Source organism: Lithobates pipiens, unplaced genomic scaffold, assembly GCF_037356315.1.
Source record: "Lithobates pipiens isolate NorthernLeopardFrog02 unplaced genomic scaffold, aLitPip1_a1.2 Scaffold_8, whole genome shotgun sequence".
NCBI classification, from domain to species: Eukaryota; Metazoa; Chordata; class Amphibia; order Anura; family Ranidae; genus Lithobates; species Lithobates pipiens.
The window spans coordinates 135712957-135834815 of NW_027507903.1; the positions used below are offsets into that span (position 1 = coordinate 135712957).

The following is a 121859-nucleotide window of genomic DNA, read 5'->3' on the forward strand; positions in this document are numbered from 1 at the left end:
ATTAAAACCTTTGTTCTGCAACCGTACATGCCCCTGTCCTCCTCCGTGATTTCCATAGACATTTTTCCCTCAAGCCTGGTGGTCCTCTGAGGGGGAGGGGTCATTGAGGAGGGGGCACTGTCAGGGCTGGGCTCAGCCTTTCCTTCTCTGAGCTGGCCGCTCAGCTGTAGGCTAATTGCCAGCTTCCATCTCTTTCAGTTGCTCAGCTGCTGATGATCCTGCTCGTCAGTCCTACTTAAGCCGTCCAGTCCAGAGGAGCTTTTCCTTCGCCTTGGTCACATCACAAGAAACTATCTCCTGCATTCCTGTTTAACCACTTCCTGCCCAGCCATCATTTAGCTATAGGCCCAGGTGGGAAGTGGTTCAGTAATCTTGACTGGTCATCATATGACGTCCTTCAGGATAACAAATGGGCACTGATGGGCACCAGTATGTAATAAAAGAGAACAGTGATGCCCAGCAATGCCACCCATCAGTGTTATCAGTGCCACCCATTAGTGTCATCAGTGCCACCCATTAGTGTCCATCAGTGCCACCTATCAGTGCCCACCCATGCCCATCAGTGCCCACCTATCAGTGTCCATCAGTGCCACCTATCAGTGCCACCCATAAGTACCCATCAGTGCCACCCATAAGTACTCATCAGTGCTGCCGACGAGTGCCCATCATTGCCGCCTATGAGTGCCCATCAGTGCCGCATACGAGTGCCACTTATCAGTGCCCATTAATGCCACCTATCAGTGCCCATCAGTGCTGCCTATCAGTGCCCATCAGTGCCACCTCATTGGTGCCACCTCATCTGTGCCCATCAGTGCCGCCTTATCAATGCCCGTCAGTGCAGCCATATCAGTGCCTATCATTGAAGGAGAAAACGTACTTATTTACAAACTTAAAAATTAACAGAAACAAAGGAAAGCTTGTTTTTTTTCTAAATTTTCTGTCTTTTTTTATTTGTTGCGCAAAAAATAAAAATCGCAGAGGTGATCAAAAGAAAGCTCTATTTGTGGGGAAAAAAATGCAAAAAAATTGGTTTGGGTACAATGTCACATGACCGCACAATTGTCATTCAAATTGCGACAGCGCTGAATGCTGAAAATTGGCTTGGGCAGGATGGTGTCTAAGTGCCTGGTATTGAAGTGGTTAAAGACTGGCTTTGCTGACAACCCTTCTGCTTCAGATCCTACTTGCTGTTCCACTACTTGGATCCCTGACTTCTGGCTTGGCTGACTCTCCGTTCCAGTTACTGAACTTTGGCTATGTTTTGACTATATTTGTTCTTTTTACTTTTATTATTAAACAAGTGTGATTTAACTGTACTTCTGTCTTGGTCTGATTTCATAGTTTCTGACATGTTCTGATGACAATTGTCTAAGAGGGGATTTACCTCACTTTGGATTGATCGCTTCTCACTTTCTGTTAAGTCTGCAAGGGGAAATTCCTTGGGCATGACATGGAAAGCAAAATAAACCAGACAGTGCTTTCAACCATTCCTTTCTCTTTTACCTACTCTATGGCTTTAGATATTCTGTAAGTATTGGTGCAATTCACAAGGTTTAAAAAAAAAAAAAAGAATGGGAGGAGGATGTGAATGACATTTGCCAAGGAGTTAAAACATAGAAACATAATTGGATTGGGGATTGGGGGGAGGTGGGAAGGGGTATAATTTCAGGTCTGCTGATAATTTATATTTTTTTATCTTACAATGAAACAGGAAGATAAACTACTCTCTCTTCTGAGAAAACAAGAAGAAGCAAGGGACCTCTTATTTCAACTCTTACAAAGCTGTAGCCATAAAGAATTGCAAGAGCCCTTATTAAACCTGTTACACAACAAGTCTGAGGAACATTCACACCCTATAGAAGAAAGTAAGAGACATGTTTCACTGATGAGGTACAACAGTGTACAGCCAGTTGGTGTTCAGTTAGCCAGGTTCATTTTGCTAATATAGTGAATTATTTATAGTATGTCTGTAATTTTGACAGAAAATGCGTTAATTTAATTAAAGTCATTTTTGGCTACTGTACTACAGAGCACAGGAAGAGTTTGAGACTTTCCAGTGTTGAATTCTAGTTTGTAAACTTACTAGTCCTTCCAGCCAGTACACATATTCAGTATTTAGTACTACAGTATATATGTTAGCGCAACTTCTTTTGACTGATAATATCAATAGTATAGAAAATTATATATTGCAGACAATTGTGTTTAAATAATAAGTTAACCACATGGTGGCGTCAGGCTTCCTGACATAGCCCTATAATACAAGACCATGGCTCTAGTCTGTATCTTAAACTGGTGTCATAACTCTTCGAGTAAATTGTGGGTTCCACTAAAGAAAACATTGGCCGGTAGGAATCTTGCAGGTGCTCATCGGGTTCCCAACCACCTTTAGAGGTTCCCTCGGACTTGATGTCCCCACTGACTTGAACCTCCCTGTCTATATGGTACAGATTAAGTGCTTCGGGCCAATATGCTCCCCAAACATCACCCTTAGCTCTCCTAGGAGGATATCCCTGGTTCCCACCCAGAGAAGAGCTGGGATTTTTTAGCTCCTGGGAATCTGATGGCAATATTTCATGTGCTAAATTTGCCCCACAGGGCACCCTGTTCTCTCTTTTCGAGTTACTGACATCTTATGGACCTATTCCTTTAGTATCCTGGAGATATCACCATGGGCAGATTTCCTTAATAAATTACAGCCCCGACTGAGACCCCTCAACACAATCATGACTTTTGAATCCTTATGTATCGACCTCCCAGAATCTAAACACCTACTGTTACAAATGTATAAACTTGTCCTTAGCACTCAATCTACATCAGTACCCTACTATATTAGAGAATGGGAGAGAGAAATATGTCAGGATCTCATTCTCTCATAGATTCAGAGGATGATCAGATTAACACATACCACCTCCATAAGCTCCCATGTGCAAGAAACATCTTATAAATTCCTTACTAGATGCTACCGGACCCCTTCCCACCTAGCTCAGATGTATCCGACAGTGGATGCTCGCTGTTGGAGAGGATGTGACCAGCCAGGCACATTCCTTCACTTGTGGTAGTCTTGTCCCCATTAAGGCATTTTGAGAGGCCATTACTCCATTGATCAAAAAGACGACCCTCAGACCCATAGAATTTTCACCTGTGCATTTTCTTTTTCATGGGGTCCCTTCCTCTGTTAAACTGTATAAAAAAAGTGTTACCCCACACCTACTAAATGCAGCTAAATCATTGATACTCAGATTCTGGAACCAATCATTATCTCCCTCATTACTGGACTGGAAAAGGGAGGTTGACATATTTCTGGAGGCAGAGCGGTGGATACACACAGTCAAAGACCAACAAGACAAGTTTAAAGGCATATGGTCAGGATGGATGTATTATTTCTCAGAGATTCCCACAGACTAAATACAGTGCATTGACAATGTATTCATACCCCTTGAAATTTTCCACATTTTGTCATGTTACAACCAAAAACATAAATTAATTTTATTGGGATTTTATGTGATAGACCAACACAAAGTGGCACATAATTGTGAAGTGGAAGGAAAATGATAAATGGTTTTCAATTTTTTTTACAATTAAATATCTGAAAAGTGTGGCGTGCATTTGTATTCAGCCTTCTTTACTCTGATACCCCTAACTAAAATCTATTGGAACCAATTGCCTTCAGAAGTCACCTAATAAGTAAATAGAGTCCACCTGTGCGTAATTAAATTTCAGTATAAATACAGCTGTTCTGTGAAGCTCTCAGAGGTTTGTTAGAGAAACTTAGTGAATGAACAGCATCATGAAGGCCAAGGAACCCACCAGACAGATCAAGTATAAAGTTGTGGAGAAGTTTAACCAGTTCTGGACCAGCTGCTGCAGTTGTACTGTGGCAGGTTGGCTCGTCTGGGCAAAGCGATGTTACCTTGCGTCGGGCACACGGCTACCTAGACAATCAGATTCGCTTCAGAACCGATCAGTCTCCAGGCCCAGGCCTATGATTTCTGGCCTGGACCTGGTGATCAGTTCTGGCGAATGAAATCCTTCCCCTGCCTGTGTAAGTGTAAACACAGGCAGAGGAAGTGATGTCACCTCCTCTTGTGGAAATCTTTTCTCTCTTTTCTAATAAAGGTTTAACCCCTTGATCACCCACTGTCACCAGTGATTACCATATTAGTGTCATGGGTGATGCTGGTTAGTTAGTTATTTTTTATAGTGTCAGGGTACTCTCCATATATTACCTAAATAAAGGTTAGGTTTTAGCGTCTGTTAGGGTCGCCCCATGCACGCACCATACACCTCCCTTAGTAGTATAGTGTCTGAATGGTTCAAAATCTTTCTTCTGATCAGAACTATATTATTGTCCCCATTAGTTTAGGGTTCCCAAAAATGCAGCGTTAGCGGGATCAGCCCAGATATCTGTTAGCACCTGCTTTTAGCCCCTCCGCCCAGCCCACCCAAGTGCAGTATCAATCGATCACTGTCACTTACAAAACACTAAATACATAACTGCAGCATTCTCAGAGTCGGGCCTGATCCTTGTGAATGCTAACAGTTTTTTTTTGGTCGCGTTTGATGCAGTCCCTGACAGTCAGGTGCTCTTTTTCCTGTGAGTCGCTAGAGCGTACCAGTAAATTTAGAGGCCAAAATGTCCAATCAAAGGTACAGTAGTGAATAGGCCTACACATTTCTGAGCCTGACAGATGAGAGTGAAGAGGAAGTCACCCATATGTCCGATTCTGGCTCAGAATACAAACCAGTAGACAGCACCCTGACAGATAGCTCAGATGACCGAGTAGTGGTCCCTGCCAAGGTCAGGCATACCCAACCCCATTCTTCTGCTGTTGTTGAGGTGTGAGTACATCCTGGTTGTAGATCCAGCATTGCAGTAACACTTGGTGATGTGGCGAGTCCCATAAGTGCACTGTTTTTCACAGAAGATCTCTATAGATCTGTTGTGGACCAAAGCAATTTGTATGCTGGTCAATTCTTCGCCGCTAATGCCCAGGTGGCCCTTGCCAGAGATTGGAGACCTATTATGGTCTCTGAATTTAAGACCTTCCTAGGCCTATCCCTCCTCATGGGCATAGTTTAAAAAGTGAGTTGCAGTCATATTGGTTCACTGACCCAATTCATCATATGCTCGTGTTCTCTGCCTGCATGACCAGGACATGATACAAGCAGATCTTGCAGTTAATGCATTTCAATGACAATGAACTCTGTCATCCTCGGGGTGACCCTGGATACGATTGACTCCACAAAATTCAGCCCCTTGTAAACCACTTCCACCAACAGTTTTCAAACTTGTTTACTCCCAATCAAGTTGTCTGCATTGATGAGTCCCTGATTAAGTTTTCTGGCTGCTTGTCTATCAAACAGTATCTTTCCAGCAAGCGTGCCAGATATGGTGTCAAGAATCATAAGCTCTGTGACATGGCAACAGGCTATACATATAGTTTTATGGTTTACGAGGGAAGAGATAGTTACGTAGAGCCAGAGAACTGCCCAGACTACATAGGGAGCACTGGTAGGATTGTGTGGGACTTGATGTCACCCTTATTTAGAAACTTGTACATGGACAATTATTACACAAGCAAGACACTTTTTAGTCACCTTTTTGATTGTGGAATTGGCGCATATGGGACCGTGTGATCTAATCACTGGGGCTTCCACCAACGGCTTGTAGAATCCGGACTTAGACAGGGGGAGAGAGCCTGCATGAAATTTAATAATTTGTTAGCAGTGAAGTGGAGGGATATACGGAATCTTTTCGTTCTGTCCTCCCTTCACACAGATACGACTGTCCAAATTCCTACGGCGACTGGTGTTGTCGAGAAACCCCTCTCTGTCCACGAATACAACCTTAACATGGGAGGGGTGGACCTCAATGACCAGTTGTTGGCGCCGTACCTAATTGCCCGTAAGGCCAGGCGCTGGTACAAAAAAGTTTCTGTATATTTATTCCAATTGGCTCTGCTGAATGCTTATGTGCTATACAAAGCTCCAGGATGAACTGGATCCTTCCTTAAATTTCAGGAAAAGATCATCATATGTCCTCCCTGGTACCCCTACCCAAAGAAGATGTTGTGTCTGCAGAAAATGCGGATTTAGGCGTGACACCCGCTTTTATTGCTCCTCCTGTCCTGACCAACCTGGTCTCTGCATCTGTGACTGTTTCAATTGCTACCACACACTAGTGGAGTATTAGCGTAGGGTACAGCATTGCACAGTCCTAGGGCACACATACACAGGGTCTCGAAAGATGAGATGACGTTTACAGTTTATATAAAACTGCAAAAAAAAAACCCACACAAAAGCACAAAAAAATTAAAAAGTCTAAAATAGTTGTGGTTTTATTTTTCTTCTCTCTCAATTGTTCTCTCTCTTATGTTCGCTCTCTATTGTCCGCTCTATTGTTCGCTATCTATTGTTCTATATGTATTGTTCTCTCTCTCTATTGTTACTGTATTTTAGAACGGTAATGTTTTATTTTTACTATGTTTTATTGTATTTGATTTGCAGGTATGGTATTTCTTACTGTTATACTGTAATGTTACTTTGTTTTATTGTTAACCATCATTTGCTTAGCTTACACCATTAAGCTGCAGCATGGGCTTATTTATTCTGACAGCAGCGTTTGCTCCCAAGATACATAAAGCTGCGACTCCAGTGCTGTAGGAGGTGATTTCACCACCACAGTTTAAAAAAAGAGCATATATGCTGAAGCATAGGGGCAGGGGTGGAGGAGCGATTTGCTCCTAACATTAGGGATGGATTGGCCCCATGCTTTGGCATTTATTTTTTAGGCACAGATTGTGTTAAAAAAACGAATTGTTTTATTAAGTTAATGGTTTATCATTACCATTGTTTGCTTTTCAGGTACGCCATTCAGCTGCAACACTGATTTATTTATCTTGACAGCAACAGCGTTTGCTCTCATGATACGTAAATCAGCGTCTCCAGTGCTGTAGGAGGTGATTTCCCCACCACAGTTGAAAAAAAAATGTTGGTGCATTTATGCCCAGCATTAGAAGTAGGTGGATGAAGGGTGGTATTCTAATGGTGGGCGTACCCACCGATCAATCTCTTTTTTTGTTCATCCCACAGAGTGCATGAAAGAAAGAACATTACAATATATGCCCAACAAGGACCAGCAATGTACTGATATATTTCTGGACTTTGAGTGGTTATACCAGAATGATGCCTGCAGGTTTAGGTATTGCCTTGGTATCATTCTTTTCAGCCAGTGGCCGGCTTTCATGTAAAAGCAATCCTAGTGGCTAATTATCCTCTAGACTTCTTTTACAAGCAGTGCGAGGGAATGCGCCTCCCACTGTATTCCATGTTTTTTTGGGGCTCTCTTGTTCCAACAGGGAACTCGAGAATGCAGCTCCGCCAGCTGACCATAGAGCTGATCGGAGACAAGAATGGCTCCAATCATCTCTATGGCTTAAGAAACCGGAAGCTACGAGCATTTCATGACAGGTTTTGCCGAATATAAACAGCGCCATTGGGAAATTGGTAAAGCATTTTATCACAACGATCTTGGTGTGGTCAGATGCTTTGAGGGCAGAGGAGAGATCTAGGGTCTAATAGACCCCGATTTTTTCAAAAAAAGTGTACCTGTCACTACCTATTGCTATCATAGGGGATATTTATATTCCCTCTGATAACAATGAAAAATATAAAAAAAAATGAAAGGAACAGTTAAAAAAAAAAAAAAAGCAAAAAAAAAAGAGAAAACACCCCTGTCACCCCGTGCTCACTCACAAAGGCGAACGCAAGTGTCGGTCTGGTATCATATGTAAATAGCAATTTTGTCACCACTGCACGTCACCACTGCAATCACTTGTGACAAAAAAATAAAATATTCAATGGGCTCAACATACCTCTCAACAATTTCCTGGGGGTGTCTACTTTCCAAAATGGGGTCATTTAGGGGGTGGGGTGTACTGCCCTGCCATTTTATCTCAAGAAATGAGATAGGTAGTCATAAACTAAAAGCTGTGTGGCCGAATACATTTTGGCCCAAATTTAAGACTAAAATTACGTTTATTTTTTTTTTTTCTACAACATAAATTAGAAAATATCCTTTTTTTTTTCAATATTTTCAGTCTTTTTCTGTTAATATCGCAAAAAATAAAAATTGCAGAGGCAATCAGATACCATCAAAAGAAAGTTCTATTTGTTGGGGAAAAAAGGACGCAAATTTAGTTTGGGTACAGCATTGCATGACTTTGCAATTACCAGTTAAAGCAGAGCAATGAAAAATTGTAAAAAGTGCTCTGGTCATTGAGCAGCCAAACCTTCTGGGGCTGAAGTGGTTAAAGCAGGGTTAGGTTATAAAAAAAATATCCCAAGGTTTGAACATCTTATGGAGCACTGTTTAATCCATCATCTGAAAATGTAAAGAGTATTGCACAACTGCAAACCTACCAAGACAAGGCCATCCATAAACTGACAGGCTGAGCAAGGAGATCATTAATCAGAGAAGCAGCCAAGAGGCCCATGGTAACTCTGTAGGAGCTGCAAAAATCCACAGCTCAGGTGGGAGAATCTGTCCACTGGACAACTATTAGTTGTGCACTCCACAAATCTGGTCTTTATAGAATAGTGGCAAGAAGAAAGCCATTGCTGAATGATAGCCATAAGAAGTCCTGTTTGCAGTTTGCAAAAAGCCATGTGAGGGACACTGCAAACATGTGAAAGAAAGTGCTCTGGTCAGATGAGACCAAAATTTTACTTTTTGGTCTAAAAGCAAAATGCTATGTGTGGCGGACAGCTAACACTGCACATCACCCTAAACATTCCATCCCCACAGTTATACATGGTGGTGGCAGCATCATGTTGTGGGGAGCCTTTTCTTCAGCAGAGACAGGGAAGCTGGTCAGAGTTGATGGAAAGATGGCAGGGGCAAAATACAGGGCAATCATAGAAGAAAACCTGTTAAGCCGCGTACACACGGGCGGACTGTCTGGCCAACTAAGTCCGTCAGACAATCCGACGGACAGTCCGTCCTACTTTTGAATGAACGGACTTGACCACACACGATGAACAGACAGTCCATTGAAAGCTTGCGCAATGACGTGTACAGCACGTACGACGGGACTAGAAATAGGACGTCCAATACTCAGCAATGCAACCTTCGGCCGTGTAAATCCTTTCTGAGCATGCGCCATACTTAGTCCGTCCAACTAGCCTACTCACAAGCGGACTGTCCACTGAAACCAAAGTTGGACGGACTGTATTACGGAAATTCCGAAAGACTTAGTCCGCCAGACTGTCCGCTGAAAAAGTCAGCTGAAGCCCACACACGAGCGGACTGTCCGCTGAAATGTGTTTCAGCGGACTAAGTTGGACAGACAGTCCGCCCGTGTGTACGCGGCTTTAGAGTCTGCAAAAGACTTGAAACTGGGGTGGAGGTTCACCTTCCAGCAGGACAACAGCCCTCAACATACAGCCAGAGCTACAATGGAATGATTTAGATCAAGCATATTCATGTGTTAGAATGGCCCATTCAAAGTCCAGACCTAAATCCAATTGAGAATCTGTGGTAAGACTTGAAAATTGCTGTTCACAGATGCTCCCCATCCAATCTGACAGAGCTTGAGCTATTTTACAAAGAAGAATGGGAAAACATTTCACTCTCTAGATGTGCATTGCTGGTAGAGATATACCCCAAAAGACTTGCAGCTGTATTTGCAGCGAAAGGTGATTCTACAAAGTATTGACTCAGGGGGACTGAATACAAATGCACACCACACTTTTCAGATATTTATTTGTAAAAAAAAAAATTGAAAATAATTTATCATTTTCCTTCCACTTCACAATTATGTGGCACTTTGTCTTGTTCTATCACATAAAATCCCAATAAAATACATTTACATTTATGGCTAAAACATGACAAAATGTGGAAAATGTAAAGGGGTATGAATACTTTTTCAAGGCACTGTATCACTACCATACCACACCTATGGCATTTACAGAATTGATGTGGAACCCCCTCATAGATGTACCCGATATTCATCAACTAGATTCAATGTTTCACCTTCCCTCTTTCCCACTTTCCCGCTCTATGGTCGTTTTCCCTTTTCCTGCTACCCCACTTTCTATCTACAATGATTAGACCTCCCAGAATATATCTAAATATTTGTTGCACATTGTATATCTTAGGTTGGTTTAGCTATACCTACAATATTATGCTATATTAGACGCTTGGGCTTATCTGTACCTGGCTACTCGCACCCGTGCTGACGAAAGTGTGAGGTTGGGTGGGAGACTGGGTGCCTTTTTTGAATGCCTCATACCTACCTTTCATATCTGGATCAGATAAACCAACTTAGTTTGTACTGTTAGCAATGTGTAACCTCTCTGTGAAATGTATGGTCATACTTTATTGTGGACTTTGTTATTTTGTTTACCATTTGTAAAACTGAATAAAAATTGAATTATAATAAATAAATAATTAATAAGTTAACCACTTATAAAAAATAGTTTAAAACATTCACACCTTTTATCATGCTTACTCAGGGTTTTATTTTTCAAGTTTCAGGAAATAAAGTTGCACGAAATCCACTAAGAGACCTTTTTCTTCTTGCTATGACGGTGACAAAGACATGTCTGCAAGAGGATCGCGGAGTAGTGACATGGGGAGACTGTGCTGTAAGATTACTTGTACAAGTGCAGCTAAAGCAGGAACTGGAGCTAAGAGAACTTATTCAAGACTTGGTTAATGGGGTGAGATTCTTTTCAACATTTTTTTTTTAATTTATAGATGAATGTCAGGTATGGCTTGGACCAAGGTAACTATGTATATACCATACCTGACTGATGCCCCTGGAAACTGGAAATCATTGAAGTATACCCTGCTACTCCAGTGTGCCCCACTTGCTTCCAGGCTCAGTGCTGAGCAGCTAGCCTTCTTCATTCTAAAGAAAGGAGGTTGGCCACTCAGCATGGGCTCAATTCAGAGAATGCTTTTAATTAATGCAAAGACTTCTCTGATTGAACAAGGTGCAGAGGCAGGATGGTACTGTCATGCTTTCCCTTTCATCAAATCAGAGAACGTGTAGCATTTATTCTGAAATTGCAACACATTCTTTGAATGGTACCCATGCAGTGAGTGTAATGAAGTATTCAAAAAACAGAACAAGCCAACTGTTCGTGGTCTGTTTGCTGCCACTGGCTGTATTCTGTCATCCTTGTAATATACAATAATATTATATGTATGTAGTCTTCTAAATAGTTGGGACATTTCAGAGAGGAGGCTTACTGGACATTGTTGTGGACATAACAGTCTACAGGACTCCTAAGTGCTAGTGAACTGAATGTTGGACTGGGGTTTTAAAAACGTAAAAAGTAAAAAAAATTTAATAAATTGAATTCAAGCAAGTGAGATGCAGAATGCATGTCTGGTACTATTGTGGTCAAGTGACTGACAGTGAGAGCATAACCAATAACAAATGAGCAACGAGGAAGATCTCTTTTCTGTAATAAAGAACTATTTCCCCATTCAATTTTAATATAATGTGGTTATTGCACATTAATCTTTTTTTGGAAGTAATTCCAAAAATGTTACAGCTTGATAGTGACTTGAACATTGGTCATCAGACTATACCCAATGTAGTGGAAGAACGAGATCCTGTGTCGGACCTCATACGTCTACTGCAGCCTCTGACTCCTCAAGAGCATCTTGGTTTAAATCAACTTAATATTAAGGTAAGAGCTTGCTTTGTTCACATGTTTATATTTTCACATAACTAATATTTATGCCAAGTATAGAATGTGAAAGACACTGGTCTACTCTTCAGGATAGTTTTTCCGATGAATTCTTTATTGTTATTTATTGGTACCTGCTATCTGTCTGCTGTAAATCCTAAGACAAGAAGACTGCTGTGACAAACAAGCCCTTTCAGTGCCATTAACAAGAGTGCTGGAGACCTCCTTCAAATTTCTAGAATTGAGGAGGATCCAAGGAGCCATGACAGGAGAAAAAAAAGTCATTTTAAACCTCTTTTTTTAAAAATCCCACATCTGGAGTACATGATATCTCATTTCGAGAGATAGCATAGTTCATCCATACTCTGTCCCAGAGTGAAACATGTACATTGTAAATGGCACACAATGATCACCATGTCATAATATAAAAAAAGTGCATGCACACCTTATCCCAGGCTAAGGCACAAGTGTGAAAGTGGTGATTGCTGGGCTCCATGGGACCCTGCATGGGAGTATAGCCACACTCATGATTGAACTGGAAAAAGAGCAGCTTGTACGGCATAATGCAAAGAACTGACAGTGCAGACAGAAAGCAATGAACAAACATTGTAAGCCCTGTAATGTTCGTCTATACTGTATATCACATTAAGTGCTTAATAACACTTCCTTTTGTATTTTCTGATATTTATATTTTATTAGCAAGGGACAATAACGTAATACTGATATTGATGATAATTATGATGATAATAGCAATGATAATCTAGTCATAGGGTAACATGCTATGCTTTTTCTAGCTTGTCTCTGACAAAGAAAATCCCATTATAGCGAAGGACCCATGTATGGAGGAGCAGTACATAAGACAAACACATGATATAACAGAAGCTGAAACATTTAATGAAATTCAAACTGGCAACAAGTCACCTCTAGCATTCCTGGATTCTACAAATGAAAACATAACTGATAAAATTAATGAAGATAGTAGAAGAGAGCAGAATGAATTTCAGGAAATAAGAACTGATGGATGGACTGATCCAAAAAAGACACAGGCACAAGTAGAAAAGGCCTGTTATCATGGACAAAACAACAGAGACTATAGAAACACAGTTACAGATTCCTCATCACAAACCGAATTTAGGGATGAAAACACAAAAAGTTTAGAACATGTACAAGATACAAACCTCCCAGAAAACCATGTATGCAAGAGAAAAGAAATGAAGTCAGAAAAAAATATGGTACATGGAAATGATGCCGTGGAGATACTATCCAGAGTACCTGGAAAAGACATTCATCAAATGAGAAAGAATGAAAAATACGGGAAGGATGAGAAGAACAGGCATGTACACGAACAGGTGAGCTATGCTAGTATATATTGGAAACGTAGTAAATGATTTACTTACTGTATATATAATAAGTCAATGTGATCCCTCTTTTAGGTTCCCCAAAATCAATTAGCTACTTCTGTGCTGGATGCCACAGAAGGTCTGATAGCTGGTCTAATGACACTAAAAGTGAGAGTGGAACAAGTATATATGATGAGAGAGGCTGAGGGAAATCCCTTTCAGAAACCACCAAACAACATCATCAAAGAAGTAAGTGTTTAATACTTGACAGGTACATAGATAGATATATCATGAGGTCAAATTGAGGTGGTGACATAGGTCCATACATCATGGATAAACAGCGACATATACAGTATCTCACAAAAGTACACCACTCACATTTTTATAAATATTTTATTATATCTTTTCATGTCACAACACTGAAGAAATTACACTTTGCTACAATGTAAAGTAGTGAGTGTACAACAATGTACAGGCATACTCCACTTTTAAGTACGCAATGGGGTTTATTTACTAAAGCTGGAAAGTGCAAAATCAGGCTCACTTCTGCAGTAAATAAACCCCATTGTGTACTTAAAAGTGGGGTATGCTTGTAAATTTGCTGTCCCCTCAAAATAACTCAACACACAGCCATTCATGTTGAAACTACTGGTAAAAAAAGTGAGTACACCCCTAAGTTAAAATTCCCAAATTGGCCCCAAAGTGTCAATATTTTGTGTGGCCACCATTATTTTCCAGCACTGCCTTAAACTTCTTGGGCATGGAGTTCACCAGAGCTTCACAGGTTGCCACTGGAGTCCTCTTCCACTCCTCCATGACGACATCATGGAGCTGGTGGATGTTAGAGACCTTGCGCATCTCCACCTTCTGTTTGAGGATGGCTCACAGATGCTCAATCGGGTTTAGGTCTGGAGACATGCTTGGTCAGTCCATCACCTTTACCCTCAGCTTCTTTAGCAAGGCAGTGGTCATCTTGGAGGTGTGTTTGGGGGTCATTATCATGTTGGAATACTGCCCTGCGGCAGTGGGATCATGCTCGGCTTCAGTATATCACAGTACATGCTGGCATTCATGGTTCCCTCAATGAACTTTAGCTCCCCAGAGTCGGCAGCACTTATGACAGCCCCAGACCATGACACTCCCACCACCATGCTTGACTGTAGGCAAGATACACTTGTCTTTGTACTTTTCTCCTGGTTAATGCCACACACGCTTGACACCATCCGTACCAAATATGTTTATTTTATGGTTCCAGTAATCCATGTCCTTAGCCTGCTTAACTGTTTGCGGGCTTTCTTGTGCATCATCTTTAGAAGAGGCTTCCTTCTGGGACGACAGCCGCACAGACAAATTTGATGCAGTGTGCTGCTCATGGTCTTAGCACTGACAGGCTGACCCCCCACCCCTTCATCCTCTGCAACAATGCGGGCAGCACTCATACGTCTATTTCCCAAAGACAACCTCTGGATATGACACTGAGCACGTGCACTCAACTTCTTTGGTCGACCATGACAAAGCCTGTTCTGAATGGAACCTGTTCTGTTAAACTGCTGTATGGTCTTGGCCAGCATGCTGCAGCTCAGTTTCAGGGTCTTGACAATCATCTTATAGCTTAGGCCATCTTTATGTAGAGCAACAATTCTTTCTTTCAGATCCTTAGAGAGTTCTTTGCCATGAAATGCCATGTTGAACTTCCAGTGACCAGTATGATAGAGTGAGAGCGATAACACCAAATTTAACACACCTGCTCCCCATTCATACCTGAGACCTTGTAAAACTAACGAGTCACATGACACTGGAGAGGGAAAATGGCTAATTAGGCCCAATTTGGACATTTTCACTTAGGGGTGTACTCACTTTTGTTGCCAACGGTTTAGACATTAATGGCTGTGTGTTGAGTTATTTTGAGGAGACAGCAAATTTACACTGTTATACAAGCTGTACACTCACTACTTTACATTGTAGCAAAGTGTAATTTCTTCAGTTTTGTCACATGATAAGATATAATAAAATATTTACAAAAATGTGAGGGCTGTGCTTTGTGAGATACTGTATGTATCCATGTGCACCTAAGTATGATTGTTTCAGAGACTTTAAAGTGGTTGTAAACCCATCTGGAAAAAAAAAAAAGCAACCTGCAAGGCAAAGGCATAATGAGCTAGTATGCATAGCATACAAGCTCATTATGAATAACTTGCCTGAGAACAAAGCCCCCAAAGCGGTCCTCCGTCTTCATGTCTGCCGCTGCCATGGATCCCGGAGTGACTTCCGGGTCTCGCTGCTCCGGCGATGTGATTCGCTGGAACAGCGATGACATCACTCCTGCGCATGCGCACGGGAGCCGGCACTCGTGGCATATCGCCGCGGTCTGCGGCCTGCCCAGTGCGCCTGTGTGCCGCTGTCTACGGCTCATGCGCCGTAGACAGCGTGGCTGTCTTTTTGTAAATATCTCCTAAACCGTATAGGTTTAGGAGATATTTTTTGGACCTACAGGTAAGCCTTAATCTAGGCTTACCTGTAGGTCAAAGTGGTTTGTAAGGGTTTACAACCACTTTAAAGGCTGTAAATACTGGAAGTAATACATCAATACAACATGCACCAATATAATATTGGGGTTGATTTACTAAAACTGGAGAGAGCATAATCTGGTGCAGCTGTGCATGGTAGCCAATAAGCTTCCAACTTCAGCTTGTTAAATTAAATCCAAGTAGCTCAAAACAACTTTATTGAGCCAGCAGAAATGATAAAACCCTACCCAAGGCTCTCTGTTGCACCCCACGCCCTACTGGGGATTAATTATAAATCTCTAAGATTAAATCCCAGCAGGAGCTAAAAATCCATCAGGGGAGGTGTGGGCGAATTGCCCTCATATCTGATGGAACAAAATTTTTGTTTTTGAGCTACTTGGATCAGCAGTGATTGGCGTCACAGTTGTATTAATAAAATGTGTTATTACACCTAAGAAAAACTGGCATATTTAAGCTTTTTATAAATGTGATATGTTTTTTTCAAGATCCCGCTGAATGCACAAGTCAGTGACTCACAAAACAAAACACCAGTGGAAAAAAATACGATACCTAAAGCCATGGAAGAATATGAAACTTCCTCTTATGAAAAAGAAACTCAACCCAAGCCTTGTAAAAATATTTATTGCAACAATGAAGGTGAGGGGACCCAAACAGAAGGCTATGAAAGCCACCCTGACTCAGTGGAACACAGGGAACTTGGGACAATCCAAGGAAAACAAAAAGCTAAGGAGCAGAGAAAATCAGAGTTAATAAGTTTGTCATGTGGTGCAGAAACAAACCAAATCAATGACTCAAGTATGGAATCAAATGCTAACATGCATGGACCATCGGCAGAAGTGAGTGACCACATTATAAACAAACCGAAATGCATATATGTCTTCAGTTTCTATAATAGCAAAGCTGTACGTATTAATGGAAATATCATTAGTAATTTGAAACACAATGCTATGAAATATGAAAGGTAGATTAGTGGATAGCAATGGGATGTTGCAGCCCTGGAATTTTTTACTCTTATTATCGCAATCTATATATGGATTGTGTATGTTCTTCCTGTGTTTGTGTGGATTGTCATTGCACACTCTGGTTTATTTCTATAACTCAAAAACCTATTATTATAGTTTTAAGATTCCAAACAAACTTGGTCATAATGTGTAAATGCAGTTGTATGACTGTGGTATGGCCGGTTCTGTCCTCACAGGTGTATCCTCTCTCTCGGCAGATAATCAGACCTCTATACACAAAACAGCTGATTTACATAAGGTAGTTAAGAATCTTCAGTCATAAAAATAAGCATGGGTCTCCAAACTTTCTAAACAAAGGACCAATTTACTGTCATTCAGTTGATAGGGGGCCATATTGTGGCCAGTGGGAGTAGAATATGCCCCATCATCAGTAAGAGTGGACAATGTCCCAGGCTTGGTGGTCAGTTGGTGTAAAAAGATTACATAGGGACCAACATCTGTATTAATGGGAGGAATATTGCCCCATCGTTGGTGTCTGTAGGAGGAATAGTGCCCAATCGTTTATATAAGCGGGATGAATTATAGCCCATTTTTGGTGTTAGTGGAAGGAATAATGCCCCTTCGTTGGTGCCAGTGTGAGGAATGGTACCTTATTATTGGTGTCAATGGAAGGAATACTTCAGTGGTAAAACAGTGTCCTAAGAGCCAGATAAAAACAAGCAAAGAGCCACATTCGGAACATTGGCTGCAGTATGAAGAAGAGGGAACTAAGTGTATATTCTATTCAATTATCCAATCATGTCACTTCAATTATTCAATCATGTGGAAAGCAAATTCCTGTTTCCAGTCATGTGCAGAAAAGATAAACAGTAATCTGCTTTTCAAATAATTGGATAACTGAATTAAATATTCACACAATTTATTGAGTAAAGATTGATAGCTTTAGTAAATCAGCCTTACTTACTCCGAATCAGCAAAAAGGTTTAATAATTATGGTCGTATGCATGCCTTTTCTGTATAATGTTAACAAACAAGATTTTATTTTTGGAGAAACATTTATTAATAGGTACAGTTTTAATAGCAAAAAATATTTTAAAAAAATAGTATGTGTCTAAATGAAACCTTTGAAAAAGCTGTTTGCATTGCTATATATATCTATTCATTTTGGAGATTATTGAGGTATAGGAATTCATCTTACCTGAGAAGAATAAAAAACTATTAATAATGAATGGGACATCCAATACCAGCAACTGCTTTGCTCCTCAAACTATAATAATACATATTTATTGATAATAAAGTTACTTCTATATTATGTTGTCTGTAAAACAGAGTATTTGTTGTATTGTTTATATCAGAGGTCTCCAGACTTTTAAAACAAAGGACCAGTTTACTGCTCTTCAGACTTTAGAGGGGTTGGATTGTGGCCAGAAAGGGTAGAAAATGTCCTTGGCCCAGCATCAGGGAGAATAAACATGGCCTCAGGGCTGATGGTTAATAGGAGGAGGAATAGTGCTCCATTGGTATCAGTGGGAGGAATAGTACCCCATTATTGGTGTAAATGGTGAGGACAAGTGCCTTATCGTTGGTATCAGTGGGAGGAATAGTACCCCATTATTGGTGTAAATGGGAGGAATAGTGCCTCATCATTGATATTAGTGTGAGTAATAGTGCCCCATCATTAGTGTCAGTGGCAGGAATTATGCCCCACTGTTGGTGTCAGAGTAATAAACCACATAAATCATCCACAGTTTGGAGACCGCTGGTTTATATGATACATTCTTCTTGCTCACAGATTTCATCCGAACAAGTCGCATCTGCTGTTATGGAAGCTGCAGATAATCTCATTGGAAGCCTGAAAACTCTTAAAGAAGAAATTAGCAGAGCCTCTCAGTCCCAGATCACAAAACAGATGGGAGAAACATCTACAGTAGATGGATACAAATATCTAGAAGATACCCCAGACAATACTAGGATAGAAATGCCTCCATCATTAAAACAAGTGGAATACAAATCAATATCAGAAGACAAAAAGATGAATAAGAAAAGGTACTAAAGCTTAGAAACAAGATGTTACAAGATCTTGTAATACCTAAAAAAAGAGAATATTGTGGTTGAGATTATGATAAAATTGGACTAAATTTGTTTTATTTGCATTTGTAATTTAATTAAAGTGGTACAAACAAGGCTACCCTTTGGATAAAAAGTGTCCTGTGCAAAAATAGTGTCATGCTATCCCCTCACATGTACCCTTATTTCCAGAGACATAGAAGGAAGAACATGCTCTATGCATTGCTTACCCCTTCTACATACTTGTCTAACCTCATCTACCTATCCTTTGCTCAGCTGTAAAGTACTATTTATACATTCATGCTGTCATGGAAGTTTGTTAAAGCTGAACTCCCAGCAAACAGCTATCTTTTGCTGTTCAAATACATTAAAAAATATGTACTTTAATAGCATACAGTAAGTACTACACCCTGTAATAACAGTGTACCTGTTCTTAAAATATTAAAGTGGTTATCTGTATACCTCTCCACATGTCCATGTGCATTTATGTTCAACCGTCAATGTTTGACTAGTCAAATATCCCATTGTAACTGTATTATGAGGCCTACCCAATAAACTTCAGATAATCCACAACAATCTAAGCTTCATGTTTTAGATAATTATTTTCCAGTCTTCTGTGTTCTTGTTTTCACAAAGCAACATCATATCCAATAGGCAATCTTGTCCTGGAAAATGTCAGTTGGAATATAAGAATTTCAGTGGTTATGGAAAAACAGAGACAGTTCATAGAAGAAGTGCTGATCAATGTACGGAGTGCAGAATGAACTAAAAATCCCTTATAACTTAAAGCAGAACTAAAGTCCAAAATACTCACCTCTGCTCCAAGGCCAGTGAGGACCAGCAACAGCAACCTCTAACCAGCTTCTTCCAGATGCTGGCTCTGCGGTCAGAACTCCCACTCATGCATAGGAGTTCAGTCATTCAGTCTCTTAAGCCCCGTGCACACTATCAGATTTTCTGCTGATTTTTTCCTTCAGATTTACCAAAAACCATATAATATGAGGTCAAACCTTAGGAGTTTCAAATGAGTTTCATATGAAAGCCATATTGCAGCACATAGGTGATCCCAGGATGGAAGGATTACTATAGTAGCCCCCAGATGAATACACAGAAGCCCTTTAAAGCATAGTTGTGTTTTGTACTTGAGCAAATGACTTCTAGTGTGTTTCTGTTGTTATTCTAGTCTGGAGGATGAAGCTGTTCAGACTTATGAAGATGACTCCCCTCATGTTCCTGAGCCGTTGATCAGAGAAGTCTCATGGGAAGTACACCCAGAATGCTCTCAGGGTTGCAGCCATGCCAAGCTTTGGGATTCAGAACCTGACAGTGAACATATTACAATAAAGGTGAATGTCAGGTTGTGTAATAGTGAGTAAAGTTATGGGATTGTTACACTGCTGAAAAAATTTAGTCCAGTTTGGGAAAACCTATTTGCCAACATACACTTATTTCTAGATTGTACAGTATGTATTTACCACAGAGTATCAAAATGGAGCGCCAAGTAATGATTTTTACTCTTTACTCTTACTCTTAAGGCATCAGCATACCTAGACATTTTGGTCAATTTCATGCTCCCAACTTTGTGGGAACAGTTTGGGGATGGCCCCTTCTATGAAAGCAAATGCTTGCCATAGATGAGCAGATGTCTCACTCAGTATGCTGAGAAGTAAGACATCAGCTTGTTCCACTTCACCCTCTGATTTGACTGAGGGGGGAATAGAGGGCATATGGGGTGACAATACCATCTTATTCCTCCAAAGAGATGGAAATGAATGGCTCCAACTAGATAGGAATCTGTAAATATAGTAATAGGCATTCCGAAGCTCTTATTATGGCCCCCTTAGATGAACCCAATATATTCTGATTCTGGGCTGATTTTTGCAGCCAGTTCTTGAATCAGAACAAGTCACGTAGATTATTATTTTTTCTTTTATTTAACCAAATTGCTGCAATCTGATTTGGCATCCCAGAGTGACCAACGTACTTTCAATCCATTGATCCCTGAAAGGAATAGCAGTGGTGGTGTCTGCCTTAGTGTTTTTAAACTATAGTGCTATATGATTGTTTATTACATCGGTTCCAGAGTTGACATGGACCCATTGACTAGTGGGTGTTGAGACGGGACCACTAGCTGGAGCTTGCACAGTATATTCTGGAGCCTCTAGCTTGCCCTGCAGCCAGTGTGCTGTCTGTAAAGACCTTCAGTGCAGCAGGAGATTTTATTACAGAGAGACAAATCTGCCTGTCCTATGACACTGGGGACTGGCTAACTTTCATAAAAAAAAAACTAGTCTTGGATTACCAATGACTACAATATCTCTGCTACTGATGCTACAGACTAAACATTTAGGTGATACCTGGTTAAAAAAAAATTATACTTACCACCTCCACTGGTATATTCTGGTGCTCTAGCACTGTAAAGGTTTTTTTTGTGGCTACAGTCTATCAAAATACACTCTAATACTTTTGGAACTTAACATTGACCATGCTGCAAAGGACAGGTTCTGGGAAGGTGGCATTCTTTTAACTGCATCAGTGACTCATCATTCAGGATGCGTTCAGCACTTTGGCACCTTTTAAAGAGGCTAAAAATAGTGAGCCATGGAGATGCTGCGATTAGTGATAGAACTCCTCTATATTCTATATTTCAAGAATATATGGAACTATGCATATGACAGAAGTCTAGGGAATAGGAGGTTGTGATTTTGAAGTATTTTTTTTCCAGACAAAAAGAAGCTCACAAACTATGTTATTAAACTGTTGTGCCACTGACAAACTTGTTCAAAGTTGAGAGCCACCCCCCCTCCCCATATTGATGTCCAGTGGGAGAAGGACCCCCCTACATTTGTAGTCACTGGGAAAAGGGTCCACTTATATTGGTGTCCATGGGAAAAGACCCCTATTATATTGATGTCAGTAGGAGAAGGGTTGAAGGGCCATCTTATATCGGTGTCAGTGGGAAAAGTTACCCCTTGCATTGGTGTTAATACAATGGACCCCCTACAATGGTGTAGGTGTAGTGCCCCCTTACATTTATTGCATAAAAAATCAGGTAAAAAAAAAAAACACAGCAGCACCAGACCAAATGGTGAAAGAATTCAAATTGCTTTAAAGACTTTGTGATATGAACAAAAAAAAAACGTTTTGGAGGCCAGCACACTCCCCCCCATAATAAAGATACAAAATAAATCTAAAAAGGATGTATCCATATACAGTACACAGGGTCAGGGACAGGGGAACGGGATGGGTGGGCAGGAAGGGTGGCTGCTTTGGGTGTCGTGGTACCATGTGAGGGGAGGGGCACCTTGACCCGAGTTCCTGACACTGCAAGCTGATAGGAGTAGTGACAGCAGCATCTGACTACTCTTATCAGCTTTGTGCTGGAAGCGATATACTCTGAAGTGGAGGAGAATGCTGAGAGAAGTTGTGGGCTGTGCTCTCTCCCCCTCCATCTCCTCCTCCCTGCCACCACAGCACTATTTGATCAGGACTGTTGGATCTACACTGTGCATTGTTTACTTAACATTCCCCTAGCTCCTCACTCCTGTCCCAGCAGCAAAGAAAGTGGCTAGGCGGCAGGTAAGTAAACACTCCACACTGCACTGTCCCGATCTAATAGCCAGTGGTGTTCTGATCCGATCCCATGCCCCTGCTGCAGCAGTGGACATCTCTCCTGCTGTCTACCTCTTCAAATAAAAAGTAAATTATGTTAACTTGCATACAACTGAAAGAAAAGAAAAATACCAGTAAATAGCAACCTTGAATCTCTCACATTTGGCTGCCATGTGGCTGCCAAGGGGCCAAACATTTAGTCCTTCTTTTCAAACCAAATTTGAGATCAAAGCGCTATCTGTAATATATTACAGTTTGACAGACAAATTGATTTAGACTAAAATGATGAATGACACTTGTCTGGTGTAATGAGAAATCTTCCAGAGTTTGGCTGCAGAGCAGGTGCAGCATAGTGTACCCATGGTTTTCATGTATTGTATCTGTGGTTTCCCATAGACGTCTAGATTGTGAGTTTTTGGTGCATTTTCTGAAAGCACACCAAAAGTCCTGCATGCTGTATGTTTGGTGTGTTTTTTCAATCTAATAGAAGTCTATGGGAGACAGTGAGTAACCCACAGAAAAACCACACTGTGGCCAAATCACAGCACACAGGGCCACTGATAAGGCAGTACAATTGGTTCTGTTGTACTGAGCCCAGGCCTCATCAGCTAAACCGGGGGGCCGGGGCAGCTTTATTGTTTATTTCACCTAAGTGAGTAAATTGATTTTACTAGACCACACCCCGACTCCTACTTGCTTGCCAGGGCTTAAATTACATTTCCCTGGGCCCTATCACATCAACAGAGGGGGTCCAAGAGGTGGGAGCAGAGGAGGAACTTTTCTTTACATTTTTTGGGTGTAGGCGAATAAAGTCAGTCCTGCTGCACCTTGGAGGGTGGTGTAGGCAGGGGTCCCATGATTTCTAACAGGAGCCCTGACAGTGCAGCAGTGTGAAACTACCCTAATTCAGAAGTTCTGCTGGTTCCAAATATATAGCCAAAGATGTTCCACGTTGGTGGAAGGAGGGGAAATTATTTTTGCTGGGGGGGCAAAGTTCTGTGCTGGGAGGGAGGAAATTTCTGTTTGGGGGGAATTTTGCCTTCAAAAGGAAGGAGGAGAGAGAGATTTGTTCTAAGAGGGGACATGGGGGGGTGTGATGGGTGATTTTGGGGTTGTGTCAGGAGGGGTGATTTGAAAAAGGGGGGTCATGGGAGGCAGGCAAAACTCTTTATTATTTAATTTATGCAATCATTTTTTTTTATTAAATTTTTAATGCAGTATGGCTATTGCATTTAATTGTCTATTATAATGTTTTTTTAAGTTTATGTATTTTTTAATAATATAAAAAGTGCTGCTCTTAACTTCATATAGCTATATGTTGCAAAAGAAAACCGTCCAATGTGAAAAAAGTCCATCATAGGAAATAATGTGAAAAAGTCCACATAACTCCAATAAAGCGATGAAAATTTTCAAGTAGTGTTTCACCACTATGTGCCTCCACCAAACCCGAAATCACTTCTGCTTACCAGAGCATATTGACCCCTTATCATAGAGTGGCCAAAAGAGCCACAAATATAATGGGAGATTTACTAAAATGGGTGCACACAGACTCTGGTGCAGCTGTTCTTTGTAACCAATCAGTTTCTAGATTTTATTGTCAAAGCTTATTTGAACAAGGTTATAAGCTGATTGGTTACTATGCACAGGGCTGCACAAAATTTGGTGCTTACCAGTTTTAGTAAATATCAAATCTCTTCTATAGTGTTTCAACACTGTGCACCTCCACCACACCTTGGGTCACGTCTACTTACCAGAACATATTTACCCCCATTACAGAGTGGTCAAAAGAACTGCAAATATAGTGTTTCACCATCGTGCACCTGGTCAAAGAAGGCTCAAATACAGTCAAATCCATCTCGCAGGACCGCCGAGGCATTCCACTCTAATCCAGTACATAGGCCACCCTCCGGTACAACCATTAAAAGTACCTTTTATTTATTAAAAGCTTGTAAAGTAGACATGTCAAAAAAATACAAACATAATCACTTGTTGTGGCTAGTCCTGGGAGACGGACGGGCTGTTTGCAGATGCCAAAAACGCGATGACGTCACAAACCAAGGCTCCTTCCACTGCGATTTGCCATAAAATAGCATCTTCTGGGACATGGGAATTTGTGGGTAGGGGAGGGATAGGGAAAAAAAAAGCAGATGGAGGAAGAGAAAATAAAATGGAAGAAAAAAGGGGGAGGGGGAGAGGATAAAGGTAGGAGAAAAGGAGAGAGGGGAGAGGAAAAGGTGAAGGAAAGGGAGGAGGAGGAGAGGGAAAGTGGGAAACAGAAGGAAAAGGACTAGGAAGAAGAAATATTACAGAGTTTTGTTGAGAATAAGGTAGGGTATCACTCATATTAATGGGTGATATTCCATTTGAAGTTTAGACCCTTCAGGATCAGAGTGTCAAATTGAAAGATTTAATAGATCTCCCTTTGGCAAAAGAGGGAAAACCGGTCACTGCGACAGACAAGACAGTCTACTCTTTCAACAATCTGGACTTTTAAAGATTGTGTATTGGAGCCATGGAAGTGTCTAAAAAGTGTCTGGTTAGGTTAGGTGTTTTTATTGGTGTGTATATTGAAGACGTGATCCCTCATCCTGCAGCAGCTGATGATGTATTTATTCTCCACTACCACATGGAATATCTACCTCCATGACTAAGCCCCAAGGGCATGGCGAAACACGTCAAAAGTATAGCCTGGGGGAACCTAAATTGAGGCTGCTTTTACTACAGAGACTGTTGGCTTTTGCTTGATGTACAGCACCTGGGGTATTCTTTTTTTCACATTTGTATCCATTGAGCTAAGACAAGCGATCCCCTAACCTGCATCCTCAGGGGTAATCACTGGATTGGTGACTTGGAGTACCACCTGGGTTAACAGGCTGATTTATGTGCTTATATCACAAATCATTAAAGCAATTTGGACTTTTTCACTATTTTGTTTGGTGCACACCTTTTGTTTTTTATACCTTTAAAGTGACTGTATAGGCTAAAGGTTTTTTACCTTCATGCATAGCCCTTCTATTACTCATCTGAGCCCCCTCTCAATCCAGGGATGTGCACAAGAGCCTCAGTTGTCCCAGGACTACCTCTCCTTATTGACTGAGACAGCAGTGGGAGCCATTGACTAAGCTGGGAAGCAAGCATGCACCAATGCCCCTATAGCAAGCGGCTTGCTATTGGGGGCACTGGTCAAGGGTGAGGAGCCAGGAGTGCCAGTGGGGGACACGAGAAGAGGAGGATCGGGGCTGCTCTGTGCAAACCACTGCACAGAGCAGGTAAATATAATGTTTGTTTCAACAAAGTATACTTTTTTCTCCATTTTATAGAACAAATACATTTTGAAGTTCCAGCACCTCTTAAATATGTTTTTGGATCTTACATGTCATGCCCTTTCACACTAGTGTCAGTAAGAGAAGGTCCTTCTTACATGAGTACCCATTGAAAAAATTCCTCCTGTTGCTACTGTCGGTAGCAGAATAGCACCCAAACATTGGTGTTAGTGGGAAAAGGGCCCACCAAATTGTTATTTAGTGGGTACTTACATTAACCAGAGGAAACACTGATGGTAGTGCTAGCATCTCTTAGGCCCCTTTCACACTGGGGAGGTGCGGGCGTCGGCGGTAAAGCGCCGCTATTTTTAGCGGCGCTTTACCGTCGTTTTAGTGGCGGTCTGCGGGCGCTAGCGGGGTGGTTTTAACCCCCGCTAGTGGGCGAAAAGGGTTAAATCCACCCGCAAAGCGCCGCTTTGCCGGCGGTATTGCCGCGCTGTCCCATTGATTTCAATGGGTAGGAGCGGTTTAGGATTGGTGAATACACCGCTCCTTCACCCCTCCAAAGATGCGGCTAGCAGGACTTTTTTCACTGTCCTGCCAGCGCACCGCTCCAGTGTGAAAGCCCTCCGGCTTTCACACTGGAGTGAAAGGGGCCGGTTTTTTTCAGGCGCTACACAGGCGCTATTTTTAGCGCTGTAACGCCTGAATACCGCCCCAGTGTGAAAAGCAGCCTTAGTGATGTTGGCGTAGAAATTATAAGTTATAAGTGTACCATGCAGCAGAGGTCAATTGACTTATGAAGTAAGCCCAAAAGCCAGCTGGGATATTTTCACTCACTGATACCCTAGATAGTGCTCAGTCTCTGACATCCTGTGGCCCATTTACCACAGGAGAATCCCCACCAATTAATGTGACCCAGGACTCCAGAAGCCAGTGTTTCAGGAACAATTGAACACTAAAGAACTAGCATTTTTAGACTGGGTTAAGAAATGCCAGCCTCAATATTTTTCTCAGTATTGGTTGCCCTTTAATGAGACTATTTGCAGTACAATGTAAAGTTACTAATGGCCAGGAATTTAGCTTTCTTACTAAACTTTATATTTTTTTTTTACAAAATTTTGCTGGTTCCTCTAGCATGTGTTTTCCAAGCTCCTTTAACTCAGAAACAGACACCCTATACTTCTATCACCTGAGTGGAAAATCTCTGCAGGGTATAGAGGGCCTACATAACCTCAGAAATAGACTGTCTCTGATAGACACAAGCATGACACCCAGAGGCATGATGGGACTTGTAGTTTTTCAACAGCTGGAGGTCCGCTAATTGCATATCCCTGATCTATATAATCCTAATATATATATATATAGATAGATAGATAGATATAGATAGATAGATAGATAGATAGACACAGTATCTCTCTCTCTCTCTCTCTCTCTATATATATATATATATATATATATATATATATATATATATATATATCCTATATATATATATATATATATATATATATATATATATATATATATATATATATATATATAAGCTTATACATTAGCACATTGGAAGTCAAAATTGTGGTTCATTTTTTTTATAAATACGTATTATTATGTAGTCTCAGAGGGAACTGTTTAATAAATGTAATTGTTAAATGCTACAAAGTACTGCAGTGAATCTATGCTTCTGAGCATTGGTTTTGGCATTTGATTCTATTTAGAATGTAGATTCTGGGATCACGAAAACAGAAGAGACTACAGGAAATAAGACTGGTGACTTTCAATGTGGTGTTGAGAAAAAACAACTAGAAAGATTGTCAAGCGATCCCTTAACACAAAGTGACGACAGCACTAAAAATGAACACATTGCAATAAAAGATCAAAAGGCAGTAAGATATGGACTGGACCATGAAGAGGGTGACCACAAAAAACATGCCTTAGTCACAAGCACAGAGGAACCTACAGAATCTAGCAGCACTGTACATAAGGAACACGGAGAAGATAAATTTATGGCAGATTCATCTAAGTACGGTTGCACTGAACCGGTAAGATTAGCTATAAAATGAACCACTGCTGGTAACTGTGTATGGTTTCCTTTTCTACATCATGGAGGTAAACAGCACCACACCATGTATAAAAAGGACTATGTATGCCCAGCCTGAGCTGTATTTATTAACATAATTACAATTTACTTGGTATCCTGATTCCAAGGAATCTGGAAGATGAACAAAGCATAAAAAAGGAATTCGCTGAACCATGTATGGAATATGCTAACAGTGCATAGAAGTAACTTTCCTCTGTAAATTCTCACAGTGGCTCTCTTTTGTTCTAAGTATATTTAGAATGTTACCTTTAAACTTTAAAGCCATCCACTGTTTTAATGAAAGGTATAAATTCAGCCTGATTTCTTCTAGCGGCACACACCATCCATCCATCAAGTTTGTTGATAACTACCTCCCTGTTCACCACGGGTGATGCTTGTTTACAGTAATATTCTGGAGAAGAGCCTATACTCTGGAATTCTCTTTCTTGCAACTAACTATGGGTTGTTTTCAACCATCTTTGTGTTATAGCTACATCATACAATTAATCTACCCCAGCTGGAGAAATGTAATTTGATAAAGAACTGTTTATTATAAACAATCACTATTTTTTATTAGAAAACACTATTTTCACCTTTCTTTTCAACCACTTCCTATCTACATGCACTGTCTCCAGCGTTGGCTGCAACACAGGAGTACAATGGGGAGACTGTTGTCACCCCACCATAGAATAAAGTGCCTACAAAATGATCTTTATGGCAGAATCATGTTGATATTTTATTGAAAGCTGCATATTTAAAAATAATGAAAAAAAAACAAATGCTTAAAGCTCATAAGTATGCTGTCTTACCTTGCTCCTCTTCATTGTAATCTTCCTTCTTTGTCTTCTTTCCCAAAACAGGATTCTGCTGACAAACTAGCATTGTCATTTTTAGAAGCAGCTCAGAATTTAATAGGTGGACTGATACCAGGTAAAGAAGAAGTGGTGGGACGAGTTGTTGTCATATTGACAGATGGTACTACCAGTGATGGTGATGCCATTCTAGAACAGGGCGAAGAATTTTCTGAAGCTAGTGGGACAATTAGTATTTTGGAAGTAAGTAGCTGCATACGAAATGATATATAATTGTTAAGCAGGTGCCATTTCCTTAGAACAAAGATAAAACATGTTAGTCTTTGCTTTAAGAATTTAAATGTTTTCTTGTGCTTTTGTGAATTCTTAAGTAGATTTTTTTTGTTTATAGTAAAGATGCAAATAAAAAACCTTTGTCTTCTTTTTACATGCACATTTTAAGACCAGGGATTGTAATACCATCCCAAATATATGATAAATATTAAAGGTACTCTTCTTTCTTTGTTGGGGCATTTTTTAGGCATTTTGCCATGGTACCCATGAATAACCCATATGCATCCTGGTTGAGAAAGGCTGATGTAGGAACACCAGCCAGTGAGCCATGCATATGTGCAGATCTGGTCTCCAGAGTACCATTCACTGTAGGTTTTTTGACATGTCTCACTCTAAAAAAAGATCAGCACAGCATAAATCCTATAATGGAATGCTGCAAATTCACTCCAGGGCACATGTAGAAATCTAATATAATAAAGGGTGCAATAGAACTCAAACCTAGGTAAAATTAATCAGACTTCCCTGAATCATATTAGCATAACAGTACATTTACAAATTTTAGTTGTTATTTGGGGTTGCTCATTAAGGAATATTTCTATTTAAAAGGGATCTTCAGGTGACGAATCTCAGGACACCAATTTATCCAAGGAAGAAAGGGATGATCTCATCCATGAACCAATCATCAGTGAGAAAGGGACCAATGTTCTGGATGGAAACGATGCTGAACCTTTAGAGGAATGTCCAGGTGGACATTGTACAAGGAAGACAGAGATGACCAAATGGGTAAATAAAGATGGATTAATTGTAAGGAGTCTATTTAAGCAGGATTCACAAATTTTTCCAATTAAATCAAACTAGAAAAATGTGCAAATCCTGGGTGAAAGATGTATGTATCTTGTGTGAAAATATGTATGTTTAACCCCTTAAGGACCGCCTCCTGCACATATACGTCGGCAGAATGGCACGGCTGGGCACAAGCACGTACCTGTACGTTGCTTTTTAAGTGCCCAGCCGTGGGTCAGGAGCGCGCCGCCGGCAGCGTGCTCCCAACCCGGTCCTGAGCTCTGTGACAGTGGCCTCGGGACCAGCAGACCCGCTGGTGTCCCGTGATCGGGTCACAGAGCTGAAGAACGAGGAGAGGTCTGTGTAAACAAACCTCTCCCGTGCTTTCTACTGTGGTTGTCACCGATCATCTGTTCCCTTTTATAGGGAAAGAAGATCAGTGACGTCACTTGCCAGGCCATGCCTCTACAAAATAAACATAACACCTACACTGCCCCCTAGTGGTTAACTCCTTCACTGCCAGTGTCATTTACACAGGAATCAGTGCATTTAAATAGCACTGATTGCTGTATAAATGACAATGGTCCCAAAAATGTGTCAAAAATGTCCGATGTGTCCGCCATAATGTCGCAGTTACAATAAAAATCGCTGTTCGCCGCCATTACTAGTAAAAAAAAAAAAAAAAAAAATGCTATAAAACTATCCTCTATTTTGTAAACGCTATAACTTTTGCGCAAACCAATCAATAATCGCTAATTGTGATTTTTTTTACCAAAAATATGTAGAAGAATACATATTGGCCTGTTTGATTGCATAAGAGACATTATTGCCAAAGTTTAATTTAACAAGCTGAAGTTAAAAGCTGATTGGCTACCATGTACAGCTGCACTATATTATGAGTGCACTAGTTTTAGTAAATCTCCCCCATTGCATGTCTCTTCTGCAATAAAATACCTGCCTGCTCACAGTGAGGTTGATTTACTAAACCCTGAGAGTGCAAACTCATCAATCAGTTTCCAGGTCTTTTTTCGTCAAAGCTTAAAGTGATATTAAAGGCTTTTTTTTTAAATACCAAACATATCAAACTTATCAGCTCTGTGCAGCGGTTTTGCACAGAGCAGCCCAGACCCTCCTCTTCTGGGTCCTCTGGCGGCACACCTGCTGAGTGCCCCCAGAGCAAGCAGTTTGCAATGGGAGCACCCAAGTAGACGTGCTCCAGAGCCGCTGCTCTGTATGTCTATTCAGACATTTAGCCATGGCTCAACCCTGTGCTGGCTCTCTCTTCATTGGCTCACTGGCTTTGATTGACAACAGCTAGAGCCAATGGCTCCCATTGCTATCTCAGCAAATGAGAAGGTAGAGTCCCTGGAGAGACAATGCTCTCATGCACATCGCTGGATCGAGAGGGAGCTCAGGTAAGTATTAAGGAGGCTGCTACACACAGAAGGTTTTTTTTATCTTCATGCATAGAAGGTAAAAAAGCTTCAGCCATTAGAACCACTTTAGTAGAACAAGCTGAAGTTAGAAACTGAATGGCTACCATGCACAGTTGCGCCAGATTTTCCTCACTCCAGCCTTACTAAATCAACCCCAATGTGTCATAGTGGAACTTTAGTTCCACTTTAACACATTTGGAAAACAGTTAAAGTGGAACTTCAATTTGAAAAAACTTGAGAAAATTTTTGTTTGGAAGGTTGGAATCGGTTGTTGAAAATCAGAAAATCATATGATTGTTCCTCGGATGAAAATGTTTGCCCAATTTTCTTATAGTGTGTACAAGCCTTTAGGCTCCACTCCTGTCATTTACAAACAATATAGATATAAGGCTTCAAGGGATCTGTGTCATGGTGCTGGGCTCAACATGGCAAGATCTATTACTTACATTTACTACTACAACCACTATCTTTTATGAAGCTAAGAAGGCGTGTGAGCAAAGGGACATTCAGAACCCAATGAACTATTCTGTAATTGGTCAGAATAGAAGGCTATAATATACAAATACTGCTGCAAAGACGACTGGAATGACAACCCAACCAATCACATGTACTTAAAAAAAAAAACAATCAGATTGGTTGGTTTATCCAACTGTCCTCCTTTTTTCCTGTTTCATTTTGTGCCAGCCTTTGTACATCAGGCTCGTAGTAATACTGCACATCTCTGAGGTCAGAAGCCTTCACTGCTTCATGAAAAAATAACATCTACAGCATCAGAAAATGTTAATGATTTGAAAAACAAATGGGGCTGCTTCCAGGAAAACATGTTTGTTTAAAGTCAGGTTGCAAGTATAACGTTACTAAGCTTTTTCTATTTCTGTAGGCATCCTAAGCTATTATATCACCACCATTCTTGTAGCATCAAGTTATAATCTCCATTTCATCCATTTTAAAGTATATGCTAAGAGAGTCAAAGTTGTGTATGCAGTAAAGATTTTCTCTCTGCAGCCAGATGTGCCACACTCTGGGGAAATTGAGAAGATGACCTGTCCCTTAAATGGGTGTGAAGGAATATTAGAGACACCGTTGGTGAAATTACAAAATATGGAAAATGAAGAAGAAATAATCATATTAGCTACAGAGGAAGCATTGACTGAAAGTTTATGTGAGATGGCTAATGAACCAAACTTGGAACTATACATAAAAATAAAAGCAGACAATGAAGATGGTGTCAATAAGCCTGTCATTGGGCTACAGAATGGAAACGGGGAAGAAACAAAGTGCAATTTGAAAGAGGGAAAGACCATTGATAATGTTGAATGTTTTGATAATCTTGGGTGTGAAAAGCTAGGTCTGACAGTAGGTCAGGGAAAAACAAGTGAGTTAAACAGTAAATCTATTTTAGAACAGAAATCTTTTGGAGAAAATATTACACCAAAAACCACAACAAGGGGCCGAGGAGACCCAGTGTCCCAGGCAGAAAATGAGATGAATAAGAGCATCATGATGACAACAACTACAGACAGAGAAGGTGGAGAGAAAATAATGCACACACGATCAAGAGATCAAAAAGAAAGTGAAGGGTCCAAGACATATATGCAATATACTGAAGAAGGAAAATCCACTTATGAAGAACTTTTAGAAAAAGAAGATGAAGAAAATCTCTGCAGAGCAGAAGAAGATAACGTAACCATAAAACCTAAAACAGCTGACGAATTAGATGGTAAAAAGGAGGAACACAAAGATCTGGTGAGTGTTAGATATTTGTCAGTGTTAAAAATGAATGGATTATATATCGCTTGGATCAATGACAGTAAATTGAATGTTTACAAGAAAACCAAAAACTTTCTTTACCTTTCTGCACACATGGCCAGCATCTGGTGCCAGAAGCCACTGCGTGGCACAGGGTTCCATCTCTGGATAGAAAATTCTATTTATCAAAGCTTAAATTCTTCAGAAAACTGTAGATATGAGCACAATTTTAAGTGTATGTTAATCCAAAACTAATTTTAATTTTGGATGAATTGGGAAAGAATTAGAACCTTTGTCTGTTTTATTTTTTTATATCTGTGGCGTGATTACAGAGATTGTACCTTACTTTCTGTCCAGTTTTACTAGACAGGGAGTGGGGGGGAATCTGCAAAAGCAACATACACAGAAATATAAATATGATAGGGCTTCTAGCCTTCCCCTACTATTAAAAAAAATAATAATATGTGTTGCTGTTGCCTTCCTGGCTGGTAAAATGTTGCCTTTCCCATTCTATTCAAAATTAAGAAAAAAGTTTTGCCTTGATAAAAACTTTAATACTCCATTTGTAAACAACTGCAAGATCTAAAACACTATCTTGTTATTCAGTTTTCATATAGAAATTGTCATACCTATATATTATCATTTAAGGTTAAGTACATTGTATTGCTTACTTTTTTTATTTTTTAAAGCATCCATATAGAAATTCTCCAGACACACTGGTAAGAAATGTCCTCCTGGCAACTCAAGATCTCATTGGGAGCTTGACTTCACTTAAGGATAGTATGGGAAATAACATCAGAGCTAAAAGTCTGGCTGCCAGAGACAATATAAGTAACAAATTACCAGCAGGGCAAATGCATGATCAGGTAAGTTTGAAATCTGCCAAATGTTGTTAGCTAGGTTTTATAGAGAGGAACAACTTTACCATAAGGAACACAAACAGGGCTCTACCATTTAAAGGTAAGTTCAGGCATACCCCACTTTTAAGTACACAATGGGGTTTATTTACTAAAGCTGAAAAGTGCCAAATCAGGCTCACTTCTGCATAGAAACCAATGAGCTTCTAACCCCAGCTTGTTCAATTAAGCTTTGGTAATAGAACCTAGAAGCTCATTGGTTTCTGTGCATAAGTGAGCCTGATTTTGCACTTCCCAGCTTTAGTGAATAAACCCCATTGTGTACTTAAAAGTGGGGTATGCCTGTAAGGTAAGAGGACTAAACAGCAAACAAATAGGGCTTTATTAGATTGAGTTGAATTTTTAGATCCCTCCAATCTCCCCTGTTATGCTGCAAAGGGAGCAATAAGGGCTGTTCATATGCAATGCTTCACGCCTGCAGTAAAAATGATCACTTCTGTTGCTTTTGGTGGGCAGCAAGCCCACCGAATGCAACTCATTCAAGTGAATAACGAAGCACTGCACACACTTCACAACTACGTGCAATGCATGCGGTTACGGCTTGTTGGTGAGGCAATTATGGGGTTAAAACGGGCAGTTAGAATGCGTCATGTTGCTTCCTTGCCCTCTGTCAAATGCCTCTGCAATACAATCCGAACAGGGATTGTTTTCAGAGGCTCAGGTGTTTCGACGCAAGTCTAAACCTGGCATAGGGCAGCTGTCAATGTAATTAAAACATGGTCACTGGGGCCAGTAGAAGAAATAGGTTAATTTAGTATGCTCTCTGTTATGTTTGTCATGTGCTGATAAGATGAAAAAAAATTCCAGTACAGTACCAATAAAAAAATGTGTATTGAAATTTACAATACAAGAGTACAAGCATAAACGAATACTTGTACATATGAAATTCACACAACATAACCTAATTCACAGGGCCCTAGCTTAAAAGAATGTTTGGAAACAGTAAAAGGCCAAAGGAAGGAAGCAAAGGTTCATAGCAAGAAATGTAGCCTGGGTAGCCTTTCAATTAGGAAGTCAAGATATAATAGGTTGAATAGATACTTTTCCAATGTAATGGATCATAAAAAGGGATGACTGGAAGGAATCAAGGCTGCAGAACAAAAAACAATGTAGGCAGATTACATGTTTACTGAACTGTCCAGGAAGAGGGGCACAAACAAAGATTTTGGGGCCATGTCGGTATAACAAGTATTATTTAATTCAATTATCTATTCTGTTATAGAGGATATATGCTGGGGTTTCTAATATGTCGGGATTACTGCCCTGCCAGCCGCTGAAAATAAATGAAACTTCCCCTTCTTAAACTCTGAAAAAAGGTTCTGGCAGCATGGATAATAATTCTATTTGGGGGTTTGGGGAACTGCGGAGTTGATTTATTAAAAATGGAGAGTGCACAATCTGGTGCAGCTCTGCATAGAAACCAATCAGCTTCCAGGTTGTTTTTTCAAAACTTAATTTAACAAGCTGAAGTTAAAAGCTGATTGGCTACCATGTAGAGCTGCACCCAATTTTGCACTCTCTAGTTTTAGTAAATTAACTCCTGTGTCTGAGACAAAAGCATTATATATTTTAAAAACATTATCCCAGAACGGACTCCAAATAGGGCAATTCCACCATATGAGTTGCCTGGTGCCGCTCCATTAACAGAAACAATTACCTCCACAGGATTTTGCAGAAAACACCATCGAAGGTGATTATCAATTTTGTGCTACTTTGGACTTTCAAAGAAATGAGGAACTACTAGCATTAGGGCACCTGAACATTACCTGTGACCCAGAGAAATCCGATGAACTAACCGGAAAACAGGACAACAATATATCTTTAAAAGGAAACAAGGAACATCAGTGTACCATGGAGGACGAAAAAGAAATGCAGAATGTCCAACAATCTGAACTTCACAGTGGTGTAAATAGCACCATAATAAATAGAGGCAAGCTTTCAGAAGACAAGAGTAGTCCGTTTTTATTGCAAGAAAATAACAATAGCAGTCAAAGCAACACTAATCAGAGAATAGCTGAAAAGGTGGGTCCTTTATCACTATAATTATTATTCCCCTGTAGTTAAGAACTTTATGATAAATTATACCTGGTTCAATACAATTTTCAGCCTTATGTTTACGAGGTAAATTTATGAGGAACATCTCTATGGTAGGAAGCACTTTATAACTTGTCAATGAGTGGATAGGCTGCTACTTTTTGGACTGGATGTCAGGCCTCTAGTAGATTCTATGGCTGATATGTCAGCCCAAGCATCTTTTTCTGCAGGTGGGGTTGGTTCTCAGCTCGAAGGGTCCTGACACAGGAGAGGTCAAAATGCAAAAATAGGTTCAGGTGGAACTATGCACAAAATCAAAAATAAGTATGACGTATAAAGCTGTATCTAGCATGGGCACAGCAGTTCTTGTTTTTTGAGACACTAAAGTACATTTAAAACTACATTTCCATCTAATATATGCAGCAATACAGAGGTGGGTCTTGATGCTTAGCTGCTGCATATATTATTGAATGGTTCTACACTTAGTCGCTTGTACTGTTTAATACCATATCTAAGGTCAATGCAGAACTGAAAAACATTCACACCTGAGCGTAGCTTTTTCAAGCGTTTTTTGCTGCGTTTTTTACAGCGGTTTGCGGCGTTTTTTACCGCGATTGCGGCATTTTTTACCGCGATTCGCGGCGTTTTTTGCTGCGTTTTGTCGCGAATTTGTGCAGGGCAAAAGGTCACCAATGTTAAGCATTGAGCAGATACAGCGTTAAAAACGCCCATAGAAACGCTCGTTGTCGCGCTAAACGCTCGAATCGAGCGTTTCCATTAGTTTCTATGGGAATGAAAACGCCCAAATCAGCCCTATTCGCGCGACAAAAAAGGGTCCGGAACCTGTTTGAGCTTCAGGCGTAGGGCTTCAGGCGACTTGGAGTGGAGATGTGAACCATCTCCATTGAGAATAATGTATTTTTTCCCCTCCAGCGTTTTGTAGCTTCAGGCGTAGGGCTACAAAACACTCAGGTGTGAATGGGGTCTTAAAGGTGTATCATTTATTGCCCTAATTTATTACTAATTCAGCAAAGATAATAGAATGCTGATTTCTTTATTACATACAATAAACCAAAACTATTATTGAGCCTTTATTTGCTCAGTTTTGGCCTGTTAACATACAGCTGAAAGTGCTGTCCTGTGCAGACTTCCTATGTTATCGCAAATAGCCACTCTAGTCCAGAATTATTAAAGTAGAACTGAAGGCAACATTTTTTTTTCATTTTGGATAGAGTAAGGGCAGATTTATAACCTCTGGTTTTTAGCCATCTGTGTTCTATTGGGGAGAGTTTCCTTCACTTCCTGTCCCATTGCCAAAACAGGAAGTGAGAGGAAATCTATTTAAAGTGAGGGAAATTCCTGATTGTCATCAGAACGAATGTCCCCATTAGAAGATTTCCCCTCTTTTTCTGTTCTGGTGACAACCCAAAATTAGATTTTCTTTCACTTTCATTTTCAATGATAACAGTCTCTGTAACAGGGATGCAAACAGCAATAAAAACCTGACAGGTTTTCTAATCCCTCTCCACTCTTTTATTTTTAGTTATACTTTAACCTTTATGTTGTAGAGATCTGAGAATGGAGGAGGTAGAGCAGTATAGAAAATCACACTGGGCAGGGCTGACTACATCCAGTCCACAAAAAGGGTTTGTTGTCTTCTAGAGATGTGCATATGATTTTTAATTTTTGTTGCCTTGATGTACATTTTCATTTTCTTCAGCTGTCATGTAATTCACTCAGGTGTGACCTCCTAAATACACTGCAGGGCATCCTATTTGTTTTCTAATGATCAAGGATGTAATTTTGTTTACCTTACTTTCACCAGGAAGATGCAGAACAAAGTACCTTTGTTCCATCTATAGTTGGGGTGTCAGCGCCCCCTGCCAGCCCTCCTTCTGGAGACAAAGAGCTGCATTTTGCTTATATGGAGCCTGATTTGGTTCTGCAAGACAGCAAAAATTTGAAGAACAGGTGGAGATCAATAAGTGAGAATCAGATATTAAAGGTGAGGATCAGTGGAGGACAAAAATGAAGTTTATGTAAAATATTTAAAATAATATATTTCTAATTTTGTAGTATGATCAGTAAAATAATAAATGGTTATTTACTAAACTACAGGCCACTCCAGCATTCAAAGGTCAAAAAAAATATTTATTCTTAAAACCAACCTGTTTGGGAAAATATTGTTACTTGGGGCCTGACTTTGAAACTACTGTAAGCTTGCCAACTTCTGTTTACTTGCCCAGTGAAATGCTATCATTGGCTAATGAAAGCCTTTCATTGGATAAGGACATGACAGTTGGTAGGGATTTTATAATGGATTTACTAGTCCATCCTTACATTGCACAATTACGTGGTGGGAAAGTAAGATATGTTTGCTATTTCACTAGATGCTGCTAAAGTGATGTAGGCAGTACTATTAGGTGTAAGGAACATGGACTTTTATTTTGTATTTTGTATACCAAGCATACATTTCCTGTAACCTTGGGACCTGACTACGTGCCATGTACAATCTGCCATTCAAGTGAATGGTGGTGACAGCTATACTTTTCTAAATGCTGATGCTTCTTTGCATTTGTGCTTACCCGTATATGCGTAGCCGACATATTTGATGAACACAAAATTTCAGAGTTTGAGAAATACGATGGATGTGTATGAGTGGGCAAATAGCTGATGCAAAAAAGCAGTGGCGTTTACAGAAGTACGGTTGAGTACAGCCATTCACGTGAATGGTAGGCTGTACATGGTATGTAGTGCTCCCTGGGCACAGGAAAGCGCTGGAAAATGTCTACACTAGTCCACGTACTTGAATCCTTGTGAAACTTCTTTCTGCAAGCAGATGTCAAAATCCTAGGGAATAAAGCAACGAAACAAACAGCGATTGTACAAATGTTTTTTTTTCTTTTTTACAGTAGTAAGTTAGGTACATGGAATTGTTGTAGTAAACAAAGAAAACAGTTAATTTCAGTTCAATGAATATCTAACCTACAGCTTATTTGCATTTATCAAAACAACTACATACCGTGGGAGCTTTGCTAAAATTGGAGAGTGCAAAATGTGGTGCAGCTCTGCATATAAACCAATCAGCCTCCAGGTTTTATTGTCAAAGCTTAATTGAACAAGCTGAAGTTAGAAGCTGATTGGCTACCATGCACAGCTGCACCAGACTCTAAGTGCTCCAGTTTTAGTAAATCACCCCTACGCTTTAATTTACTTTATAGATATATATTTCATTTGTAATTTGCTTTTCTCAGTATTTTAATATTGTAACCTATTATATTACCATGTTTACCACCTTTTGTGTACTCAAGTCTCGCATTTCAGAAAGATTAAAGGTTAAAGTTATCGAGAAGTCAAAAAGTGATTCAGCTTCACACAGGAAGAGAGTGGACCCTCCTATACAAGTTATCCCCGGCACAGAAGAGTCTGAGCATGGACGTTCTGATCAGTTGTGTTTAGGTAATGAAGACACAAAGACTGAGGAAGACATATTAAGAACGACAAAGGAACATATTGAGAGGAAAATCATAAGCACTGAAAACACAGAAGATGAATCCAGAGGGCCTGAACTAAATGACCCGGTAAGGTATATTTATTATAACTATAATAATACCATAATATCTCTTTGCCTGATTATTTTGTTTTGTTGTAGAAAACTGTACAATCAATCTTCAGTTGTAAGTGTATCTTTAATGTCTGTTTGCCTTTAGTAAATCCACCCCAATGTGTTAAAATTTCAGGCCAACTTCAACCACAACTAAGTTCATTTTGTGTGGGTTTTGGCAGCTTGACCCTCTGTTTTTTCATGTCTGTCAGTGACAAGTGGGTTCCCACATCAATCCAAAAGCAGAGGCCATGACACCATTGTGGGATTCCCCTCTTTCCCATTGGAACTCACATAATATGGAATAAACAAATCAGTTACAAAGGGGTGACACCTTTCTTATGACCCTATGTAAGGCATCAGAGACACATGGTGCCACTGTCAGGTTTGGGTAAAGTTTCCCAACCGGGCAGAAGAGCAGGGTGTACTGCACACTTCCTGTAATTACTTTTTTTTGGTCAAGTGTTGCATGTTCAGTGTTCATAACTGGTACAAACCCTATGCTGAAGGCATAACATTATGCATAAAAAGCATATATTTTTGCATAGTGGTTTAATTTGGTATGGCTCTAATACCACAGCAATACAGCTTGGAGGCACATGGACACAGAACATTTGCAACTGAATAACATCAACCATAGAAGAGTCTATCCTCTGGGAAGAATTCACAGTGAATCGGGCTGAGCAAGCAAATATGCTTGGTGCAGGTGCGGACTGACAACTCATGGGGCCCCCGGGCAATAGGAGATATGGGGCCCCCAGGCAATCAGATATTATGGGGCCACACAGTATACACACACACAGTATACAATCACACAGTATACACATACATGTACACACAGTATACACAGACATGTTTCTATTGGCTGAGAAGGTACTGGAGAGGTGGGGCAGCTATAATCTCAGGATTTTTAGACCAAAATGATGTCGGTAAGGGGCATTTCAGAGACACATGTAAAAAAAACACAGATTTTTACATACTGTCTCTGGTTTTACTGAGGCTGGCAACCCTGATGGGGCCCCCTAGTGGCCCGGGCCCTCGGGCAATGCCCAAGTAGCCAAATGATCAGTCCGCCCCTGGCTTGGTGAAATAGAAAAGGTCCTTATTAGTTTATTCTGCATTATAGAGTTTGCCGGAAGGTTTTAGTCCCCCAACATTCCATTCCAGATCATACATATCCTGCCCATCCCCAATGTGTGATCAAGAGGAGAACATTTAGTAAAATGATGGTTTGGCACTTGCCTGTTATGGATGCTCTTCATCAATATAGCATAGATGCTTTTATTTAACCCTGCTAGGGACTTATTTGAAAAGGGAACCAAGGTCTGGAAAGAACTTGGGATATGAAGTAAACTGGTTCAGGATCTTTTTACCTAATTGCTACTTAATAATAATTCTCAGCCATGTGACTTTTATTTTCAACTCTAATTGGCTGCCATTGCTGAATATAAAAGTCATTATGGAAGACAGTGATTGTTATAGTTTAGTAAATCAGGTTATAATCTTTTAATTTTAGGAATGTAGACTCTGAGGTTATTATATCTATTTTTATCTTTCTAGGGTTCTCTTAAAGATCTCACTGTATCCTTACTGGAAGCCACAGGTAGTCTAATAGGAAGATTGTCCTCACTGAAAGCTGAACTTGGAAATTCGCAGAATAATGTAATAAGCAGAAACATAGAAAATATGCAGAGCATGCATAATTACAAAGAGTATGTAAATGAAACAAAGACATCAGATGGGGTGAGCAAAATAAATGTATTAAATATAAATAAATTAAATGTAATAATGTAATTTAATGTAATAAATAAATGTAAAAATATAGAACTAAAGTAACAAAATGAATTAAAGTAGAACTATAGGCAAAACTTTTTTTTTTAATTTTCGATAGTATAAGGAAGGGTTATAACCCCTTTCAGATTTTTTTCCCCCCATCTGTGGAGATTTACTTTCACTTCCTGTCCCATAGCCAAACAGCAAGTGATGGAAAACGGCTGCAAATTAAGGGAATTCCTTGTGAACTCCAGGTCATCAGAACTAGTGTCCAAATTGGAAGATATCCCCTCCATTACTTTTCCGGGGACAACCAAAAATTTGGGGTTTTCTTTTACTCTCACTTTCACTGATAATGGTAATGGTAAACAGGACAAATAGAGAGGGGGCATCTCCTTAATGGGGGGCACAGAGAGCAATATATATATATATAATATATCCAAAACTTAGAAAAAAGTTTTGCCTTTAGTTATACCTTAAGTTTAATGGTGGTAAGAGGTAAAAAAAAAAATGTATGTAATATAACTGAAAAAGTATCCTTAAACTAACCAGAAGATAGATATCGGTCTTATTGACAATAAAAATGTAGACATCTGTTGCTTCTTTAATGTTTTTATTCTGTATTAAGGACTGTTCAGCTATATTATTCCTACTTTAGATGGTAATGGCACACTTGAAGCAGACAGATACTGTGGCTAATGACGATGAAGTCCAGGATAATGGAGATTGCATCAGAAATGATAATGTGATAGTCTACCAAGCACTAAGCGAAATAAAGACAGACAGTAAACTTATCCGAGCAATAATTACCGGTACTGATGAAGACTATAAAAAAAACATTCAAGTACATGGACTGCCTGGAACAGAAGGGACACAAATCAAAGAAAAGGAAACCAATACAGGGCATTCTACTGGTAATTTACTTATTGTTCAAAATGAGATATTAAATAAAGATGAAGAACTTCACCCACAAAAGCACATGCAGACAGCAATACCTGACTTTCCACAAGATGGTAATCAGCAGGCAAATATGCAAACCAGTTATGAAGATCAGGTATTACAAAAACAAATGATCTCACAAAAACCAGTGGAGGAAACTATTATAAATGTTTCCTCGGTAGAGGAATTAAGAAATAGCAAACATCATGAACATCACACAGAAGATACAACTGAAGAGCTGAAGGCCTCATATAACATACAGAAGGTAATACGATCAGAAGAATCTTTAAAAGAAATGTTATTAAAGGCACTATTCTTGACTGTAAATTCCCATTTGCAGCTGTGTATGCCCCGAACAGTAAACAGCTTACTTTTCTGGACTCTGTCCTAGAATCTCTAGCCACCTTCCAGGAAGGCCCGCTAATATTGGGGCGTGACTTTAATGTTAGCCCCGATCCACAATTAGATATGTCCTCAGGTCATTCTGCTCATTCGTTTACTTTCCTGAAACACTTTAGAAAGTCCCTACAGGAGCACCATCTAATCGACTGTTGGAGGCTGCCCCATCCCACAGGTAGAGACTATAGCTATTTCTTGGCCACCCATAGTGTCTATACTTGTATAGACCTTCTGGTGATGAACTAGTTTTCTCTTGACTCCCTATCTGGCGCATCCATTGGCTCCATAACCATATTGGCTCATGCTCCGGTTTCCATTTCCCTGCATCCCCTGTCTTCGAATGCACTGACATGGAGCTGGCATCTGAACGAGGGTATACTGGATGACGCAGTGGCTCAAAAACAGGTTTCCAACACCATCTCCATTTACTTTGCTGAGAATAAGAAAGGTGAAGTGGGAATGGGTTCTATATGGGAAGGACATAAAGCACTGGTTCGAGAGGAGCTCGCCTCCCAGGGTTCTAGGCTGAAAAAAGCAAGGGAGGGGGAATTGCAGACCATCTTGTCCAAAATACGCTCGACTGAACACCCATAAATGCTGCATTACCCCAGAGCTAGCGCTGGGATAACGATCCCATAGGCAGGAACTGGCTACTTTGCTCGGCAGGATTCGGGCGTGCCTACGCCACGTTTTACACAAATTCTAAGAATTTGGCAACAAATGTGGTAGACTACTTGCAAGAGCTCTCAAACGTCAATGTGACTTGGGACATGTACATAAGCTCACCACTGTGGCTGAATCCCCTGTAGTTCATTCCTCAAAAATAGCTAATGCCTTTAAGGATTACTATGACCAGTTATACCACCTCCCTAATACTCTACCTAGTTCCACGGAACCTCAGAGGGTAGAACGTATTCTGCAATATTTACAGGAGGCCCAGTCCCCACAGCTCGCTACCACGATTAACGACCAGCTGGACATCCCCATCTCCTTGACAGAAATTGAGGTGGTTATTACAGACCTCCCCAAAGGGAAGAGCCCTGGCCCTGATGGCCTCACGAACGCCTATTATAAGAAGTTTCCTTCACTGCTTTCCAGCCTGCCAATTTCAATGCCTTGGCCTTGGGCACTGCGATACCCAGGGAGGCACTGATGGCCCACATTACAGTTCTCCCCAAGGAAGGGAAGGGTCACTCCATCCCTTGGAATTATAGGCCGATTGCGCTTCTAAATTTTTTATTTTTTTTAAAGCCTGTGGCGTGTGAAACACACCCAAAAACTCCTACCGGTGACAAAAAATGTGCACACACATAAAGAGTGACACAAAACATGCAACGGGTGTTACACTAGTCTTTCATAGGAATAACCTTACCCTGATCCCCTGGGGCGTTAGGCTCCAGATGGGGACTGAGGAACTTTCACTTGGGTCCATCTGGCTAAAACCAGATGGATCCCCTTTCTCTGGAGGGTCTGCCAAAACAGACCCACCCAAGTACTTGGTGGGATTCCCCTGAAGGGAGACCCCATGAGAGAGGGTGAACTAAGCCAAAAGGCCATATCCACCCCCATCCCAAGACGTTCAAGGTAGGCCAGAGGACCCACACCCTACTCATCACACAGTGACAAAATGTGTAACATCAAACATAAAGACACAAAAAAGTTACAAACACGGGGCTAAAATAAATAGGAAAGTGGGGAGAAGGAAGTGGGAGAAGTGAAAGAGTGACCATTGTGCAATACAATGGCCAGTCTCTTCGGACAGGAATAAAAATTTACCCTGGTTCTAGCCAAAAGGCTTGGCCCTAGAGGCAGGTGTGAAAAAAGTTTGTATGGTGAAGTGACCATGGTGCCATAAATCAAATACTATGAAGTGATACTATTAAGTAATATTGCTACAACGCATATACTATGAAGCGATAGCGCTACAACGCTTTTTACTCTTAACTTTAACTTTAATGTAACTTTTTAACTTTGGGCCCCGCTTGACAAATTCTTAGCGGGGCGCAATTTATCACATGCCGCATGGATCCCCCGGGACTGCAGGAGACTTTCCGCACTTGCCTCTCCCATGGTCACCCATGTCCTGGTCACTTGGGACTCCTTGAGTGGGAAGGGACAATTTGCTCCTTTGATTTCCCCTCTGGCTCCTTTGGGGGGGCTTCTCCTGGTTCACTCCGGGGGAACATCTCTTATTTTTCAGGGCTTGGTCAGCTGATGGAGAGTCGAGATGTGGTAGATTTATCCAAGACCAGGGCTTATTGCCGCTGGCCACATTGAGAATACAGTATGGATCTTTCCCCATGGACGAATGGCGCTATAGACAGCTCCAACATTTTGTCTGTAGCCTGTTCTATGATATCTGCTCCCCTACCACGGCGTCTCCCTTTGAACGGCTCTGTATGTCTACCTCAGCTCTCCACACACTATATCTGTATTATATGAGTTACTACAGTAGTTGGAAAGTGGAGGGAAGCCTGCATACATAAAGTAGTGGGAGAGAGACCTTCAGCATGTCTTTACTGAAACTCAGTTGGACCACCTTTACTGTCATATGCATATGAGCTCAGTGGACACAAAAATGCAGGAAAATTGTTTTAAGGTACTTACCTGGTGGTATAGAGTTCCCTCTAAGCTTGCCAAGATATACTCATCTGTATCCGATTCTGGCTGGAGGGAATGCGGGCTCAGGGGCTCATTCCTCCACATCTGGTGGGAGTGCCCCAAGATACGGCCCTTCTGGTTAGATATATGAGCCCGGATTAAGGCCACTGTAGACTTCAAGCTCCCCAATTATCCATTGGAATCCTGGCTACAATTCCCTACCACTCCTTTCAACCAGTATTGCAAGTCTATACTGCCTCATTTAGTCAATGCAGCCAGAAGGTTGATTCCAATATAAAGGAAGAGACCACAAATTCCTACACACACTGAATGGATTACTTTAGTGAATAACATCATGGCTGCAGAGGAGTGGATAGCAAAATGTAAAGACCATTATGAAAAGTTTTATACTATATGGGCCACTTGGATGCACTATACTAGTAAAGTCACACCAGGTTCTCAGGGGTCCCTGCATGTCCCTGCAGCCCCTCCTGTTGATAGGGCTGGATCGTAGGGGCCCCTGATCCCTACACGAACCAAAACCGCATGGAATGATGCCTTAATGTGTTTTGTCTATTTTGTTCTGTTTGGTGTTTTTTAATTGAATTTTGTTATTTTATTTTTAGTTACTTCCAGTTTCTTGTCCATATTTGGGGGTCTAAGTCATCATTAATGTCATGTCAGGGAGGGAGTGACAGGGTGATTCATTGATGATAGTGTTCATATCACATAGTTGAAACATGATGTTCCTTTGCCCCATCCAACTCCACTCCCCTTCTCCCTGTAACCAGCTCAATTGAGTACCATGTAAGACATCAACGAGGATTCTCTCTATACGTTTTTACTCCTCTTTGTATGTTTTGTTCTATGTCTTTTGTATGCTGTATAATGCAAACATTTTCAAATAAAGATTACATAAAAAAAAATATGTTATTTGGAAATATTGTATAGACTACTGATTAAAGGGGAATTCCAGGAATTATATATTCTTAATTAGTTTCATTGGTCCAACTTGAACCAATGTAACGAAGAGTTTACTATACCTGGTCAATATCCCTGAAAGTTGGAAATCACTGAGGTAGATATAGCTGCTTCAGTGAACTCCACTTGCTTCCAGGTCCTGTGCCAAATGGCTGGCCCGATGCATTGTGAACACAGAGTTTGGCCACTCAGCACGGGCACTATTCAGAGAATGATTTGCATTTTCTAAATGAATGCAAAGTGTACTCTGATTGGACGAAATGGAGAGGTACAAGTATACAAAGTAAAAATACAAAGTATTTTTGTAGATTTAGAAAAAAAACATTTATTTTTAAGTAGTCCAAAAGAGAGCAAATGAGAGAAGTTCATAGTTAGGGTTTACATGCAATATGTGTAAGTCACAACACTGGTCTTAAAGAATTTAAAATTCAACAATTAAATAATGAAATGAACAGTCTTGTATGCATTTCAGCTGTTTGTTTAACTGTTTGTCTGGCATTTCAATTTAAACTAGATAGCTGAAAAAAACATTTGTTAATCTATACTGGCTATGCCAAGTGCTGTTGCTTAATAAAAAAAAGCCCAGCAAGGGAAGGGATAGCTTCACATTAATGCTAATAACTATGTAAATCTGCTGATTTAACAACAAATAATGGATTCACCTATCCTAGTGGAGGACAGCAGTGGCCTATAGCAGATCGTTACTATGAAGCCTTGATACTGGCACTTGTGTTGCTTAAAGATGAGGCAGATGCTTCACAGAGATGCATTGCTAAGATATTAAACCATTTTAGGCAGTAAAATCAAACACAAAAAAAATAATGAAAACACCAGTTATTCAATGGGGCAATTGTATATGACAGGAGCCACAGTAAATCCAAGAGTCCAACCCAGCTGCCTTCATTACCAAAGCAGTCACATGATCATTGTAACAAGCTCAACATTTAGACGGTCTAGAATTATAATCTATTCATGATAATCTATCAGAGGTGTCAAAGCTGTTCATAGTCTTTTCATCCTAAAATACAACTTAAATTCTGTCTTAGCCTTGATAAATATTTTTTTCAGATAGACTATATTGGGCCTCAAGTGCTGCTAGGCTTAGATACGAATATGCCATGTGTGTCATTACACCATGAATCATAATCCATAGCTAATGATGCATTTCCTTTGCTCTGCTTTTACCCTTTCAGATATTTCTTCAACATAATTTGAGTGATATTAGTAAGAATAACTCAGTTCCTGAGAGAAATGAAGGTATGGGTCTAGATGGATGGATTGAGGAAAAGATGGATGAACATGTAGTGGCTGGAGAAATACAGCAAGTAGAGGAACAACGCAGCACAGAAGAGCAAGAAAGTGCAGATATGAAAGATTTGTCAGATTTATACAGTTTAAGAAAACATATAAAAAATGAAGTAACAAAAAAGAAATCAGAGCATACAGAAGAGAAAGAAGAGGATAAAAGTAGCTGTTCACATGAACAAATTGTTGGCAGAGAACATGTAGACAAGAAAGGGAAACGGCTGGGCCTGGACAACTTCAAGTTGGCTTCAAAGGAACTGGCAGGCAACGATGATGATTTGCCCATGAATACAGAGCTACCAATTAATAATAAATCTATTGAGAAACGACAAACTATGCAGACAGAAAGCAAAGCAGAAATGTATTTGATGAACTGTAACATTAATGAAAACATGGAGCAAAAACAGGAAAATTTTAGCCAAGAGGGAAAAAAGGACATGGAGACTAGGCCAGAACAACCAGCACCGGACTGTGATATAGAGAGAGGAGCAAAGACTAAAGATGCCTTAGTTAAACGGGTAAACCACATATGATGTGTATGTGTATATAGGTATTATACTGTGGATATTGCTTATACATTTACATACCCTGGCAGAATTTATGATTTCTTGGCCATTTTTCAGAGAATATGAATGATAACACAAAAACTTTTCTTCCTCTCATGGTTAGTGGTTGGCTGAAGCCATTTATTATCAATCAACTGTGTTTATTCTTTTTAAATCATAATTGAAACAGAAAATGCCCAAATGACTCTGATCAAAAGTTTACAAACCCTGGTGATTTTGGCCTAAAAACAAGCACACAAGTTGACACAAAGGGGTTTGAATGGCTATTAAAGGTAACCATCCTCACCTCTTATCTGTTTGCTTGTTGTGTGTGTATAAAAGGTCGATGAGTTTCTGGACTCCTGACAGACCCTTGCATGAACCATAGCCGGAAAACTACTGACCATTTACTTTGCTCTATCACAGTCAATATAATACAATTTGATCAAATACTGGATAGTAAAGGAGTTTTAGCTCACTGTTAAAGTCTCTTTGCCCTCTCCTACAATCAGTAAGTTTTAGTTGTAATGGTGCGTACACACGACCGGACTTTCTGGCAGACTAGGTCCGACAGGATCAGTCTGTCGGACAATCTGATCATGTGTGGGCTAATCCGACCATTTTTTATAAAAAAAAATCCTACGGACCTAGAAATAGAACATGTTTCAAATCTATCCAACGGACTCAAGTCCGACGGACTAAAAATCGGGAAAACTGTTTGCCTGCATGCTGGTCCGATGGACCAAATACGACACAAGGGCAGCTATTGGCTACTGGCTATTGAACTTCCTTGTTTAGTCCCATTTATGCCATCGCGTTCAAAACTAACGGACTTTCGAAGGGACTTAGTCCGTTCGTGTGTGGCCAAGTCTGTTCGGTCAGAAAGTCCGTTGGACCTCCGCCGAAAGTCCGTCGGGAAGGCTGTCAGAACTAGTCTGTCGAAAAGTCCGGTCGTGTGTACGTGGCATTAGATTCACTGCTCTGTGCAATACAGTAAATCATAGTTGGCTTACAGTGACTCCCTCCCCCCCTCCTCCTCTTTTTTCGAGTCTAACAGGGAGTTTTACTTATAAAAAATAAGGTACTCATTAAATATATACAGTATTTCAGTATTTTTAACAAATTATAATGTTACTAAATATGGGTATTTTATATCTGCATATACACCTACATACAGGCAATCTCTCAATTTTTTAACATTTGGGTTCATTAGTTCCTAGATTTCTTTCACACTTGGAGATTAGCACTAACAGATGTGTGGCTTGAATTATGTTGAAATAAAGCCAGTGCATGGGAAGTGCCTTTCTTTGCATTCATTCAGAAAAGTCAGTCCTAATAAAAGCAGATAATTTGAGTTCCAAGTAGACAACAATGTATAATCATCCATAGCATGATCCTAACATGGACATACAGTAAATTCTTACTGTGCTATTCTAGGCAGAAAGTCGATGGCTGCAGCTTAAGGAGGAGGCCTGTCAAACCCTGGCTGAAACTGTACAGAGTGATGAAATCTTGAATGACATGGTACAAGTGCCAGCAAATGGGGTGCTAGTGAGAAATGAGGTATGTCTTGCAGTAATCCTAGGACGCAATGTACAAAGATATGTAATTGAAAGGAAAAACAGGCTAACAGCTGAATGCTAAATATTCTCTCCCATTGAACATATATAAGGATGAAATATAAATGTGGGCTACACAGGTATATCCATTGCTGGGAACCACATACACCCATCAGTCCAGCTTGCAAAATATTGAAAATGTATCCCTTGCAGTTCGATATATGAACAGATATGTATTGAACGGGATCCTTAGGCGCCAATTATTACGAGACAATTTAAAAAATGACCTCACTCTTTATGTGCGGGGGCACCTTATAAGGATCTTTAAGGGTTTTATAAGAAATACTTAAACATAATGTAAACTAACCTGCGGATACAACGTACAAAATAGTCGCAACTTTTTTACATTTCTCTATATTGCAGGCACAACTGCTTTGTCCTGTGCATACATATCAGCCACTACATATGTTGGAGAGACCAGACAGACTGCAAGATATTGTAAGTACATACAAACATATATAATCAAGGTATATCAAAACTGATTTGCGCTTCTAATCTTCCAAATTCAGCACATATATTTTACAAACACTGTTATTTGTCTATATATCTCTGAGGTCAATATTAGGCAACCTTTCGGAAATGGTTCCTTGTGACATCAACCCCTCTATTTGAAATAATGCCAAATCTGGGCAGTGATGTCACAGGGAACTCTTCCCCAGAGTCCCCTGGACACTTTGAACCATGCCATTGGCAGAACTTTTGTTTGATCACTGAGTAATGGAATCTGTAAGGTAAATATTAGTAAAAAAAATTAATAAGGCCTGATTGACACCTATGCAGTTTGATTTTGATCCATTTCTACAGTGCTTTATGTGGTGAGTTTTGGGTTTTTGCACACGCATTTTTTCACACATTTTGAGATGTTTTTGTTGTTTGGCAGATTAAAAAACACACTACATGCGTTTCTGGTGTTGCATTTAAAAAAGTCCCTGGCCCTTTCCAAAAATGCAGCGATTTAAAAACGCATACAGTAGATGTGAACGTGTTCCTTAGGAAACCATGTTAAATGAACTGTAGTGCGTTTCTGCAAAATGCACTAAAAAACACATAGGTGGAACCGAGGCCTAAAGGTGTTTTTAATGGTGTGGGTGGTTTTATTCACTTTTCCTACCTGCATGCGCTGGTGAACTGGTTAGTGGTCCAGGAGACACCTAAAACTAGTTCACCAGGGAGGGGGAGACCTCCCAAATTTCAACCTCAGAGAGGACAGGTAGGGGGAGCATAAGACCCCCTTGCGGGCAACTCTTTCTGTGAACAGTGCTTCAGGAGCGGAACCCCACTCAAAGCACCCCAATGATGAAGTGCATGTAGGTTTTTACCAGCATAGCAGGGGAGCTGTAGTTTGTCATTTTTCAGCTAGAGGGGTACCAACCAACATACCTCAAGTGCAGGGCTATTTATTCCTTGGTGGGGGGGGGGGGGCTTTTTTAAAATTATTTTATATTATTATATTATTTGTTTATAATATACAATTAAAAATATACAAATACAAAAATAAAAAAATAACCTTGGGAATGCTGAACCTGTATTGAAACCTTTATTGAAAACATAGGTTTAGTACTCCCCTTAGACAATACTTGCATTTTCTGTAGAAAATACAATGAGTCAACAGCTCAACCAGGTGAATTTTTTTTTTTTAATCTCAAAGCTTTATTAAGAATACAAACAGAAAAACAAGTACAATGACACGTCCAGAGACATTATATCAAAACAAAAATAATCATATTACCATTTCATAATCCAGCATGCACAACCCTTATTATATATCAACAGTACAGTATCAACAGTTATAGTCTCCTCCCTCCCCTCTCCCAGCAACTCGAATATTACAGTATCCTATCCAGAACCAATTTGACAGGAGCCAAACCTGGCATGTCTAACCAGGGAGACCACACTGCCTGAAACTTTCCAGGGCGCCCTCTATGTTGAAAGATATACTTTTCTAAGCATAATGTATCCCACATTTGGGCAATCCACTCCCTGCTTGAGGGTGGGTCAGTAGATTTCCAATGTCTCAGAATTTAAGTGCCTGGAAAAGGGCCCTTTCTATTGCCTGCTTCGTAACCTCCTTTATTTGAAGATCGTCCATTATACCCAGAATACAAGGTTTGGGATCAGTGGGAATGGCCACTTGGAACACCCTATTTAGAGTATCCAGGACGGTCCCCCAATAAAGATGTAATTTGAGGCATCTTCACAATAGGTGAATCAGGTCCCCGTGCTCTCTAGCACACTGGGTACATGTGTAATTTTCTCTCACTCTCATTTTGTATAACCTTGCTGCCATATAGTGAACCCTCAGAAGAATATACAGCTGGGGCCGGCGCTGTGTAACATTAAGAGAGCACAACTGCACCACCTGTAGGGCCTCCTCCCACTGTTCCTCCTCAAAGACTCCAACATCCTGTACCCATCTACTCTCAGCCCTTGAGGGGAAGTATTTTAAAAAAAATGTTCAGCAGCATATAATAACATCTAGATATGAACCCTTTATAGAATTCAACCTCTGACATGTTGTTGTATATGGGAGCAGGGGATTGAATCCAGATATCCTCACCCACCAGCCTGTGCCCTAAAAGCATGCTGCAAATGTAGATAGTAGAAGTACATGGATTATGGAAGACGAAATTTAGATTGCAATACAGAGAAGGGACTCAGTTTGCTATTTTAATGCATCTGCCTCATTTTGTTCCACATCTTTTGCACAAGAGAGTGTGCCTTGTTGAAGGCCAAAGCCTCCAACCCCGCAAGGACACCGCTCGCTCCTATAACATACAGCATAATGAATGAAGTTGGGTCCACACCGGCACCCACCAGTGCCATGACCCTAGCAAAGTGTTGTAGTTGGGCAGCGATGTAATATAATCAGGGGTTTGGCAATGCCAATCCACCATTCTCCTTTGGTCTTTGCAGTTGTTCCAATTTAATTGTAGGGGGCCTAAAATGCCAAATAAAAGTTCTGAAAAGAGAGTAGATGATTCTGAACAATTTGAAGGAAATAACCATTGGGGTGTTGTGTAGAACATACAGAAGCTGTGGCATAAAACAACCAGGTGAATTTTAGTGAAAAATAAGTTGAAGAAATGTCAGGTGAATGTTTAACAAAGGCTTCATTCACCCTTTTTTACACAGGGTGATTATTACAGTAAAGATGTTTTTTCTTTTAAGGAACTAATTTTACCTATAATAGTCAATGTCCATCAAAAGGCAAATCGGAAATATATATATACATATTTATAGTGTCCAATGAGAACAATTTCTGTCCACTGGTGCTAGTGATGGTCACAAGGGAAGCAGTTTAAGAAGTCTCCTCAAACTTTCTGAGGAATGTTATGGTCTACTAACATCTGAGAGCTATAATTCTGGCATCTTCAACAACTCTATAAAATATGCACTGGTCATCCCCATACTCCTATCATCCATCTCCTTGCTCCCTTTTACGTCCAAACTCCTTGAACACATGATCTGCAACTGCCTGAGTTACCACCTCCCTGAGAATAACCTTCTTGATCGCCTTCAGTTTGGATTTTGCCCGCAACACTCCACAGAAACTGCTGTGCTAACACAAACAATTACTAACAGCTGCAACCAATGGTCACTATGTGAGCCATTTCCTGAATGGAGAAGAGTTCTGGCTTCCCCCTGACTTCCCTCTGAGGAGCATTAGGTAAGAACAGCCCAGGAATGGTAACCAAGCTCAGCGAGGCAAGAGGAGGAGAGTGCCGTCCTGTAGCCACGATGGGACCAATGTCACTGGTGAGGTATGACACTGCTCAGTGTCTCCTAGTCACCAGCTGGAATTCTCTGTACCCCCCCCCCCCCACCCAGGGATGTCTACTTACTTCACTTCCCTGACAACTGAAAAGACACATACCTCTGGGAGGTGACCTTACACCAACACCTGCCAACACTGACAGAGAAATCTTCAGAAATTGCTAAAACAAATCACTTAACACCTTCTCGGGGGGCCCCTGAAGGGCTGCAGGCTCCAAATCTTGTGTCACATGGCTTTGCCCTCCCAGATCTAAGTTGCCCCCCCAAAGCACCCTGCGTGCTATGCCCGGCTCCTGAGCTCCTTTCTCATTACAGCACTCTATACTGTTCCTCCTCCACAGGGCTGAAATCACATTCCTTTACAACACAGCCAGTCAGTTAGCCACGATCTACACAGGGTGTATCTGCCTACTGCAACTACACTGCAGTTCCGACCAGATCATTTCACAGGTCAGAAGGGCAACATAAAAGCCAGATATACCATGTGAAGACTGATGGACTGTGTGTAAAGGAATTTGATTCCAGCCCTGTGTAGTGTGTGTGTGTGTGTGTGTGGGGGGGGGGGGGGGGGGCTGTATACAGTGCTGGGATGCCAAATGACCTGCAAGGGTCCCTGTCCTCTGATTCTCCAGCAGTGATCCCTGTCCTCTGATGTACAGAGGAACTCAAAACTCTTAAGCCACTTTGAGTATCTTGGCGTGCGGTGGATGTATCGTATGTTGAAAGTAGTGGGGGAGACCCCAGGTCAACTTTTGCATCGGGGCCCACAAGCTTTAAGCTACGCCTCTGCCTTCAGGACTTCTCCAGGATAACCCTTTAAAGCAAATATCTCTGCACAAAGATTTATTGGTTGTCAAATGGCTGAATTGTTAAGACTCTATAATCAAAGACTGGCACAAAAAAAACATATTTCTTTGGCTTCAACAACTTTATAAAGTATACTTCATGTATGTCTGGTATTCTCTGACATATATGAAGTATACTTTATAAAGGACCTACTACTGATATTTTTCTCTTTTCACCAGTAACCTATTTTTGGTATTACTGTACTTGTTTATAAAAGTGCTATAATCATATATGATTTTTCATTGATTTCATAGCTAAAGCCTTATACAGTGGACAGCAGTGTCCATCACATGTGCTCTCTTCCCCTTGGACAAGCAGCTCTGCAGAGGGAGAAAGTGTTCATCCGCCTGTCTTTGCGGGAGCAGCAGGAAGCCTTGCAGCGGCTCCATGATTTGCAAAGAGAGGCAGAATTAAAGTGCAACAGTGACAGGAGAAGACAGATGCTAAGAGTGAGTAGGACAATACTTTGATACACCATAACTATGATGCACTATGTTTGCTCAACTTAATTCAACAGAGAAGAAAAATCTCATTTTCAGTACAGTAACATCTACATAAGCATCATGAATTGTTTTAAGTTGAGCATGGATGAGTTGCAGAAATGTCAGGTAAGAATTTGAGATCACAACACACCGAGAACATTGAAGGCCGGGGTGAGTTAAAGAATCTCTCCATGTTTGAGTTTAGCAGTGAATTTATTTAGGTACCATCTCTTTGATAATAGTCACATTAATGCCGAGTACACACGATCAAATTGTCTGGCGGACTTAGTCAATTCGATCGCGTGTGGGCTCCAGCGGACTTTTTCATCGTAAAGTCCGGCGGACTTAGAAAGTAGTTTTGACTCAAAATTTGTCTGCCGGACAAATCCGTTCGTCAGTGTGCTAGTCCGGCGGACTAAGAATGACGCATGCTCTGAAGCAAGTACGAGAAGGAAGCTACCGGCTATTGAACTTCCTTTTTCTAGTCCCGTCGTACATGCTGTACGTCATCGCGTTACAAATCGCAGGACTTTCGGAGTCCGTGTGTCGCCAAGTCCGCTCGTTAGAAAGTCCGGCGGATTGTTTGCCGTGCTTTGTGGGCACTTTTAACCCTTTATTTTCCCACTAGCAGGGGTTAAAAGCACCTCACTAGCACTCGAAAAACGGTGGTAAACGGCACTTTACGAGCGTTTTTCGGGTGCTGGCAGTGTGAAAGGGCTCTTAAAGTACTTGGGAACTTTCACATTGGGATTGCAGATGAGGCTTCTTTCAAGCGCTTTACAGGCGCTTTTTTTAATGCTAAAGCGCCTGAAAAACGCCACAGTGTGAAAGGGGTCTAAGACAGAGAAATTAGTGATCTGCTGTCCTTTATTGCTCAGTTCTCCGTGTAGAGGAGGTGAGGGACAGATGCTGCAGGTGAGTATTTATGTTTATTTTTTAATTTTTTTAGTCCTACACTTTTCTTTTAATGACTTGAAAAATAGTTTTATTGCACTAATAATTTAGCTAATTCCTTTTACACAAGTTGGACTTTTAAAGTCCATTAGAAAGGAACTAATGTGAATCTTAAAAAGCAATGTGGAATCTGTTGGAAAATTAGGTTACTTGATCAAATAAATACTTGCATTGTGTATTTAGTGCTTTAACCTCCCTAGCGGTGATCCCGAGTCTGGCTCGGGCTGTGATTTCAGTACCACGAGCGGTAACCCCGAGCCAGACTCGGGATCGCATCGCTGGATGCAGGGAGGACACAGGGAGAAGTTACTTACCTTGTCCCCTGGATCCAGTGATGTCCTTCGCGCTGTGTGATCAAGCTGTCCTCCGCTAGATTCACAGAGTGCCCGAGCGCAGCCGAGCTCCGTTCCCTGCGCCTTTACGACGCACAGGAGCGGAGATCGGCGCCAAATTCAAAAAAGTAAAAACACACAAAATACACACAGTACTGTAATCTTACAGATTACAGTACTGTATAAAAAAAATTACACACCCCCTTTGTCCCTAGTGATCTGTGCAGTGCCCTGCATGCACTTTTATATTATAAATACTGTTTTTTCTGCCTGGAATTTGGAGATTGCCCATAGCAACCAAAAAGTGTCCCTTTATGTCAAAAGTGATTTTAGACCAACTAGAAAACAGCGATAATAAATTATAATCACTTGCAGAATTGAGCGATAGCAATTTGTGGGTAAATTCGTCATCAAACACTAAATCTAATGACAGCGACAATTCTGCAAATTAGCAAATTTCAGTGTTTTAGGATTTGATTACATTATTGAATAATTTTTATTATTATTTATTATCATTATTTATTATATTATAAACTTTATCATACCCGGGATGTCTGCTAGACTCTGGTTTTGACAGATTTAAGTGAGTTATTCCTAAGAATTGCAGGCCTACAATATAAAACACCAAATTTCCATGCAAAATAATTGTACCGCTTTCAGCACCTAAAATCTGAACTAATCATACCGCCAGGGAGGTTAAGGTCTTTTGCTGTATTATCATTTTAGGTTTCTACTAGATAATGTTTTCCACTGCCATAAGGTTCCATTATGTTATTTTCTTAATGCTGACAGTTTCAAGAGAGACTTTCGATAGCTCGAAACAGAAAATCTGAGGTGGATCTTATGGATGTTACTCAGAGGAGATCTCCCCAAATGACTCCAGAGCCACTGCCAGAGGTGAGTGACTGTCTTAACTTAAAGTATATCTCTAGGCAAATCCTATTGTCTTGAGTTTTGGATAAAGTGCCTCTGTCAAGTTTGTATTACTGCCTGTATCTGCAATGGAGATATTCACCGATGTGCTGGTGACCCTTGTCATTTAGAAAAGACCAAGTGGTTAAATCCAAAATGTTAGAGTTGTCCTCAAAATAAAGCCCCTGGATGATGGGCAAAAAACAGACATCAATGCATCTTAATGGGAAAATGGGTGTAAATGGATGATCATTCATCTACATCCGTTTACATCCGCTTCTGTTAACATCAGTTTTTTTAAACAGATCAAAGCCCTATATTTTGTTCGTTAAAAAAAAAAAACGGATTGGAGGAAAAACAGATGCAAAGCGGATGAAAATGGACAAACAGTCTGTTTTTTCATGAAATAATGGCTCTGTGTGCTTAAGGACTGTAGCTGGCAGATGTAAAAAATGGATATAAAGGTGGAAGAAAAACTGATGACAAACTGATATAAACTAAAAAGTGACTAAACTGATAAAATGAACAGTCTGCATGTGTGAATAGGGCCTAAGGCTCGATTCACATCTATGCATGTTGCTTTTGAGCATTTCTTCAGTGCTTTTTGCTATGCTTTCTATGTTTTTGTAACTGTGATTTTACCGTGATTTTTTTTTTTTTTTACATTCACTGTATATAGCTGATTACTAAGGAGTGGTGCAGGAAGTTGGCCATCGTGTCCTTGAAAACTGATGAGTCATCAGCTGTCAGCGAGATCCCCGCTGACAGCTGAATGTAAAAAAAAAATGCTGGCTAGAAGAATTCACCAAAAAAACAGCGTGCCCCCCCCCCAAAGACCATACCAGACCTGGTATAGATTAGGAGGAAATACCCCCACAGGGGGCTGGGATCTGGGGGTCTTTTTGATAAAGGGGGCTTCCAGATTCTGATAAACTGGTTGTCGGGAAGAGGTCCTTGTCCCCATCAACATAGGGGCAAGGTAGTTTGGGGTGGGAGAGGTTTAGAGCCCCCCCGGCCCCAAAGCACCCACCTCCCCATGTTGAGGGCATTCGATCGGGTTTGGTTCGGGAGAGGAGATCTCCCCAAATGACTCCAGAGCCACTGCCAGAGGTGAGTGACTGTCTTAACTTAAAGTATATCTCTAGGCAAATCCTATTGTCTTGAGTTTTGGATAAAGTGCCTCTGTCAAGTTTGTATTACTGCCTGTATCTGCAATGGAGATATTCACCGATGTGCTGGTGACCCTTGTCATTTAGAAAAGACCAAGTGGTTAAATCCAAAATGTTAGAGTTGTCCTCAAAATAAAGCCCCTGGATGATGGGCAAAAAACAGACATCAATGCATCTTAATGGGAAAATGGGTGTAAATGGATGATCATTCATCTACATCCGTTTACATCCGCTTCTGTTAACATCAGTTTTTTTAAACAGATCAAAGCCCTATATTTTGTTCGTTAAAAAAAAAAACGGATTGGAGGAAAAACAGATGCAAAGCGGATGAAAATGGACAAACAGTCTGTTTTTTCATGAAATAATGGCTCTGTGTGCTTAAGGACTGTAGCTGGCAGATGTAAAAAATGGATATAAAGGTGGAAGAAAAACTGATGACAAACTGATATAAACTAAAAAGTGACTGAACTGATAAAATGAACAGTCTGCATGTGTGAATAGGGCCTAAGGCTCGATTCACATCTATGCATGTTGCTTTTGAGCATTTCTTCAGTGCTTTTTGCTATGCTTTCTATGTTTTTGTAACTGTGATTTTACCGTGATTTTGTTTTGTTTTTTACATTCACTGTATATAGCTGATTACTAAGGAGTGGGGCAGGAAGTTGGCCATCGTGTCCTTGAAAACTGATGAGTCATCAGCTGTCAGCGAGATCCCCGCTGACAGCTGAATGTAAAAAAAAAATGCTGGCTAGAAGAATTCACCAAAAAAACAGCGTGCCCCCCCCCCCAAAGACCATACCAGACCTGGTATAGATTAGGAGGAAATACCCCCACAGGGGGCTGGGATCTGGGGGTCTTTTTGATAAAGGGGGCTTCCAGATTCTGATAAACTGGTTGTCGGGAAGAGGTCCTTGTCCCCATCAACATAGGGGCAAGGTAGTTTGGGGTGGGAGAGGTTTAGAGCCCCCCCGGCCCCAAAGCACCCACCTCCCCATGTTGAGGGCATTCGATCGGGTTTGGTTCGGGGGGGGGGGGGGGGGCGCTCGCTCATCTCCTCTCTTTCCTGACCTACTAATCCATACCAGACTGAATGCCTAAGGCCCCTTTCACACGGAGCGGATCCCCTCAGCGGAGTCCGCCAGCTCCGCAGGAGATCGCTCCATCGATCCCTGCTGAGCTGGCGTATGACAGCCTGCCCACTGAGCGGGGAGCGACCTATCAAAGCCCTGCTGATCTCTATGGGTTTATCAGATGAAAACAGACAGCATGTCCGTTTTCATCAGATCTCATCCGATCTGATCCGCCAAGACAGATGGCAGATATATTGCTATACATCTGTCTTGAGTGGATCGGATTGGCAGATGGGTATCATCTCCACTGACATCCGCCTGCCCATAGGAGTCAATGGATGGTCCGCTCGGATCTGCCTGAAAAACGGACAGGCTTATAGTGTGAAAGGGGCCTAAGCCCTTGTACACACGGTCGGAGAATCCGTCGGAATGTGTCCTATCGGACCCTGTCATCGGATAATCCCACTGTGTGTGGTATGCATCGGACTGATTCCGTCCGAATATCCGTCGGACCCAATTTTCCAACATGTTGGAAATATTTCCCGACCAACTGGTCCGATCGGACATACTCCGATCATGTGTAGAGAATTCCGATCGGACAAAGTGCCACGCATGCTCAGATCAAATTCATACACCAAAGCTATTGGCTACTAGCCTGAATGTAGTCCCATCGTAACGAAATTACGTCATCACGTTCTGAAAGATCGGATTTTTCGCCAACTTTGTCCGACCGTGTGTATGCAACAGTTTCGGACAAGATCCGACGGGGAAAATCCGAAGGATTTGGTTGTGGAAATCTACGACCGTGTGTACAGGGGCTAAGGCATGATTTTGCCGTGATTTTACCACAATTTCACGCCCACAATTTTGATGCGATTTTGATGTGATTTTAGGAAATGCCTGTGTAACTTGCATCAAAGTCGGACCAAAGTAGTGCAGGGACTACTTTGAAGTCGGTGCGACTTGAAGTTGCACAGATATGAATGGTACTTATTAGAAATCATGGGGTACGACTTGCCATGTGTCTTTGCAGTTCGAAGTCGTAAAAGTGTGTAAGGGGCCTAAGAGGTATAGGGAAAATCATCTAATGGGAACACCTGTTGTGATGACAACTACCCAAGAGGAAAATTCCCCTCGCTTTTGGAGATTTCCTTTAAGCCTAGGTTCACACTAACTCGCACGATTTCAAACCGGCAAGTCACCAAAAGTAGTACAGGAACTACTTTTGCCAAATTGGCCCAATGTAAATGGGGGCTAAAAGATTATTTCACCTTTTTTTTTTAAATAGAAATAAATTAGCACTTTTTTGTAGGTTAAAAAATATGCATTTATTTTTATTTTTTTACCTGGAGCCTGTAAAGCATTGCACCAGCGAACTGCAAGTTGTGGGTACCATGCGGAACTCCTGCAGCTCCTTGTCAGTGCATCTGTCTGCTCATATGGGTGGGGAGATTGCAGGTGTGGAGTGCTAGAAATGTAACCAGGAGTATTTTCATAGTGAATCCATTTTTTGTTGATTAGCAAGAACAGACAAGCTTTCTTTGTACTCGCTAATCAATCAATCAATCAATCAATCAGTTCACTATGGATGACTGTTTCTGTCACATTGTATTTTTACCATATTGATAACATACAGGGAGATACAGAACGACAAAAGTCTGCAGTGCGAGAGAGACTGGAGAAGATGAAACGAGAACGCACATACATCATGCAAACTAGGAGGGACAGGTAAATGTGTGCAGCATTTTTCAATCAAGTACAACACAAAGGGGTTGATTTACTAAAGCTGAAGTGTGCAAAATCTGGTGCAGCTCTGCACAGAAACCGATCAGCTTCCAGGGTTTATTGTAAAAGCTTAATCGAACAAGCTGAAGTTAGGAGTTGATTGGCTACCATACACAGCTGCACCAGATTTTGCATTCTCCACTTTTAGTAAATCAACCCCAAAATGTCAAAATGTAAATCTGTGAAGAATGAATACCTTTGGATAAATCCTCAGCATTGCAAATATAAATGACTGACTTACACTGCTCTGTTTAAAGCCCCGTACACACGGGCAGAATGTCGGGAGACATTTTCTGAAACACAAAATACCGGCTGACATTCCTCCCGTGTATGTCGCTTCTGTTAGATGTGCATGCTGGAAAACCAGCAGCCGACCGACTCCCGATCAGCGTGTTCTGGTCAGAATACAGCAGCTCAGCGGGGCGGAGGGAGATCGCTGGACTAACCTCGCATGGTTAGTTTAGTTGCTCCATCTGGAACTGACAGTTTTTTTACATGCAACCAGCGGGTTTGCACAAAAAAAAACCCAAAAAACTGCACTGTGTACCTGGCTTTATAATCAGCTAAAAACTATAAATGGAAAAAAATTACTACCTTTCCGAATAGGCTGTAGAGCTATACCTTTTTGATTTGAGCTACGTGATACACAAATAAGTTAATATAGGTTAATGTGTATTAGACAGACCAGGGGTGGACTGACAACTCATGGGGCCCCTGGACAATAGAAGATCATGAGGCCTCCTGTGTCCCCACCCACATGCAAGCCACACCTACACAAATTATGGGGCACACAGTAATGCACAGGCACATCACAGGGCATGGGGTGCACAGCAGGGCACATCAAAGGGTACACAGCAGGGAACAACACAGGGCTTGGGGCACAGTAGGGCACATCACAGGGCACACAGGAAGGCACATCATGGGGCAAAGGGCACATCAGGGGGTACACAGCAGGGCACTGAGATCATCATAGGGCATGAGGCACATCACAGGACACACAGTAGAGCACGGGGCACATCACGGGGCACAAAGCAGGGTTTATTATGCTGTATACAGCAGGGCACATTACAGGCATACACCACTTTTAAGTATATAATGGGGTTTATTTACTAAAGCTGGAAAGTGCAAAATCAGGCTAACTTCTGCATAGACACCAATGAGCTTCCAGGTTTTATTACCAAAGCGTAATTGAACAAGCTGAGGTGAGAAGCTCATTGGTTTCTATGCAGAAGTGAGCCTGATTTTGCACTTTCAAGCTTTAGTAAATAAACCCCATTGTGTACTTAAAAGTGGGGTATACCTGTATTAAGCACAGCATGGTGCATCACAGGGGGCACAGGGAACATCAGGGGGTACACAGCAGGGCATGGGGCACACAGTAGGCACATAGTAGGCACATCATGGGGTACACAATGGGGCACATCAGGAGGTATACAGAAGGGTATGCGGCACATCACAGGGCATGTGGCACATAGTAGGGCACATCATTGGAAACAGGGCAAATTTGGCGGTACACAGCAGGACACATCACAGGGCATGGGGCACACAGTAGGTTACATCAGAGGGTACACTGCAAAGCACAGGGCACATCAGGGAGTTCACAGCAGGGCACACAGCACATCACAGGGCATGGGACACACAGTGTGGGGGGTATAAGGCACTGGGGGAAACTGCGGGGGGGGGGGGTGTAAGGCACAGAGGGACACTGTGGGGGTGTAAGGCACAGGGGGACACTGTGGGGGGTGTAAATCACAGGGGGACACTGTGGGAGGGAGGGTGTAAGGTACAGGGGGACATTGCGGGGGGAGTAAGGCACAGGGGTACACTGTGGGGGGTGTAAGGCATAGGGGGACACTGTGGAGGGGTGTAAGGCACAGGGGGACACTGTGGTGGGGTGTAAGGCATAGGGGGACACTGTGGAGGGTTGTAAGGCACATGGGGACACTGTGGGGGGGTGTAAGGCATAGGGGGCACTGTGGAGGGGAGTAAGGCACAGGGGGACATGGTGGGGGAGTGTAAGGCACAGGGGGACACTCTGGGGGGGGTGTAGGACACAGGGGGACATGTGGGTGGAGGAGGACACGGGGACACTGTGGGGGGATGTAAGGCACAGGGGGGACACTGTGGGGGCATGTAAGGCACAGGGGGACACTGTGGGGGGGTGTAAGGCACAGGGGGGACACTGTGGGGGCATGCAAGGCATAGGGGGACACTGTGGGGGGTGTATGGCATAGGGAGACACTGTGGGGGGGGGTGTAATGCACAGGGGGACACGTGGGTGGAGGAGGACACAGGGGGACACTGTGGGGGGTGTGTAAGCAACAACAAATTCTAAAACCTTTTTCTCTAATTACAGGAATATGAGCAGCTTCAGAGAACTACTGGACCCTGTGCTTGCAAAGAATAAGAGGGAAGATAGTGGATCAGAATTGAGAGGTGCAGAAGGGATGTGATAAAATATCCCACTTGGCCAGGGCCTTCCATAAATGACTGTAGTTTGTTAAAAAGAAATCCTTAGTTTTTTTGTATTGTTTTTGTTCTTTTCATTTACCAAGGTAAAATGTAGATTTATAAGGCCCCATGCACCAGGGCTGGTGCAAGGATTTTTGATACCTTAGGCAAAACCTAATTTTGCTGCCCCCCTTGGCCCCACCCCTTTGCCCTACCCATGTATAACCCACCTTTTAATGAAGCGCCCATAAAATGCAGCCCACCAGCGACCAACAAGTGCAGCCCCACCTACACCCATCAAATGCAGCCTCATCATTGCCCATTAATGCAGCCTCATCATTGCCCATCAAATGCAGCCTCATCATTGCCCATCAATGCACCCTTCTAGCGCCCATCAATGCAGCCTCATCAGCGCCCATCAAATGCAGCCTACCAGTGCCCATCAATGCAGCTTCACCAGCACCCATCAAATGCAGCCTCACCAGCGCCCATCAATGCAGCTTCACCAGCACCCATCAAATGCAGTCTATCAGTGCCCATCAATGAATGTTGCTTGCTTCCATTAATTTGGGAGTCAGGACACAGACACAGTCCTCCGCCACCGCTGTGCCTCTGACACTCTGTGTGAATGGAGCGGCGGTTGCCTGCTGATGCTGAGACTTAGCTTCTTGCTGCAGAGAGAAGAGAGCAGGCACAACAGTGGCCGGACACCCTAGGCAGTAGTGCGCCCTAGGCGGCTGCCTAGTTTGTCTAGTGGTAGCACCGTTCCTGTCATGCACACTGGTTTAAAAATCGCTACTTCTACAGAAGTTTTGTATTTTGCTTGTAGAAGCAACTCAATGTTATTCTATGTGCCCATGCACATTAGGATGATTACAGGCATATTTTGAGCTCAGGGTTTAGAGCCAGGAATAAAAACACTTCTGGTTTGCGTCTTTGATTGGAGCTTTCTGGCAGAAAAGGGAACTGGCATTTTTTAAGCCCAGTGTGCGTGGAGTCTTATGATGAAACAATTTGATATGCTGTGATTTTATTAAAATCTGTTTTATGTGAAATAAAAAAGAAACAGTGTGTGCAAGGGCTCTGTGCTCTGTTGTTCTGTCACCTGGGTGGTAAACTGCTAATAAAAGTATTTGAAAATGTAAAGCCTAGAGAGAAGCTTGAGGCCAAGAAAAATCAAGAGTATAAAGTTTTACACAGGTCCATCTACTACAGCCTCAGAGTTCAATCTAGCTAACATTTTTTTTACATAGGAAAAAACATACATACCCTATATACCCATTGATTTGCTTAAAGTGTTACTAAACTCACAACAGTAAAATCAGTCTGTATATGCAGTAAATCATGCTTGTTATACTGTGGAACCTAAGGGGTTAATCCTCCGCATTGTGTAAAAATAGCTGTTTGATTCTGTCTTCTCTGATCCACCCCTTCCCCAATCCATCTCCTGATAAGACAGAGCCTTTGAGGGCACTCTGCACATGCCCGGTATAGTGTGTATTGCTAGAGAGTTTTTTTTTTTTTCTTGGGAGGGTGCATGGGATCAGCACAGGGCCAATCAGCACTGTGCAGACACAGGGTCAGGTGTCCTGCAGCCTCATAGTACAGTCCAGTGTTTCTCAACTCCAGTCCTCAAGGCGCCCCAACAGGTCACGTTTTCAGGATTTCCCTCATATGAAATTGCTGTGGTAATTACTAAGGCAGTGAAACTGATCAAATCACCTGTGCAAAATAATGGAAAACCTGAAAACATGTCCTGTTGGGGCGACTTGAGGACTGGAGTCGAGAAACCCTGGTATAGCTGCAATAGAATGAAAACTGCTCCTACAAGCTTTAACCAGACACTGATAGCAGTCACAAGACTGCTATATACTGCTGATGAGAAAAGGTTTTTAGCAGTTTATATGTATTAAAATAATTGCATTTCCATGTTATGTGTACTGTGGGAGACCAGATATAGTGAATGCAGGGTCTTGGGTTTAGTAACACTATAACATGGCACATGAGAATAGACAATGCTGCACACTGGCCTAGGGGGCTCTGTAGATATGATATATTGTCCTCACAGTGTCTGAGTGGCTCTAGAGGGAAAAAGGAATATGCACATTGGAACCTTGGTTTACAAGTAACACAGTTAACGAGCGCTTTGAAAGACGAGCAACTTTTTTATTTATTATTCTGACTCGGTTTGCGAGTGTTGTCTCGCAAAATGAGCAGAATTCAAGCTAATGGGCGGTGCAGTACCGCATTTGGAATGGTTCGAAGCCGTTCGGAAAAACTTGGAATAACTCTGAAATACTCGGAAATACTCAGAAATACTCCCTTCCCGAGGCTTTCTGAGCTGTCCCTGAGTATTTCCGAGGCTCTTCGGAACCCCCCACCTCTAGCCACATGCGGTATTGCATGTAATAGAAGTCAATGTGGAATGAATTATGTCAGTTTCCATTGACTTCTATGGGGAAACTCGCTTTGATATGCGAATACTTTGGATTACAAGCATTCTCCTGGAATGGATTATGCTTGTAATCCAAGGTTCCACTGTATACGCAAGTGGCTAGTATAAGGTAGCACAGAACTGAAAAGTTAAACCTGATTGGTTGATGTTGGGCAACTATTTTGTAACAAGGTGTGAACTGTGAAAGCAAAGCCAATAAAAAAAAAAAAACTGACAATGTTGTGGAAATTATCCATGCCACTACTGTTCAGGTGGAACAGTAAATATTAGCTAAAGAAATTACAATTTGATAATAGAGCTTGTTAGCACATGTAATCAGTGCAATCTGTTCAGTAGTTCTGGGCACAAGACAGCCTTTAGACCCCTTTCACACCAGGACGTTTTGCAGTTGCTATAGCGTTAGAAATAGCGCCTGCAATCCGCTCTAAAACTGCTGCACCATTGTCTGCAGTGTGAAAGCCCCAAGGGCTTTCACACTGGAGCGGTGCGCTGGCAGGACGTCAGGAAAAGTCCTGCCAGCAGCTTCTTTGGAGCAGTGAAGGAGCAGAGTGTTTACTGCTCCTCCACCGCTGCTCCCCATTTAAATCAATGGGGCAGTGCTGTAATACCGCCGGCGGTTTTAACCCTTTCTCAGCCGCTAGCAGGGGGGTAAAAGCACCCCGCTAGCGGCCGATATGTGCTGCAAATCCGGCGGTAAAACACCACTAAAAATAGCGGCGTTTTACCGCCGACGCTATGGGCGGTGTGGTGTGAAAGGGGTCTTAAAGCTGAGAACTATTTTAGCCCTACATCTTTATTGACCTAACTTACCTGTAATTAAGTATGTCCCACGTCACGCAGGCTGCTGGATCCTGGAGAAATCTTCACTACAGGGATGCCACATCCTCTTCCTTTCTCTGAACGTCTGGTGTGCATGGGATTAAGGCCCCTTTCACACTGGGGCGGTGCAGGCATCGGTGGTAGAGCGGCGCTTTGCCAGCGGTACAGCTGCGCTGCCCCATTGATTTCAATGGGTAGGAGTGGTGAAGAAGCAGTGGATACACCGCTCCTAAGATGCTGCTAGCAGGACTTTTTTCACCGTTCTGCCAGCGCATCACTCCAGTGTGAAAGCCCTCCGGCTTTCAGGCTGGATTCACACTGCTGCGGTGACCAGATCGGATGTGATTCGCACCGCACTGCAGTGCAAATCACATCTGATCTCTGTGCGATGAGATTTCAGCCATACAGATAGTATGGCTGAATTCGCATCGCATCCGGCCGAAACTCGCACAGGACCCTTTTTTTTCGGTCCGCAGCAGAATCGGATCGCATGGGTGTTCACACCATGCGATCCGATTCCTGTCCGAGTTTGCAGATCGCACTGCGATATGCGAACTGATCGCATCGCTGCAATGTGAACCCAGCCTCACACTGGGGTGAAAGGGGTCGGTTTTTTTCAGTCGCGATACAGGCGCTATTTTTAGCTCTGTAGCTCCTGAAAAACGCCCAGCTCCCTCACGGTGTGAGACTTTACAGGTAAGTTAGTTAAAAAAAGAAATGTAGGGCTAAAAATATTTTTTAGCTAAACTTCAGTATTAACACACTCATTTATCTTTTCACAAAATGTCCATGACCAAAAAACATTCATACATTCTTTTATAACCCTCCCAAAATAACTTTATTCATAACACATAAAGAACAATGACAAGGTAGCAGTGCCATTAGGCCTACAAGAGTCTAAAAATGTACCTTAACTATAGTGAGGTTTACAATATGGCATAAATCTGCAGGGGGGCCCATTAAAAAAAAAAATAATCAATAGCGTTTACTACCAACTTAATCCTCAGCTTCTCCAAAGTGGATTAGAAAAATACAGTAGACCTCACTGACAGAGCCTCTGCATGAGATGAACACTCTCTAGACGTGGCCATAACTATCACCATACTATATACAGTTCTTTAGACAGACAACCCTCTCATTGGCATGTCCTTGTCTCAGGTGGTAATACCAACTTGTGGATACTGTACAGTCCTGATTTCACTTAACAGCCCTATTTACATATGGTATGATTTTTTTTTTATACTATGCAGCTTCTGCCATCAACTTCATGCTAAAGGAACCAGGCTGCTGTGAGAACAATACAAATGGGCCCCTAGGGCAGTGAGTAATTCACTGTACATCTCTCTACAGCTTTATTTTCCTAACAAACCTATTGTGTTGCTTGAAAACAGAATTGCATACATTGAAATCACCCTTTAGCTATGATTATGACCTTGGTTGTCATAGCAACCTAATCTAGGCATGAATGACTAATCCAGAATTAAAGTTTACAAACTGAATATATATATATATATATATATATATATATATATATATATATATATATATATATATATATATATATATATATATATATATATATATATATATATACAGTATCTGACAAAAGAGTACACCCCTCACATTTTTGTAAATATTTTATTATATCTTTTCATGTGACAACACTGAAGAAATGACACTTTGCTACAATGTAAAGTAGTGAGTGTACAGCTTGTATAACAGTGTAAATTTGCTGTCCCCTCAAAATAACTCAACACACAGCTATTAGTTTCTAAACCCCTGGCAATAAAAGTGAGTACACCCCTAAGTGAAAATGTCTCCGGTGTCATGTGACTCGTTAGTGTTACAAGGTCTCAGGTGTGTTAAATTTGGTGTTATCGCTCTCACTCTCTCACTCTCTCATACTGGTCACTGGAAGTTCAACATGGTACCTCATGGCAAAGAACTCTCTGAGGATCTGAAAAAAAATTGTTGCTCTGCATAAAGATGGCCTAGGCCAGGTATATGCTATTAGCGAACCTTCAGCTGTTGCAAAACTACAAGTCCCATCATGCCTCTGCCTCTGGGTGTCATGCTCGTGGCTGTCAGAGTCTTGCTATGCCTCATGGGACTTGTAGTTCTACAACAGCTGGAGGTCCGCTAATTGCATATCCCTGGCCTAGGCTATAAGAAGATTGCCAAGACTCTGAAACTAAGCTGCAGCATGATGGCCAAGACCATACAGCAGTTTAGCAGGACAGGTTCCACTCAGAACAGGCCTCGCCATGGTTGACCAAAGAAGTTGAGTGCACGTGCTCAGCTTCATATCCAGAGGTTGTCTTTGGGAAATAGACGTATGAGTGCTGCCAGCGTTGCTGCAGAGGTTGAAGGGGTGGGGGGGTCAGCCTGTCAGTGCTCAGACCATACGTCGCACACTGCATCAAATTGGTCCGCATGGCTGTCTTCCCAGAAAGAAGCCTCTTCTAAGGATAATGCACAAGAAAGTCTGCAAACAGTTTGCTGAAGGCAAGCAGACTAAGAACATGTAGAGAATTAGTAAATACTGTGCTGTCAACAAAACATGAAACAGCAGCCAGCACAACAAATGATAATTGCAAATAACAAAACAAATATAGAAAAGGGTGGAGCTAAATAAGAATGGTATTGGACCATATAAATAAAACTATTGTTTAAACATTCAGAACTTGTGCAAACATAATTAAATGTACATAAAAATATAAAGTGCAAAGTTAATGAAATTTAAAGTCCACACTGTGAAAAGTGAATAAAAACATTAAAAAGGAGTCCAAAAAATAAGTGAAAAAAAAACAACCAAACTGTTGAAGTGTTAATCCCGGTGGGTAGATATCAACCTCCAAATATGAAGACAATAATGCATGAAAATAAAGTAATGGGAGAAACCACCACTCATAAAACTGAGGCTTATGGACTCAACAAGGCATAAGACTAAGGACAAGTAAAACCTTGGACAGAGGGGTGGCTGTGGACATAGTATACTTAGATTTTGCAAAAGTGTTTAACACGGTTCCCCACACATGTTTAATGTGTAAGGTAAAGTCTACAGGTTTGGAAATATCAGTTTGTAAATGGATAGAAAACTGTCTAAAAGACAGAATTCAGAGAGTAGTGGTTAATGATTCTTACTCTGAATGGTCTAAGGTTATCAGTGGTGTACCCCAAGGTTCAGTGCTGGGACTCTTACTTTTTAATATCTTTATAAATGATATTGGGTCTAAGATTAAAAGTACCATTTCAGTGTTTGCAGATGACACCAAGCTATGCAGTGGAATAACGTCCTTACAGGATGTCTCCAACTTGCAAGCCGACCTCAATGCACTGTTTAATTGGGCAACTATGTGGCAGATGAGGTTTAATGTTGAAAAATGTAAAGTTATGTACTTATTATGTTATGTTATGTTGAACCACTCCTGGGCTCTAACTGAAATGGCTCAGCAGGGAGCCACAGGAAAATCCAGAGAAGTTTTCCTCAATTCAAAACAAGAAAGAGGCTGGATAGTGCATTATCGCTAGTTTAAAAATGTATTGAGAAAACATAACATCAGGGTACTCACATATTTTAGGTGCTTCCAGCACACCAAACTATAAAAGCATTAAGCCTAGGATTCCTCTCCAAAGGACTTCCAAACTTGTATGTGTCAGCAGCTTGTACAAACAAGCATGCATCCAAGCTCCTTCACCGTCCTGGCACCTCCCCTACATGTGACCACACAGCACTAATCATGTGTCTTCCTCAGGGGGATCTTTATACCTGACGCTGATTGCAGTCTCAGGTTGCTCTAGAGTAGCTTGCAAGATTTATATATTTTTATAAGGGGGCACTCTTTATGTCTGGAAGAAAAAAGATTTAATCTCCAAATACGGAAAGGTTTCTACATAGAAAGAGCTGTGAAAATGTGGAATAGACTCCCCCTGAGGTGGTTCTGGCCAGCTTAGTAGATTGCTTTAAAAAAAAGGCCTGGATTCTTTCCTAATTGTACATAATATAACTGGGTACTGACATTTATAGGTAAAGTTGATCCAGGGAATATCTGATTGCCTCCTGGGGGATCAGGAAGGAATTATTTCCCCTGCTGTAGCAAATTGGATTATCCTTTGCTGGGGGTTTTCACCTTCCTCTGGATCAACTGTGGGTAAAGGATGGTGTATATGGGATTGTATGATTTATTTTAATTTTATTTTTATTTCTTGGACTAGATGGTCTTTTTTTAAACCTGATTAACGATGTAATAGCACTAAAAGAATTCTACTCAAGATTGCACGAGAAATTCAATAAAATGTGATAATGGAAATATGTTTCTATGGTTATTGGCTATTTTTTGTTGTTGTTATATAAACAGTGGAATTACGTCACACAAATTACATCTGTGAAATTACTTTTTTGCATTTAAATAATCATAAATGTATTTCAGTCTGACAAAGTTACAATGCCATATCCTTAGGATGCGGTTCGCAGGGTATACCATTCTTTCTGAAGAAGGTGTCATTCACAATAGGACAACGCCGGTACAAACTTCCATTGTTTTTAGTTGCATTACCTGGAAGAAAATAACCACATTGTTTATTAGTGCACTATGCTGCATACAGAAAATAGAGGTTGGCAGATAAATCCCTCAAAACCTAACGTGAAACTCTGCATCTGTGTTTTACAACTCAGTGAGTCAATGACACAAAATGCAGGGCAACAACTGAAACTTCAGAGGCTGCATATTTATCCCTAGGTCAATATCTTAGCAAGTATTCCAACTAGGATGAGGAGGACTGCTTTCTACCTTACACCATTGAAAATAAGCCAGCAATGGCAGCTCGCATATTTTATGCCTTTAAAGGGGGAGTCCGCCGGGAGTGCGTGTTTTTTTTTTTAAAAGCCAGCAGCTACAAATACTGCAGCTGCTGATATTTAAAATAGTGACACTTACCTGTCCAGCGCGCCCGCGATGTCGGCACCCGAAGCCGATCTCTCGATCGTCTCTAGGGTGCTGCCGCCGCCATCTTCGGTATGGGAATCAGGAAGTGGAGCCTTTCGGCTTCATTTCCCGGTTCCCTACTGCGCATGCGGGAGTCGCGCTGCGCAATGAGGATGGACCAGCTGCCTCTGGGATCCGTGTGTTTCCCAGCAGGCAGCGGGGGACTTTCGGAAAGGGGCGTAATCTACGCCCCTTTCCGCAGAGAGCTATCCAGGAAGTGGGTGCAGATACCTGTACTGTACAGGTACCTGCACCCCCTCCCCCCTGAGAGGTGCCAATTGTGGCGCCGGAGGGGGGGAGGATTCCAATGAGCGGAAGGTCCACTTTAGGGTGGACCTCCGCTTTAAGGTTCCCTTTAAATAAACATAGAAAAGGCAGGAAAAAAAAAACAGTAGTCCATCCAGTCTTCCTGTTTTTTTTTTTATATATATTTGTATTTTTTTTGTTTTTGTTTTTTTCCTTAACTTTTTGTCCCAACTATATTTGAAGGCATTTTTAATACATAATTTGTATTTTTTTTTGTTTTTTTCGTTAACTTTTTGTCCCAAGTATGCTTGAAGGCATTCATATTCATGTTCCAAGAATCAACTACCCTTTCAGTAAAATAATATAGATAGGTGACAATATCAAGTCAGGAATCAAACACGTCAAAATGGCTAAACTTAAAAACATAAACAGACTGGGGCTGGGAAGTCAAGTTAGTACAGACTAACATGGGCTCTCATATAATGTGCCAGCACTAGCCCATAGGGCTGGCCCTCGTTAAGTGGAATGTGCAACAAACAATACAGACTACTTAAATAGCACAAAACTAGGCAAAAACAGCAAATCCCATGATCAAATCTTACCATGTTTCTGACAATAACGGTAAAAAAATAAAATTGACTAGTCAAATGTAAAATGAACAAATAACATCATCATAAGGTGTTGCAATAGATTGTATAGGCTTCCTTAGTCTTTGGAGTCTGTTTATCACATTCCTCACACAAGATGAACACGATATTCACCCAATTTTAAGTTTTGATTATAAAGCTGTTCTATAAAGCAAATCTTGGGTGAAAACATTGATAAATAGTATCCTTTCTATTGTTTTTTTCAGATACTATAATGATCATAATATATATAATCTGTTGAATGTGCATTAACAATTTAAAAGTCTTGTTTCTTGCTACATTTGGTAACTATATGTGTTGTGGAAAATTTGATTGTATAACATTTTATTCTAGGATGTGTGTTTTATAGTTTGCCATCTGTCTCCCTGTGTCTGGTTTGATAGAGGAGCGCTCTATCAGAGCGCACTTGGGTCAAATTGAGACCAGTGGTAAAAAGTCAGTATGAAAACTTTCTCATCGGATTTGAGACGTGTTCTCTGTGTCTGTGGATGTTTGTAGGCATCAAGCGCAATGCGCTGGGATTTTTGCCTTCAAATGAATATGGGCATTAGAGAAGCGAAGTCTACATAACGAGATAGACATATTATTTTATCTCTGTGTGGCTACGTTATCCTTTTTGGATACATATCTGCTTTAATGAGAGGACATTGGTATCTGCCTTGTTAAAATACTTGTACCGTATGTTAACAACACCAGTAGCAAAGTCCCCGCAGATTGTCTCAAGCTTTTAAGAATCATAATGAGCTCACCCCATACTGTTTACTTTAAAAGCACTATGGTCTGTGCTCCATTCTGACTAAAAGGGGGCGTGTGCATTTCCTCTTGTGAATGCCCTCCCCTTTAATGTATGTCATTTCCTGTGATGTCATTTTCTGTACTAAGGAAGTGCTTGCCTATTGGGGGCAGGACTTCCTGTTTGTCATTCTTTGGGAGATAATAAAAGGCGATGTTGAGCCCCCAGGGGGGGGGGGCAGAAGCATGGAACTGAGAACGTAGAAGGATGGTTGAGTCTGTTCATTGGGATGAATGTGTTGGAAGGTAACCTAAAGCATTATATCATTAAGATGGAAATGGGTGCTTATTGAAAGCACAAAGTAGGTAGTGGGGCTGTGTGCATAGCATAGCAGCCAAATTTCCACGACATATGTATATAGATCAGATTCAGCCACAGTTTCTTGATTAAAAATTACAATGTATAACTACTGGCCATACACTTATAGATTTATTTTTTCAGCCTGCAGGCCAAATGAAAGAAATTTGACAGATTCCTCCATCCAAAATAAATGCAGGAATGGGAAATTCTCTATGGCTGGCCATTGGGTTCCAACAACCAGAACTTGCTGTCAGAGTACCAAAACAGTGGCTGCACGTGATTGGATACAGTCACTGTTTGGCCAACAATATTCCACCCACGGCTTCAAATTTAGCTCATTCTTGCTGAATTGGCTGAAATTCTGGAAGAAATTCAGCAAATTCTTACCGAATCAGATGAAATTTGGGCAATGTATGGCAGCTTTTAGACTGGTTTACAGCAAAACACTCTCTGTATAGCAATACGAGCAATGAAAAAGCAATGTAAAAATGTGAAAGTCAAATCTAAAATGCCTTTCAGATAAATGTTCCAGTAATAAAACTAAATGTGTATTCAGTGAAAATACACTGTAATGTCCCTTTGATATTGTTGACTAGTATATTAGATATTATTTAAACAATGGCAGATAATGCTGAGTCACAAGTCAGTTACATTTGATTTTAGCAGCCATACTCTAGTTTGTAGGGCCCCATGTACACCAGCAGCTCCTAAACTTGAGTTTAGGAGCTTTTGGCATTTTTTTGCCAACGCTCCTACACCCAACTCCATAAAAGTCTATGTGTACATGTACACATAGGCTTTTAGGATTATTTAGGAGCTGCTGAGGTTAGAGGAGGTTCAACCTCCCCTAACCTTCTTCTCCTGAATGCAGAATGATTGCTTTTAGAGTAGTAACGTTTTGACCACTGGCCGCAAAATTGCGGCATGATTTTGAAATGTTTTCCCACAGCCGACGGTCAAAGTGATTCAAGTGTACAAGAAGCCTTATAGGTTTTCACAAGATACGATATAGTGCAGGAGTGCCCAACCTTTTGAAGAGCGAGGGCCACTTAAGCGACTTGGTAATCGGTCACGGGCCACAATGAGCGGAGCGGGTGGATGGTATGTCCGTGACCACTCTGCATTTGCAGAGCACACACAGACGCAGCCCACGATAATTTTTAGCGGATCGTATTGGAGGTAGAGCACAAGTCGGTTTATGTCTGCCACTACTTAGAGGTGAATGGAGGGTCCAATTGGTCGGACTGTCGGGCTGACACTGTGAAAGGGGTCCAAGGCTGCTTTCACACTGATGCGCTGCGGTTTACCCGCACCACGTGTGCAATACAGTGTACCTTTGGCTTTCCTACAGTTTGCAATAGATTTCTATTATATTCTGCAGGTTTGGTGCACTTTTAGAAAGCTCACCAAACTTGCAGGTAATAATAAAAGTCTATGGCTCACTGCAGGTAACCCGCAGGTAAACTGCTCTGCACCTGCGGATCAGTTTGAAAGCAGCCCAGTAACCAGTGCAGAAAAGATATGCCCATATATTAGAAGGCGGCACAGTGGTGTAGTGGGTAGCACTCTCGCCTAGCAGTAAAAAGGGTCGCTGGTTTGAATCCCAACCACGACACTACCTGCCTAGAGTTTGAATGTTTTCCCTGTGCCTGCGTGGGTTTCCTCCCACACTCCAAAGACATGCAGGTAGGTTAATTGGCTTATGTCCCAAATTGGCCCTGGAATATGAATGGGGACCTTGTACTATTGGATCCTTGAGGGTAGGGACCGATGTGAGTGTGCAATGTACAGGGATAGGGACAATTGTAGACACTCACTCAGTTTGAACTGGATGGACTTGTGTCTTTATTTAACTATGTAACTATACACTGTGATTTTAGTAATAAACTGACCTTTAATAACAGTATTCTTTCTATTCTATCCCAGAGCAGGAGGTCGCGGGCCACAACAGAAGGCTCCGCGGGCCACTGGTTGGGCACTCCTGAGATAGTATAATCTGAATTACCAACAGCTAACATTACATGTCCTATGCTTGGCAGTCATGTTAGATGTTCAGCTGTGGTACAAATTTAGTAATATTAGTGAACAGGAAGGCGTTAATGTGAAGGTCACTGAAGCAAATACGACGCAAGGGTATAATAATGCAACAATATAAAAATGTGGATGCCGCACAGCCTCCAGAGTGTCCTAGTCCATTGCCAACTGTTGGGAGTGTCTGCTAGGAACTTCAAATGTCAACACATAGTGACATAAATAACCCTTTGTGCCCCATATCACTGCAAATCCACTATGAAAAAGTTATGTGGCAGTCTCAGACCGGGCTCTGGCCAGGCCATGCCCCCAATGTATTTTGCTTTGCCCCCCTCTGGAGCTTAGTCAAAGGGAGCAATGACTTAGCTCCAGGGGGCGGAGCAAAACATGTTGGGGGTGTGGCCTGCCCAGGGTGAGACTGTTGCATACTCTTTCATAATGGATTTACAGCATTGTGGGGCTCAAGGGGTATTTTATATACTATAATAATGTACCCCTGAAATGGAAGGAATTTTTTCTAACAAATTGGGTCTAGTCTTAACCACTTAAAGCCCGCCCACCACATATATATACTATGGCAGCGTGGCTCTATTGCGCAAAACGACATACCTGTAAGTAGTTTCATGCAATAGATAGTGTGGACACGCACACCCGCTGTATGGAGGAGCCGGTGCGCGGCGGATAGAGCTGAAACAAGGCAGATCCCCGTTTTGACAGGGGACAACATGGAGATCTGCTGTTCCTAGTGATTAAGAACAGCGATCTCTGGGTTGTTCCTGTCAGCACTTCCACCGCACAATAAGAAAACACACTGAGGGAACATATCTAACCCTTTGATCGCCATGATGTTAACCCATTCTCTGCCAGTATCATTTATACAGTAATCAGTGCATTTTTTTAGTCCCCAAAAAGTGTCACATAGGGTCAGATTTGTCCGCCGCAATGTCACAGTCCCGCTAAAAATCGCAGATCGCCACCTTTACTAGTAAAAAGAAAAGTCCATAAATCTATCCCGTAGTTTGTGGACGCTAAAACTTTTGCGCAAACCAATCAATATACGCTTATTGGGATTTTTTTTAAACAAAAATATGTAGTAGAATACATATTGGTCTAAATTGATGAAAGAATTTTTTTTTTTTACATTTTTTTTTAATATGTATTATAGCAGAAAGTAAAAAATATGGTTTGTTTTTTCAAAATCGGCAGTCTTTTTTTGTTTATAGCGCAAAAAAATTAAAAAAAAACACAGAGGTGATCAAATCTAACCAAAAGAAAGCTCTATTTGTGGGAAAAAAAGTACATCAATTTTATTTGGGTCCAACGTTGCACGCCCACGCAATTGTCAGTTAGTGCCGGTTCACACAGGGGCAACTCAGATCCGACTTCAAGTCGCCCCAAGTCACCTCAGGTCGCACAACATGTAGAAATCAATGTAAGTGAATGAGAGCTGTCTTAATGCACACTACTGAAGTCGCTCCGACTTCAGAAAAGGTTCCTGTACTACTTCAATCCGACTTGTAGGGGACTGATACCCATTGATTTCAATGGAGGTCGTCTCCAAGTCGGATCTCCGTCTATACGGAGGCGACTCTCAGAGAATTATCAGCTCTCAAAAGGAGTTCCCCCCTGAGAGTTCATTCTCTGATTGGCCACGGCAAGTTGCCTGGCCTGGGGCGACTTAAAGTAGTGTTGTAAGTCATGTCCAAGTCACGTCCAAGTCGCGTCCAAGTCACGTCCAAGTCACGTCCAAGTTGCCTCCAAAAGTCGTGTTGCCCCTGTGTGAACCGAGCCTTAAAGTAACGTAGTGCCGTATCGCAAAAAATCACATAAAGGGGTAAATTAAACACAGAAAGGTAATAATACACCTCGACTCACCCATTTGCCACCCATAATCCCAGCTGGAAATTAATGGGTAGGTGTATTTGTTCTCTGGTTTGAGTTTATTTCTTACTCTCATGTAGTGGTAACGTCCTTGCTCCTCTTTAGAAGTTCCAGAATACAGCAGACTAAGCGTTCTGGGACTGGCAGGTCTCATCACAGTATCAGTAAAGCAAGTTGTCTCTCCTCCATCTATTTTGTTAATGTCTTTTGGGCCTTGGTTGTTTTCATGGCTATTCCCATTCTTATCCATACTGCCATGAAAGGCTGAATGAGAAATAGCCGGCAGCTTGAAATTATCCTTAATTTTCGGCACAGAAATGTTGTGTTTTGTATTCGCAAAACATGGTAAGTTCTGTCCATAGTGATGCCGCCAACTGGCACGTGTCAGGATTTCTTTGAGATAACATTCCTTCAAAAAGTCTTGTTTCTGGGTGGTTAGATTAAACTCCCGTGCCATTGGAGAAACTGGTTATCACAAGACAGTAATCCACATAAAAAAACACAAAAGTATATAAAATAATTCTATATATGACAAGAATAGGTGATTCAATGAGGCTGATTTCTACCTAGTAGATATTTAAAATAAGCAATGGCCAGCTTCAACTGCTCTGCATGTATCTGTGCAAGAAAATGTGTAGAACACTTTAGGCTGTTCCATTACCCTTCCTTATGTACCGGTGTACAAAGGACACCTTGTCAATTCTTTCCCTAGTGTTACACTTGGCTGCCTGAGAAAACTAACTTGAGACCCATGTAAGAGTCATTACTCTTGTTGATGATCAGTCACTATGGTTACCGTGTTTGGCAAAACAACATTTTCCCATCAGAAGAAATGCTTCATACGTGGTTATTTTCATGATCTGTAAAATACCTTTTTGGATCTAAAAGTAATTGTAAACCCCATCTAAGCACTCATTTATTTTTACATATATCATTGGGACTAAATAGGTAATGACATTCCTGCCATAAAGACAAGATATTCTTTGCCAAAGTATTAATGTAAATGTGTTGCAATCTTGTGAGCTTCTATGTATACTTTATATTTAGACAAATAGCTGCCAGCACCCTAACACACTCCCTTTAAAATGTGTATAAATACCAATTGTCTAAATAGTGCAGCCCTAATCTTTGGTTTAGAAATGAGTGACTCTATCTAATTATCACACTGTGCATCAAAAACAATAATTCCTAAAACATAAAAAACAAAACGTGGATTTAGATATAAATGTCCAACAATCTTTTGTGCTGTCCCTCTAAGAACAAGTTTTTCATCTGTCCTTGGGAAATCACGCAACCAAAAAAGTTTTTCAAGCTTTATAGCGCTATTATTTCTTGCTTGCAGAAATATCCTCTAATTTCCAATTCTTTTCATTGTACCTTGATCACTTGAAATTGTGCCGCCTTCACCAGATGTGCCCTCACCTTGTTAACATAGCTACTGTATATAGCCTTGATACTTTACTCCAGTAGCCTTTACTCCATCTGTGCTTCAGCCTAGGTTCACACTGACAGCGGGATTGAAATCATGCAAGTTCAGCTGAACTCGCACAATTGCATACCCGCATGTCAGTCCAACTTAGGGAACGATTTCAGGGATATCTGTGCGGATTTCTGTACAGATATCTATACATATGGCACCCCAAAGTCACCAAAAGTAGTATAGAAACTAATTTTGGGAACTGGTGCGGCACCGCACCAATTCCGACAGTACCATTGACATGCCAAATCACATCAATGTGAACCTAGGCACACACCTCACGTGTGAATCACTTCTCCCGTTGATTAGAAGCCTCCAGTCTCCAGCTTATTTTCCCACGCAGAAGACGTTCAATCATGCTTTATCCTTAAAAAACTATTTTTATTCCATCACAGGCTAGTACAATACTCACATTAAAACAATTAAAATACAGCCTTGTGCACCATAGCAAGGAATACCTAGGGTTCTGCAGTTACCATCAGCATAAAACTACTCGCCTGTATCTCTGATTTACTCACAGCATCAAGCTTCAGGTCCTGCCCCTACATGTTAATCACATCTCGTGACTTCGTCAGGGGGATTTGATTGGAATATATTGAATGGGAACAGCATCATCCAATCATATCCCCCTGAGGAAATCACGAGGTGTGATGAAACATGTAGGGGCAGGATCCGAAGGGTATACACATTTTAAATGGAATGTGTATAATGGTGCTGGCAGCTATTTGTCTCAATAAAAAGTATACATTGCAGCTCACAAAATTGCAAACAGGAAATAATAGCACTATACAGCTTGAAAAACTTTTTTGGTCGTGTGATTTCACAAGGACAAATGAAAAACTTGTTCTTAAAGGGACAGCACAAAAGATTGTTGGATATTTATATCTAAATACACATTTTGTTTTTTTTATGTTTTAAGAATTATTGTTTTTTGATGCATAGTGTGATAAAAAGATAGATTCACAAATTTTTAAACCAAGGATTAGCGCTGCACTATTTAGACAATCAGTTCTTTGCCAAATTTGCCCATGTTTATGTAGGTTATCTACAGAGAAGGCTCATTTAGACTTTCTCCACCAATAATCAGCATATATTTGGGCAGCTGATGTTTTTATCACTTGTTAGGTATTCACTTAGACATCATTTTAGGGCCGCAGTAGTGCACACACCCACTCTAACACAACAGTTTGTTTTTCTTCTACGTGATATTGGTAGCCATGGATGGCTAAATCTGCTGCAGATCAGGCTACCTGCAACTGATGAGAAGTCTCAGGTGGTCTGATATATGCTTGTAAGGACAGTTTTTATGACAATTGGCTTTCCAAATTAAAGTAGAACTATAGACAAATGTTTTTTTACATCTTGGATAGAGCAAGGGAGGGTTATAACCCCTCAAATGGCGTTTTTGTTTTTTTTATATCTAGGTCCCATTGTGGCAATTTCTCTTCACTTCCTGTCCCATAGCCAAACAGAAAGTGAGAGAAAATCCCTGAAAATTAGGCGATTCCTCGGTGAGCCCCAGGTCACCAGAACTAGTGTCCCCATTGGAAGATTTCCTCTTTATTACTTTTCTGGGGAAAACCCAAACTTTTAGATTTTTTTTTACTTTCACTGATAATGGTAAACAGGACAAATAGGAGAGGGTGAATCTCCTTAATGGGGCACAGACAGCAATAAAAACTGTCAAGTGTTCTAATCCCGCTCCACTTTATCTAAAACTAAAAAAAAGTTTTACCTTTAGTTACACTTTAATTCCTTGAAGATAAGATCAGTATCAACATTACTTAAAAACACTTTTGGGCTGGGGTTACACTTTTTATGTTATGATGTGTTTCAGTAATGTGCATCCATTTCCAAAGGCACCCCAATGCACGTAATCAACAACACAAAACTCCAGCGCTAAGATTTTTTGGTCTTATGCTGGCCATACACCATACAACTCTCCTCTATGGATCTCCCCCAGATCTACCAAAACCATATAATATGAGGCCAAATCTAAACACCTTCAATGTGTGTGCAATCAGACAGGCCCCTGTACCACACAGCTGAAGGCAAACCCAAAGGAAATTGAATAAGAAAATTGCATGGTGTATGGCCAGCTTTATTGGAGACAACCTATCAAAGTCAGATTAAAAACTAGTGACACCCCAATGCTCGCGTTGAAGCGCACCAAACACACTCGGGGTGATTTACGAAAGCCGTGTGCCATCAGTAGAGGCGCACGGCGAGGCGCAATGCACATTTCAATATTTACGAAATGGTGTGCCGGTAACAGAGCACGAATCCCCGATTTACTATAGGGATCTCTGCACATAAGAGAGTGCAATCTGTGAGCCACTATGGACATGGCGCACGGCATTTCCAATTCAATATTGACAGAAGATGGAGGTGCCAATATTTTGGAGTGATTTGAGGATGTTTAGTGACAATTGCCCAAGTAACAAATATGCCCAAAATAGAATGAGAAAGTAACTTTTTCAGAGAAAGCCTGCTGTACCTGCAAGTATGTTTAGAACTGCGTGAGATCAATGTAAGCAGTGCGCATGCACAAGCGGCTCTTGCTCTTGTTCACATACATTTGTTCACAGCGTGGCCAAAATCTTAGTAAATGTTAAGCAACATATATGCATTTGTATGGGTTGAATGGGTGCACCTCTAAACTTGACAATTTTTTTTTTTTTACGCTGGTTCACCTTTATGAATTTTGTTAAGGAGATTTGCACATGGGTCATGTTAGCATGTTACGTTGCCAACATGTGACATGCACCTTGTTAAAATTATGTAAAAAAAAAAAAAAAGACACTTGCTCCTCTAGCTCCTCCTAAAGGGGCATTTAACCTTTCCCACTCTAATGCATATGATTCCTTTGGGCTAGCTTTTGCTTTTAAAGAGAAATGCCACACTTCATTCTCCAATGTTCTTGTCTCCCCCTCTAATCCCTTGGATTTTCATGGACTAACTTTTGCTTTTAAAGGGGAACTCCACACTCCATTCTCCAATGCTGTTGTCTCCCCTCCCCCCCCCCCCCCCTCTAATCTCTTAGAATTCCATGGGCTAACTTTTGCTTTTAAAGGGGAACTCCTTAACGACATCACTAAGGGAGCTAGGGAGGAGGTGGAATCCTTACGGCTTGAGCTCCAACGAGATAAAGCCAAGGGGAAAATATTACTGGGAGTGTGCTATAAGCCCCTGAGGGAGGAAGGGGAAACAGATCTCCTACCACAATTTGGATTTGGATTAGCAGCAAGGATGGGAAGTGTTATCATAATGGGGGATTTTAACTATCCAGGCATAGACTGGGCGGAAGGAACCATGCATTCATCTAAGGCTCGTCTGTTCCTAAACGTCTTGCAGGACAATTTTATGGGTGAGATGGTAGACGCACCAACTAGAAATAAAGCGTTACTGTATGTACTGGTTACCAACAATGCAGACCTGATCACGATGTGAAAATATGGGGAAATTTAGGTAACAGTGATCACAGGTCAATTGGCTTCAGTATAAATCACACAAATAGGAAACATAAGGGGAATATAAAGATACTGAATTTCAAAAGAGCAAACTTCCCTAAACTACGAGCCTTGCTAAAAGGCATAAATTGGGATACAATCTTACAAAAACAAAGAACACGGAGGAGAGATGGGTTTGCTTTAACAGCATATTAAATAAGGGCATTAGCCAATACATCCCACTGGGTAATACATTTAAAAGAGTGAACAAAAGTCCTGGATGGCTTAACTCCAATGTAAAAATGCATATAAAAGCAAAGGAGAAGGTCTACTGACTGGAATGGTACCAGCTGATTGGAGAAAAGCCAATGCAGCACCAATATTTAAAAAGGGCACAAAATACATCCCTGGGAATTACAGACCAGTTAGCCTAACATAAATAGTATGTAAACTCTTGGAGGGGATGATAAGGTACTATATACAAGATTTTAGTAATGAGAACGTTATCATTAGCAGTAATCAGCATGGATTCATGAAGAATCATTCTTGCCAAACCAATCTATTAACCTTCTATGAGGTGGTGAGTTGCCATCTAGATTTTGCAAAAGTATTTGACACAGTTCCCCATAAACATTTACTGTACAAAATAATGTCCGTTGGCATGGAACATAGGGTGAGTACATGGATTGAAAACTGGCTACAAGGGCGAGTTCAGAGGGTGGTGCTAAATGGGGAGTACTCAGAATGGTCAGGGGTGGGCAGTGGTGTCCCCCAGGGTTCTGTTCTGGGACCAATCCTATGTAATTCATTCATAAACGACCTGGAGGATGGGGTAAACAGTTCAATCTCTGTATTTGCGGACGATACTAAGCTAAGCATGGCAAGAACTTTTCCACAGGATGTGGAAACCTTGCAATAAGATCTGAACAAATGAATGGGGTGGGGAACTACATGGCAAATGAGGTTCAATGTAGAAAAATATAAAATAATGCATTTGGGTGTCAAAAACAGGAATGCTATCTATACACTGGGGGGAGAACCTCTGGGGGAATCTAGGATGGAAAAGGACCTGGTGGTCTTAGTGTATGATAGGCTCAGCAATGGCATGCAAGTTGCTGCCCACAAAGCAAACAGAATATTGGCATGCATTAAAAAGGGGATTAACACCAGAGATAAAACGATAATTCCTCCCTGCTCTACAAGACTCTGGTCCTGCCACACCTGGAGTATGCTGTCCAGCTCTGGGCACCGGTCCTCAGGAAGGATGTACTGGAAATGGAGCGAGTACAAAGAAGGGCAACAAAACCAATAAAGGAACTGGAGGATATTAGATATGAGGAAAGGTTGCGAGCACTGAACTTATTCTCTCTGGAGAAGAGACGCTTGAGAGGGGATATGATTTCAATATACAAATACCATACTGGTGACCCCACAATAGGGATAAAACAATAGGGATAAAAGTTTAAAAAGACTCGTAGCCACTCACTAAAATTAGAAGAAAAGAGATTTAACCTACGTAGAGGGTTCTTTACTGTAAGAGTGGCAAGGATGTGGAATTCTCCTTCACAGTCGGTGGTCTCGGCGGGGAGCATCGATAGTTTCAAGAAACTATTAGATAAGCACCTGAACGACTGCAACATACAGGGATATACAATGTAACACTGACATATAATCAAACACATGGACTTGATGGTATTGTGTCTTTTTTTAACCTCACCTACTATGTAACTGTGTGTGTCGCACGGACACACCACATCTCCGATCATGGTAAAGAGCCTATGATGTAGGCTCTTTACCACATGATCAGCTGTGTCCAATCACAGCTGATCACAGTGTAAACAGGAAGTGGTGGTTATCGGTTTTCCTCTATTCACTGCTGACAGGGCGTGAATAGAGGAGAGCCGATAAGCGGCTCTACTGACAGTGGGGGAGGGTCTGCACAGATCAGAATCAGTGCAGTGATCATCAGTGCAGCCCCATCAGCAATGCCTGACAGTGCTTAGTGATGCTCACCTGTGATGCCAATTAGTGATGCCTGTCAGTGCTGTATATTAGTGCCTTCTACGGTGCGTATCAGTGAAGGAGAAAAAATAAATTATATTACAAAATTTTGTAACAAACTTAAAAAAAAAAAGTTTTTCTATTTGTTTAGCAACAATAAAAAACCCAGTGGTGACTAAATAACACCAAAAGAAAGCTCCATTTGTCTTTAACCGGTTCCCGACCAGCGCACGACGATGTACGTCGACAGAATGGCACGGGCAGGCCTATTGGCGTACATGTACGTCCAATCTTCAATGCCGCCCTGCCATCGGGAGCGCGCCGCTTGGGACCCCCGTGAGTCCGGCCGTGGGACCCGCGGACTCGATCACCGCGGGCATACCCGCGATCTTCTCATGGGACGGCTGAATGGAGGAAATGCTGTGTAAACAGCATTTCTCCATTCTGCCTAGCAACTAGTGACGCTGATCTCTGCTCCATGTGATTGGAGCAGAGATCAGTGTTCACTAAATGAAAGCCCAACCCCCCCACAGTTAGTAACACACCCCTAGGAACACTTAACCCCTACACTGCCACCCACTGGTTAACCCTTTCACTGCCAGTGCCATTTACACAGGAATCACTGCATTTATATAGCAGTGATTACTGTATAAATGACAATGGTCCCAAAAATGTGTCAAAAAAGTCCAATGGGTCCCCCACAATGTCGCAGTCACAATAAAAATCGCTGATCGCCGCCATTACTAGTAAAAAAAATAATAATAAAAAATTATTAATAAAAATGCTATAAAACTATCCCTATTTTGTAAACGCTATAACTTTTGCGCAAACCAATCAATAATCGCTTATTGCGATTTTTTTTACCAAAAATATGTAGAATACGTATCGGCCTAAACTGAGGGAAAAAAAATTTTTTTATATATTTTTGGGGGATATTTATTATAACAAAAAGTAAAAAATAATGCGTTTTTTTCAAAATTGTCGCTCTATTTTTGTTTATCGCGCAAAAAATAAAAACTGCAGGGGTGATCAAATACCACCAAAAGAAAGCTCTATTTGTGGGAAAAAAAGGACGTCAATTTTGTTTGGGAGCCACGTCGCACGACCGCGCAATTGTCAGTTAAAGCGACGCAGTGCCAAACCACAAAAAGTGGTCTGGTCTTTGACCAGCAAAATGGTCCGGTCTGTAAGTGGTTAAAGAAATGCTAAAACATTTTGTTTGGGTACAGCATTGCATGACCGTGCAATTGTCAACATGCGCTGAAAATTGGCCTGGGCAGTAAGGAGGTGAAAGTGCCCTGTACGCAAGTGGTTAAGGAGATCAACATATAGATTCTGTGACTAGATGTAAACTAATTTTTTTTAGGTAGGGCTTCTACTACATAGTTTTGGTATGGAGTGTTGAATTGAGTGTGCACATTAAGACTGCAAGGTATATTGCCATTTTAAAAGGTGACAATGAACACAATTTTGAGACCGGGATACAGCGTTATCACCTTCATACATGAAATACGGAGACAAGGACAATACATTTTTTTTTTTAAAACACAGAAAATTACCTTTAAAATTAAATTAGCATGTTAAAACTTATATTAAATCTTTGCGATTAGGTTTATAAACACTTTAGAACTGAATTATAAACTAAAGAGGTTAGTAAAACATAGACAAACAAGTAAAGAACCATGAATTAGTCTGAACATACCATTCAAATCTCAGTGTCTTCAGCATGAAGCTCATTGTGTTTCTGTCTCCACATCCAAAGCCTGCAAGAACTCACACATAAGTATTACCAACATGGTAACACATTCTTATGATTCCAGAGGATGGCTGGGTGGTAAGAGGAAAAGACAGACTTGATACCTACCTAAGCAAATCTTTATAAATGGGGAAAATTCTGATCCAAACAAAAGGGGAATTAAAACTGGCAAGCACAGATCCAATAAATGCATGTTAATTAGGAGTCTCAAATAAAGCATTGAGATATAATCCTATAAATACATGCCACCAGAATACCTATGACGTATGCTCTACCTATTTCACAAGGTTCTTTTGTTAACAAGCAGGAAAATTCAGTGGATATTGGATATCTCAGTTGGTTTAGGTTTTTGGTGAATTTTGAGCAGCTATCAGGCAGGTCCAGACTTGATCTACACGTATTAGTGGCTACGTGTCTTACGACATGAACATACTGTGTTCCAGGCAGTTGCCCATGAGCCCAGAGGGCTGGTTATATATATATATTTTTTTATTTGATTGATTTTCAGTAAATAAATGACATTTTGGTGCAAGTACTGCTCCAAGCAAGTTCCTAATATGGGAATCAGTCCTGCTTCACAGGATCTATCTCACAGCCAGGAGCAATAGATAAGCCACACCACGGCTACATTCCAAAAGTTGAAGGTTTATTGATCCATGGATGTATCTCCCATGTCTTATGGGAGCTATGCCCTTGGATCAATAAACCTTCAACTTTTGCAATTTAGCAGGGTGTGGGCGGGGGGGCGGCATTATTTACTAATTAATGGAGCACCAGTCTTAGTTTAATGTAAATGCATGCATTTTCAGACACTTATTACGGCTCTAAAACCCCTTAAACACTGGGCCACAGCCGCATTAGCGCTAAAGCGCTGCTTGTTTTAGTAGCGCTTTAGCGCCGTTTAACCACTTTAGCCCCGGACCAATTTGCAGCCAAAGGACCAGGCCCCTTTTGCGATTCGGCACTGCGTCGCTTTAACTGACAATTGCGCGGTCGTGCGACGTGGCTCCCAAACAAAATCGGCGTCCTTTTTTTCCCACAAATAGAGCTTTCTTTTGGTGGTATTTGATCACCTCTGTGTTTTTTTATTTTTTGCGCTAAACAAAAATAGAGCGACAATTCTGAAAAAAATGCAATATTTTTTACTTTTTGCTATAATAAATATCCCCAAAAAATATATAAAAAAACTTTTTTTTTTCTTCAGTTTAGGCTGATACGTATTCTTGGTAACATATTTTTGGTAAATAAAAAAATCGCAGTTAGTGATTGATTGGTTTGCGCAAAAGTTATAGCGTTTACAAAACAGGGGATAGTTTTATAGCATTTTTATTCATATATTTTTTTTTTACTAGTAAATGGCAGCGATCTTTATTGTGACTGCTACATTATGGCAGACACATCGGACATTTTTGGGACCATTGTCATTTATACAGCAATCAGTGCTATTTAAATGCACCGATTCCTGTGTAAATGACACTGGCAGGGAAGGAGTTAACCACTAGGGGGCGAGGAGGGGTTAAATGTGATGTGTGTTTTTTTTTTTACTGTTGGGGGCGTGGCTTGGCATGTGATGTCACTGATCGTCTTTCCCTATAAAGGGGAACAGACGATCGATGACAGCCACACTAGGAAACACGGGGAGAGGTTTGTTTACACATATCTCTCCTCGTTCTTCAGCTTTGTGACCCGATCACGGGACACCAGCGGTGATTGGGTCCGCGGAGCTCAGGACCGGGTCGTGAGCGCGCCGGCGGCGGCACGCTTACGACCCATGGCTGGGCACTTAAAGAGCAATGTACCTGTACGTTGATGTGCCCAGCCGTGCCATTCTGCCAAAGTAAATGTGCAGGAGGCGGTCCTTAAGCGGTTAAGCAGCACTTTTTATCCGCTAGCGGATCGCTTTTAAGGGGTTAAAAACGCCCATTTGCAGCACTTCCGAAGCGTTTTTCAGGTGCTTTGGAAGCGCTGCCCATTCATTTCAATAGGCAGTGTGTTTTGGGAGCGGTGTATACAAAGATGCTGCTTGCTGGACTTTTTCTAACGATCGCAATCGCAAACCCCATCCCAGTGTGAAAACACACTGAAATGAATGGGAGGTGGTTTTCACGCGCTATTTAGAAGCTATTTCTAGCGCTAAAACTACTGAAAGCCGCCTCAGTGTGAAAGGGGTGTAAGAGATTAAGGCCCGCTGCCAGCACACAGTGATGTATGCAGTCTCAGCTACATACAACTCATGTGGTGTGAGTATACTGTATTGAAAATGGCCTCAGCCCCTCTTTAACCCCCACATCGAACGTGTTTTGGCGTTCCCTGATTAAGCACCAAACTGTTTTAATACAGTATTACATGCTGAGCAGGCGATGTGCGGCGTCCTCACACTGCATGATTGGATCACTGTCTGGATTAAGCATTTTGGATGTCTGCACCCTTCTGAAACAGTGGACTACTGGAGAGAAGATGTTAGTGATTATAACAGGTTGCTGCACAGTGCTGAAACAGTTACTTTGGACCAGCTTGGTCCAAACAAACTACTTAAAAACCTTACTTACCCCCAGGGTGGATAAGATCGTTTTTTTTAAATCAAACTTATTTTAATAAAATGCTTTTGGAGTAAAAATCTATGTAAAGATAGTTTTCTATTTAAGATACATTAATTATTCACTTTAATCAGCATGAAATGGAGCTTAGTTATGTAGCATGAGGCTATATACCGTATATACTCGAGTATAGGCCGACCCGAATATAAGCCGAGGCCCCCAATTTACCCCCAAAAAAACTGGCAAACTTATTGACTCGTGTATAAGCCGAGGGTGAGACATGCCTGTCCATCCCTGTGTGTGTGTCCGTCCATCCCTGTGTGTCCGTCCATCCATCCCTGTGTGTGTGTGTGTCCATCCATCCATCCCTGTGTGTGTGTGTCTCCATCCATCCATCCATCCCTGTGTGTGTGTGTCTCCATCCATCCCTGTGTGTGTGTGTCTCCATCCATCCATCCCTGTGTGTGTGTGTATCCATCCATCCATCCCTGTGTGTGTGTGTGTGTGTGTGTGTGTGTGTGTGTGTGTGTGTCCAGCCTACCTGTGTCCCGAGCCTTTGTCCCGAGCCTCCGTCCCGTGCCTTGCCTCCTTGCCGCCGTGCCTTGCCTCCGTCCCGTGTCGTGCCTTGCCTTGCCTCCGTCCCGTCCCGTCCCGTGCCGTGCCTTGCCTTGCCTTGCCTTGCCTCCGTCCCGTGCCCTCTTCGTCGGCGCCTCGGCGGCCATTGTAAAATTCAAAAGCTGCGCCGCCGCCTTCGCCTGTGATAGGCGGAACACTGAATTTCCCAGCAGCCTGTGTTCCGCCTATCACGGACATCGTATCATCCTCGTCCGTAGTACGAGGATGATACGATGTCCGTGATAGGCGGAACACAGGCTGCTGGGAAATTCAGTGTTCCGCCTATCACAGGCGAAGGCGGAGCCGGAGGCGCGGCTTTTGAATTATAGAATGGCCGCTGTCTGTCTGCTCGACACGCTGATCGAGCGGGCAGACAGCGATGACTCGAGTATAAGCCGAGGGGGGCACTTTCAGCCTCAAAAAAGAGGCTGAAAATCTCGGCTTATACTCGAGTATATACGGTATTCTGCAATATTTACATTTTTGGTAAATGCATTCAATGAATCCAAGTTCTGCAAGCTGAGATAACATGCACTAGCAATGTTATTGTTTTAATTAAATAAAAGAATTTTGAGTAGTTCTCCAACTATGTGGGATTGACCTATTAACCTAAAATCAGTTCCGATATCACTGTTTTACTAACCTGACAGCTTATATTCTAAATAGGAAACCTTCATTTTGTTTGCAAATATTAAAGCTTCTAACTACCAGCAAGAATAAGTCCTTACATTTAAAGAGCACCTGTCATTTCAGATCCATTATGGCAGCACTTATTAGCGAGCATCCACTCACCTGCTGCCGCCACGTCCCTCACCTTGTTGTGCCACTGCAGCATCCCCAGCCATCCCATTAAAGTGAATGGGACTGTCTGAGTCAACAGTGGGTCAGAGATGACAGTTGCTCTTTAAAAATTATAATTTAAATCCAGACTTTTTACTTGTGATTTAAATCTACTTGATTTAAATCAAATCCACCCTGCTGAACCCATTCCTGCAGAGGCAGGCATTCCAATCATCTGACTGCTGTGATTGGTAGTAACATGATCAGAAAGCTCTCAATTGCAAGTATGCATTTGGAGCTCTCTGGTACCCGATCATTACTGTTCCCTCAGCACAGTGAAGTGTTTACCTATGGCCGACATATATGTGGCCACTCAGCATTAAAGCCCACATACCGAGAGGTTGCATAAATGCATGAGATCAGCTGGAAAGTGGTAAACATGGTGTTAGGCTTTAAATGTGTTAAATTTGCTTAAAAATGAAAAATGATTGTGGAACTAGACAATGTTTTTTTTTTTGTTAACGTATACAGCTTTAGCGACCATCACAGCAATTAGTGGTAAATCTCTCATCTACAGAAAAACATATCCAATACAGTTTAGTAAATAAACAAAAACGCTGACTTCCACTGTTAGGGTATTTATTAAAACACATCAAACATTTATAAATTTAGCCAAAAATGATGAATCAAATTATTTAGAATATGCTCCCCTAAAACAGTTTCAATGACAAAAAGTTGCTCACAAATAAAAAAAACAAAAACAAAAAAAAAGCTACTCGTCCAGATTTAAAGCACATCTAAAAGCAAACTTTTTTTATTTTAATTTTTTATAGTTACAGGTAGTTATGACAGTCTTCCCCACTCTGATCCATGTCCATGTTGAGGACAGCAACAGCGTCTGTCTTGATGGTCATTCTCCCAAGGATAAAACACGAGAGAACATCCAGAATTGTCAATTGTCACCAGAACAGGGCTAGAGATAAAATCTTCCACTCGGGGACACTTGTTCTGGAGACAATAGTCTAGGAGGGGGACTTTTTATTTGGAGACAGAGACAAGAAAAGAAGATCTTCCCCAATGGCTAAAGCTGGCAAAAAGAGTTTTAGCTTTAAATATAATTTTAAGGTCTTTTCACATCTATGAGCATGCAGTATATGTTTATTTATGCATCATGCAAAAGAGCATTAAGGACAGGCAGATTTCATTGAGCAGATGCCAAAACCATGATACAAGCATTTTTGTTAGTGCCTTCTCATTTGGTCCCTTTAACACATGTTAATGCACAAAACAAAAAGAATACAATACAACAGTGATGTGAATGGATTAAACTAAAAGTAATTCATTTTTACAAACAGATCACAAGTTTTCAGGGCCAAGACACCGTCTATAGCAGAGAAAGCACATGAGTGAACCGTTCCACCAAAAGGGTGCAGCCAGTATGAGCTGCAACATGAAGAACAGCAGAGGGCTGAACTAGCAGGGCACTTATTAAACCAATATATATTCTGCAGAACAAGGAGAAACAAAATTTCAGCCATCGCACACCATACAGACCTGGTGTTTAACAGGCGGCAACAGCCTCAGCCTAACTCCGTCCGCACCACAGCTCCCCCCCCCCCCATATGTTTTGCCCCACCCAATGAGCTTAGTCTTCATACCTCCAGGTCAGGGGAGTAGGGTAGTGGCCTGGATGGAGTTGGGCAGCGGCTGTTATCACCTATTACACACTGGGCTTGTATGGTGTGCAGTGGCTGAGATTATTTCTTCTTCTTGTTCTGTGGATTACATGGAGCCAGGGTAGACTTCTAGCCTGACCTGCACCCTCAGCTGAATGCACCGAATAGCGGACATAGATGCCAGAGTGGAAACTCTGAAGTCAGTTTAAATTCATAATATATTTTCTGTCTAACTGTGGGTGGCCCCGGGAGCACTGCACAGCTTAACAAAATTTGATTTTTACAATTGTGTAAGGAGTCGTGTTGAAAATTGTCCACCCAGATGTATTCACTGTTCAGGTATTCTGACCAATACAGATGCCAGATGTAGAAATACAACAGCCAGCAGGGGAGTTTTGTTTTAGCATGGATAGAGAGATCTTTATTCATAAGACACGTGAAGGTAAAGGAGCACAAGATATGTTTAGAACACTCGCTATTGCAAAGTCTATTGCAGATTGCTGAGCATTACAAATCTGATGTGCTATGAATCTGTTCTGTACATCATAGAATGTTATAGCAGTGGATAAACTTTTCAATATCTCTCACAAAACATGGATGAACACAACAGGTCATTGATTAGAGCTAATATATACACAGAGACTATTAATAAAATAATACAGCTAAGGTTTGAGATAAATTATAAGGGGGGAAAAATACAGACAGCTTCCACTATTAACATGTCACTGACATACAGTACAATTCTGGAAGTGAAAGAGTTAAACACCCAGAACAGGAACCTCCAGACGATGAGCAGTTATCGCAGGTCCTCAGCAGTGAACATGCCCTTAGCTCTCCGCAGAATGGAGTCCTTGTTGGCATCGTATGGGTGCTCTTTCGATGGAATTTCAAGCACGGCTGGAATGGAGAGATTGTGTGCATCGATGGCGTGGCGAATCATTTCAGCGATGAACTGATTTATCAGTATGATTCCAATATCATCACGCTGCAGAAAACCCCTAAACAAGGGGGACAAAAAAAAAAAAAAAAAGAGAAAACATAAGAAATTACATTTAATAAAACGTAGACTAAAACCATGCCATCAGTCAAGGCCACAAAAATGGTTCAAATGAAAACTGAACAGTCATTTGCTGTTGCTGCCTGCCTACTGGGTGGCCAATGTTTATGCTGAGAAGGCTAACAGCCTGCTCCCAGTATGGAGACTGAGCAGTCAAAGATAGCCCTTAGTCCTCGCTAATGATCGGCAGCCGGCAGGAACAGCTCCTGATCATGTCCTACCCAGGCCATGGACGTAAAAGGTGCTTATATATATGCGTATTGCGATTTCTTTACCAAAACTATGCAAAAGAATACATATCAGCCTGAACTGAAGAAGAAATTATTTTTTTTTTTAATATATATTTTTTTTTTGGGGGGGGGGGGGGGGTATTTATTATTATTATTGCAAAAAGGAAAAAAAATATTGCTTTTTCAAAACAGTTTTTTTTTTTAATAGCACAAAAAATAAAAACCACAGAGGTGATTAAATAACACTAAAAGAAAGCTCTATTTATGGTGGGGAAAAAAAAATAAAAAAGAAAGGGGGACGTCGCATGACCGCGCAATTGTCTATTAAAGCAACGCAGTGGCGAATTTCAAAGAATTACCTGGTCATTAAGGGGGCAAATCCTTCCGGGGCTTAAGTGGTTAAGAGAAATGCCAGGGCAAAAAAATAAATAAAAGGCCTTTCAATGGTGGATGTATATATATATATATATATATATATATATATATATATATATATATACACACACACACACATATATACATACACACACACTTATAATCGTGCACAAGATAAAAGCTGTACAATTCAGAATGCTGTAGATACTTCCACCACTGACACAGAACATTTACTGTAAACATTCAGTCTCTGTTATCAACACAAACACAAGACAACCAAAGGAGGGGAAAATCTGCAAGACTGCGGTCAGAGCATGAGGTGATTGTATGGAAGGGGGGGGGGGGGGAATGCAGAAGTCCTACTGGTCAAAGGTTGATGGGTCGAATTTCGAAAGAAGTTTCTTTAGAAAATCTTATCTAAGAATTTTTGTTCGTATTTCACACCATTAGTGACCCGCAGCAACAGCCGATTTTCGTGCGACAATAAAATTTGAGTAATCAGACATGTTGGAATTTTTTTTATTTTCAACTAACGATTTTTTAATTAATGATGGGAGAATCGTGCAAGAAATGTAATCGAAAAAGAAATTAGCATGAAAAGAAAATTCCACAGAAAGAAAAAAGATTTCCAGCCACGAAAATGAGATGAAATTGAAGGCTTGGTTGGCCGAATTTCGAAATCACTCCATGTCCTTAGTCAGCTGGTCTTCAACAAACGGTTTGCGGGCTTTCTTGTGCATCATCTTTAGAACAGTCCCCTTCTGAGACGACAGCCATGCAGACCAATTTGATGCAGTGTGCAGCGTATGGTCTGAGCACTGACAGACTGACCCCCCCGCCCCTTCATCCTCTGCAGCAATGCTGGCAGCACTCATACGTCTATTTCCCAAAGACAACCTCTGGATATGACACTATATGAGCACGGGGAGAATATGAGCACGTGCAGTCAACTTCTTTGGTTGACCATGACGAGGCCTGTTCCAAGTGGAACCTGTTCTGTTAAACCGCTGTATGGTCTTGGCTACCAGGCTGCAGCCCAGTTTCAGGGTCTTGGCAAAATTCTTATAGCATAGGCCATCTTTATGTAGAGCAACAATTGTTTTTCTCAGATCGTCAGGGTCACACCGATTCATTCGGTGCCACTGCCGGTAATAGGCTCCGATTTGACAACTCAAATCGGCCTGTGTGAAAGAGGGGTGACGGGTGAGGTGGCATCCCTAATCATCATGCTGGACAGTCAGACTGGAATACTTGAGATACATCAGCGATTGATCTGTGGGTCAGAGTGACAGCCAGGAATTTCTAAGCACACACTTGTGGGTGCCATACTTCCTGAGCACAGCAGTGTGTGAGTGTGTGTATGTATACACACAAACACACACACACACACGTGTGTGTAATACTAGTGATGTGTATAGAAAGTAGAGCCCAGAGGGGCCCTTCCATGGATAGAAGGAAAGGGGGCGCCTTCCTGTGGTGAAGGGCCCCTCACATGGAGCTCACTTAGAGGACACGGAGATCAGGCTTCTCTATAACAATGCACCCCTCCTCCTCCAAAAAAAACGAACGTCCAGGCCGCTCACTCACCGGAAGGTCTCCTCTATCTCCGTCACACTCGTCTCCTTCTCCACCACCAGGAAATTCGGCTTCCGGTTCTTGTTCAGCTCTCCGATCCCTCCCAGTAAGAAGCCGGTACAAGTGTCCTCGTCCCCGATCACAGCGATCAGCTTTCCCCTGGCCATACCCGCCATGATTACTCCGCTGTCAGCTGTCTACACTACACACCTCTGTGCTTGGAGCTGAGAAGTGTCATGTGACTCTGGGCGCACCGGTCAGCTGACAGCGGGAGGGCGGGGCGGCCAGGGGGAAGTTTCTCTGTGAGGGGCGGAGACTCATGTGAAGGTCAAATCCCGCTGTGGTAAAATTTCATGCGACAGTATAAATGATGACGAAACTGAATACATTGGGGAGATATGACCCCGGTGTTTCATCAGATTAGGCGACCCGTCAGAATGTGTAACGGAAGTGACGTTAGGTCGCCGCCGTGTTGCTACACCCGAACTCCTCCACAATAAGGATACACTGCGAAGGGGGCAAGCGGACATCTTGTTACACTCACCGGAGTTTTTCATTTTTCACTTTTTTTTTTTAACAGTAAACTGAGATTGTATGGTAACAGTAATTGAACTTTGTGTAAATGTTTATATGTTGAATTTTAAAATCAGCGAATTTCTGTCTGATTAGCATACTTGTGAGATCAGCAAGCCTGCCACTGCTTTTAAAATTCAACCTCTAGTCAGAGTTCTAAGTGCTGTATTTCACTATACAAACTCAGTTTACTGTTAAAAATAAGTGTAAAATGCGAAACTCCGGTGGGTGTAACAAGATGTCCGCTTGCTGATGTTTCGTCACATTCGGCGATCCTTCACATTTTGCTACGGAAGTGATGTTCCGCTGAGAAATTTCGCACTGCGCATGCGTAACTTGCCCATATGAGTCATCAGATTATGTGAGCCGTCAGAATGTGTAACGGAAGTGACGTTTAGTCGCCACCATCTTCATAGTTGCCAACAGGCGGAGTTGTATTATAATTAGGGGAGGGCATGCGGTTCTAGGTGTGGCATATAAAAAGGTGAAAATGCGGCGTGCGAAGGGCGTGGTTTACGTAAAATAGTGGGTGTGGCTTACATATGGGCGTAGCTCAAAGGGGTGTGGTTAGAGTCTGAGATTAATGCGGGGGGGGGGGGGAAGGAGAGACAGCAGCCCCCCCCCCGATCCTACACCACTATAGCAATATGTGGTGTTTTCACCTTACTGTAGAGCAGTGTGGGTTGTAGCAAGATGCATAGTTGCCAACTGTCCCGAATTTCCCGGGATTAGGACATTTGTCCCAAATTAATTTTGTCCCCGGAAATGTCCCGGGAAATTCGGTTTGTCCCAGGAAATTCAAATTTCCAGTTTTTTTGCCGCCGGTCGCTAGGAGAGGCGGAGCGGGGGTGTGTAATTCAGAATTTTTATTAAATTTTTTTTATGATTTTGAAATTGCCCCAGCCTCTGTTCAAATCCAATCCAGGGACAAAACCGGGGACAGACTTGGTCCAGGGACAGTGTCCTCAATCCTGGGACTGTCCCTGGAAACCGGGGATGTCTGGTCACCCTACTCTACAGTAAGGATACACTGAGAAGGGGGAAAGTGGACATGTTGTTACACCCACTGGAGTTTCCCATTTTACACTATTTTTAACAGTAAAAAGTTTATATAGTGAAATACAGTACTTAGAACTCCGTCTGACTGGTTAGATGTTAAATTTTAAAAGCAGTGAACTTATGTCAGATTAGTAAACCTGTGAGGTGAGCAGGCTGCTGCTGCTTTTAAAATTCAACATCTCACCAGTCAGAAGGAGTTCTAAGTAATGTATTTCACTATATAAACTCACTTTACTGTTGAAAAGAAGTATAAAATGCACAACTCCAGAGGGTGTAACAAGATGTCCGCATTCCCCTTCTCAGTGTGTGCGGGGTGTAGCAAGATGGCGGCGACCAAACATCACTTTCGTTACACATTTTGATGGGTCGCCTAATCTGATGAAACAACGGGTCATATCTCCCTAATGTATTCAGTTTGGTAAATAGATTGTAGTGCAAATCTGCATAGGTGTGAACCTAAGAGGACCACATAGGAGTAGCCCAAACATCCCATGGAGTGTACGTGACCACTCCACTGTGTAGACTGCTGTCCGCAGACCTGAGCCAGCTGCTAAACACCCCCCCCCCACCCCGCCAGTGTTGTGTGTGTGTGTGAGGAGTGGCGGGCCGTGTGTACTACAGTCAGCTCCTCTACTCACTGCTGCTGCCCAGGACAAAGGGGGCTCTTTAAAGTGGTTGTATACTCTTTTTTTTCACTTTTACCTACAGGAAAGCCTACAATAAGGCTTACCTGTAGGTAAAAAAATATCTCCTAAACCTGTACGGTTTAGGAGATATTCCCCTCGGTATGCGCCGCTGACTGCAGCGGCGCATGCGCACAAGGGGATTCTCGGCTGAAAATCCGGCAGTGGCTGACCGGCCGGGATGAAATCTCCCACGCGCATGCGCGGGAGTGACGATATCGCGGCTCCGGCCACTCACAGCGCCGGAGCCACGATACCCGGAAGAAACGCAGAGGGAGCATGTCAGCTCCCTCGGCGTGGATCAGGCCAGATGTCGGGGGCCTCGTTCTAAGGTAAGTATTTATGCGGTGCATACTAGCTCATTATGCCTTTTGCTTTGCAGGTGGTAAAAAAAAAAAAAAAACATTAGCGGGTTTACTACCACTATAAGGGAAAACCTCACTGCTGGCTGTACTGTGAGTTGTGTGTTATTTGCTCACCCCTGCTTTCCCCCTCCCTTATGATGGCAGTGACGAACCAATTAGGGAGCAGGAGAGCTTAAACCAATCAGAGGCAGAGAGAGGCCTTGCTATGCAGACAATGAGGATTCTGGGGAATGTAATCTTTAAAGAGGAACTGCAGTCTGCTCACACAATTTGTAATAAAAACATCTTTGCCATTCTTAAGCTTCCCTCCAACTACTTTGCATATTATTTTATATATACTGTGATTCTGTACTTGCCAAATATGCTGCAGAAATCTCCCTCCACTGAGGCTGCAGCCATTTGGTCAGCTAAAGCTGCTGCCTGTTCACTTCCTGGATTTACACAGACACACAGAGGCACACCTCCAACTCTGCAGCTCTCGTTGGCCCCCTTATGACTCATCCCCCTTCCCGGCTAACTCTGACGAAAGTGAGAGAGAGAACTGTGTATGATGTCACAAGTCTAGGCTAATGACCAGACAAGAAACAGGAAGTGGACTGTATAAGGTATTTACTTTCAGAAGAAAAAAATATTTTCCAAAGTGAAAAAAACAAGGGCAGAAGATTTAATAGATGGAAAGTTGAAAAAAGAACTGAAGGTCTGCTTAAAGAGGAACTTTAGTTAAGCTTGATACATTTCAGAAAAATAACAAGCAGCATTTAACAATGTGCGTAATCTGATTAATCAACTTAATTTATTAATATCTGCCTTTTCCATTGAAAAATGTTCCCAGGAACTGCACTTACCCTGTAATGCCACTGCGGCCATGTTAAGTTTGGGCACCCTTTCAATTCCTGGTAATTGCCGCATCCCTTCCCTCAGTAAAGGCAAATTGCATGGATGTACAGTGCAACAGCATGGGGCACGATTGCACAGTATAGCAGCTGGAGCCACGCTTGTGCGGTACAGCAGTGGAGACCACATGCTTGGTGGCACAGTGCTGCGTGTGCACAGTAATGGTTTCTTACCTCCTGCTCCTGTCTCCATCCTCCAGCCTTCTTCCAGCTCTTCCCTTGCAGTTGAATCTCACAACATTGAAAATATCCCATTTATCAAGGGGTTTAGAGGATCCTACGTCATTTGTGCAGGAGAATGACATAGGCTGAAGAGTGGACCTACAAAAAAAGGCATTTACACATAGAAAAATTGAGTGTTTTATTCCAGTGCTATTAGCCACCTGCCGGCTAGTTCTGGGGTGCCGTTATATGACTACACTGCAGGGAACAGGTGGCACGCTCTGTGAACGCAGTGTCCGGAGGACACCAATGATCACATATTGCGGTAAAGAGCCAATCAGCGGCTCCTTAGCACATGATCACCTGTGTCCAATCACAGCTGATCACGGATGTCAACAGAAGCCTGTTATCGGCACTCCTTTCCTCATGCTGACAGCATGAGGAGAGAAGAAGAGAGCCGATAACTGGCTTCTATAAAAGGCAGATCTACAATGATAAACAAGACACTGATGTTGCAGTCCCAACAGTGCCCACCAGTGCTGCCAATCTGTGCTCATTAGTGTCACCTATCATTTACGCCTACCAGTGCCCATCAATGCTGCCTATCAGTGCCACCTGGCAGTGCAGCCTCATCAGTGCTCATCAGTGCCACCCCATCAGTGCAGCCTATCAATGCCCATCAGTGCCACCTCATCAGTGCAGCCTATCAGTGCCTATCAGTGCAGCCTCATCAGCACACATCACGGAGAAAAATTATCTGTTTGCAAGATTTTATGACAAACTGTGAAAACACGTTTTTCTTCTTCAAAATTTAGCAAAAAATAAAAAACAAAGTGGTGATTAAATACCCCCAAAAGAAAGCTCTATTTGCATGAAAAAATTATAAAAATGTTGTTTGGGTAAAGTGTTGCATGACCGCGCAATCATCATTCAAAGTGTGACAGCGCTGAAAGCTGAAAATTGGCCTGGGTAGGAAGGGGGTAAAAGTGACCAGCAGGCAAGTGGTTAAAGATGGAAGAGACTATTCAAACAGAGCCAACATGATAAACAAACTGAAGATCCACTTTAAAGCAACACTGCTTAATACAAGTCAATGAATACAAGATTAGCTGTGAACTTCTGTTCCCACAATTCCCTGCATATGAAGGAGGAGAGACCAGAACTTTTTCTGGGCAAATCCGGAGACCAGCACTGGAAAAGGAACAGTGCAGATCTGCGACTGGGGTCTATGTACTATGTGAGCTGAGGGGCTGAACCATCATAACTCATTGTGTCCTGGGATTAGAGCTGGGAGACATGTTGCCATGTGAGCCCACAGCCAGGGGCACCTGATCATGAGGAACCAATCGTGAGGACTGAGACTGCTGGGGTGATTGACCACCAAGTGTATGGAGCTGGACTTGTTGCATGCCAGGTTTGGTGAGCGGAGCTACAGAGTTGAACCCCTTGCCCATAGTTACTTCTTACTGAGACAGCTCCTATTTAATCGCCCACAGCTATCAGCCTTTGTGCGCAGTCTTAAAAGGACAGTTGAATGTGCACCACCGACAGAAGGGCCCCAATGAAAGCCCACCGACATCGACAATTAGGCCCCAGATACTTTACAGCCACTTTTAGAGGTACCCCTTTGCCAGTAACACATACATCCACTGACTATTGGGGTTGTATGTAGAGAATCCATTCAGGGACAATTTTTGTGTAGCTATTGCTAAGAGTTACAGTGAGATTTCTTTCTGCCATTTATGCTTTCTTGGTTAATGCTGTTCCTATTCATATGGTTTGAAATGGGGCTTAGCTTAATTGCTGCATACGTTAATGGGCGTAAGTAAAACTAACCTGTCCGTCAGTTAATTTAACATATTCTTCATCCTGTTTATTTGTTCTATGTATTGCATTTGCTTACTATTCAGTGACAATTCATTTATTACTTCTTAGAGCGATAAAATATTAACTTATAAGGTTTGAGTCAGCAGGTGTGTTGGTGGGGATGGTGTGGGTTAAAGAGTCATGGCAGCAAACAGAGGGCTTATTATACTAAGCGGCTCCTGCAGGGGTACCACTACATGTTCAATGCATGTGGTTGTGTGCAGTTATGCAGGGTCCAAGGGGGTTAAAGCAGGCAGTGAGGAAGTGATAGAACTCTTCCTCACTACGTGTTAAATGCTCTCTGAAGATTGATCTAAAACTCTCTGAAAATGGATGGCCCATTGAAGCCTATGGGTGATGTCACCACCTTACTAGCTGTTGTTGGAGCTCCTCTCCTCTCCTCTTCCCTGCAATGCTGCTGGCTGACACAGGGGAGATTACATGACTGGAGTGGCCTGAAAATAGGTAAATATATTCATCTTTCCTACACAGGTTAGCAAGCCTAGGTGTTAGAAGGAGGGGACAGTTTTAAGGATAGTTAAGTGGAAACAGGGTTACGCTGCACATGTGACATGAGAAGGAGGCATTTTGCAGAAACTTAATTTAGTGAAAATCTAAGTTGCTGTGTACAAAGTTGATATTTTTCTACAAGGCATCTGCTTTGGGCCCCACAACAATGGCAGGGCCCAGGGCAGCTGCCCCTTTTGCCCTGCCTTAAAAACGGCCCTGTATCTGACACTATTCAGAAGGAGGTGCTGTGGTGCTCTCCTACTAACTAAAGTTCATAGAACATATCATTAAGCCCAATGGCGTTTCCCCCAAAGAAAGAGTTCTCCCAAACACTGCACAGCCAAATTCCTTACACAGTGCTATGGTTCACATGCAATGGAGGTGAGTCTGCAGTGCTCACTCTACTGCTCTGTATCTCATGATCCTTTCCATCTGCTTCTCCAGGCTCATAGAAGAAATCCACAGCCCAGAGGGGAAATGCAGACAGTGCTACATCCTGGTTTCCCACTACTTCTGGGGAGAACACGCACTCCTTAGACAGGGACAACCACCTGGTACTAGCTTTCGACCTACATAGTCGCTGCTGCCCCTTTCATCTCCGATGCAGAACTGCTCTTTATAAATAAAAATTCTTGCGCTGGTAGAACACACAAGCTGCTGGCAAGAACACAACAGGATACATTTTGAATGGTAAATATAAAATGAATTTGCCACGCTAAAAAGTTAACAATGTGATAAAATATAAAATTATAATAAAAAACAAGTGACAAAAATGAGTCCTGTGAAATAAAACAATTCATTGAAGTGTCTCGTGCAGAAGTATCAAAAGGTATCATTTCCATTAATTGAAATGTGCATCCGATGTGAGTATAAATGACCAATCAATCCATGAAACAACCAGGTGCACCTCCAGCAAAAATAAAAATTGTCTCCTTACTCTTTAAATGGTGGGGCACATGATGCATATATTACAGCTTCACCAAATGTCTGCCATCACTTGTGGGATTTCAGTGCCAAATACAAGCACTGACCTGCCCAAGATAGCCATTGAGGGCGAGGCTACACAAAGATGGTCACTGGTGTCTTGTACAGAGGACAACCCAGTCCTCTACATGGTTTTCCTAGTGCAGTGGTCTCCAAAGTGCAGCCAGATGTAGCCCTTTTGCTTGTTTTAAAGAGGAGCTCCAGTCTCCCCCCGAAAAATTAAAAGTCAGCGCTGACTTTTTATATAAGGATACTTACCTGTCCAGGGATCCAGCGTTGCCCTCACCCGAGCTGATTCTTCAAACGGCTTCAGGTCTGCCAGCATCTTAAGTAGAGAAACTGGCAGAGAAGACTTGTGGCTTTGCGGCTAGTTTCCCACTGCGCATGTGCAAGCTGTGCTGCATTTTGTGAATGGTCCCACAGTCTTCTGGGACCTGTGACGTGTCCCAGAAGGCTACAGGGGAAAGAGTGGGGGGGGGGGGGGGGCGAAATTCCATTCAGATCACTGATTGCAATCTGACCAGAAGTGGGAGCAGGTACCTGTCAAAACCAAGTACCTGCCCCCCCATAAAAAAATGTCAATAAGTAAAGGGGGGGGTGCCAAGAAATGGAACTTCTCCTTTTGAGTGACGTTCTGGCCCTTAGGGCAGTATTACTCCTATGGATACGACGGATACGAGGCACTATTCTTACCATTAATACTAACGAAGGACACCATTCCTTCCACTGACACCAATGAAGGGGCTTAATTCCACTCAATGACACCAACAATGGGGCAATATTCCTGCTCCTACTGACCACAGGCGCTATGTGATTTTTTTCCTTTTTTACCACCACTGACCGCCAAGGCACTGTTCACTCCTAGTGATGCCACAACATTTTCTTCTCCCACTGGTCACAGTCTGGCCCCCCTAAAGTCTAAAGGATAGTACAGTGGCTCTTGGTTTGTAAAGTTTGTAGACCCTTGCCCTAGTATACAGAGCATGGCAGTGAGCATGAGGCTGTTCTGTGTACTCCAAGTGATCACTGGAGTACAATACTGCCCAGCGTCACCCAGGTAGTGGGAACGAGGGTGACAGGCTGGGGCTGAAAGTGCCACATCTGCACCCTAAGTGACACTCTCTTACATGCCCGCCCTTCTCCCAAGGATTATTAGCAATGTCATTATTAATAACCATTCCTGCCATTCAGCACAGGGCTGGTATCCAAAAGGGCACCCTACATTTTGAGATAGTGATGGAGGGCACACTCTCGGCTCCTCCTTTTAGATTCCATCTCCTGGCTTTGGCAGAGTGAACATTGAAAAAGAGGAAAAGATGGACTTTTGAGGTGCCAACACAATACAACAGTATGTATAAAAAATAAAATTTTTATTGTAACAAGTTCATAAAATCACAATATATAAAAGCGTTTGGACACACATTATACTCCCTTAAGTTCCTCCCATGACAGCAACTCATGATCAACAAAGTAAGCATACACTATATTGCTAAACGTATTGGGACACCCTTCCAAATCAATGGATTCAGGTGTTATAATCACCTCCATGGCCACAGCTATATAAAATCAAGCACCTAGGTATGCAGACTGCATTTACAAACATTTGTGTAGCGGCCATAACCCATTGCAGGGCGGCCTTGACTTAATGGGCTTACCGGTTACCTTCTCTCGGCCTGCTCCTCCATGTCTAGGGTTTCCCAGGGTTGATACCCAACGACTTGTACACTAACACAGATGAATTCCTTTTAAAAAGGTTTATTTTGCAGTAGAACTTTCACAAACACAGGCTCTTAGGGAACAGAGGGCACGGGTGAAGAACTCAGGCACCTTGAACTGCAGGTTTAGCAAAGTCTCTATTTCCACCCAGAGAGTAGCCACTCGCAGCTGGGCACTTCAAGGCTGAACAGATTTCTAGTCAGAGATCATGGCAGTCAGCACGTTGACTCAAAACTTGAACAATTAACTGAAGGGGAACAAGAACCTTTTTCCACCATACCTGGAACGTTTTCCGCTTCCTCAATGGTACTGGAAAAGTGTAATTTTGTCAATGTCCTTCCCAACTCAGTAACCAGGTACTTCTCCGGATGCCACTTGCCGGCCCTCCTACGAAGAGTCCTCCCCAAGTCACTTCCACGAGCTGCGGTGTCCCTCCAAGCCAAGAGCACACCTGGGCACTGTGAATCCTCCCTCAGTTACTGCGCCTCGGACCAGCGAGACTTGGGAATAGACAGATCTCTACCCCAGACCAGGCAGGTCTATCAGGGGCCACTGACAGGAACATGTTGCAGGGTGTCAAACACCCTGTGACTGGGACCCCTCATGGGGCTACCCCGGTCCAGGAACCAGAACAGACCACACGTGTCTCACGAAAAACTCAGAAACCCCGAACACGTGACCCACACCTGCTTAAGTACCCCTTCCCCGACTCCTCAGTGGGCCCCGGCACTCCCGCTGATTGGCTCCGAGAGGGCCGATACCCAAACATCCAACCAGACTTGGTTCTGGCCTGTCATGTGTACCTCACCATAGTGTTAAGGCCTACCTACAACAATTAACCCTCAGATCATTTACTGTCCTGAGACCAAAAACGAAATTTACAATGCGTGTGACATTTGATCCCAAATGTCATCCGCTACATTTTTGAAAGAATGGGTCGCTCAGTGAATTTAAGCATGGGCCGTGATAAGTTGCCACCTGTGCAATAAGTCCATTGGTGAAATCTCCTTGCTACTAAATATTCCACGGTCAACTGTTAGAGGTATTATAACAAAATGGAAGCAACTGGGAACAACACCAACTCAGCCATAAAGTGGTAGGCCACATAAAATGATAGATCAGGGTCAGCGCATGCAGAAGCGCACAGTGCATAGAAGTCACCAGCTACAGACCTTCGAACTTCGTGTGACCTTCAGATTAGCACAACAGTGCCTAGGGAGCTTCATGGAATGGGTTTCCATGACCGAGCAGCTGCATCCAAGCCTTACATCACCAAGTGCAAAGCAAAGTGTTGGATGCAGTGGTGTAAAGCACGGCGCCACTGGACTCTAGAACAGTGGAGACTTGTTCTCTGGAGTGACGAATCCGCTACTCTGTCTGTCAAGCCAATGAATGTGTTTGGGTTTGGTGGTTGCCAGGAGAACGGTACTTGCTTGACTGCATTGTGCTACGTGTAAAGTTTGGTGGAGGAGGGATTATGGTGTGGGGTTGCTTGACAGGGGTTGGGCTTGACAGGGGTTGGGCTTGACAGAGGTTGGGCTTGGCCCCTTAGTTCCAGTGAAGGGAACTCTTAAGGTGTCAACATACCAAGACATTTTGGACAATTTCATGCTCCCAACTTTGTGATAACAATTTAGAAAGGGTCCCTTCCTGTTCCAACATGACTGCGTACCAGTGCACAAAGCAAGGTCCATAAAGATATGGATGAGCGAGACATACTCCTAAACTCCTAAACCTTGTAGACAGCCGTTTCAGAAGAGATGAAGCAGTTATAGATGCAAAGGGTGGGCCAACTCAATATTGAACCCTACGGACTAAGACTGGGATGCCATTAAAGTCCCACTCCCAATACTTTTGGAAATATAGTCTATATGTAGAAAGTTCTTGATTCATTGTTACTCAGTAGGTGTTCAAAATGGACAGGCAGTTGCTTAATTCTTCAACATGTTTCGTGAGAATGACATGCTTCTTCAGGAGGTAAAGGGGGCTAAAAACATAAAACAAAATTCAAAATACAAAAATTATACCTATCATATTTGTATAGAACACAACTTAACATAATACTCACCAAGTCACAAAAAGCCCAGCACCAACCAGAGGAAGGCACAAAAGTCTGGCTAAGAGGGCTTTCACACTGCCGTGCCAATAATTTTTTCACGCAAATGAAGCTTTCTTCTGGTGGTATTTCATCACCACTGGGTTTTTTTAATTTTTTATTATATAAACAAAAACATTTTGAAAAAAAAATATTTTTTTTACTTTCTGCTATGAAACCAATAAAAAAAAGTAAAAAAGAAAAGAAAAGCTATCCTGCTACATGTCTTTGGAAAAGAAATCCCTATAACCGTTTATTACTTGGTTTGCATGAAAGTTCTAGCACCTAAAACTATGGTGTATATATATATATATATACTGGATTAAAAAAAAATTATACTAGTAATAGTGGTTCTCAGCGACTTATAGTGGGACTGTGATAGTGTGGCGGGTAATCTGACATCTGCCAATCCCCAGATGATGTTCTTTTGTGACGAAACGCGTATAAAGGGACATCATCACGCTACACCTCCCAGGAGGTTGACAGACAAGCAAACCAGGAAGTGAAGCGAAGCTCATAGGGAAGCTGCGGTTCCAGTATAAAGACATGCTGTTTCGATGCTTTTATCTTGTAAGTAAAATCTTCTTACACCATTAAATTTGGAATTTTGAAGTACTACGCTATGGGAGCATTTCTTGTGTTATACATTTCCTAGCTCCATCTGTCAAAGCGGTGATCCCGGCCATTATTAAGGTTCCTGGGGAGACCTATTTCCCTGTGTTTGGTGAGACCACTGCATATTGTTCATGGAAAGCTGGTAAGCAGGATTACTTACTCTCACCTGTGTGTGGAGCAGGATCTATCTAATGTGAAGGATTATCACTTTTCCCCTTACCTGCAGCTTTTTCATCTCTAAGAAGCTTAGATTTTGGTTTTAGTTTCTCCTGTCTATATGGACTGTGAATTTGGGACTCTTCATTAGTTTTCTTTTTAAGCTTTTTTTATTAGCTGCACTTATATTGCATTTTATATCTATTTCAGTTTGTATGTGACTTAGGAGTGCTAGCAGCTGTATCTGATATCCTATATTTATATTTCTAGTGCAGCTTTATCCTTTGGGCTTTATTTTTTGCAATCTGACACTAGCTGACGCTGGCTGAGGGGTACACTAACTGACTGACACTGACATCAGTAGTGACACTAATACAGTGATCAGTGTAATACTATATATAGTAACTGTGCTAATGACACTGGCTGAGAAGGGGTTAACATTTGGAGGCAATCAAGGGGTTAACTGTGTGCCTAACATTGTGTAATGCGTGTAATATGTGCTGCTTTTACTAAGGATCTTGTTTTTTTACCTTGCTTTGCGGGGAAGCAATCATTGGCCTTGGCCGGGACCCACTGATCAGCTTGGGCTGTAACAAATCACAGCACAGCCGGGGTGATGGGCGCGCATGGGAGCCTAACCCTGATCACGTACCCGATACATACTGCCCCAGTAGATGTACGTTGATTGAATAGCAAAAAATGGCCTGGTCATAAAGGAGGTAAAACCTTTCCAGAGCTCGGAAGATAGAAGCTGATTGGTTGCCATGCACAGCTGCCCCAGATTCTGTCTGCTACATTTTTGATTTATTCCCCCCTTGGTCATTTGACAGATCACACTGTTTAAAGTGACCACCATTCCTAAGGCCCCTTTCACACGAGTGTAACTTGTCCTGCGACTTAAAAGTTACAGGACAAGTCGTACCCCATGATTTCCAATGAGCACCATTCATATCTGTGCGACTTCTAGTTGCAGCGACTTCAAAGTAGTCTCTGCACTACTTTGGTCCGACTTTGATGCGACTTTAGGTCTATAGACACAGACATTGCTTCAAGTCGTGTCAAAATCACGTAAAAAATCATGTCAACATCCCGAGACTTTTAGGTTGCACAAATGTGAAAGGAGCCTAAGATGATCTTCTGATGGCTTCTCAGATCTGTTTAGATATCACCAGAGCTTTGTTTATATTGCTGAAGGACTTTGTCATAAGTACTGCACGTTTTTTTTTTTTTTTTAGAAAACAACAAATTTTTCCTTATTTCCCACATTTACTGTAAACATTCAGCTTTTGTTATGTACACAAACATAGAGCTGGAAAGGCTGCACTTACTTCTCAAGCCATTTCTGGCCATATACAGTAGAAGAAAAATAAGGTAAAAATATTTCAATGGACAATATTATTCTTCGTTGGTGTTAGCAGTTATGTGATTACATTTTTGTTTGTAACCAGCCTAAACGTTATCTATAGCTAATGTTTTTTTTTTTTTTTTTTTGTTTTTTTTTAGTTTAGTTTTAGATAAAGTAAAGCAGCCCATAGATGACTCTAGTTTCTTTGCTTCCACTACTCCTACAGCGCTATTATATTCTGCCGACGAGGGGGGGGGGGGGGGGGGGCTATAGGGAGCCTTCCCGTCCGACAGAACAAAATGATTACTGCTAGTGGCTATCAGTGACGGCAGCAATCAAATGTCAAAAATCCAATAGGTTGGTTGTACCCAAGGTGATTGATGGATCGAATTGGGTACAATCAGCCATACATGGATCGAATCTCAGCTGGTTCCTGCTTAAGAAATGGTTAAAACTTTTGTTTGTTCATAAACAACCTGGGGGATGGGGTAAACAGTTCAAATTCTGTATTTGCGGACGATACTAAGCTAATAACTTCTCCGCAGGATGTGAAAACCTTGCAAAAAGATCTGAACAAATTAATGGGGTGGGCAACTACATGGCAAATGAGGTTCAATGTAGAAAAATGTAAAATAATGCATTTGGGTGGCAAAATATGAATGCAATCTATAAACTGGGGGGAGAACCTCTGGGGGAATCTAGGATGGAAAAGGACCGGAGGGTCCTTGTAGATGATAGGCTCAGCAAGGCATGTAATGCCAAGCTGCTGCTAACAAAGCAAACAGAATATTGGCATGCATTAAAAAGGGGATTAATTCCAGAGATAAAACAATAATTCTCCGGCTCTACAAGACTGGTCCGGCCGCACCTAGACTATACTGTCCAGTTCTAGGCACCAGTCCTCGGGAAGGATGTACTGGAAATGGAGCGAGTACAAAGAAGGGCAACAAAGCTAATAAAGGGTCTGGAGGATATTAGTTATGAGGAAAGGTTGCGAACACTGAATTTGTTCTCGCTGGAGAAATGACGCTTGATAGGGGATATGATTTCAATTTACAAATACCATACTGGTGACCCCACAATAGGGATACGGGAGTTTAACAAGACTCGTGGCCACTCTTTAAAATTAGAAGAAAAGAGGTTTAACCTTAAACTACATAGAGGGTCATTTACTGTAAGAACGACGAGGATGTGGAATTCCCTTCCGCAGTGGGCGGTCTCAGCGGGCGGCATTGATAGCTTCAAGAAACTATTAGATAAGCACCTGAATGACCGCAACATACAGGGATATACAATGTAATACTGATATATAATCACACACATAGGTTGGACTTGATCGAATGGTGTCTTTTTTTCAACCTCACCAACTATGTAACTATATAACTTTGTTTATTTGTTCTCATTTGGGAGATTTTTCCTTCACTTCTGTCCGGGTACACAACAAAAAGTTATCTCTCTATAGTGAGGGGAGATCCCTTTTAATGCAGTTATTCCCAGAACAAGGGTCCCCGTTAGAATATTTCTCTTCACCTGTTACAACAGTAACATTTTGGATTTCCCATCACTTTCTGTCCTGCACTAGTGTATGGGGGTTCAATTATTTTCCCCAAGCCACCCAGCTCAAGCACTGTTTTGTGGCTGAGCCACAGTTACATTGGCCATACATTATACAATTTTCTTTTCAATTTCCTTTAGATTTACCATCAACTATGTCGTATAAGGGCTGGCCTGATTACGTACAAATGGAAAGTGTTTAGGTGTGACCTCATATTTTATGGTTTTGGTAAATCTAAAGGAAAAGTGTACAAGAAAATTGTATAATGTATGGCCAGCCTTACTTCTCTCTGGTCAAGGGATTGTCAGGCCAACCAAAATCAGAGACAAGTAGTGGACTGATGGGACAGGGTCAGATGGATCAGGAGGACATCTGCAATGGATCGATGTGGTGAGAGGCACTTGAATACCCTTACATATATTAAAACTTTCTTGCTGTCTGCATGATTTGACCAAATTGAATTCCTTTATGGCAGATGCCCAGTTTATGTCCTTTACACAGCTTGAATTTAATCTGCCTAATGCAGAGGTATTTGGATATATGCAGATGTAGCACCAGCTTAGTATTGCCTCTGTAATATGTGCAGAGTATTGCTCTATGAAACATTGCATTGTATTTTCTGGCTAAACTGATAGCTCACAGAGACTAGAGGAGAGACTCCATTGGGTACAGCTGTAGGATTGATGACCGATTGGTTACTGCTTTAGCTAAGAAGGAAGCCCACCCCTAACAGCAAAGGCAAGGAAGGACATGATTAGATAGCAGCTTAGGAGAGCTGTGATTGGGGGGCAGGCTATTTTTGGGCAGGCCAGACACCACGAGGAAGGAAGGAAGAGAGACACAGACTGGGATTGTGGCAGCCAGACAGGGGAAAGTGTCCCTTGTGCTTGTCTCCTGTGTACTGCCAAAGCCTGTGATTCTGTCTCTGACTATCCTAAAGAGAGGAGCGGACTTGAGAGGAGAGTTTGCAGTGTGTTATTCTGCCCTTTTTCCCTGATTTACGAAGAGTGCAGTGACATCTATAGACGAATTTCCATGCTGCAGCAATCTTGTTTGGAGGATTCTGTGGCCTGTGTTGCTCCCATCGCCAGGGCCGTCTTTAATATTGATTGGACCCTGGGCAAAACTTTTCTTGGGCCCCCCCCCCCCATGCAGTTTTGCTCTCCACCTGCTCTGAGACATACAATAAATAGCAGCTAGACTCAAAATCAGTTTACTGAATCAGATCAGGCAGCTATTGTGATTGGTTTCCAGAGGTGATACAGTGTATAATTACCGCTCACTGACTGGTTGCTAGAGGTTACAGCACAGATTACGGCTCACTGATTAGTTGCTAGAGGTTACAGCACATGATTTCTGCTTGTTGACTGGTTGCTACAGATTGCTGTGGATATGAACTCGGAGGCATATCAATGCCACCCCTATTTACATATGATTGCTGCCGATATTTACATATGAATGCCAGTAATGTACATGTAAATTCAGGGACTGCAGGTGAGTCATCTGTACACAACAATAGGGCAGAGCTGGGCAGCATTAGTAGCAGCACTTCACACATCGGGACACAGCACAGGACTAAAATCTCAAGGGACGAGGGAATTTAAACCAGGATAGTTGGCAAGTATGAGGCAGCTGCTTTGGGCCCCACAACAATAACAAGGCCCAGGGCAGCTGCCCCTTTTGCCCTGCCTTAAAAACGGCCCTGCCCATCGCCATCCAGTCGGCTAAGACAGTGATCAATCTACCAAATACTGGAAGGAAGATATATCAAGTGCATCCAATGGTGAGAGATCTTCTACCACCCTTGTGTGAGTGGACCTCTCTTAATCCTGCTAGGTCCTATTTACCGCTAATGCAGCTCTATCTAAAGGTGGATTACCACATCTGTTAATCTTTGTTACCCTGTGACACTTTGCGAAGATACCCCTTTCCATTCTGTGGATTACAAGTCTTGCTTCACAAAAGGCTGAGTACTCAAATACAGGATTTAAAGGGCACCAATGCTGGCAGACTCTGTGTGTGAATAGAATTCCCACCGACCAGCTAGCTAGAACTAGGGATGAGCCCGAAGTTCGAGTCGAATAGCAAACAATTTGGGGTGTCTGAGCAAATTTGAAAGCCGTGGAACACCCTTTAAAAAGTCTATGGGAGAAATCAAAAGTGCTAATTTTAAAGCCTTATGCCACGTACACATGACCAGACTTTCCAGCAGACTAGGTCCAACGGTCTTCCCGACGGACTTTCTGCGGAGTTCCGACTGACTTTCTGAACGAACGGACTTAGCCACACACGAACAGACTAAGTCCATTCGTAAGTCCATTAATTTTGAACGTGATGACGTACACGGGACTAAACAAGGAAGTTCAATAGCCAGTAGCCAATAGCTTCCCTTGCATCGTATTTGGTCCGTCGGACCAGCACACAGATGAACGGTTTTCCCCATTTTAGTCCATCGAGATTGAGTCCGTCGGATAGATTTGAAACATGTTCTATTTCTAGGTCCGTCGGATTTATCTTTTGAAAAACGATCGGACTAGCCCACACATGATTGGATTGTTCGATGGACTAATCCCTTCGGACCTAGTCTGCCGGAAAGTCCAGTCGTGTGTACACGGCATTATATGCTTGGTATTGTCATAAAAAGTGTTTGGGGACCTGGGTCCCGCCCCAGGGGACATGTATCAGTGCAAAAAAAAGTTTTAAAAACGGCCATTTTTTTGGAGCAGTGATTTTAATAATGCTTAAAGTGAAACAATAAAAGTGAAATATTCCTTTAAATTTCATACCTGGAGGGTGTCTATAGTATGCCGGTAAATTGGCACATGTTTCCCATGTTTACAACAGTCCCTGCAAAAAATTACATTTCTAAAGGAAAAAAAGTAATTTAAAACCTTGCGGCTGAAATGAATTGTCGATTTCCGGCAATACATATAAAACCCATTGAAAAAAATGGCATGGGATTCCCCCACAGTCCATTACCAGGCCCTTTGGGTCTGGTATGAATATTAAAGGGAACCCCGTGCCAAAATGTAAAAAAAAATGGTGTGGGGGTCCCCCTCAATATCTGGTATGGATTTTAAGGGGAACCCTGCGCTAAAATGTAAAAACAATGGTGTGGGGGTCCACTCCACCCAAAAATCCATACCAGCCCCTTATCCGAGCATGCAACCCGACAGGCCACAGGAAAAAAGGGGAGGATGAGAGAGCACCCCCCATCCTGAACCATACCAGGCCACATGGCAAAATGGTAAAAATAACATGACACGGCTTGGGACAAGTCCTTTGTTAAAAAATAAAAATGTCCCACAAAGTCTATTCATCTTCTTCTTCTCTCCCTCCAACGGACCAAAAAAGAAAAAAAAAAAAAACTGTACACCGCCATAGTCCGCCTCCATGGGAGGCACCCGCCGTAATGACCGTCCTCTCAGGTGACTGTTCTTTTATAACTGAGGGCGGGGCCACATGGTGACATCCCCGGGTGACCCCGCCCCCCTCTGATGCATGGGGACATCCCTATGGCTTCACTGCTTCCAAAAAAAGTCAGTTTTTAAAACTTTTTTTTACATTGATACATGTCCCCTGGGGCAGGACCCAAGTCCCCAAACACTTTTTATGACAATAACTTGCATATAAGCCTTTAAAATGAGCACTTTTGATTATTCCTGTTCGTGTCCCAGAGACTTTAACGGTGTTTGCGTGTTCAAACAAAGTTTTTGCCTGTTCGCATGTTCTGCTGCGAACCTAACCGAGGGGTCTTTGGCTCATCCCTAGCTAGAACATACAGGACCTAGATAGGCTCTTATAGTGTTAAGGTTTGAACAAAGTACACAGACACTCTGGATCGTGGTCTGAGGAGACCTATAATGCTACACAGTGTTCTGGGCGGTCTGAGGGGTCCTGCAATGCACAGTGCTCTGGACAGTGGTCTGAGAGGCCTGTAATGCACACAGTGCTCTGGACGGTGGTCTGAGGGGCCTGCAATGCACACAGTGCTCTGGGTAGTCTGAAGAGGCCTGTAATGCACAGCGTGCTGGTCCTTTGGATGTTTGAGACTGTCAGGACACAGAAGGCCTGTAATGCACAGTGCTCTGGATGGTCATCTGAGGAAGCCTGTAATGATACACAGTGCTCTGGACAGTCATCTGAGGAGGCCTGTAATGCACAGTGCTCTGCTCCTCTAGGCGGTTGGGACTGTTGGGACTCATGAGTAGGGTTGCCACCTGTCTGGGATTCACCTGGACAATACGGGTTTTGAAACATGTGCCCGGGTCTCTGACCACCTGAGACCCGGGCACATTATTCATTTCAGACCCGTCAGTGGCTCCCTTCCTGCGCAGCTGTGTCTCCTCAATTTCGGGGTCTGCAGCGGCGTAGCGCTTATTAATTTCTGCTCCTGTTTAGCTGTCTGAGACTCTGAGTACAGGACGGGAGTCGGGACACAGAGGCAGAGGCGGAGCCTCCATGGTGCTCTCCTCCAATCCCCTGGCTGGCTGCAGAAGGGACAAGGAGGTGGGCGGAGCCTCCATGATGCTCTCCTCCAATCCTCTGGCTGGCTGTAGAAGGGACAAGGAGGTGGGCGGAGCCTCCCCATTCCCTGCTGCTCTGGAATGTGTGCAGAGATCGCGCTGAGACTGCAGCCAAGCTTGTAAGGTAAGTTTTTTCATTGTCAGATTTTCAAAGTACTCTCACCTCTCCTCCCCCCACCATACACCCCCTCCCCCCACCATACACTATACACACACCCCTCCCCCACCATACACCCCCCTCCCTCCACCATACATTATACATACACCCCTCCCCCACCATACACCCCCCTCCCCCACCATACACTATACACACACCCCTCTGCCCTACTGACACCATCCTCTGCTCTACTGACATCATCCTCTGCTCTACTGACATCATCCTCTGCCCTACTGACACCGTCCTCTGCCCTACTGACACCGTCCTCTGCCCTACTGACACCGTCCTCTGCTCTACTGACACCGTCATCTGCCCTACTGACACCGCCCTCTGCCCTACTGACACCGTCCTCTGCCCTACTGACACCGTCCTCTGCTCTACTGACACCGTCCTCTGCCCTACTGACACCGTCCTCTGCCCTACTGACACCGTCCTCTGCTCTACTTACACCGTCCTCTGCCCTACTGACACCGTCCTCTGCCCTACTGACACCGTCCTCTGCTCTACTGACACCGTCCTCTGCCCTACTGACACCGTCCTTTGCCCTACTGACACCGTCCTCTGCCCTACTGACACCATTTACTGCCCTACTGACACCATCCTCTGCCCTACTGACACTGTCCTCTGCTCTACTCACACCGTCCTCTGCCCTACTGACACCATCCTCTGCCCTACTGACACCATTTACTGCCCTACTGACACCGTCCTCTGCCCTACTGACACTGTCCTCTGCTCTACTGACACAGTCCTCTGCTCTACTGACACCGTCCTCTGCCCTACTGACACTGTCCTCTGCCCTACTGACACCGTCCTCTGCTCTACTGACACCGCCCACTGCTCTACTGACACCGTCCACTGCTCTACTGACACCATCCACTGCTCTACTGACACCGTCCTCTGCCCTACTGACACCGTCCTCTGCTCTACTGACACCGTCCTCTGCCCTACTGACACCGTCCTCTGCCCTACTGACACCATTTACTGCCCTACTGACACCATCCTCTGCCCTACTGACACTGTCCTCTGCTCTACTGACACCGTCCTCTGCCCTACTGACACCGTCCTCTGCCCTACTGACACCATTTACTGCCCTACTGACACCGTCCTCTGCCCTACTGACACTGTCCTCTGCTCTACTGACACCGTCCTCTGCCCTACTGACACTGTCCTCTGCCCTACTGACACCGTCCTCTGCTCTACTGACACCGCCCACTGCTCTACTGACACCGTCCACTGCTCTACTGACACCATCCACTGCTCTACTGACACCGTCCTCTGCCCTACTGACACCGTCCTCTGCTCTACTGACACCGTCCTCTGCCCTACTGACACCGTCCTCTGCCCTACTGACACTGTCCTCTGCCCTACTGACACCATTTACTGCCCTACTGACACCATCCTCTGCCCTACTGACACTGTCCTCTGCTCTACTGACACCGTCCTCTGCCCTACTGACACCGTCCTCTGCCCTACTGACACCATTTACTGCCCTACTGACACCGTCCTCTGCCCTACTGACACTGTCCTCTGCTCTACTGACACCGTCCTCTGCCCTACTGACACTGTCCTCTGCCCTACTGACACCGTCCTCTGCTCTACTGACACCGCCCACTGCTCTACTGACACCGTCCACTGCTCTACTGACACCATCCACTGCTCTACTGACACTGTCTACTGCCTGCCCTACTGACACTGTCCGCTGCTCTACTGACACTGTCTACTGCCTGCCCTACTGACACTGTCCACTGCCCTACTGACACCATTTACTTCTCTACTGACACTGCTCTACTGACACCCTTTACTGCCCTACTGACACCATTTACTGCCCTACTGACACCATCCACTGCCCTACTGACACTGTCCACTGCTCTACTGACACTGTCCTCTGCCCTACTGACACCATTTACTGCCCTACTGACACCGTCCTCTGCTCTACTGACACTGTCCACTGCCCTACTGACACCATTTACTGCTCTACTGACACTGTCCACTGTTCTACTGACACTGTCCACTGCCCTACTGACACCATTTACTGCCCTACTGACACCATTTACTGCTCTACTGACACTGTACACTGCTCTACTGACACCATTTACTGCTCTACTGACACTGTCCACTGCCCTACTGACACTGTCCTCTGCCCTACTGACACCATTTACTGCTCTACTGACACTGTCCACTGCCCTACTGACACTGTCCACTGCCCTACTGACACGATTTACTGCTCTATTGACACCGTCCACTGCCCTACTGACACCGTCCACTGCTCTACTGGCTGACAGTGTCCACTTTTAAGGTAGGCTATTTTCACTGACATTTCTTTTATTAATCGAATCATATTTTATGGGTACACTAAATGCTTTTGTTTTATTTAATCATGCCCCTTTAAGTCCCCCCACTTTTAATGCAATTTGGCTATAGCAACTGTTCACTGTAGCACACTTCATTACTACTCTTTTTGGTAACCCAAGGTATTTTACAATCCTATAGCGTGTACTACAAAAAAATTGCCATGCACCGTGAAAATGTTCGGGTTTGGCTTGAATAAAAGGTGGCAACCCTACTCATGAGGTCTGTATTGCACAGTGCTTTGGTCGGTTGTCTGAGGAGGCCTGTAATGTACACACTCAGTGCTCTGGACTGTCTGAGGAGGCCTGTAATGCAAAGTGCTCTGGACGGTTGTCTGAGGAGGCCTGTGATACTGCACAGTGCTATGCACCCCACAGGACTAAGCATACTACAGTGGCTACCTTTATTGCTGAGAGGGGAAGCACACACGGGCTTTACAAACAGAGCTCCAAGGAAACTGGAAGTTCACAATGGTAAACGTTTCTCCCTCACATTTTACTTTCCATTATCGTTCATTGACAAAAATGGAATTGATTTTCATCACAGTTTTCACCAAAAATGTGGGGTAATTTTTATGACAAAAATCTTTTTGTCAACAAAATGAATACTGCTGGCTAGAATGGAAATGATTAAACTCTCTGAATGTATATATCACACACTATATGACACAATGGGGGTTATTTAGGAAAGGTAAATCCACTTTGCACTGTAAGTGTACTTGGAAGTGCAGTCGCTCTAAATCTAAGTGGAAGCACTGCTGATTATATCATCCAATCATGTGCAAGCTAAAATGCTGTTTTCTATTTTCCTTGTATGTCTCCCTCGGATTTACAGCGACTGCACTTCCAAGGGCACTTGCAGTGCAAAGTGGATTTTTCTTTAGTAAATAACCCCCAATGCCTGTAATTCATAAAAAATGATATCCCTATTGGGACATTCTGCTGTTTTCATTTCTAAGGTGGCTTTTTTGTCTAAATAACATACACATTTTCCTCATTGGTTTGCTACTTTTTATATGTATTTCTTGCTTCATACTATTTCATTAACGTATCTATTATCTCAATCTCATTAGGCTACAAAATTTTGCCCTTCTTTTGTATCCCATCTGTTGTGAGATAAACGAGGCTGATATTTTCTCTGGAGCATTTTGATACCAGTTAATGCTTTATGTGGTATATCATTGCTGTTCCTTATTTCACACTTTCTGTGCTGGCGTTTTCTATTTTTTGTTTTTTTGTACTTGACCTTCTAAATAAAAATCAATAAAGCGTTCTTGCTGTCACTAGTAGAGCTCTACCCAAGTATCTCCTCCAGGGGTTTGTATGTGTCTGTTAGATTCTTGCTTGTGGCACAGTAATTAAAGCATATTTTGTAGATTCAAGGACTGTACCATGTAATACTTTGCACATAGTGGGGTCTATTTATAAAAAAATGATTGTGTGAATGTCTTAGCATTCGTACAGCTGTCACAAATAATCCCCATAACCTGTCTAATATGTGTGAAATGTAATTTTCTGTTTGTTTTCTATATTTGCAGCTAGTGGCCATAATGCAGTATTTTCCTGATTGTGGCGTTACAGGAAAACACAGAATCATGGCACTAGATGGTGCTGATGTTCAAAAAAAAATGCAAAATCATTCGCAACTTATATTATATTGTACTGCGTAAAATGTTGGCGCTATATAAATCCTGTATTATAATAATAACTGCTGTGTAAATTGCTGACACAGCATATTTTTATAAATAGACCCCAATGAGTAAGCTGCATGTATAAGCCCATCCTATTGTGTTTTGTAACACCAAAAATTTGCCATGGTGCGCTGTGTGTACCACTTCATTATTCTACTCTTGGCGGCCAAAAATTAACCCTGCAGGAAAAAAATTGTTTATCACCCTGTCAAGAGGAAAATGGACACAGGGCACGGGTTCCAAAGGAGGGCCAGATGGAAGCTTTGCTTTCTTCCTATAAATGCCATCTTCCTGGTAGCCCCCAAACTAAGGATGCTCAATATGCAAATAGTCACAACTAAGACAGCTACAGAGCTCTGGCAACTCCCTGGGGTGTTCTCCCTTCACCATAGATCACCAAGGTCAAATATGGACATTTCAGACTTGAATTTTACAGACCAACACTACTAGAGTCCATAGGGTTTGTGGCCATGCCATGCCCAGACCAGCATATTTCTGCAGAGGGTACAGCCAGATGTTTCCAATTACATGTGGACAGGAAGCCTGTACAAATCAATGACATGCTGATACTGTCTGTGGTTGTCCACATGTAATTGCACAGGAAACAGTCACCTGCACTTAGGGACAGATGTTCTCCCCAGGTCATGACCTGTCTGCATCCAGAGGAGCACATCTGTCCCTAACAGCAGGTAATCGCTCCATGTGTAATTACATGGGAACAGCTGCAGACAGTATCAGCCAGTCATTAATTCTTACAAGAGATCAGAAACACCCAACTATACCCACCACATAAATACATTGATCTAGACTGTGTATGGCCTTAATCAGCAATGTGAAAAAGAAATAGACAAGAGGGTCCACAGGCTTGTACATTATCCTTTGATAAGTTTATTAAAATAATTAATTAAAAACTACTCACAAGCGTGTGAAAGATAACCGCAATGCGAAAGCCTTAAACTGATGGCAATTGGTCTTATATCGACAATCTCCAGGTGATGAAGGAGAAGACATGAGAACCACTGACTACTGACGCGTTTCAAAGGGATACCTTCTTCCTCAGAGCCTCAGCAATATGTATGAGCCAATACAGTGTAAAATTAAAGCACTGGTATTTTTTTGGGACAAATGTTGAAAGGTCAGGCAGAGCTCAGGTATGAGTTAGAACAAAAAGCAGCAGGTTTTTCTTTTTTGACTGGAATGAATCTCTATTGAATTCAGAATACATGGACATGAAGAAATTCATTCATTGAAGTCTACATTTTTTTTATTGTTGTCTTTAGATTCCTTAAAATGCCAGTAGATATAAAATAATCAATTTACACTTAGACTCCTTATGCAATTTTGAGGAAAACATTTATTAAAGCAGTTGTATAGTTACATTTTGTACTTTAACCTACAGGTAAGCCTATAATAAGGCTTACCTGTAGGTAAAAAGAATATCTCCTAAACCTGTACGGTTTAGGAGATATTCCCCTCGCAATGAGCTGCTGACTTCACTGGTGCATGCGTACAGGGGATTTTCGACTGAAAGTCCAGCAGACGCCAGACCTTGCTGGGAAGAAAAGTCCCACGCTTATGCGGGGGAGTGAGGACATTACGGCTCTGGCCGCTCACACCGCCAGAGCCGCGATACCTGGAAGACACGCCAAGGGAACATGTCAGCTCCCTTGGCGTGGACCGAGTGTGATTCCGGCAACTCGTTCTAAGGTAAGTATTTCAAAATGAGCTAGTATGCAGTGCTCATTATGCCTTTTCCCTTGCAGGTGTAAAAAAAAAAAAAAGTCAGCGGGTTTACTCCCGCTTTAAAGTAATATGATATAGCTTAGTCTGTTGGGTGAAATAAAACTTTACTTCTGTGGGTAGCTGTCTTACATAGTTATCTGCGGTGTCTAGACCCAAAGGCACTGTTGAAGACTCTCAACTCTGCAGCATTCTGCTATGGTGCCAAGATGTAAAAGAACCAACCTTGCCTCAAAATTCCAACCAAATCGTTCTTTACATTCCGTCCAAGGCCTCCTGCCCCCTACTCCCATGTCACTTCCTCTCATGCTCCAAATATTGCAAAGTCTAGATGTGCAAAGTTAATATAGAGACATATCTCAATAGACTAAAGGCTGTAATTAAAGCAAAAAGGTGGTTCAACAAAATACGGATACAAGTGAGTGATCCTTTTTCTAACTCCGTGATTCTGTTTTTTAATATTTTACATTTTTTTCTGACACATTGGTGTTATATCTTTTACTTGGATAGTATAGGTTGCACTGAGTAAACACAGCTGGATAAACAAAAACTGTGTGTGTCTTCATTTCAGGCTGTAAAGCAACAACGGGATAATTTTAAAGGGGGTGATTCTTTTCTATATCCACTGTAAATCCTGTATAATAATAACCATTGAATTTTCACTGCTGATTACTTAAAGCGGAGGTCCACCCTAAAGTGGACCTTCTGCTCATTGGAATCCTCCCCCCCTCCGGCGCCACAATTGGCACCTTTCAGGGGGGAGGGGGTGCAGGTACCTGTAAAGTAGATTCTGCAGAAGGTACGCCCCTTTCCGCAGAATCTACGCCCCTTTCCGAAAGTCCCCCGCTGCCTGCTGGGAAACACACGGATCCCAGAGACAGCGGGGACCATCCTTATTGCGCAGCGTGACTCGCGCATGCGCAGTAGGGAACCGGGAAATGAAACCGAAAGGCTCCACTTCCTGATTCCCATACCCAAGATGGCGGCGGCAGCACCCGAGAGACGATCGAGAGATCGGCTTCGGGTTCCGACATCGCGGGCGCACTGGGCGGGTAAGTGTCACTATTTCAAAAGTCAGCAGTTGCAGTATTTGTAGCTGCTGGCTTTAAAAAAAAAAAAACGGCGGACTCCCGCTTTAACAAGAGCAGTGTGGATTTAAAATGTAACATTGATTTTCTGCATGGTTTCTATTGGCTCTTCAACAATTTAATATTGCCCTTTTTTTGTGACACATTAGTTCTAATAAAAACCAAACTAAAAAAACATAACTCTTGATTAAGGGAATAAGTGACTGTACACATAACCACTTTAGCAATACATCTTTATTTTCTTTATACGCACCAGTTGGAACATTTGTAACAAACAAACTTTTTAATAGTACATTTGATGCATATAAAATATCTATAAAATGCAGTCACATGGCAAAGCACCACGTGATATTGGCTCCGCCCTTATAACAGTGCTATGACAACCAGTCATATTCTTTAGAGACTGGACAGGTCAGAGGTCAAAGAGTCGAAATGTGCAGAAGAAAAAGAGTTTCATAATTTTCAACTTACCGTAAGCGAAAATAGTTTTAATAATTCCACACTGACTTCAGGGGGCTGAAAATTCAGCAGTTTCAATTTAAATCTACAAAGGGCATCTTGGTCTTGAGTATACCAAGAGTACTTACCCACAACAAATGTGGACATAATAAATAAACATTTGAGGGTTTTCCGATTTCTTTGGTAAAGAGAAGCTTGTATTAGCGCCTGTGTGATTCTGCAGTGGAACATTAGTTATAGCTCCCCTAATTTGAATATCTAATGTTGTTATGTTGTAAGGCCCACCCCTAAAGTAATCATATTCTTTCTAAGTTGGGGATAAGTTGGGATGTAAACTAAGGTAGGTTGGAAATTATGACTAAAAATGATTGCATGATTAGAAAAACTAAATTGGTGGCGAAGAACTGACTCATAAATGTAAAGATAGTATAACAGAAAGACTAATAAATGTACTGCAGAAAATTCCAATACATACAGCAGTAGTCACC

General features: G+C 42.1%; 4 protein-coding genes across 4 annotated transcripts; 2 read left to right on the top strand and 2 right to left on the bottom strand.

Annotated features, from left to right (window-relative positions):
- The first annotated feature begins 1702 nt into the window (after positions 1–1702).
- On the top strand, positions 1703–45537 carry LOC143961992 (uncharacterized). The gene is made up of 19 exons (XM_077471335.1): positions 1703–1865; positions 10532–10722; positions 11566–11703; positions 12498–13052; positions 13137–13292; positions 16057–16407; positions 18326–18579; positions 19784–19946; positions 27194–27517; positions 28416–28610; positions 29247–29423; positions 31865–32605; positions 33298–33474; positions 35191–35547; positions 37385–37564; positions 38871–39140; positions 40724–40906; positions 41595–42140; positions 45502–45537. Exons 1-19 carry the CDS (start codon positions 1703–1705, stop codon positions 45535–45537), a joined length of 5157 nt encoding a protein of 1718 aa, XP_077327461.1.
- A 1518-nt stretch (positions 45538–47055) lies between these two features.
- LOC143964490 (uncharacterized) lies at positions 47056–64180 on the top strand. Its single transcript, XM_077474261.1, has 7 exons — positions 47056–47679; positions 49144–49269; positions 49689–49763; positions 54200–54394; positions 56506–56610; positions 60501–60592; positions 63006–64180. The coding sequence occupies exons 1-7, from the start codon at positions 47116–47118 to the stop codon at positions 63100–63102; spliced, it is 1254 nt and encodes a 417-aa protein (XP_077330387.1). The 5' UTR covers positions 47056–47115; the 3' UTR covers positions 63103–64180.
- Positions 64181–70795: 6615 nt separating this feature from the next.
- SPMIP1 (sperm microtubule inner protein 1) lies at positions 70796–86115 on the bottom strand. The gene is made up of 3 exons (XM_077473543.1): positions 85887–86115; positions 77252–77722; positions 70796–70930 (listed from the first exon to the last, which is right to left on the bottom strand). The coding sequence occupies exons 2-3, from the start codon at positions 77712–77714 to the stop codon at positions 70815–70817; spliced, it is 579 nt and encodes a 192-aa protein (XP_077329669.1). The 5' UTR covers positions 77715–77722; positions 85887–86115; the 3' UTR covers positions 70796–70814.
- Positions 86116–90494: 4379 nt separating this feature from the next.
- ATP6V1F (ATPase H+ transporting V1 subunit F) lies at positions 90495–95049 on the bottom strand. Its single transcript, XM_077471504.1, has 2 exons — positions 94798–95049; positions 90495–92546 (listed from the first exon to the last, which is right to left on the bottom strand). The coding sequence occupies exons 1-2, from the start codon at positions 94959–94961 to the stop codon at positions 92345–92347; spliced, it is 366 nt and encodes a 121-aa protein (XP_077327630.1). The 5' UTR covers positions 94962–95049; the 3' UTR covers positions 90495–92344.
- Positions 95050–121859: the final 26810 nt, after the last annotated feature.

Coding starts and splice junctions, on each gene's coding strand:
- LOC143964490 (XM_077474261.1), top strand. CDS start 47,116: ATGGGTCTAGATGGATGGATTGAGGAAAAGATGGATGAACATGTAGTG. Junction 47,680..49,143: donor AAGATGCCTTAGTTAAACGG/GTAAACCACATA, acceptor GTGCTATTCTAG/GCAGAAAGTCGATGGCTGCA. Junction 49,270..49,688: donor GGGTGCTAGTGAGAAATGAG/GTATGTCTTGCA, acceptor TCTATATTGCAG/GCACAACTGCTTTGTCCTGT.
- LOC143961992 (XM_077471335.1), top strand. CDS start 1,703: ATGAAACAGGAAGATAAACTACTCTCTCTTCTGAGAAAACAAGAAGAA. Junction 11,704..12,497: donor TAAATCAACTTAATATTAAG/GTAAGAGCTTGC, acceptor TGCTTTTTCTAG/CTTGTCTCTGACAAAGAAAA. Junction 37,565..38,870: donor GTGAGAATCAGATATTAAAG/GTGAGGATCAGT, acceptor TGTGTACTCAAG/TCTCGCATTTCAGAAAGATT.
- ATP6V1F (XM_077471504.1), bottom strand. CDS start 94,961: ATGGCGGGTATGGCCAGGGGAAAGCTGATCGCTGTGATCGGGGACGAG. Junction 92,547..94,797: donor GAGATAGAGGAGACCTTCCG/GTGAGTGAGCGG, acceptor CCCCTTGTTTAG/GGGTTTTCTGCAGCGTGATG.
- SPMIP1 (XM_077473543.1), bottom strand. CDS start 77,714: ATGGCACGGGAGTTTAATCTAACCACCCAGAAACAAGACTTTTTGAAG. Junction 70,931..77,251: donor GGATTATGGGTGGCAAATGG/GTGAGTCGAGGT, acceptor ATTTTCTTCCAG/GTAATGCAACTAAAAACAAT.